This window comes from Coptis chinensis, chromosome 5, assembly GCF_015680905.1.
Source record: "Coptis chinensis isolate HL-2020 chromosome 5, ASM1568090v1, whole genome shotgun sequence".
In the NCBI taxonomy this organism is placed as follows: domain Eukaryota; kingdom Viridiplantae; phylum Streptophyta; class Magnoliopsida; order Ranunculales; family Ranunculaceae; genus Coptis; species Coptis chinensis.
The window spans coordinates 7,974,548-8,118,726 of record NC_141460.1 but is presented as its reverse complement, the minus strand read 5'-3'; the positions used below and the strand labels follow the sequence as shown (position 1 = coordinate 8,118,726).

Sequence of the window (144,179 nt, the reverse complement as noted above, 5' to 3'; positions counted from 1 at the left end):
CAAATTACCTTTTGAGTTCGAGCTTGAGAGATGGAGAGCGAAGTGTTGCGGCTGTGAAAGAGAGAGAGAAGAGATGGTGGCAAATTTTTATTGGCCTAGTGGGAAAATAAGGGGTGGCAAAAGAGTTTAGGGGGGGAGCTGGATTCTATTTTCCCACTTCTAGTGGGAAAATTTCATTTGCCGGCAAATAACAAATAGTGTTTGCCACTACCCTTAAATGCAGCCAAACACTGGCAAATAGTGCATCTAGTGGGAAAATTTTATTTGTCACCCCCATTTGCCACTAAACAAACACACCCTTAGTGATTTAGTTTTTTTTTTTTTTTTTTTAGTTAGGGTCTCCCCCAACTAGATGGTGACTAAACCATTACTTCTTTGATTTAGTTTTTTTTTTTTTTTTTTGTAGGGGAGATCCTAATTTCCCCATCTACTTTTTTTTTGTGTGTACTCAGTCCTAATTGGCTCATCTAGTAGGAAGGTAATACTAAAAAATCCTAATTTTAATGGTTAAAGGTCAGAGATAGTTAATTTATGTGGAACGACTCTGGTCTGTCTTGAAACTAAATCAAAGAAGTAATGGTTTAGTCACCATCTTCAGTTAGAGATGGGTTGAGATGTCGGGGTTTGATTTTGAAACACAAACGATGGCATAAGCTTCCATGGTTTATTCCGTGGCAGAGGCTCACAATGTAGGCGATTCTTCCATGTTTAGTCCCAAAATATTAGAAGTCTAATTCACAATAACTAAACTCAATAATACCGCAAATGCAAACATAAACAAATTCAAACTCTAAAGTGAAAAATGTAGCCCATATAAACACACACACACACAGAAGCCTAAATGGGAGGAAGGGTTCCGTTCTGCCCTTCCGTTACTTCTACTTCTTCCTCTTCGTTTTCCTTCGAGATCTCCTCAAGTGATTTTCCTTTTGACTCCGGCACTAACATTGTCATTAATAAACCTGCTAAGTTGATCCCGCCAAGAATGAGTAAAGAGTTCTTGACCCCAATGCCTGCTGGATACCCTGCATCTGCCTTTGATTTATCCTGGTTCTGTGCTAAATACAAGAATCCAAATGCACCCACAATTGCACCAGCTTTCCCTGCGGCTGCCGAGATACCGTGACAAGTTGAACGAAGCCTAGCTGGAAAGATTTCTGCTGGTACGATAAACGTGGTGGCATTTGGACCAAAATTAGCGAAGAAGAAGGTAAGAGCGTACAGAACAACAAATCCAACACGGTTCTCTCTAAGGGTCCAGTGGTGGTATGGGATAGCAAGAGCAAACATGAAGATTGTCATCATGGAGAAACCAATTACTTGAATGGCAAACCTTCCAATGTAATCGATTGAAAGCACTGTAAACCAGTATCCGGGCACAGTACTGCAGAGAGCGATGACGGTCTGTGCGGTAGCAATTTTATGGACCTCTTGAATTGCATTCATCGTCTTTGCAGGAGGAATCCACCCAACTGCAGTAAAGATATCCTTCTGGAACAAATTTTGACTGTAATATGCAATATCCAGCAAGAACCATGTACTAGTGGTTGCAAGCAAATGTTTCCCGTGGCGCTTAAGAAACTTCTTACTGAACAAACCAAATGAATTGGAAGTCATTTCTGTCAACTGCTCAACCTTTTCCTGTTCTGCATCAACTTCAACCTGCAAGACCTTTGACATGTCTGCAGCAGCCTGCTTCGCGTTCTTTGCAACAAGAGCAGTGTAACGGGCAGTTTCAGGCATTTTCAAACGCCAATAGTATGTTAAAGCTGCTGGCAATGCACCGAACATGAGAATTATGCGCCAGACATAGTCAGCTTGGGGGATAGTTGAGGCAAGCGGGTCAACTTGGTATGGAGGAGCCTTGTACAAGCTTTGGAATATAGTGGACACAATAATTGCAAAAAGACCACCGGCTAAAATCCCAAAACCTTGCATTGCAAAGACAGCAGCAATGAAGGCACCACGAGTCTTCTTATTAGCATACTCAGACATAATAGTTGCAGACAGCGGGTAGTCACCACCAATACCAAAGCCAAGCCAGAACCGGAAGAAGCATAGAGTGGCCATTACAGATTTTGCATCGTGACCAAAGGAAAGTCCCGAAGCAATAGAACAGAGAACCATGAGCATGAGAGTCATACCATAAACATGCTTACGGCCCATCTTATCACCAAGCCAACCAAAGAAGAGTTGGCCAGCAAGGGAGCCACAGAGTGCAACGCCATTGACTGCTGCGGATACATTGGGTGGCAATGTACCAGGCTTGGAAGCACCATCAACGTGGTAGTATAGGCGACCTAGCAGTTTGGTCACGAGCGAGATGCAGAAGAGATCATATGAATCAGTGAAGAAGCCCATACCAGCTATAATAATTGCTGTGAAATGATACCATTGAGTCTTTGCCGTATCAAGTTTATTAAGCACGGTTAAACCAGCCATGAACTGCTACTATCTGTTTTCTTACTTTGTTCCTGCTTCAAGATTCCTTAGTACGCGCAACTAGGAATGCACCTGAAAAGATTAACAGAAGGTGAGAACTCAACTAATGCATCAAAAATTTAATAAACAAAACAGACAGTATAAGGGTGTTCAAAACTCAAAAGTAGAAACTGGTCTTAAAGGTCCATCCTCAACTTTAGCCTTTAGGATCAGAGAAACTTGATATGATGGTTGATTTTGTCCAGGTCATGAAGGCCCTACAAGGCTACAACTATGGGTCTGAAGATTTCCATCTTTGTAATTTGACTAAATAAACACTCGTAGAAGGTCTTGTAGTACACGAACACAAAGAAACAGACAAATTTGGCGTCTCGGTTAGGCAGGTATTTTGCAGACACAATGAACAAGGAGGGATTAAAGCTAGGAGCAGCCTATGAAGATGGAACTATGGAAGTATGTTAAGAAGGTTGGTAAACTGAAAACAACAACATCATACATTCATACCTGATACATCATGTTCAACATCATCACACCTTATTTCGTTAAGAGGATTATTGAACAATTTAACCTGGGTGGATAACTGGGTATGTCATTGAATTTAGATGCACATTCAAAGGTCAAAAAGTATTATAGTTTATGCATGAAAGGACAGAACTATACAATTGACAAAGACTTTCAAATTTGATCACACAGAATACAACAAGTCACCAACTTTTTTCTCCTGAGAAAAAACAAACCAATCTTAAAAGGGACCTTAAAAAACTGTACCATGACACAATACCTGAAATCCTGAATACTACTTTACTACCTACCATGACACAAGTATACAACATCAATTCTTAGAATCTTTTGCATACATAAACTTGAAAGTAAAACAAATATATAAGAAACTACGACAAGAAGGCGAAAGAGAGAGGTTAAGAGGAAAGGGAAGGCGTACTTACGGCGGCAGCAAGGCAACAGCGAGAGAGCACAACGAGACTAAAAGAGATAGATATTTGAGAGACATCCAATGAAAGAGAGGTTCACTTAAAGAGAGTTGCGAACAACTGGGACTTCGATAATATAGCGCGAATTTTTTTCCGTTTCCGAGTCTAAAACAAATTAACTCAAATTAACTAAACCTTTAAGGAGATAAGAAACTACGTTCCGTGTCATTCAAGTAATAGTAAATTTTGTTCGAGTAGTGATTTTATGTTGGTGCTCTCCGACTACGAGTAATTGTTCGTGCAAAGCACCCCCTTCTGGGTCTCTGTGCCAATTTTCTTTGTTTTGTTTCGTAGCAATGTACCTGGAGCCTATGATAATGTGTCAGTGCATACTACTTCTTAAAGCACATCATCTAAAAGTACTTCAATAAACAAGCCTGTGTGAAAGCCGTGAACGCAGATTACTCACAAGATATCTTAGTTCTTAATTGTGCAAACTACCTAAAAAATGGCAGTAAAACCAGAGCGTATAAATTGAAGGCATTACCCATGAAGAGCAAAACCCTTCAACTGCTCAACTTTCGCATGAAAGTCAGGATGCAAACGGAGAAACTGCTGCAATGGTCCCATATTCCCAACAGATTCCGCAACCATATAGCTGTCTCGGATTTATCAAATCCTGTCTCTTATCAGTGAGAGGTAACTTCAAAAGACAAGTGTCAGTTCAATAGAAACTAGCGTCCGATTTTTAAAACTACTTCTCAGAGAATCGTAGGATCCAAACCAAAAGAGATGGCTGGTATTTACATAATTAAAATCGTAACAAGCTAGCATGTTGAGTAAGTAAAGTATACATATATGCAGGCTTTCTCATAAACGGACTGTCGGTTAACGGACTGTCGGTTAACTGACATGTTATATGATTATATGATTTTTAATATCTACGATGCCATAATTTTGGGCAGGACATGCATGCCATAATTTTGGGCATCGTACATAGTAGTGAGTGGCGCTATAATGGTACTCAACGATGGTTGTTTATAGGGATGCAGATATGGTAGCACATACACCGCCCCCTCTTTGCCGGATAGAACTAGTTCCTTATGGTGAAAAATAACTGGTTCGGATATAGTGGTGCATAATGCGCTCATACTAAGGCTATGACTCAATTCAAGCTTAGTGAACCGTAAGACATTTTTTCCTTTGCAACTTGGGGTCTGCTGGTTCTTGCAAGACTAATATTTGTGTGAGAATAGTGTTTGTTGGTGTTGCAACTACTCACTTGACGATTTTTTTTTTTTTTTTTTTATTTATTTTTTTTTTGGTTTGTGCATAGAAGGAGGTGTTGCAAACGCAAATTCTACGACTTTTTGGTGTATGAAGAGAGGTGTTGCAAATGCAAACTCCATGACTCGGTGATGCACGGAGTAAGGTGTTGCAAATGCAAATTCCACGATTTTTTGGTGCATAGAGAGAGGTGTTGTAAACGCAAACTCCATGACTCGGTGATGCACGGAGTAAGGTGTTGCAAACGCAAACTCGGTGACTTTTTGGTGCATAGAAAGAGGTGTTGAAAACGCAAACTCCACGACTTTTTGGTGCATGGAGAGAGGTGTTGCAAACGCAAACTCCATGACTCGGTGATGCACGGAGTAAGGTATTGCAAGCGCAAACTCGGTGACTTTTTGGTGCATAGAAAGAGGTGTTGAAAATGCAAACTCCACGACTTTTTGGTGCATGAAGAGAGGTGTTGAAAATGCAAACTTCATGACTTTTGAATTTGTATATGTTTTGTATAGTTTAGCATTTATATAAACTGCTTGTCTTTAAAAATGGTAACTAAGTAATTGTTGGAAGAGTACCTATATGGTAATGCTTCTGACAAGGGATACATGTCTTGGAAATGTGTTTTGCATCTAACTGCATGTGAGGCCACGAGTACCCTTGTGTCATTGCTTTGTGGGCCAAACTTCGCCCGCCTAAATGATTGTCGTATATCCTTGCATGAATTTCTTGTAGCACAGGCAAACCTTCTTGTGTTGTGAGGCACCTCAGCATTGGAGACAAAGAATTGCCTTTTCTATACAATTGTAGAGTTCCAACAGAAGAAGCTACAAGTATAAACTTCCATGCATCTCGTTTAACGGTATCCGCGATTTTGGGCTCTATTGAAACTATGTCATTGTGTAGAAATGTAATAAATGGTGATCGCCAATCGTCTGTATCTACTGCAACTGCTGGAAAAGTGAGGGCACCATACTCTTCTAGTAACCGATCATCCTCTTGATCGTTACTAGCAGGTAGAGGGGGGAAGTCTATGTCATTTTCTTGCGGGATAATGTTTCTATCTTCCTGGGATATTTCTGAGTTAATATTTCGGTCTTGTAGTGGAGTGTCATACTTCCTTTTCCTCGTGTTGACAATATTAATGCTAGCTTGGAGGTACTGGTTCTAAAGAAGCATTGAAGAAACAACACGCATTGATATAGATGTCTGTGAGCTGTTCTACAGACAAGTCAATAATGCTCGGGTCTTGTTGGAAATCAACATTAACTTGTCTTGGGCCATCGATATCCACCGCTGCAGATAAGTATGCCAATGCATCCGCATGTCGGACGTCATTCTGAGGCCTCTGTACAATCGAGATGGTCTCGAACTGAAGAGCAAGTATGTAAAGTAGACTTAGGTATATGCTGCCATCCTATCATCTCGGGCTTCAAAGGACCCGATGAACTGACCTACCACCAATCGTGAGCCAGTGAAAATTTATAATTTTCGAACTCCTAAGTCTAAAGATGTCAGCATGGCGTAAAGGACAGCCTAGCTCATACTCATCTGCTACATTATTGGATGCCTTAAACTCGAAACGAACTAAGTGCTCGATGGCCGATTTGTCTAGCTTGATAAAAACACATCCTAATCCGGAGCCGACTTTGTTATATGAGTCATCCGTGTAAACAATCCATGAATCGGGTGATGGGCGCTTCACTAGAGATACCTTCGTCTTGGTTGATTTTAGGGACAAAATTGTCAACTTGAAAATATGTCATTAGAGATGCAAGGGTGTGACCCTTTTATGAAATGTGGGGTTCAAAGATAATTAATGTTGTAAGCTCTTAAATAGATGTCACATTTAGCTTTCACAGTTTCGGCGACTACAGAAGTGACTACTATCAATAAATGGTTAATGTCTTCTTCAAAATCGTTGGACATTTCGATAGGTTTTAGTGAGGAAGAAATTTGAGAAATGGGGCTTGTGTTGAACTAGGTTTTCTTAAATGTCGATCCCAGTGTTGAAAAATCACGTAAAACACGTATTATTTGTATCATTGTTTGTTTTACGTTTCTTTTACAAATCTTACTTAACCTATTAAATATTGATTAGTATAGTGGCTTGCAAAGTATCGATCCTACTCTAAATAATTAATTGATGATAATAGAATATTCTAATCTAAATTACTTTAATGAATGCAAGTGAAAGATATATGGCCAAATAATGAATATATAGTTGATTTGCACTACACCATAACAACATTTTTGTGACACTGAGTTTTTCTCATTAGTGACGCCAAATTGGCATCAGGAATTTTGTGACGACACTTTGGCGTCACAAAACTATTAAAATCGTCACTAATAATCTGATAATTATTTTAATTAAATTTTGGCGAGTTTTAAGAAATAATGTGACGGCAAGAGAGCGTCAAGATGTCTAGAATACCATAAATTACAAAAAAAGGGACCGGTCTGCCTCTACTAAACCAACTCTCGTATAAATTACAACTCAAACACTTTTCTTCGATCTAGTTCCCATCTCTCTCGATTTCCCACCACTAAACCAGGTCTGCCTCCAAAAGTTATACAGAAATCTTAGAATTGAAGGTTGAACAAACTATATAAACGATTGAAGTCTCAAAGATTCTTTCTACTTGTACCGAAACCAAAGACGTTGAAGGAGATAGATCTGGAAAAACACTCATAAATGTTGTAGATTTGATGGAGAGGTACGCAAGCCATGAAATTTGTGATTCAATATGAGACACTCGATTATTTCGGCCATGAAATTTGAAATTTGAAATTTGTGATTAATCAGGTTAGGGTTTTGAAATTTGTGATCTGGAATCTTAACTTGCTAGGATTTGAAGATGACTTAAACTGAAAAATCGACTCGTTTCATTCAAAATTTTATTTTTTTAGCTTTAAATTTCTTTGCTCTGAAAATTACTTCTCTACATTAATTTTTTGTCATGGCGATTGTTAAATTCTTTAGATTTCGTTCTATACTATGCTGAATATAGAGAGTGCTTCACCATCCTTGATGAACAAGTTCTTTAGGTATGGTGACTTCAAGAGGAGTTGTTTTTTAGGTAACCGTTACTGCTGCAAGGACTAAGATTTATTTTGAAATATGTATTTTCTTCCTTATTTCAAGCACCTTAACCCGTCTTCAACCAGACAAACTCTTATTGCCTTACAGGATTTGTAATTTATTGCAATTTGATAGCATGTTTGGCTTGGAAGTACCAATGACGGGTTGAGGGTCTGTTTATGCGAGCAATCGTTTGTAAAATAATATTTCTGTTTTCTCATGGACGTCTTCTTGTCATATTAATAACTTGTTTAGGGTTTTAGTAGGACTTGTTGTTTGGGGTAAGATATTTTGTTTTGCTATATTTCCATGTTTTGTATTTAGAATGTCATGTGTAGCTGTGTTCCTGATTTAGAAAACAAGAAATGTAGGAGTTCGACTTTAGTCTCCTGGCAATTGGATGGCAAAAGCAGGGTGATTTCTCAATAAAGATAACAAGGAAAAGTATAATGTAGTGCACAAATAACCGCCCATAGGACATTATATTCAAACTCCCCTTGATCTCTATTCTGTGTTATTGTGAACTTGCAATTCTTAAACAATGTTGTCCCTCGGAGATCTTCTTTTCGTGTCTGTTTTGGCACATCTTTACTCTTGCTGGTGTTAAAAAACTCAATTAGTTGATGATCGAGTTGGTTGTATAACAAATTCTCACCCCTTGTTTATTGGTGGCAGGTACCAGAAAATTATGATGTCTTTGATTTTAAAACTCAAGCACGTACTACAACATAGCAATATACGCCTTACTTGGGATGAGGATGAGCCTAATCGAAAGGCCCTGAGGCGGAACATCACTAATAAGCATGTTGGTGAGCTAACTAGTACCTTTTGCTTGAAGGTATATCATCTACTAATTCTACAATCATAGGCTGAACTAAAATTCATCTTCTTATTAGAGGTAAAAAAAATACTAAAGTTATTTTTTATACTAAAAGATCAGACAAAACATACTACGTCTTTGAGAAAACGTATGAAAAAGGTAGTAGTTTATGATTTATGTATATCTAAAATACTTACCTTAGTGTGAACATTTACCGTAAGATTTTTCGCATTTTTTAAGGCGGACAGGGAATGAGGTTTTCCCTTTAGTCTCCTTGTTTCCCACCTGAATCCATTGTTAGTTCATTAAAAAAGTTGCAATGCAACCATTTTTTGTTGCATGTTCAATCACAATTATTCAGTGAAGTGTTTAGGTCCAACTATCTTATATGTTTGTTTTGTCGTCTCAATAATAATGGCCAGTCAAGACTTACTCATATTTTAGAAAATAGAATAATTGGTTGTTCTATCAAGTTTTAAATTTCTAATACTTTGAAATTGGGGATGAATTGTCTTGATATTATAACTAATGTTAGAGTGAATGTCAAAAAGCTTTACTTTGTGTTGTACTTAGTGTTAAGTGTACTCTTCAGTTGTTGTGCATTTTCTCTTCAATTGCAGATGTATAGCCAAGTGTACTCTTCAGTTGTTGTGCATTTTCTCTTCAATTGCAGATGTATAGCCAAGTCCCAAGGCTCAAAATCTGGTTAATTAGGATCTCTTTTCTATGATATTCTGATTTGTCTGAGGAGGAATTAGGTGGATGTCTTGTTTATTGTATGCAAATGCAATGTTGTTTAGTGTAAGAAGAGGGTTGAAAACTCAACATCTTTGTGAAGACCAAACACTTCCTTACACACATTTCATAGAACATTATTTTTTTAGTGATAAAATAAGTCACTGATTCATATGTTGAGTGGTAATTTTTGCTATCAACCCACGTGAAACTACTGGTTTTCATATGTGAGTTTATTGTGATGTTTTAAATGCTTCACACAATAAATCCTAATATGTACTTGTCCTTTTGCTTTGGATTCTTGTGAAGTTCAAGTGCAAATTCTGCTTGATGGAATGCTATTTGCTGACGAGCAAGAAGGCTTGGGATTATTTAATTTTTCTTCTGCTTATTAAGAAGTATGGGACAATGGAGAATTTGGAAGAGGTATTACCACTCTACATTTCTACTTCATGTTTGATCTGATTTGTGGATTGAATCCATTTGTGTTATCAGTTTTTTATACACATCTATTCTACCTCAAGCAGTACCATGTCGCTTCCATTCTACCTCAAACAGTTTTCATTCTTTAAAACTGATAAATTGATCTTGTACCAAATGGTTTATGAGTTAGCCCCACATGAGTAAATAGGATTTATTAGGCGCTTTTATATTTTGTTAGGGTTTTTTAGCTTGAGCAATTTATCAAAGACTACATAATCAAGGCTATACAGGATGATCAAATATACCTGGGATACTAAAGAGTAGATAAGAACTGAAGGAGTACTTGAAAATTCTTGCTTGACTCTGTAAAAATTCGTCATGAGTTTGATAAAGGCTAGCATGATTTTGTATACAATTGACACTATTTTACACAACATGTTTTCTCTTTGTTATAAGTTTTTTGGTACGCAATTAATTTTATCCACTATCTTTCGACCTTTTTGGCGGGATTAGTGGCGGGATTAGTTTATGACAACTCATGACATTAGTATGATAGAGTAGTATGTTGATTTTCTAAAAGTTGGACCTCTTGAACATCATTTTATCAGCCGCAAGAAAGTGTCTATTAAGTTTTCAGCATATCTTATGTCTTATCCTTTTGTTGTTTATAATGGATTAACTCATCTTTTTGTAAGGTAATTTTGTTGTTTTAAGTGGCCCTTTGGCCATGTTCAGTTATTCATTTACCATATCCTTGAGCATGCAGGTTGTCTATCACCTTGGTCCATGCAACTACGAAGTAACAAACAATCGCTTGGTTGGGCATGTGGAGTCTTGAAGCACTCCTGTACAACTTTTTTTGTCTATGTAACTTATAAATTCTCACTATTTGCCTTTATTAATGACACCGCACAATTCGTAGGAACAATGTGTAAGTTTAGTGGCACAAGTATGTTCTTTTAATTAGAATTGAAGGATTTATTAAATAGCTAAGCATATGAATTAATTTATATAGAGTTTGTAAGATATAGGATAGGGGTATGTCTAAAAATTTATTTGATTATGATTGTTGAACAAATTATGTGTTTCTCTAGGCCTATTATATTCTTGACCCCTTTAATCTATTTTGCTCTCTTTCAAGAGTGTGTGCTCCACTTTGCGTAAACTCCAAATGTAGAACCCCGTATATTTGGGTTAGGACGTAAACATCTTATGGGCTTTGAGGGGCCTTAAGTTGGTTTTAGTTTAAAGACCCACATTAGCATAGAATGTTGAGTGATGGACAGGCCAACTAATTGGGATTAACTTGATCTTTCGAACCCAATCCGGAGTACAAAAAAATCCGGAGTACAAAACGGATAAGGTAAGAAACCCCTAGACCCATCTCATTATCTATCTTCTTCTAGAAGATAGACCCATTTCAGTTCATTTAGGGGGTGAAAACCATGTGATAACCCCGTCAATATTAAGACAAGACCAGTATTAGGACAGGATGAGTTTTGGAGCTTTTGGATGCTATAATATACATTTTCTTGCTGTAAATCTCAGGCAAATCTCCTCTACTCGTTAGTCCCATTATTTCTTGTCTTGTAGATTTATAGTAGTAATTATTTCGTTCATTTTTATGTGCTCTTGAGATACTTTGTTGAATTAGATTTTCTTGGTTTAAGTAACATTTTTATTGGTTGAATTATTAATTATCTTAGGTTGTTGTATACTAGATTATGAATTCATCATACTATCTTAGGTCCTATTTCTAGGTATGGCAAGATCTACTAGAAAGCAGCCAAGAGCAGTTTGGAGAAAGGTTCTGACTATGCCAAGAAAGAGATGGAGCGTACTCAGCGCATTCTTGAAAAGGTGACATTCCAAATCTTTGTGTTTTTTAAAACTTTCAAGAAACGTTCAACATCCTGAACAACCCCTAGACTTTAACCTTCTTTTCTTTTTATTGGTGCTGTCAATCAACTCCGCCAACGCAGATGAGTTCACTCTCAACACTATGCGGTCAAGCTTATGTGGCGCAACAATACCAAAAGCTTGGGAATTATATGTTCAACGCTATTATTTGTCTTTTTTCTTGAGTTAACGCATTATGGTATACGTGTATAATAATGAGGAGGAGGAGGTGGAAGATTATGTCATAGCAATGGTTCTTTCAGTTTGTATCTAAGTTATTATGAATAGCCTACAAGGAACTCTTTCAGGTTAGATACAAGTCCTAGAGTTTAGTGCTTGACCATCTTTTCTTTTTCCAAGAAAGTTTTGAATTGACGGGGCCTGTGTAATGTGCAGGTATTGCTAGAGGAACTGGCTGGCAGCATCTGGATGCCTATGTCAACCTCCAAGCATTTTTTTTCTATTGTTGTGCACAAGAATATCAGCCATAATTCCTTGACCAAGCCAATTGGCGATATATGTTCACTAGTTTGCATAATACAAAACAAATGTATGATGAATTTTTTTGTATTACTTTTTGCTCATAGATGAACTTGAATACTTAATATGTGATCTTAAGTTGTAGTCAAGTGATTACATTAATTGAAATGGTATGTTGGTAGATTTTTTGATATATTTTTTGTGTTAATCATTTTGTGATACATGCTTTGTCAAATTTTGGTGTTTGGAGTTTTTGTAGTTGTATTTATGCAGGTGATTTAAGGGGGATAAAAAAGAAAAACGGGATGGCAACCAAAAACAAAAATTATTTTTTTTCAATTAAATGATATTTTGTGATGCCTGTCAGGCGTCACTAATTGCAAAGGGCTGTTATAAATAACTGACGCCAACAAGCTGTCACAAATATTTGTGATGCCAGAATGCCGTCACAAAAAAAAAGTGACACCACAGGGCTGTGCCAAATTATTGACGCCAAAATGGCGTCACAAATATTTGTGATGCCACAGTGCCGTCACAAAAAAAAGTGACACAAATTGAGACGCCAAATTTTTGACGCCAAAATGGCGTCACAAAAAATAATTGTGACGCCAAATAGCTGATACAAATTTGTTGTTTTGGTGTAGTGGTGGTTTTAGATTTAAACTATGTATAAACTAAATTAAAGTAAATATATATTTATGAATCAAGAGAGAGAATATCTTGGGAGAGATGAATCCACCAAAATCATAGAATTAGTCTAATAAATCTATCTATCATGTTTAGTAAGATCACTAATAGAGACTCACCATACCTACAAACCTTATGCTCATAACCATGATGATAATATGTGACTTTCAACGTGCTTTCTATTTTTCTATCAAATATTTTTTCAATCTCTAATGATATCTTCTATCTAACCGAATTGTGCTTTAAGTAACATTCAATATACAACTCTAGGTGCCATAGAAAATCCACATGTGACATTAATCATATAACTAGTTGAGGTGCCATAAAGAATCTAATCATCACACTAGAACACTAAAAACTATAATCATTCTATACAAAAAATAAAAATAAATAAATAAAGCTACATATTTTGATATCAGTGTTAAAGTTTTATGAGTTGTGAGATTCAATAAAAGAGTTATCTTTTGTTTGATTAATTAAAGTGTAGATTGTTAAACTGAAGATTCCGCCATCCAGCTGTAAAATCTATGTTATAGTTGCCAATAAAGTTCTAGAACTTTTATGCAATATCTATCTTCGATGAAAATCATTGTATTGAATTTCTCAATGCAACATCAATGTTATACGTTTATCTGTTGTTTAGCCGCTGGATGGTAGAACATTGTGATGTGGTCATGTGGAATCATGTTTGTATATATATTTGGATAACTCAATAAAGGTTACTTAATTATTCTCTTACACTTTTTTCCACTAACTAGAGTTAAAACAAGCTTGCACGGGGAGTTATTTATTTAAAAACTGTAGTAACCTCTTTTCTCTCTCTAACTCTAGTTTCTCTCTCTTACCTTAGGTTTTCCTCTAAGCCCCCCTTTTCTCTTTCTTTTTTCTCCCCTTTTTTCTCCTCTCACTGTTCTCTTAATTTATACCTCCTTCCTTCTGATCCTGGTCATCCATTTGTCCGCCATTCTCTCGGTCCTTCTCTCTTGCCACGTGTAGGGTTTTCGTACGTATTGGTGTATCTGACCCTTTATCTTGTGCCGCACGAGGAATATGCTTATCTGGTTCCAGGCTACTCCAACCTTCTACTCACGACATTCATCCATCGGTCTCATGCCTCATGTATTCCCCCTTCCCTTTATGTTTCCATAGTCGCGGCCCTGTTAAGATGCTCTCGGTTTTGCTTGCTATATTGCTACCATGCCCCTCTACCGCCAATCTTCCAGCTATCATAATTTGGGTCACTACATATGCCTCTCAAGTCCGCAAACTCACTGATGTTTGCGGAGTCGAGAAATCCTGCTTGCTTGCCTTCTTACTTGGCTTATGTTTCACGCTTTCCCATTCACCTTACACGTGTCCCACGCGTGCATGGTTCAAACCTCCTCGTTTTCTGTTCCTCCACGTGTCATGTTTCCCCTGGTTCAAATATTGGCTCCTCGGTTTCCGCCCCTTAGCTTTTCCCCTTTTGCCCCTCTCATTCTTCAAATCCTGCTCAATTCCTCTCCCCCTCTTCTTCATTTCTCACTCTCTTCTCCATTTTGTTTCCAATGCCATTTTCCTCAAGCTTCACCTCTCGATAGCCACCTTTGTCCTCATCTCACTACCAGCTTATTTTCGTCCCTTGGTGCTCTCCTTCTTTCTTTCTTCTCTCCGCACTTGCTCAAGAACTCCTTCTTGTCTTTGGATCAGTGCCTCAGGTTGGTTATTTTACTCTTTCTCTCTTGCATTCCATTTCATTTAACTGTTCATCTTCCATTAATCTTCCACCATGTTGGACTCCCAATCTAAAGGGAAGTCTCCCTCACGGTGGCATCCCCTCCTCCTGTGGACTCCTCCGCGGCCCCCTCCATCACTGGGCGACCATTTAAACTTCTACCGCGTCCCCCACGATCCCATCGCCCTAACTTAGAGGCCATTAGGGTTAGCTATGGCATACTTGATGATGTCCTTATCGAACACGTGCCTGACGTGACTCACTTTCCTCACTTAGTTCCCCACAAGCCGGGATGTCTAGTGACCATGGTTGGTCAAATCATCTCAGGCTTGAGATTCCCTCTTTCTTTGTTAGATGTCAAAGTGTGCAACTATTTCAATATTCCCCCATGCCAAGGGATAGGCAATTTTTGGCGTATTATGTATGCCGTGAATCACTACAACCAGACCCACGAACCCAAGATTGTCCTTCGCCGTGATATAATTTCCCATTACTACATACGAAAGAGCACTAAGGACATCAGGGTAGGGTACCATTCCTTCTGTGTCCGTCCCGGCAAGCGGTCTTTTATTCTTCAAATCACCACCTCTGACAAGACCTGGCATCATTACCCTCTGTACGTATCTGGTAACTTCCTGTCCGCAAACTTACCTCCTGAAGTGACTCTTAACCATCTTACCTTTCTACCTCGCGGTGAGTTTCGTCATATATTTCCCTTCTTCATATTATAGGTACTGCGGCCTGACACTGTCTTTTCTTTCTTTTGTACAGGTTGGAGGATTTACTCCATATCTAGTCTTTACGCCGGAGTCACTTCCACAGTCTTCGATCACATTCATAATCTGGGTCCTAATAAATGGACTTTGAAGATCAAAGGGCATTGATCCCTCTTCGGGGACTGTTAATGACTAATCCCTCTCTACATACCTTAGGTAAGTATTCTGCTCCCTTCTATCGCCCTCCCCCACCCAAAGAAAGAAAACCTTAAAATAAAGTGAGGGGCCTTCAAACCTCCCCAAGGTCCCGGCCTTCTAAAAGTAAACCCCATAGATCCCCTGGGGCTTTACCCATGAAAACTTCCAAATCCCCCGGGCTCGGCCCGGGCCCTTCCCCGCCTTCTAAAAGTATAGTTACCCAAGAAAAAAAATCCACCGCCCACCTTCCTTCTCAATCCTGTAGATATACTCCCTCCTCCCTTCTCTCTATTTATGACTGGGAAGACTAGTACACCTCCACAGATACCCCATCAGCAGATTCAACCCCTCCTCCCATGGACATCACCAAAATTCAGCTATACGACAGTGAGTCCGATGACGAAGTGATAGAGGTGGCCGCCACTCAATCGGGCCCTACCCCGTCGGATGCCCCTGTGTCTGCGGAGCCCTCTTCTGGTGAGCCTCCTCTCAAATGTAGCCGCCTTTCCCCCTCCACCGAACCAGCCGCTGTTGTTCCTCCTACCACTCAGCCTCATCGTCCCTAAAGCTTTCTACCCCACCTTCAAGGTGCGCGGCCATCAGGTCAATGTCGCGGATTCCGCTATGGAAAACCCAGAGGTCATGTCTGCCATTTTCTATGGTTCCCATCTTCCTCGTGATCTAGCTTATGCGGATAGCTACACCTTTGAGCAACACCGCATTTCCCTTTACACCGCCTGGGAGAAGGTAATCTACTCTTTTATAGTATGTCCCTCTTTCATTTCTTGGACATTCTGACCCCCTTTCCATTTTTAGGCGAGCTTGTATATGTCTTACATGATCCGCGGCCTCTTCTCCTCTTTCAGTACTGTGGAATCACTAGAAAAGGAGGTGGGCGGACCTAACAGATTGAGGGCCACTTGCACCCGTCTTCAGACATATCTAGAAGTTGCAGCTATGGCCAACCTCTACGCTGAGGACGAGCTAAAAAATGTTGAAGCTGCCATCAACAATTCATGGATGGAGTAAACGACCGTTTGAGCAAGCAACGTGAAACCCTTCTCCTCCAGCACACTGAACACACCAACGCCCTCCTTCTGCAGCACACCAAAGATATGGAGCAGCTTCGAATAAGCTTCAAGGCCCAGGCCGAGAAGCGACTGGCTAAAAAACTTGATGAAGAGCATGCCCATCTAGCCAAAGAAAGGCGTCTTCTCCCAACGAAGCCTCCATCCCCGCTGCAAGAGACTCATGATGCTGTGAGCCCTATTGCTGACAATCTCTCCATATTGATGTCTGATGCCCCAATTGACCTTATTACTCCCTCCGACCCTGCAGTGGCATCCCCTGACATGACACTTCCTACTGACAACCCGTCCCAGGATTGAGATCATCCCCATTGTTGGCCCTACTCTTGTCTTTGCATATTGTATTTGACTTTACTTATCTTTGTTTTGTAACTAACTTTAACACATTTACTACCCAGTTGTTATTTTCTTGGTGCTTTAATTTGGTTACATTTATTTTATTTCTCCTTGCATGCTTCTCTCCCCTTGTTGTAATGTTGATTAGGTCGCGGTATCCCTACCGATGTGCAACATCGGGGCTCTGCTAGCCTCGATCTCGTGATTTGCGACTTTAGCCCGTGAAGGGCTCATCCCCTCCACAGTCCCATCATTATTCTTACTTTACAACTTGCTAGAGCATCTATCTCTCTTTGCCCCCATGCGGGATTGGTGACTCTCAGTTGCGAAGGGCTCATCTTGCTCTGCGGACTCCCTTAGGCCATGCAACCCATCAGAGCAAATACTCTTGCCCGTGTTTGATTCGGACCTCTTGTCTGTGAAAGGTTCATCCCCTCCGCTATCCCCTCATTATGCTTCATTTGGTACTCGTTGGGGAATCTCTCTATGCCCCCATGTGAAATTTGTAACTCTCATTCGTGAAGGGCTCATCCTACTCCACGGACTCCCTCCTTCCTCCCTAGTAAGATCTGAAAACATTTCATTACAAGATATACTCTTTTTGCTTTCTCAAAAGTGTCATTGTATTATATATTTACAAACAGCTTCAGTTTCTTGCTTTGGATTACCATTACAATTAAGTGTAAATTTTCTTTAACATTCTTACATTCCATAGTTTCTCTACTAACTTTCCCTCCGCCGTTTGTAACTTGCAAGTGCCTGCTCCCCCTATATCCACCACTGTGTAGGGCCCCTCCCAATTGGGCCCCAGCTTCCCATCATTCTGTCTTTCAGTGCTTGGAGTCACTCGGTGGAGCACTGCATCTCCTATTTTGAAATGTCGCGGTTTGACTCTCCTATTGTACTATCTCTGGATGCATCGGTGGTACTCTTCCAACCTTATACGAGTAGCGTCCCTTCTTTCCTCTGCCAAATTCAAGTCTCTCGCCAATATACCGTAGTTCGACCCTTCCTCCACAGCCTTTGTACGGGTAGTTAACGCCACCATCTCCGACAGGATCACGGCCTCCACGCCGTAAGCCAAAGAGAATGGGGTCTCTTTAGTGGTTGTCCGAGGCGTGGTTCTGTAGGCCCAAAGGACATGATTCAGTTCATCGGCCCATGCTCATTTCTTGTCTTCCAACTTCCTCTTGAGATTGTTCATTATAGTTTTGTTAGAAGACTCTGACTGACCATTGCCCTCAGGGTTGTATGGTGCCGAGAATCCCTGTTTAACTTTATACACCTGCAAGAACTCCTGTACCTTGGCTCGTGAATTGAGTCCCATTATCCGCAATAATGGCATATGGCAATCCAAATCTACATATGATGTTCTCCCACAGAAACTTAATCATCTGGGCCTCCTTCACTTGCTGCAAGGGTACAGCCTCTATCCACTTCGTGAAATAGTCGGTAGCGGCCAGCATGAATCTCTTCTTGCCGTTGGCCATGGGTAGCGGTCCCACTATATCCATTGCCCACATTACAAACAGCTACGGACTAGATACACTGTGCAACTGTTCGGCCGGCGCGAAGATCAATTGAGCAAATCTCTTACACTTGTCACACTTCTTAGCAAACTCCACTGCGTCCTTCTTCATATGGGACCAAAAGTAGCACTGTGTTATCAGTCGATGGGTCGTGGTTCTCCCCGCCGAATGGCTCCCGCAATCTCCCCCATGTAACTCTGCTAGTACTTCTTGTGCCAGCCTTGGCCCCAGGCATCTCAGCAATGGTCCACTAAAGTTCTTTCGATACAACTCTCCTTCTATCAAAATATACCTCTGAGAAGCTTGTTCCCACCTTCTTCTCTCTTTCTTATCAGTCACCTGTTCTCCAGCTAAAAAGCTCTTGATGGGGTCCCATCCATCCGTCGTCTTCTCCGCGACCTGGCATACCTCTGTTGCCTCCTCCATGCTCGGTTTCTCCAACCTCCTTACTGTTATTGTTCTCTCCTCTGATCCAGGAATTGCCGCAGCTACGTAAGCCAGGGAGTCGGCATGCCTAATTTCCCCTCGCCCTAAATGTATAAACCTGATCCTTTTAAATTTAGCGGCCCTTTAACACAATACTTCCAAATATCTCGCCATCCGCAGGCACTTGGCAGTGAACCCTCCATTCGCCTGACATACCACTAGATTTGAGTCCAAGTACACCGTCAACTCACTTACCCCCAAGTCCTCAGCCATTCTCAAACCCGCTATCACCGCCTCATACTCCGACTCGTTATTGGAGGCAGCAAATCCCAACTTCATTGTTAGTTCTATCCTGTTGTTATCCGGTGTAACCATCACTACCCCTATTCCCCTGCATGTATCTATTGCAGATCCATCGACGAACACCCTCCACCCATATCTTTTGTCCCAAGGATCTAAGAAGTCTTGCTCAGTACACTTCTCTGGTTCCATGACCATCTCTTCCCCCCCAAGTGGGATCTTCTACCGAGAATTCTGCCAAGAATTCTGCCACTGCCTGTGCCTTCTCCGCGGTCCTAATCTGATATTATATCTCATATGAACTCAGCATTACTGCCCATTTCAACATTCTTCCTGACTTTTCTGCCTTCAGCGCTTGTTTCAGTGGTAGATTTGTGACCACCACCACCGAGTGTGCCTCGAAATAAGGTTTTAGTTTCAGAGCAGAGAATATCAAGGCCAGTGCATATTTCTCAACTCTATAATACCGGGTCTCGGCATCCAGTAATGTTTTACTCTGGAAGTATACCGACTTCTCTATTCTGTCTACAACCCGGACCAAGACGGATCTAATAGCATATTCCGTGACCCCCAGATACAAGTATAACTTTTCTCCCTGTTCCGGTCGTGACAGTAAAGGTGCTTTACCTAAATAACTCTTCAAATCTTTGAACGCCTTTTCGCACTCTGCGATCCATATGAAATCTGGGGTACTTCTCAGCAACCGATACAACGGTCTACATTTGTCTGACGACTTTGAAATGAATCTGTATAAAGCTACGACTCTCCCCGCTAGGCATTGTACTTCTTTGACGTTCTGCGGCGAGGGCATCTCCACCATGGCTCTAATTTGCTCCGGGTTAGCCTCTATTCCTCGATAGGTAACAATGTACCCCAAGAACTTTCCCGTGGTCACTCCAAATGTGCATTTCTCTGGATTAAGCTTCAAGTTATGCATCCGCAGTATCCTAAACGTCTCCCTCAGTCCCTCTAAGTGCTCCTCCTCTGACATGCTCTTTTCCACCATATCGTCTATGTATATCTCCATTCCCTTTCGAATCTTGCTCTCAAACATTTTCTCTCCCACTCATTGGAAAGTAGCCCCTGCGCTCTTCAACCCAAAGGGAATCCTTGTATACCAATATGTAACCCCTTCTACCACAAACACCGTTTTCTCCTGATCTAGACCATACATCGCGACTTGATTGTATCCCATTGATGTGTAAAGTCCTGAATTATTATTAAGGGTATTTCGTAAATTTCATATTAAATCTAGGGTCGTTTATGTAAATTGGTCGTCGGGTTATATTTCAACCGTACGTAACTTACTGGAACTTAACTCCGACTCATAAGTCACATTAGGTAAGCGACCCATATCTAAAAATTTGACAAAAATGCGGTTAAGCGGTTTTCTCGCGGGCACGCCTTTTGCACGAGTTAACGGCTTACACGCATGAGTGGGTCATTGTTATAGCCTGCGGTGAGATAGAATATAGAAGATTAAATTTAGCGGGATGGGCCGGAAAAATAATTACGACGCGACGTCAAATTAGTGAGGGTTAGAAGTATTTAGGACCTTAAGCCCAATTGGGTCATATTGGGCTTGGGCCTTGACCGTATCGCACCAAAGAAAAAAAAAACAAAAATCGCGAAATCAAATCGCACCTCTTCTTCCCCAATTCGCACCTCTTTAAAACCCTAGGAGAGAGAAACTCCCTTCTCCCCAAATTCAGTGATTCAAACCAAGAATTAGAACACCCAATCCTTAGAAACTATAAACCCAAGTGTGCAGCTTCAAAAATTGAGTGGAATTTCATCGTAGTTCCGCGAAAGGTAAGTTAAATTCGTTTCAAATTAATGTTTAGATTCAAATTCAATAGCTTGAGGTTGTATTTGATGAGAGAAATTGAAATGGGGTGGTTTTAATGTCGACAGTAGCTGTTGGTGGAGATAGAGTGGAGCGATTTTGGTGGAGGAGAGAGCTAGAAGCGATTTTGTTGCTGAATTGGTAAGAGATTTTGATATTCTCTAGTTCTATACTTTGTTGATGAAGTTATTATGGTTGGAGTGTTGAAATTTGGATGGGATTGTGATGTATTGGAAAAAAAAATTTATAATAATAATTGAAATTGGTTGTTGAATGTCGGCAGTAGCTTGTTTGGAGAAGGTTGAGTTGAGCGATATCGGTGGAGCAGCTAGTTAGGGAGCTGTTCTTACTGACTCGGTAAGAATTATAAATATTCACTCTATTTCAAAGAAGTTATGTTATTTATATACTTGTTTAGGATTAGGTCGATTGATGAACGTTTGATAAGGAACACCCCGTAATTATTTCTAGATTTAAGGTGAATTGAAGAGTGGAATTTGTTTGTAGTTGGAGTTGGGAAAAATCTTAATCGTCAGTGGAATTGATAGGAGTGGTATTGACATAAAGGCCGCGGAGACCGTCGAAGAGTAATAAAGCACCCGAAATGGCCTGTAGCTCTGTTGACAGTAGTTATAGGAAAAAAATACCCGAAACCAATTTCTTAACGTCGAGATTTCTTCGGCTTACACTAGTTAAGAATTCCTCGTTGTTCGATCAATTCTAACAACCGACGATATGTATATGCTGTTATAGGAGTGAATTCGAGTTGATTCGGTCCATGGCCTCGATTTGGTTAAGTGGGCTTGAGGAGAAGGAGCTTGCTAAGGTAGGAACCTACATACCAATATATGGTCTGCTTATTTTCATGCATGATTTGAATTGTTTAAATAGGAAATAGATAGTTGCGTATCAACCATACATGTATATATGATATTCATGTTTTGCACTGTATTTCCTCGTTATAAACTATATATAGATAGCTTTCGTGTGAAATGGTTTTTTTGGTAAAATCGGGATAGCGGAGATTTGTTTTCTATGTTAAAAGAGAAAACTGGTTTTGGGAAGGGTTCGCGTCTCTTGTCTCAGTAAGGAGACAGAGAGATGGATTTTGTATGCGGGTGAGGATTACCCGGTTGTTTGTAAATATGTGTGAGGTTCTGGATTGTCCTTGGGATAGAGTTTGTTGTTATTTACGATGATTTGCCATTTGGGAATCATCGGTTGTCATTTACTATGACTGGCCGTTTGGGAGTCATAGGGTGTATGTGATCGATGGGGGAAATCCAGGAACTCACACATACAGGATCAACAGTTTTAAAAGAAAAACTAAATATGTATCTATAGTATTTGGAAAACAAGCGGTAATACGAGTATATATATAGATATTACTATGCTTATCACGAGGGGATTTAGAAAAGGAATTGTGAATTCCTAAAAAGAAGGAACTGTTGTCGCAAATTCGGAGACGGCAGTTCGCTCTAGGATTCCAACTGTGGTGTACACCTTTCGAGGTGGTGGGCCACCTTTAAAGGGATGCATCACTGGATGTAGTCCGGGAATTCCTTTTCTACTTTTCTAGATAACCATGCTTGTACGTGTCACGCTGTATGGTGATTAGCTTGTGTGGGGTTACATGCTACCTCGATGAGGTTTAGACGCGAAGAGTGAGAGTTTAGTCCACTCCTGGATGTGTGTCAGGATCCTGAGCAGTCTGCAGTCGTCGAACGGTTGACCACCGTAAGTTAGGTGACAGCCCGTATGGGGGTCGTGGTCACAGGGCCCACCTGAGCCCTAAAAGCTTTGGAGATTTTGTGTGTACGAACACAACAATGGCATTTCAGCTCCCTACCGGTAAAATCAGGAAAACAACGGTGCATGGTTCACAATTGGAAAATCTTGAACCGAGATTGCTTTGGGGATCGGGCTGAGTCAATACCGCCCTCACCATTCTAATAGGATCAAATGCAACAATAGTTGTATGATGATTGTGAAAACTCTATTTTGTATATCAATGAAGCATGTCGAGATGATTTCTGCTAGTTAGTGATGTATATATACATAGTCACAATATTTGAATACTATTATAGAAACCCTGCATGTTTTAAATGTTTTCTATAAGTAGACTATTTATTGGTTATGTGTGTTTCTACTGGGCATCGTTGTTGCTCATCCTACTTAACATTTCAGACGAGCCAGTTGCGGAGAAGGTTTTTCCTAACCCTAGCGATGATGGTCATGGCAATTTGGGAGGATTCCCTTATGCTTGACGAGGACAGAGTCAAGTTCGTAGTTGGGTTGTATAGAGATAGTCTAGGCATTTTGGTTGTATATTTATAGAGCTCAGCTCCTTTTGATGTATTTATTTGATGTATTCGAGTAGCAGTTACACTTAAACAGTGGGTGGATGTATATAATGTTGTTTAGAAGGTTGGGTTGTATATATATGGTTGTTGGAAGTTTGTAGTTTAGGATTTCCAGGTTATGATAGGTTTATGACAGGTTTTAGGGTTTACGAAGGTCGATTAAACAAAGGAAACTCTGCCGAAATTTTGGTAGAATTGTGAGGGTGTCAGCCTCGAGATTCACTCATCATCCTTGGGATGTGTGCTGGGGTCTCGGGGCGTGACATGATGCATCCATGAATGAAAATATCTTGAATCCAGATGTCCTGTCCACCAATTCATCTACTCGCGGCATTAGGTAGCTATCTTTGGGGCACTTTGAATTAACATCCGTAAAATCGACACACAAACGAACCTTGCCGTTTTTCTTTGGTACTGCGACTACATTAGACAACCAATCCGTGAACTCCACCTCACGTATTATTCCCACTCCTTTTAACCTCGCGAACTCCTCTCGAATTCCCTGGGCATACTTCGGCCTAATTCTTCGCATTTTCTGTCTCACTGGTTTAGCATCTTCCCTCATGTGCAACCGATGGCATGCGAACTCTGGGTCTAATCCCGTGACATCCTCAATTACCTATGTAAATATGTCCTTGTTTTCGGACAAGAATCACACCATCTCATTCTTTCACTCCTCCGACAAACTGGCCATATTGACGTGAACTTCTCTTCCTCTCCAATCCCCAAATTCACTATTTTAATCTCATCCAAAGTCTTCGGTCCCACCGACGCCTCAGCCTCCCTTTCGGTCGAGGCACACTGTAATTGCTATGCATGTCTCTTCTTGGAGTTCGAGGTCTCTCCTTCCGCTCCTCTAACCTATCTCTTTACTGTTCCCTGATGACTATTCTTTGTCGTTACCTGATCGCCGCAGACCTCATATCCCAGTCGGGGTAGAAAACTGGATCACCTAGTAGTAGGTGGATGGTATTACCTTCATCTTGTGGATCCACCGCCTCCCTAAAATGGCATTGTACTGTGAGTCTACATCCACCACCTTGAACCGAGAGAATATTGTCACTGGTCCTGTTGTCACAGTTGGGAGCAGGAGCTCTCCCAAAGGCTCTGTCACGCTCCCATTAAACCCGTACAGATTCGTCTGCGATGGCCTTAACTGCCGTCTGTCTATCTTCATCTCCTCCATCTCCCCTCTGAATAACAAATCCACCGCACTCCCGCAATCCACCAACACCCTTTGCACCATATAATTACCCATCGCCATTGTGATCACTAACGCGTCTTCATGAGGAGAATCGACAGCCCTAAGGTCGCGCCAATAAACACTATCTCCATTTTCCACTTGCGGACCATGGAGACGGTCGCGACTGTCCTGGCACTTCGTTGACTTGCTAGATACTCGCGGTTCATCTAATCTTGTCTCGGTGGGCGTTGTGGCTCAACACTTCTCCACTGTAAATGACATTGATCGTTCCCAATATCCTTCCCTGATTGGGGGTATGCTCCTCTTCCCTTTCTCAGCTATAAACTCCTTTAGCAATCCCTTCCCTATCATCCTCTGTACCATCCACTTCAAAGCATAGCAATCATTCGTCTCGTGGTTCGATATTTGATGGTAGTCGCAATAAGGCCTGTCGGGTATTTCCGTTGGTCTGTTTCGCGGCCCTTCATAACCCTGCAAATTTTGAATCAACAGCAACATCTCGCCCAACGGCCTATTTACCGCCACCTGTTCTATCTCTCGGTAAGGTTTCTTCTCTCTATTCTCTCTTCTGATCTCTACCCTGCCCCATTCCAGTCGTGATGAATTCCCTCGATACCTATCGTTTCCCTTGCCCGATGCCTCATACCCCCGGCGGTCCTCATTTCTCTCCAGTGACAATACTGCTTTTCCCGGTCTCTTCATCTCTTTTTGAATTGTGTCTTCATACCTTATATATTTCTCCACCCTCGGGTATAAGTCATACAGCGTCACAATTTCATTCTTTGCCACGGACTCGTGCAGCCTAGTTCCCGGTCGCAATCCTCGTTCAAAAGTTATCACTGCCGTTCTCTCATCCAAGTTTTCCACCTTCAACGTCTCTGCCTTGAATCTTCACAAGAAATCCCTCACCGACTCCGTGGATCTCTGCCTTACATTAAACAATGTCGCGATATCTACTACCTGCTTCTTCTGATGTATGAAGTGGTCTATGAACGACGCTTGCTCTAACTCCTGAAAGTTGTTTATACTCTTAGTTGGTAGCCAGTAATACTAGTCAGAGGCTCTCCCTTTCAGACTTGCGGGGAACATCATGCATTGCATCCTATCATATCCGCGACTCCTGCCACAGCGGCATCTGCTGGCGAAAGTGATGGATGTGATCCGCCGGGTCTCCCTTCCCTTCATACTGTAGGAATCGTTATGGTTGCAACGAATGATTACAAACCACAAAAACTCACACGCAGCGGAATAAGGGGTTCTCACGGTTTTGGATAGAAAATCATACATTTAGATCGGCTAAGATAACTCTGAGAATCCAAACTCTATGAAATCAGCAACCTCTTGATCTTCTGTTGTATTTCTATTCTTAGAATGGACGTTGTGTGGGCAACGATCTACCAACCCTTTCTTTCTCTCTTAATTTCCTTTCCTCTCTTTTTCAAACAATGAATAGTGAATTCAGCTAGGAGAGAAGGGTTTCTATTTATAGGCTACCACAGGGACCATGAGGAGAAATTAGGGTTGGGCCTCCTAACAGACTTGGGCTTCCCATGTTCGCCCAGAACACACGGCCCAAGTCCGTCAACAAATGACTTATTCCACTAAAGGCCATTGTTGCACTATCGCCCTAATCCCAAATTACGTGTTACGTTTATAGGATCCATATTATATGCTTGTTGATCTCCCCGTGTTTAAGATATCAAATGCCCGTTGATTAAGTCAAGTTACTGACAACTACATTAATCAACTTCTTATATCCTTGAGTAGTACCACTCAACCTCATTGTTATGTTGGATTAAATCCACCTGCAGGGTTTACATGACAATCCTTATGAGCTCCTCAAGGGGACATCATCAGCCCGACTTCCTGGGGGTCACGGATTCTTTCTATAATCAACAGCACACCTTACATACAGTGTCATTACCCAATCCATCGAGTTTGTTGATTCACAAATGAATCTCACTCATTGGTGATTTAAAACAATGTACAATGCACGTAAGTACCCGTTATTATATCCGGATTAAAAGGACAAGCATCCATAATAACAGAGGTGTTTGTTCTCTTATATAGTCAGTATAAAGAGAAACAACCTCACTTGGTCATGTTCAATACACACAAAGTGTGTACTAGTATAATCATATAGTCAAGATAGACTAATACCATATTATATTACAACCGTACCAATGGTTTGTCCAAATCCATCTAGGTTGTAAACGTTTACTTATACTTTATAAAGTACTGATGATATGATTTTCTATGTGTCACCACACACCATATCATCTACAACATAAAGTATTAGACGCATGCATATAACTAATAACATATATAATATGCATAGCATTTGCCCATATGATTCTCATTCAAAATATAAAGAATTAGAGTTAATACAAAAGTAATGTTTTTAGTATATAACCCTATCACATACCTCTCGAACCTGGGCTGGTTGAACCTCTTCGGGACCTCGGACTTCCACACCGCATCAGCCAACGGGTTGCGATTCAGTCCAGCCACCACCTGGCTCGCCGCTCCGCTTACACTCTTGGCTTGCTCCAGGTTTGCTTTCTAGCAATCATCTCTCTAACTTGGTCCTTTGTGAGCCCTGTCCCAACATTATTCTCCACATCTGGCCTCTATTCCTCCTCTTTCTCCGACTCCGACTCCTCTCTCTCAGATTCTTCTATAGTTTCCTTCTCCCTTCGGAGCCCTTCATTTTCTTCCCTCAGCCTCGCTATCTCCTCGTGCAGCAGCCTAGTTTCCTCTAAATCTGCCACTATTGTCTCTCCTTATTGACTCCACCTCTTCCTCAGCTACCATTGCTTTTCTCGGTCTTCCTACCCCTTGCTTCACCCTTGTCGCCATTTCTCTTTGTGCTTTGATCTCTCCCCACAGACAGGCGCCAAATGTAGTAACCTCTTTTCTCTCTCTAACTCTAGGTTCTCTCTCTCACCTTAGGTTTTCCTCTAAGCCCCCCTTTTCTCTTTCTTTTTCCTCCCCTATTTTCTCCTCTCACTATTCTCTTTATACCTCCTTCCTTCTGATCCTGGTCGTCCATCTGTCCGCCAATCTCGGTCCCTCTCTCGCCACGTGTAGGGTTTCCGTACGTATTGGTGCATCTGACCCTTTATCCTGTGCCGCGCGAGGAATATGCTTATCTGGTTCCAGGCTACTCCAACCTCCTACTCACGGCATTCATCCATCGGTCTCATGCTTTGTGTATTCCCCCTTCCCTCTATGTTTCCATAGCCGCGGCCCTGTTAAGATGCTCTCGGTTTTGCTTGCTATATCGCTACCATGCCCCTCTGCGCCAATCTTCCAGCTGTCATAATTTGGGTAGCTACAAAAACTTCTTAGGATATTAAAGGAATAAAGCCTGATGTTTCTAAACTTAACTACTCAATCACTAGTTTTTGCGAGGTGGCCTGGGGCGTGTGGATTTTGGGTTTTCAGTTCTTGGGAATGTTTTGAAACTTGGGATGAAGCCAAATGCGGTTACTTTTACTAAGGCGTATAGTCGCAGTAAGTTTCGTATAGGCGCATCTAGCATACACAAGTACAAAAAATCGAGTTTATTCACTTTATTGTGCCTTTCGAAACCACGAGTACACGACCTTCATTATTCATGCTCTACTTGAACAACAAGGTATATATATATAGCATTACAGAACCTGTAACAACTTCACTCTTTTCCATAAATCTCAATAACTTTATCACACATACTCATTCCATTCTCATTTCCTGTACATGTTAAGAGCTTGCGCCATTTACCTACCACAAAAGCCTCTCTAGTAAGAGTGGTATTTACCCCAAGTTTTAGGATATTCCCTCAAAAGCAAGATCTGTTCAACTTAAATGGCTAAGATGGTAGATGTAGATACGTCGGCTTGAATTCCCAGAGAATTCACCATATTCGTGGGCGAGATCCTAATAGTTGATGGAAGAATATGGCGTGTACTGTTTTTGTGTTAAACAGTTGAACAAATGAAATGCGTTGTTAAAGATAGGCATTCCTAATATACATTTTTTAATTATTAATGTTTCTAGGTTTGATCGAGGAGAGTGTCGAGTGAGTGCTGAGCTTCTTCTTTTGGTATCCCCGATTTTCAGTTCTAGCAGCTGCTGAACGACTGAAGGAACAAATGTTTTTAGTGGCCTCCACCAGAACCTCTAATGACACTTGATGCTGCTTCTCAATGGCCTCAACCTAAGAAATAGGGGGCCGAAAAATAAACGTCCAAATGGGTTAAATACTCAAAATTTGATTCCTAAACAGCCAATAAAGTTCCAGAACTTTTATGCAACAGTCATCTTCGATGGAAATCGTTGTATTGAATTTCTCAATGCAACATCAATGTTACGTACGTTGATCTGTTGTTTAGCCGCCATTGGATTGTAGATCATTGTGATGTACGTGGAATCATGCTTGAATGTGCTTATTCTCATACACTTTTTTCCACTAACTAGAGTTAAAACCAGCTTGCACGGGAAGTTATTTATTTAAAAAACTTCTTAGGAAATAAAATTTATCCTAACGAGGAATAATAACATTTGATGTGTCATCAGTTATCAATCCTAGGTTACACTGCTATTTTATTTCCAGAGTAAAAAAAACAAAATAAGGCATTTTTGTTTGAGAAGTGCATCTAATTCAACAGACGTCATAATAATACTACGTAATCTAATAATGGATTTGTGAGTACGAGTGAAACCTTTTGGATGATATGATTGTATCATTCAAGTTGGCCCTACATGTTATCCTCATTTTTCAATTTTTTTATGTTGTTACATTTGTCTGTTATATATATATTAAGCTTTTGAGGACAGCAGATGTGTGTCGACGTTGTCCATTCCGGACATTCCAATTCCTAAGTACTTCAATAACATATATGAAAGTAAATAAAAAAGCAATGTTGTGATAATCGACATGAATACATAAGAAACCTACCAACATTGAGAGTTCAACAACTGAAGATGCATTTAGACGAAAACCAGTCATGGAATTATGCCCTGTTACAATATTCATTGCCTTCCGAAGTTACTCAACAGTATTGGCAATACTACTTGTACCATTTCTAAACTTTTCTTCTGTATTTGTACTAACTAGCAAGCTCGGGTCGCCCTTCCCTGGGTGCCCGGATAAATGTGGCGAGGTAGAAATCAGCTATCCTTTTGGAATCGGAAATGGATGTTTCTTGGAGGGTTTTGAAGTAACTTGCACAAATCAAAGTATCCCCTTCTTGGCAAAATCAAACCTTCGAGTAATAGATATCCTTCAAGGAGAAGTTCGCGTCGACTCTAGTCCATTCTTTACCTCTGGATGTTTAGCTAAAACGCCGATAGTTATGAATTTGACTGTCAGTAGTCCTTATACCATTTCCAATAACTTGAACAGATACATAATTGTTGGGTGCAGTACTCGGGCTCTGCTAGTTGACTTAACTGATCCCGCAGGGTTCAACCACTGCGATTCACTTTGTGATTTAACCATGAAAGATAATTTCTGCACAGGAAGCGGTTGTTGCGAAATGCTCCTTCCTAAACTGTATACAAATGAACTGATCTTTCTTACCTATATAGCTGAGACGACGAGCATTCCCTCGGGTTCTGGTCGTCCCTGCACTTATGGTTATGGGTTTATCGTTGAAGAAGGAAGTTACACATTCAAAATGACTGATGTCTCTGCACTCGACAATCAAACAAGAAATTTTACAATGAAACTCTCATGGGCTATAGAGGAACAACAGTTTGGTAAGCTCATACAGAATTTGTGTGGAGAGAACAGCATTCCTTACGTAACAGGTAGACCCTCCAGCTATCTCTGCAAATGTATATCCGGCTATGACGGAAATCCGTATCTTAATGGCTCTCAAGGATGTCAAGGTGAGTCTAGATCTCGTGCTGATTGATATCTTACTTCAATAATATATTCCGCCTCTCTGCACACACTATCATGATATTCACTTAATTAGCTAGAATTATCAGTAGACATTTTTCCAACAATTAAGGTTTAATTAATGTCATGCCATGTAAAACTGAATCATGCATCCACATAACACTTTCTACCAACTCTTAATTTGGTATGAGTATACTATTCCTCTATTTCAATCCCATATGGATAGCTTCTGACAAATCAAAAGTCCCCAAAACTGTTACTCTCTCTCCTGAAAAAGAAGAAGATTGGCCTTGCCAAAATTCTACGGGTGGTCTCTCAAATTACATTGAACATCTTATTATGCCAACATCTTCAAAAGTAACTGCACTGAATCACTCCGAAGTAATAGCAAATGCATTGTGAAAACTTCATTTGCTAGTACTGTTGAAGTTCCAATTTCACCTTCACGATCCTTAAATTATGATGTATAATGTTTTCACAGAGTAATCCCATGCATGGTATTGCTATCTGAGTGCAAAAATTAAGGTGAGAAGGTATCTTGGGTTGCATCAAGTCCACTAAGCTGGAACTGTTTTCAGCTCTTTAACATAAAAAAAACACTTTAGACGTACCCCTAATGAGTAGAAGCAAAGCCTGCAGAAGCACTTACAAGTTACATCTCTAGCTAAATTTCCTTCCTGCAGTTCCAACTCTTGTAACTTGCAATTAAATGCGTAGGCAAAATAGCGCTTATTGTTGCATTTGAATCAATAACAATTTATAGTTTGCATCACACACGTGTTGGAGTTATCCCTTACATGAGGAGAAAAGGATTTCTGCTTGCGTAGAAGCCTGAGCATGACCCGCGCTCATGCCTTGGTCGACCTCTAGGCACTTTAGCGCAACCCACGCTTGACTTGGCCTTGGCCAAGGCGCGCCCCACGCCCATACCTATTTTTTCGGAGAATTCTATTTTTGTGGACCGCGAGTTTGCAATAAAGGTTGGGGTTTTTAGCAAAGCCTAACACACGAGAGACAACACAGAAGTAAGAGAAAACCCAATGTTGAAAGCTATCAAGATTGAAAGATAACCTTTACAGAGATACAAGCCTGTAAAGAGAGAGGAGTGATCTAGTAAGGTGAGAAACTGCAAGGAGTGATTGTAATCTTCCTTCCCACTTTATAAAAGAATTAGCTCTTGTGGAAGTAGGCACCATTGGCGAGCCACGGTATATCTTTGTGTTGTGGTTTACTTTTACTGTTTTACATTATTATCTGTTGTTAATAGTTATTTACCGAGTTGGGCATGTTAGTTTGGTTGTAGGGAATATTGAGATTGTTGTCTGGAGTTGAATTGTGTTCAAATACAAGTTATCTGTGTAGTGGGGAATCAATTGGTATTGGTATAAACCCCAACAAGTGGTATCAGAGTCTTGGTTAGATTAACCTAGGGTGTTATTCAAATCTTGGTCGAAAGGTGTTTGACAAAACTCCTGAGAGAAGATTTGAGTTTAAATAACTTATAGAGATGGACAATTCCGTGAACACTCGCATGACGAGTCTGAATAGGAAGAATTACACCATTTGGAAGGCCAAGATGGAAGACTTGCTTTATTGCAAGGACTTGACACAACCCATTGAGAATAAAGGAGAAATACCGGAAACAATTGTTGCGGTTGAATGGAGCAAGCTTGAAAGAAAAGCAATTGGGTACATTCGACAGTGGATTGACGACATTCTCTTTCACCATGTATCCCAAAAGACTACAGCTTTTGGCTTGTGGAAGAAACTCGAAGACCTCTATGAGAGAAAGTCGGGCGGAAACAAAGTGATGGTCGTTAAGAAGTTTGCCAACACGAAGTACCAAGAAGGTTCTTCAATGTCTGAGCATCTTAACAAAGTATAGAATACCATCAATCAGATGCATTTGATGAAGATTAATTTGGGAGACGAAGTTGAGGCTTTGTTTCTATTAGACTCTCTACCCGAAAGTTGGGAGACATTAGCAATCTCTCTACACGGAGCAGCCAAGGATGGAATCGTTACCATGGAGATGGCTACCGCGTCTTTGTTGAATGAGAAGACTAGAAGGAGTTCAAAAGACAGCTCCTCTCACTCAGATATCCTTGTCACAGAGAAACGGGGGAGAGGTAGAAACAGAAAACCATCTCGTTCTAGAGGTGATGACAAAAGTAAATCTAAGGGTGAAGCTAGAACTCCTAAGGCAGAGAGGCAATGTTACTATTGTGCCACCCAGGGTCACTTCAGGTATGAGTGCAGAACACTGAAGAGGGATGAGAAGAATAACTGTGTACATGAAGACATGGCGCAGAGGAACGAAAACACAAACAGAGATACTACCGCACTAGTCGACAATCTAGTGGGAATTGTATCATATTGTGGTGTGTGCTGTCTTAGTACCTCAGGCCAGGATACAGAGTGGGTGATAGATACAGGAGCATCCTATCATGTCACACCACACAGGGGATTTTTCACTACCTACAGCTATAGTGAATATGGTGAAGTGAAGATGGGTAACAGTGGAGTCTCAAAAATTATAGGCATTGGTGATGTTCATGTAGAAACCAATGTCGACTACACCTTGACACTCAAGGATGTAAGACATGTCACTGACATTCGGCTAAGCCTAATTTTGGCTGAAAAGTTAGATGACAATGGCTTTGTAAACTCGTTTGGTAACGGGGTATGGAAACTGAGCAGAGGTTCCATTGTAGCAACCAGAGGGAAGAAAATTTGTTCTCTTTACAAAACACAGGCTAGTTTGTGTAAAGCAGAAGTGAATGCGGCAGAAGAAGAAGTTTCCTCCGAACTGTGGCACAAGAGACTGTGTCATATGGGCATAAAAGGGATGGAAGATCTTGCTAAGCAAAAGGCCTTGCCAGACATTAAAGGTACACATTTAAATATATGTACTCACTGTTTGGTAGGAAAGCAACACAGGGTGTCTTTCCAAAGATTCACGTCTCACAGAAAGGACAATGTCTTTGAACTAGTGCCCACAGATTTATGTGGTCCTATAAAAGTGAAATCCCACGGGGAGCTTTATACTTCGTGACCTTCATTGATGATGGGTCAAGAAAGGTATGGGCATATAGTCTAAAGACCAAGGATGAAGTACTTGGCATGTTTGAGAAATTTCATAACATGGTGGAAAGAGAGACAGGGAAGTTGTTGAAGTGTATTCACTCAGATAATGGGGGTGAGTACATAGGGCCGTTTGAAGAGTATTGCCAAAGTCATGGGATTCGTCACGAGCAGACCGTTCCTAAGACACCGCAACAGAATGGAATAGTAGAGAGAATGAACCGTACCATTGTAGAGAGGATGAGATGCATGTTGTCTCACTCTAAGCTACCTAGAACCTACTGGGTAGAAGCAATGCGTACAACGTGCATGTGATCAACCTATCACCATCGAAGCCTCTGAATAGTGACTATTCAGAGAGTATGGTCAGGCAGAGATGTTGATTATGGATACTTGAAGGGTATTTGGGTGCAAGGTATTTGTGCATATTCCGAAGGATGAGAGATCCAAGTTTGATGACAAAGCCAAGCAGTACATTTTTCTGAGTTATGGAGATGAAAAGTTTGGTTACAAACTGTATGATCCAATTAACAAGAAGGTAATCCGAAGTCGAGATATTGTGTTCTTGGAAGACCAAACCATAGCAGACTTTGAGGAGGATGAGAAGCTACAGGCTTTCACTAATGATCTTTGTTGATTAAGAACCAGAAGTTCCTACTGTAGAACGTGCAGAAGGCATTGAGAATGCAGAGAACCATGAGTTTGAAGTTCATGATGAGAATCATATTGCTCATGATGGGATAGAACCTATTGGTATAGAAGATGCAGATAAAGTGCATGAACCACCACCAGAGCAAGTAGAAGTACATCCTCCTGAGGCACCAGCAGAAGGAGCAAGGAAGTCAGACAGATAGAGACTAGCTTCAACCAGGTATCCACCACATACGTATGTTTTACTATCTGATGGTGGAGAACCTATGTACTATCAAGAGGCACTTGAATGTACAGACAAAGAGAAGTAATTGAAGGCCATGCATGACGAGATGGATTCTTTGCATAAGAATCACACTTATGAGTTAGTTGAGAAACCGCAAGGAAGAAAAATTCTCAATAATAAGTGGATCTACAAGGTCAAACATGAGGAGAACAATCCACACCGAAGGCATAAAGCTCGCCTTGTTGTGAAGGGATTTGGTCAAAGAAAAGGTATTGACTTTGATGAGATTTTCTCCCCTATAGTGAAGATGATTTCTATCCGGGTGGTATTGGGTATGACCACAAGTATGAACCTGGAGGTTGAGCAACTAGATGTTAAGACAGCTTTTCTTCATGGAGACCTTGAAGAAGATGTCTACATGGACCAGCCAGAGGGGTTTGAGGTCAAAAGCAAGGAGCACCTAGTATGCAAACTGATAAAGAGCTTGTACGAGTTAAAACAAGCACCGAGACAGTGGTACATAAAGTTTGATCCTTTTATGGCGAAGCAAGGATACAAGAAGTCTACTTCCGATCATTGTTTGTTTGTTCAGAGATTTCCAGATGGGGATTTCATAGTGCTCTTGCTGTATGTGGATGATATGTTGATAGTTGGCCCAAACATCAACAAGATATCCAAGTTGAAGAAAGACTTGAGTAAGTCCTTTGAGATGAAGGATTTGGGTCAAACAAAGCAGATACTTGGGATGTGGATCACTCTTGACAGAAAGAGTGGGAAGTTGTGGCTTTCTCAAGAAAGCTACATTGAGAAGATGTTGAAAAGATTCAACATGGATAAAGTGAAGCCAGTCAGTTGTCCGCTTGGTGGTCAGTTTTGTATGACCAAAGAGATGTGTCCAAAGGGTGAGCATGAGCAGAGTTAGATGGAAAAAATTCCTTATGCATCTGCAATAGGCAGCTTGATGTATGCAATGGTGTGTACAAGATCGGATATTGTTTTCGCCGTTGGTGTTGTAAGTCGTTTTCTGCCAAATCCAGATAAGGAACATTGGGAAGGTGTTAAGTGGATATTGAGATATCTTAAGGGCACTTCCAAATCATGTTTGTGTTTTAGTGGAAGTAAGCCCTTACTTGAAGGCTACACTAATGCAGACATGGTAGGTGATGTTGACTCGATGAAGTCCACCTCCGGTTATCTAGTTACTTTTGTAGGGGAGCAGTTTCTTGGCAATCTAAATTGCAAAAGTGTGTTGCCCTCTCCACTACAGAAGCCGAGTATATTGCAGCCACTGTAAGTGTTGCAAAGAGATGTTATGGATGACGAGGTTCTTCGACAAACTAGGGCTAAAGCAGAAACAGTTTGTAGTTCTATGTGACAGTCAGAGCGCCATTCATTTAAGCAAGAATCCGAGTTTTCATTCTAGATCCAAGCACATACATGTGCATTATCATTAGATTAAAGAAGTACTCAAAGACAAGCATTTGTGCATTGAGAAGATCCATACCGACAAGAACGGGTCGGATATGATGACCAAAGTCTTACCGAAAGGTAAGTTTAATATTTGTTGTGCTACCGCTGGAATGGTAGCAGACTCCTCCTGTTGATTTGGAAATTGCATAGAGGTATCCCCCCTCACTATTTGGGAGGGGGAGATTATTGGAGTTATCCCTCACATGAGGAGAAAAGGATTTTCGCGCACGCAAGCCTAAGCGACCAATCTGCTCGAACCCAAGCCCAGTGGCGACCAAGCTCACGAATAGGCTCAACCTCTATCCACTTTAGCTCGACCCGCGCTCGACTTGGCCTAGGCCAAGGCGTGCCCTGCACCCATGCCTATTTTTTCAGAGAATTCTATATTTGTGGACCACGAGTTTGTAATAAAGGTTGAGGTTTTTGGCAAAACCTAACACACGAGAGACAACACAGAAATAAGAGAAAACCCAATCTTGAAAGCTATCAAGATTGAGAGATAACATTTACAGAGATACAAGCCTGTAAAGAGATAGGAGTGATCTAGTAAGGTGAAAGACTGCAAGGAGTGATTGTAATCTTCCTTCCCACTTTATAAAAGAATTAGCTCTTGTGGAAGTAGGCACTATTGGCCGAACCACAATATATCTTTGTGATGTGGTTTGCTTTTACTGCTTTACATTATTATCTGTGTTAATAGTTGTTTAGTGAGTTGGGCATGTTAGTTTGGTTGTAGGGAATATTGAGATTGTTGTCTAGGGTTGAATTATGTTCAAATGCAAATTATATGTGTAGTGGGGAATCGATTAGTATTGGTATAAACCCCAACAACACGCACTTTGCAATCCTTGATTTAAGACGTTGTGGGGAAACGAACTTCAATCGAAAGGATTAATATTATTCGTTTATTGAATATTCCTGGTTCCGTACCTGTACTTTTATATTCTGACAGAATTCCTTGTTTTACTTGGCAGATGCCTACAACTGCACTGGTATGAGAAGTAATCCTTGTGTGCTGGATGCTACTTGCCGCTTCAGAATTGGACAAAATGCTGCATCAGTAGTCTATGATTGTGTCTGCCCGACGGGTATGATAGGGGACGGTTTTAAATCTGCTGAAGGCTGCAAGAAACGCTCAAAGGTCAAACTAATCTTGTCAGGTAAGAACTTGATTACTTTGGACATGCACGCCAGATACTTAGAAAGAAAACTTCAGGGTACAAGATAATTAAGAATTTAAGATAATTTAGGTAGCATTCAATCATTTCAAGCAGGGTGTTCACCAAACTCACTTTTATGCTTGGCAGTTGTCATATTCAACATTGCGCTCATTTGCTGCATATCTTTGTTATATTGGGTTCTAAAGAGAAGATTCCTTTCCCAGACGAGAATGAAATACTTCCTACAGAACGGTGGTCTCTTGTTGCAGCGACATGTCTCTTTGAGTAAAGATACTAGTAACAGCCATGCCAAGATCTTCTCTGCTCAAGAGTTGAAGAAGGCAACTAATTACTTTGAAACAAAGTTCGCTCTAGGTCATGGAGGCCAAGGCACTGTCTACCAAGGAGTTCTTAGTGATGGCTCCAAAATAGCCGTTAAGAAGTCACATTCGGTGGATCAATGTCAAGTTGATAACTTTATTAATGAGCTTATAATTTTAAACCAAATCAATCACAGAAATATAGTAAAGCTAATTGGTACGTGCTTGGAGACCGAAATCCCTCTATTGGTCTACGAATTCATCTCAGGTGGTACTTTATACGAAAAACTCCATGGAAGCCCGGAACAATCAATCCAGTTGTCATGGAAGGATCGACTTCGAATAGCTATTGAGGTTGGGGAGGCTCTTTCTTACTTGCACTCATATGCTTGTATGCCTATTTTTCACAGGGATGTCAAGTCATCAAACATTCTCTTGAATGAGAACAATACTGCTAAACTTGCTGATTTTGGAATTTCTAGGCTTGTTCCTCTTGGTAAATGTCTAGTTTCGACGGCTGTGCAAGGGACTATAGGATATTTAGACCCCGAATACTTCATCACAGGAAAGTTAACCGAAAAGAGTGATGTTTATAGCTTTGGGGTGGTGCTGCTTGAGTTGTTAACAGGGAGAATGCCTATTATACACGATGACGACACCCAGGACTACAGTGGCCTAGTTGTGTACTTTCAATCATATATTGGGAAGTGTAATTTCTTTGAGATTCTAGATGGAAGAATATTAGATGGGAAGATTATGTACGAAATGAAAGCAGTTTCTGAAATTGCTAGTAGATGTCTAAGTGAATTTGGCACTGAAAGGCCGACAATGAAAACTGTGGTGCTCGAACTTCTGTTAATAGGAAGTGAGACACAGAGGACATTGCTTGCCTGCTGATCGAGGTTTCCAATTCACATTGTTTTATACTTCTATTGATGAACTTGGCAGATGTATATATTGTTGACACGGGGAGGCTTGTGCTTAGTAGGGGATATGCAGTGAGGTGTCACCAGTCAAAGAACAACAAGGTTAGAGAGGAAGAAGACAATATATAGCATCCTGCGTGGTAGAACTAGTCTGATCTATTACATAATTAATTTGTAAAGTTTATCAGTAAATAGAAATATATTGAAATGATCTAGATTGTCATTCATTAGAATGAAGGATTCAAAGGTCACTGTAATGCAATTCCTAACATGTAATAGTTAGGCACATTGATGACAGAAAGTAATGGCAATACCTCCACTGTGCAATTCCAAATCCACTACCATCATGAATTCATGATTCATGATCTAAGAGACTAAGACGACGACTTACTGGTTCAGATAGATTCAGAGGAACAACACGATATACCTGCTGCCCTGTTGGGAAGTGGTAAACCGAGCTTTTAACATCTGAACGAACAACACCACATTTGCAGTACTTTGTGTGAGAAATTGTTGTCAACTCAAGTTTGTCAAAAACTCAAAATACTACGTAGAGAATGGCGAAGGAAATTTTTAGTTGAAGCTGTTCAAGTGCATGGAGTAGACCTTGTAGATTGAATTCTAGCAAGGAGCTGACAGTGTAAATTTAGAGTTCAATTAATGGTTAATACTTACATATACTTAGAGCAAGTCCAATGGGGAGCTGCTAAAAGCATGCCACATAGGATTTTATTTTTAGGTTTTTTAACCTTGCCAAGCCAAATTTGAGGTGTTATACTTTGAGGTGCTAAATCCATACAGACGTCACAATTTCAGCTGTCCATCCATTAGTTGTAAACATAAGTGGAAAAATAAGAGGAAATTTATGGGACAAATAGCATAGTTAGTTTCTGTTGCCTATCGAAATTTAAGACCGACAGAAATTGTGTCCTGGTCCGTCTCCCGAAATTTAATTATAGCAGCTACTAGACAAGGCTACAAATTTGGTTGGGAACTTAATTATAACAGCTCCATTGGAATGGTAATTTGGTATTTGGGGGATGCCATATTACCTTTAGGCATCCCATATAACCTAAGCAGTTAAAATCGGTTTTCAAAACTAATCGATCAAGGAGCGATATGCGATTAATTGGTTAATTGATGATTATATAATAGTATAATCATACCAAATATTTCTAAATAGTTGTCCGATATACAACAAAAAATATCAAATTCTCATAATCAGGTCTAACAAACTCAATTTTAAAGTACTACAAAGATGTTAAATGCAACAATTAAGTTAAATATTTAAAAGAATAAGGGGATAGAGAAGCGATAATATCTCTATTAGTAAAATACACCATAATTAACCTGACCTTTTAAATTAGACCAGCCTTTTTTCTACCACCTAATACCCCTAATTAAATACAAAAAAATATTATTCAATGTCTTTAAAAAAGACTATTTCGTCATTTAATTTTGTATTTCTATTTATACCCTTCAATTTCTTTTTTTTTTTTTTTTTTCGATAAACCACTTCTTTCCATATATTTAAAATCTCATAAGAGGAGTTCTGGACTCAAAACCCAATTTGGAGGAGGTCCAATTCCGCATATCCGGTACGCCCACTTGGCGGTTCATGGGCATCTCCATTGGTGTTACGGCTTATCCAAAAGAACTTCGAATTGGACTCATTATTTATATTCTGGACTTGAAATAAATCTAAAATTTTCTTCACATGTTCATCTACTTGCCAACCTAAGCTTTTCTCATTCCCGCAAGCACGTCCATCAACCGACGATTATCTCCCAAGACTATAGAGGGCCCGGCTTTTAGCTTACGAATTAGAGCGGTTGTGACTTCGCTCCATAACATTCTGCCTCAGATAGCTGTTTGACAATTGAATTTCATGTATCTTTTGCCCCGATAATTTACCATCCGGACTTCTCGTGATATTGTGGCGACCCCTTATTCTCACACTGTTAAAAGCACCATCAAAAGAGATGAGATTCCTTCTTTGTACAACTCCCTATGGCACACTAAAATCTAAAGTATTGTTTATGACATGCGAAGATCCCGGCCATTAGGGGATGGATTGTTCTCTGCGCATTATAGTCTTCGTGATTCTCTTGACTGTTTGATTCACAATTGTGTAGAGCTCGAAACCGCTCCTCTTTCTTTCAAACTTGAGTTTGTTTCTTGCTTTTCAGATTTCATGCATCATACATAAACCATAGATCTTTGGAAGCCTGTAGATCCTTGTCTCTCTCCCAAACTAATGAAATCATCAAGCCAACATCGATATCCTTTTCTTCTTTTGCATCTACCCTCAAACTTATGTTTGATCCATACCATAATGTTCTACTCCACTCACAACCAAAGAAAAGGTGATAATCGGTTCAAATAAGTGCCTTTCACGAAAAACACAAGTTACATCACCCTTAAACTTCTTACGCATCAAAACCTCTCCAATTGGGTAGACCTCCCATGTAAGCTTTCCATATAAAGAGTTGAGTGGCTGCATCAATTTTTATTTTCCAGATCCTCCTTATACTCTTTTTATTCATTCTAGAGCTCTCACCCTCCTCATATTCTTTGGCAAGTAACTTGTAAGCAGACCTGACTGTAAGAACTCCCTTCTTATCTTTCCACCAAATGATTTTATCAATGACATTTGGTTTGATAGTTAAGGTTTTAATACAATCAGAGATAAGGTTAGGAAACAAATCTCCTAACCTAGTAATGTCCCATTCCTCCTCTTTTTCCCTAGATAGGTCAGATACTCTACGTGTGAGGTTTAGGTTGACTCTTTCTGGGTTTAGGTGGTTTCCTAAAATAAGAGGTTTTTCAAGAAAAAGTAACCAGGGTTCAGAAAAAGTTTTAATCCTAGAGCCATTACCAAGTAACCACATGAATCCTTCCTTTCTTTGCTTTCATACTTAAGCGCACACCTCTCCCGAGAAAAAGATTGTGGTTTTTCTTCTTACCATCTTGGTTATTAAAACAATCCCACTTTATATATACTATTGAAAGTTCTAGACCATATCAATTCTCATCGTAATAAGTCTCCAACTGTGTTTAGCCAACATGGCCAAATTCATTTCTTTGGCTTTCCTGAAACCCAAACCCCCATTTGCCTTTGATTTGCAAAGTTTCTCCCAACTCATAGTATGCCAAGCAGTAGTATTTGTTGTTCCATTCCACCAAAAATCCCGATTGAGCCTATCTATCCTTTCATTGATCCTGTTAGGTAAAGCATAAACTCCCATGGCATAGATAGGCACTGCTTGCCCTACTGATTTGACTAAAGTGGTTCTGCTAGCTTGTGAAAGGATTTTAGCTTTCCAACCACTGACTTTCCTTTGTAAACTTTCTAAAAGATACTCGAAGTCCTCTCCCTTCTTCTTTCCCAATATGATTGGTACTCCCAAGTATTTCTCCTTTTTACGTGAACCTTCTTACCTTCCATCTCCGAAGAATCATTTTTCGATGTGTGTTATGCACATTCCTACTTGAAAAAAAGCACTAGACTTCTCCCGGTGACCTCTTGACCGGATGCATTGCAAAGATTTACGTAAGATATCCTTGACAATCGTTTATTTCATCCAAATTTGCCTTGCAAAACATGATCGGATCATCTGCATATAGTAGATGATGTGATAGGGGGTGATCCTCTTCTCACTTTGATGCCACTAATCCTATTCTCATCCTCGACCTTGCTTGAGGGTTCTAGAGAGAGCTTCGTGGACTGGAATGAAGAGGTAGGGAGATAGGGGTCTCCCCGCCTTAGACCTCATTTGTGGAAACAAATGACTCAAAGGGGAGCCATTTAAAAGAACTTCGGAAGGATCTTGTTTCCAAACAGACTTTAATCATATCTATCCACTTCCTGCTAAAACCCAGTTTTTCAAAAATCTGATACAGAAAACACCATTCAACTCTATCAAACGCCTTCTTCATATCCAACTTTAGGGCCAACCAGCCTTGTTTTTTCTTTTTCATCTTTTTCATATTGTGAAACAATTCACTTGCTAAGCCTATGTTGTCACCAATAAACCTCCCCTTTACAAAAGCTCCCTGAAAGGGTGAGATAATTTTGTGTAGGTGGGTTTTTAGTCTATTAGCTAGAATTTTTGAGATGATTTTGTATGTGAAATTGCATAAACTGATTGGCCTGAATTTGGATATGTGGTCGGGAGTAGGTATTTTTGGGATCAAGGTAATGAAAGTTTCATTTAGATCCGGTGGAAGGGTGTTGTATAAGAAAAATCCTGCCTTTGTTTTGATAATAGTGATGCCCACTATATCCCAACATCTTTGATAAAAAATCCCTTGAAAGCCATCAGTCGGGGGCTTTCAAGGGATGCAATTTTTTATGATTCTCCATATCTCTTCATCGGAGGGACAAACTCCTAACAATTCATTTTCCCCCTGTTGGTTATAATAGGCTGGAAAAGATCTAGGATGGAATTATCAGTTTGAGGGTATTGTGTTTCAAAGAGCTTTGTAAAGAAATTGTTTATGGTTTTACCCACTTCTTCTCTTCCTTTTTTCCATGAACCATCATCCTCTCGAAGTTTCTCAATTCTGTTTTTTCTTCTCCTATAAATGGTAGATATATGAAAGAACTTTGTATTTCTTGCATAATCTCTCACCCATACTTGACCCGACCTCTGCCTCCACAAGCTAGCTTCTCTTTCAAAAAGCTCTACCAATTTCTCCTTTAGCTCTTTTATACTTTTATAATTCCTCTCATTCATCTCATGTGTCATCAAACTCTCCAACTTCTTCTTCACATTTCTTATTTCACAAAAAATATTTCCAAACTGTCTCTTATTCCAAACTGTTAACTTCTCCTTTGTGGCTTCTTGTTTTTTCCCTACTATTCCCATGGTAAGATCATCCTCCACTGAATCCCAACCTTCTTTAATCACATCTTTGCATGTATTATCACGTAACCACATTTCATAGAACCTAAAAGGTTTCTTTGGTAATGGCTCAGAATTTTTAAGAGTAATGCCTAGTGCTAAGTGATCCGAAGAGACATTAGGGATATGAAAAACTTTTGCTTCAGGGAAAAAATCTACCCAACTAGGAGTAGCAAGGGCTCTGTCTAGTCTTTCTAAAATATGATTACCATAAGAGCGATTATTGCACCAGGTGAATTTAGGTCCCTTAAAACCTAGGTCTATCAAACCAATATCATTAATAAAATCATTAAAATCAAACATGCTTCTGTTAAGAACACTGTGGCCACCAATTTTTTCATCTAAAGATGCTCTTGCATTGAAATCTCCAAAATCATCCAGGGTGCTGGGATATAAAGAGATAGGTCTCTCAGTTCATCCCAGACCCTCTTTCTATTGCCAGAAGAGGGTTCTCCATATATAAAAGTAAAATACCAATCATTTGATATACCCAGATTAGAAACTTTACCCGTAATGTGGTTGGTAGTAGCTCCCATGATATCAACTGAGAAATCTTCCTTCCGTAATTTGCGGAGACCTCCTTTTCGCCCTCCGATTTTGGAACAATACAATTTCCAATCGTACTTTAAACGCGTTTTCGAACTCCTTCCATTCTCTTGCAACTTGCTTTTGTTTTCGAAAAACAAATGATATCCGGATCATGATCACGGACCAAGTCTTCTATAATCTTAACGGTCGATGCGGCTCGATTCCTCTACGGTTCATAGCCATAAGATTTGACATTGATGAGGATCGCTACTCTTGAAACAACTTCAACAATTACGATTGTCACAGTCTCACCGTATCCAGCCCACAAGTGAGAAACTACTAAACCGCCATGGCTCCTCCAAAATTCAAACGGTTAGAGCCAAAACAAAACCCAAAACCCAATAACACAAACCCCTTGGACTATCGGAAGAATTAAAACTCAAGAGAGTCAATCTATAATCAAACCAAAAACACGTAAAATTTGTTCCCTGTGTTGATGCGATATCGATAATGGCGTGCGGATATTGAAGAGAGTTTGAATCTCCTTTTAATCACCTCCCAAAAACGGACTTCGCGAACCAAAGCCGCGAGAGCGGAAAAATCCGTTTTTTGGGTTCGGATCTAACTTTTCGATGATTCTAGAACTGAATCTACTATCCAAAAGGAGGTATTGATATATTGTTGATGACTATAACGAAAAAAAAAAGCGGTTGGAATCGGTCGGAAAAAAGAGAAACTTCGGTTATCGAAGAGCGGACTCGGAAAAACTCGAAAGGCCGTAACTTTGGGTTTCAACTACCACCTTAAGTGCACCGCCATCACACTGAGAAAAAGAAACGGAAAATTGCAAAGATGCTATCTGGGCCGAGATTTGATCTTACTTTAAAGAACTACTAAAGTATAGAAGTAAAGACTTCTAGGTGCATGCTCACCAATCAGTCAATCACCATGTTTAGGGCTTTAAATTTAACCACCGTTTATACCCTTCAATTACAACACACAGACAAAGGTGTTTTATGTAAATTCAGGGCAAAAACCAAATCCACGCCTCTATATTGACATGTACGCGGTTTTTGCCACTTAACTACCATTAATACCGACTTCAATTACCATTAATACCCACTTAACTACCATTAATATGAGTTCTTTCAACTTCCCCTCTTTTCTTCATGAACTCTTTCCAGTACTGGTTTTTGCTTTATGCTTCCAATTCCGGTTAGAGAACATACTTTTGAGAACATAAAGTTTTTCCTTATCTTTGCTTTGTAGACCACCGGAAATACCAAATGCCTACAACGCGACGAATGTCAAGGTTTGCAGTTATCGTCACTTTATGGTGAATTATGTCCTTTTATGGTGAATTATATCCTAAAGGAACATTTCCCATTAGGAGAATAACAGAAGAAGATATATTAAGAGCAAGTTGTAACCATGAGGTTAGACGCGATTCATCCAGCAAGATATAAGAGCAAGATATATTAAGAGCAAGATATATTTCGAAGCAAAGTAGGCAAGGCCCGTTAGACGCGATTCATCCAGCAGTGCCCATGAGGTTAGTACATAATCTTTCAGTAATGTTTTTCCAGGAAATTCAACTAAGCGCAATCACCAAATTAAAGTGTACGTACCACTCCAATTAAATGCCTTTTTTCTTAATGGCTGGAATGCTTTTGCTCATCGATTTTTATTAACTTCCCACCCACAATGAGAGTGTATGTATCTTTTAAAAAACGTTTATAGAGTAATCCATTGAATGCAAATGTTCTGACTGAGAAATTAATTTGACAAGTTCCACTATCCATATAATGAAATATAAGAAATTAGGCATTGAGGCTTTAGAAAACAAGATAACAGACACAAACATTGTGGAAAAGGAAGTATGGTTATTGCTTATTGAACACAATTTGAAAATCATGTATGTTCTGGCTTTACAAGTTACATAATTTGAAATCGGGTATTCTTTTTTTTTCCCCAAATCTCTCTGTCTAACAAATTTCAAAGTCAATTTCTATTTTATTATTTCTGGTGGTTTATACCTTCCATCGGATTTGGTCCTATTGCAGGTATCCATCGGCTTTGGTCCTGTTGGAGGTACAGGACTATCGAGAGGCTTAATCTGGCTCAGAGATATTTGTTCTTGGTTAAATTTGCCCACCCTCAACTAGGTGAGAGATGCTGCTTTCTATTTGTACATGCACTTAGGATAGGAAAGTGTTATTGAAAATGTGCAGTATGTATGTATTAATGCTTTCTATAATGAGTAGAGCAAATGTGCAGTATGTATGGATTGACCCTTTTCTTTTTTTCATTTGCATTGTCCTTTAAGTTTTTATGATGCATATACGATTGATAATGTTTAGATATTGCAAGAGGTAAATCAAATGAATTTTAGGTTATAAACCCACAATTAACAAAACTTGATTAAGGGCCATCAGAAGAGTTAATTTGAGTGCTAGCACAAATATCCTTCAAATATCTGAAATGCCCAAGGTTTTCTAAGCAATGAACAACATTAGTGTGACTCATTTACTCGAGTGCACTCTGGGTGACCAGCATTTGCTGCACTCTCGCTGTCTGAGTGTTTCCCACTGTTTCTGTCCCTTAAGGCCTCAACAAGTTGGGCTTCCTGGTAAAAGCAGATTATGAATCGTGAACTTACATTTGTACAACATTTGCTTATATGTTGGAGAGGATTCTGGCCCACAATTAGCACACTTGAAAGTTGAAACCAATGTAAAAGTAGGAGACTCAACAGGTGAGTTGATTTTTTGTTTCGGTAAAGAACATGTGAGTTGATCACTTTGTGTGAAACTGTCAATCCGAATAATTCCAGTGCTATGGGCAAAAGGAAGGCAGAGGAAAGGTAAAACAAAACTTATATTTTCCCCTTTTTCAATAATTTGATTGTACTAAAATCATATGCAGTTGACCATCAAGCAAATATTTGATAGATTTGACCGATTGATTTGATTCAGTACCTAGAATAATAACATTAAGTACTAGGATACATGGTATTCTTTGTAGAGCCCTTTACCCTTACGATATAAGGAGTTATTTTCCTATCAGATCATGTTTGTGCAAATTATATCAAGTATATTATGAACTAAATAGATTTGGTCTAACTTGCTACCACAGTTTTTTTAATTACTATTCCAATAGAAAAATAGGCCCAACCCAATTAATTTCCCATACTAAACCTTTTCCAATTTTATCTGACCATTACATTGGGAAAGGTTACCATTCCTTATGCACTCTAGGAGATGACAGAGTACACATATATTTTGTTTTAGTTGTCAAGTTCTACTAGACAAAGCTACACGTCTGAAAAAATTGTAGCCATTATCAAGGTATGACATAATTTGATTCTTATATGATTATTATTTTTTTTTCTTTGTTAAGTTTAGTTTAGTTTTTATTCAAACTAAATACTTCTAATTTTTAACATGCTTGCATAAAACTTCAGAACATCTAATTTCCGGGTATCGTTTCTTCATTTTCTCTCATTGTACAGTCTGATTGCTTTTCATTTCTGTCCAGATACTACTGCAAGATAAATATTGTTTTTTTTTGGGTGCGAGTTTACCCAAATATATAAAATGTAAAACGTAAATATTGGCTCATTTCCATGGAACTCCACATAATATTGGCTCATTTCCATAGAACTCCACATAATATACTCATTTCCATGGCTTTCAAGGAGGCATTTACTACATTCCAATAAGAATTCATTTCTTTCCCATTTTCAATTAATAACTTTTGGAATTTAGGACGAGAGGCAGAGGAAGTAGAACCAATACTGGCTGCGCTACCAAAACTTGAACAGTAAGATCCTAAATCCCAATAGCCTTCTCACCTTTGTGATTGGACAGCATTTGATCTACTTAATCTCTAATTGTCAACCAAAGAAGTCTTAAGTATATGCACTAATAACTGATTCCGTACGATCTCATGTACATATATTGTTCATCAGTAGGTGTATATCTCAAATCTGATCTGTTGCCTCATGTTGAGGTGAGTTGTGATCATGCACTGCTCAGTTCTGTTTAGCTATAATTTGATATTCACCTTTGCAAAATTTGTGGAGTTCTATGGTAAGCTACGTGTTTACGTTCAATTTATGCTTTAGTCCTATTTAAGTGCGTGCTTTTGTCCATGCTGATTCTTTTTGATGTCTGGTACTATATTTTGTCTAATTTATATAATTGGACACAACTGTATATTTGTACTCAGGAAGTCATGAGTAAGCTTTCATTGGCTGACCATGCTACAATTGCAAATATGTCTCCTGAGTATGGAGCAACTATGGGATTTTTCCCTGTTGATCATGTTACTCTCCAATACTTGAAGTTGGCTAGAATAAGTGATGATACTGTGAGTCCTTTATTACTGCTAGATGATTTGTATTATGATTTTATCCCATATTGACCAACTTTTTTTTTCATTCAAAATTTAGGTCTCTATGATAGAGGCCTATCTACAGGCGAATAAAATGTTTGTGGATTACAACGAGGTACACTTATTTTATACTGCTTGGTCTTCTTACAATTTTTTTTTTTTTTTTGTTTTCCTAGCATTATCATGGATGAAGGTTCTTAACGTATGGTTTCTAACATGTACATAGCCTCAGATTGAGAGAGTGTACTCCTCTTATCTAGAATTGAATCTTGTGCTACAGCCATGGGTATCAGGTCCTAAGAGGTAAAAAAAAATTGTTTATAGTTGCATTGTTTTTTAGTAACCACTTTTGGTTAGTTCATAAGCAATCTCTTCTCTTGGCCCTTATGACTCTTGGCAGTCCCCATGACCGAGTTGTGTTAAGTGAAATGAAAACCGACTGGCATGCTTGCTTGGACAGCAAAGTTGGGTTCAATGAAACTTACCTTGCCGGGACAACATTTTCCACCTTCTTGAATGAGATCCAACCTTTAGGAGCCGAAGATAACTGTCAAAGAAGTGAAGGTCAGTCGAGTGTTATTTATATTGATAAATATGAAAACATGGTTAAATCTAGCAAGGGGACGTCATCAACAATCCATATATTTAGCATCAATTGGGGACTTACTAAATGGAAAATGCACTGCTTTAGTTGACTTAAAGTTATATATCTATTATTATTTATGATGTTATTATGTAATGATCATATCCTTTTTTTTTGTTGACTTGTGCAATATGCAGGTCTAATTCCACTGATGTTGAAGATCTTGAGAAGAGGTTGGCTTCACTTCGTCGCATCTGAATCATCCAGGATATCGAGTGCAAGATGCTACAGATACATATTATGCTTATGTAAGATAAGTCTGAAATGAAGTCAGTGCATGAAGATGTGATAACCATTAATATACTTTCATTAGATACATGTGTTCTTTTTCTCTGTAAAATTTCTACTATACTGGTGGGTGCATCTCTACTAGCTCAAATCAATCTATGTTCGATTTCAGACTGTGCAGAAGCCATTCCTTATTTAAATGTAGTTTTTCTTCAAAGTTTGTTTTCTGAGTTTTGGAGAGAACCCCATTTGGAGTTGTGGAGATCAGAGACTTATTCTTTCTGTTATGCCCCATGAGAAAAAAAATTCTGCCAGAAGCTTGTAAAGAAACCCAACTCCATGCACTCAATCCACAGTCATGGCTTCAAGTTGAGAGAGGAAAGCTTACTAAATCCCCTCTATTTTCCCCTTCTTCGATGTAAGTACTTTTTTTATTATTTAGCTTGGTTTCCTTTTCATGATATTGAGTTCATTTGTATGTTCTTAGAGAATCTCTCATCAAAGGTCCCGAACGCCTATTCTCCCATTTTATAATCCTGTCGATTATGTAGAAGTTCTAGCTCAAATTCATGAAGAACTTGAGTCTTACCCTCGTCACAAGAGGTCGAACCTTTACTTGCTACAGTTCCAAGTCTTTAGAGGGCTTGAAGAAGTCAAACTGTTACGGAGGAGTCTCCTTCTAGCTTGGCAGAAAGCAAGCACAATTCATGAGAAAATTGTTTTTGGGGCGTGGTTAAAGTACGAGAAGCTAGGTGAGGAGCTAATATCTGAGTTGCTTGCTTCTTGTGGTAAATGTGCTCAGGAGTTTGGGCCAATAGGCATTGCCTCATAGCTTCCCACTGGTATGGATTTTAATTCCCCTGAAATATATGGGATAAATGAGAAGCGAGTGTCTCGAACTATCTTCTTTCAAATTGAAGATGAGAGAATAACCTGTGACCGACAGAAGATTGTCGCCCTGTCAGCTGCATTTAATTCATTGCTTAATGGGGATTTTACTGAATCACTTCAAGAAGACAGATATTTCCAAAAATGGCATTTCTCCATCGGGTATGAGGGCAATCAGGGATTTTAGTGAAACTGAGAGTCTAAATGAAATTTGTCCTGATCTTTTTTTGGAATTATTGATATTTTCCAATAAATTTTGCTGTTAAAGGCTCAAAGATGCCTGTGACAGGACACTTTCATCTTTTGTTACTTCAAGAGAAGAAGCAGTGGACCTTATAGAATTGACGCTGCTATAGAATTGCGTAGGTTCTTGGGGCTTCCCTCCATACACACAAATGCTTATCGTCTCGTGAATAGTGAAGGAGACAGGTGAACTTCCTTATTTGATTTCCTGAGATTCCTTACTTATTGGTTATGTCTGCCACTGTCATTTAACAGAAGCTTGTATCATTTGGAAACCACGTGTGGAAACTTCAGCTTCGTATGAACTTTACATCTGTATTATTTGTGTTACGCGGGAACACCCCTGATTCAATAACATAGTTTCTGCCACCCAGTTCCTGTAGACTCCAATTGAAAGCATAGATCAGTACCAATACTTAGTAAGTAGTAACTCGGCTGAAAAATCATAACCCGTACTGATATATAGTGCTAAACTTGTGTGTGTGGATGTGAAGGGGCAGGGGGTATGGTAGTTCCTAACTTTTCCAAGTGTAGAAAAAAAAAACGCTCAGCTAATGGCTAGAAATCAGAATTTAAACATTATTTTTCGCATGTGGGATTGCGGGTCCTGTAAATCAATTTGGTCATAACGGTCTGTTACTGATTCACTGGCTGATCCCAGTTGACTAAATGATGCTCTTTTTTCAATTCTACTATCTAATTGGAAGGAGAAATAGTGTTTTCCTCAATGTGAATTTTATGTTCAGTTTCTGCTATTGAATCGACAAGCTCAGCTCTGTGATTTCCTCCTTTAACCCTCTTGGATGGATGTATCAGGAGAGAGCACTATACTGTGAAGGCGAGAAGAAGTGTGATAATCTTGACAAGGCAACAAAATTGGATCCAATATTTAACTACCTGTACATGTATCGGGCTGCATGCCTAATGAGGAAGCAAAGTGTTGAAGCTGCTCTGGCAGAAATAAACCGTGTTCTTGGTTTCAAGCTTGCATTGGAATGCTTGGAACTCCGGTTTTGTTTCTATCTGGCACTAGAGGACTACCGAGCTCCCTTATGCGATGTTCAGGCAATTCTTACATTGTCTCCCAAGTATAGGATGTTTGAAGGACGGGTGGCTGCTACCCAACTATGTACACTTATGCATGAATACCAAGTTGTATGTAGGCTATCATTTATGCATATGTCATTATCATTATAAAATGTTTTTTGTTTTGAATATTATTAGGCTATTAATTATGCTTATATGTCTATTATTTAAAATTCTATTCTTTCAAATTATAGTCACCATGGACCAACAGAGAACTGTGAAAATGCATCGACCAAGGTGCGCGGGAATAATTGCGCACGAATGGTTGACGTATTTTAGGCGTGTTGATTCTTTGACTGCATTTTGTTTCCTACTATAAACAACTACTTCAAAATAAAATTACTAGAAATTCCGACATAGGTCACACATTTGAAAATACTTGGGTATGTATACCAAAATGAATGCCACAAAGAACCACAAACAACATAATAAGCATCTCATAACAAAACGTGCCGTACGAAGTATGGGGCAGATCTACTTAAAAAAATAGTCGTTTTATACTATCATCTTCCTACCATGTTTCATATAGGAAACCAATAAATGTTTTATAGTTTTTGAGCCACGCTTATTATATAAGCGTTCGTCACATTAAAGGATCACCTTTTTATAGCAATAAGAACGCTTAATGAAGTATATAAAGCTATTAATCCAACGATTGAAAATAGTATATAAACGCAATAAAAGTGTGGAATGTTGAATATAAACAACATTTCATTCGTGGTACAAGTTACTTAAACAACATTTCATTACTTGCAGGTTGCTAGAGAGTACAAGTTACTTGGCTGAATGATGAGTGATCCTTCAGGGTATTTAGAGTGCAATGGAGCAAGGATCTCTTAAAATATGGATTGAATCTGAATCCACTCCAACTGTACAAACTTTGGGCATTGAGGTGCAAAAGGACATGAACTATGAAAATTTCGCAGAAGACACTATGGTTAAATATAGAACAGCTTAACTCTCCTCTTGATAACTATGTTCACATTCTCTTCAATAAGTTTTGTGTATCGTTCATGTGCAGAGCACGTGCATTTTGCTAGTATATTATAGAGGGGGAGGGATAGAGCCACATTTTTGTGCAAGAAATGGGGCTCAGCCCCCTAGTTTAGATCCGGGTTCATGTAAACCCCTCCCCTTCGCCCCGTACCATAAAACCTCCCTATTTCTGATGCCTCGTGGCTTAAGCTTCCTATTTTGTGATTATACAAAAATCACAATCTCTTTCTTATCTCTTAATCTCTTTCTATTCCTCTTTTACCTTTTGCAGAAAAAAAAAAAAAAAAAAAAAACTCATTTTCATTCCTTAGTTTCTCTCCTTCAATTAATTTTCATCTCCTTCAATCATTTCAATGAAAAAGAACACTAAATCAACTTCAATAACACACAATTCAATATTGAAATTATAATAACAAGTTTCGGCAATTAAGAAATTAGGTTTGATGAAAAAGAAATATTTTCAACAATGTAAGAAATCAAATTTAACAATGAAAAAACATGGTTTCATGATGAAAAAACACGATTCTACTGTGAAGAATCACTCTCTTTCTCATTTCGAGTGATTGTTGTGAATTTTTGTTTTTGTTTTATTGATTTTTCTTTCTTCTTCCTAATTTAAATAAATTGGGTTCCTGTGACTATGTAAATTTGTTTTCGCATAGAAATTTAAGTATGCAAATTTATTTTTACATATTGATTTTCCCAATTGAGATCGTGGTGACTATGTAAATATGGTTTTACATAATCGTTTTAGTATGCAAATTTATTTTTACATAATGATTTTTATGTGCAGGTGTGAGTCTGTAACTATATAAATTTGTTTTTAGATGGATATTTTTAGTATGCAAATGTATGTTTACATAGTGATTTCTCTGCATATCTCATGACTATGTAAATTTGTTTTTACATAATCGTTTTAGTATGCAAATTTATTTTTACATAATGATATTTATGTGCGGGTGTGAGTCTATGACTATGTAAATTTGTTTTTACATGGAAATTTCAGTATGCAAATTTATGTTTATATAGTGATTTCTCTTCATATCTCATGACTATGTAAATTTGTTTTTACGTGGAAATTTAAGTATGCAAATTTAGTTTTACATAGTAATTTTTCTATGCAAATTATTTTTACATACTGATTTTCAATGAAAATTTAATTTTTACATATTGATTTTATATCAGAGATGTTTGTGTTCTAAAGAATTTTGATTCAGCGATATCATTGCTTGACATATCTTGTGTGATATACGTTCTCCCATTGCGCCACAAACGAGTGTTGGATCTTGTTTCTTTTGAGTAACAAGTGTTGGATCTACAAATCTACAATCATATTTACTTTTTCTTTTTAATGTTCCAATCATTTTTTTTTTTCCATTTCAATTTTTTTTTTTGAAGATAGAAATTTAATCTTTGTATTGTTTTTGGGTTGTGTGTGTGTGTGTGTGTGTTTTTTTTTTTTTTTCGACGGAAAGAGGATGTAGAAGGAGAGAACGTGGATCTTTTGGAGGCGGAGGGGTATTTTGGCCAGTTTATTATTGTGGTTTTGCATTTTAAAAAACAGGGAGTTTTTATCACTTTGTCAGTGTAAATGGGGTTTTTATGTAGGCAGTTGAAGGTAGAGGGATATTAAATGCAAAACCTGCATTTTTGTGTGTACATTATAGCCACATTTTCGACATATAAATGAATTAAGGCCTGATTTTTTGTGGAGATGATTCCCCCACCATGAAAATCATTCTTACAAAAAATTATAATATTTGGATATGTCTAACTATGTAAAAATTAGTGTTCATTTTTGAACTTTTCATCTCACGGTCAAAAACTTTTGTGAGCATGTTCTAAGGTTAGACTTCTTTGATTAATAAGCTAAATTTTTGTAAGCATGTTCTCGATGGTGGAGAGATAATATCTATAAAAATTCAATCCCTAATTAAATTTTTAAATCCATGATTTTGTTTAGATCCGTGTACAATGTGGCTAGAATGTGGCTCTATCCCTCTCCCTTATAACACTATTAGTTACATTGGTGGATGGGGGTGGGACCAATTGCTAATTTTCTTTCAACATTTGACTACCCATGTTTCCTTAAGAAAATATTTTCTCGGAAAATGAATTCCTTACACAAATAACAAATAAAAAAAAATTGCCGCTGGAAAACTTGTTGGTTATAAAACGCAAAGAAAACAAAAATAAAACGCTAAATCTATGGTGCGCGAGATGTACCGAAACTCATGGTGCACGCGTTTTCTAGTCACACATTTGCGAGGGTAGAACCGGAACAAACCGAGTGAACAAGTTAATGCAACAAAAAAGTAACATAAACTACTATTCCAGGTGAACAAGTTAATGCAACAAAAAAGTAACATAAACTACTATATGTTACAATCGATAACATAGTTTGATGTAAATTATCGTTGTTGTGTCTTCTAGAGTGCGCTTGTTTCCATTAATGAATGTAAGACATGTTTACAAAAAATACGAGGTTAATTGAGAATATAATCATATCACTATCTCTAATCTTATTTCTCACTATATTGACAACAAGGTAATAACCAATTTCTCATTACTAATCCTCCATTACTAACAACACAATGTGTGTGAATATTTTGATTCCTCTAAGAGTTGTTGTCAACCATCAAAAACAAAAGTGAAAGAGTTGTTGTGGGTGCTAGATTTGTTCTAATAGGCTCACCAAAATTTGTCTAGAATCCATATTCCCTTGATTCTTCTATTGATCCTTGGTTCGATTAAAATGACTTATGTTGTCACTTCCAACATATCTGTTACATTTTAGTGCCACGAACGACATACAAAAAAAATATGTGTTTAATGGATATATATAATACATTATGATACTAATAGTAGCATACTATAACAGTTGTTGTTCGTTCCAATAGGCTCACCAAAACTGGTTTGATTAAAATCATTTATGTTGTCACTTCCAGCATATTTGGCACATTTCCCCCTCATGAACGACATACAAGATCGGTATGTTTTTAATGACTCTATATTATGCATTATATTACTAATAGTTACATACTGTAAAGTTATGCAATAACAAGTTATGGAAGTTCTATATTTTTTATAATTTGAGTCACTTCCAGCATATTTGGCACATTTTGCCCCCAGTTACATATAAGATCGATGTCTTTAATGACTCTATATTATTTATTATGTTACTAATGGTTACATACTGTAAAGTTATGCAATAACAGGTTATGCAAGTTGTATATTTTTTATAATTTGAGTCATAGGATTGGAGCCCTCGAAGAAGTCACACATTTATGTTGTTTTTTATTATATAATACATTTTCTACTTTTAGTATATTTATAATGTCAAACTACCACTTGAATTGAAATCGCTTGTCAGCTTGTGTATGCATATCATTTTAATTATTAGCAATATACTAATAAGTATTTACTCTGTTTAAATTGGTGCCTAGAATTAAAGTCCCCTTATAGATCTAAAAAATTGAGGGTGTAAGAACTAGTTCTACTCAACTACTTATGAGGTGGCAGCTCACCAAAATCTGTCTAGAATCCAAATTCCCTTGGTTCTTCTACTGATCCCTAGTTCGATTAAAATGACTTATGTTCTCACTTCCAATATATATGTTACATTTTAGTGCCACAAAAAATATACAAGAAAAATATGTGTTTAATGGATATATATAATACATTATGGTACTAATAGTAACATACTATTGATGTCCGTTCCAATAGGCTCACCAAAACTGGTTGGATTAAAATCACTTATGTTGTCACTTCCAGCATATTTGTCACATTTTCCCCCAATGAACGACATACAAGATCCATATGTCTTTAATGACTCTATATTATGCATTATGTTACTAATAGTTACATACTGTAAAGTTATACAATAGATCGGAGACCCTAGCCCAACCCACAAGCCCAAGTCACCCCATCAACAAACCCAACCCAAAAAACCGCCGACTCTCCATCTCTAAAAATCAAACCCTCAATTCGTACAGCAAACTCAAACACTCTCTCACCAACACTCTCATTCCAAATAACCAGTGACTACTCTCCCTCTCATTCTGTAACATTCTCTCTTCGCATCATAAATAATTGGTACAAATTTCTTATTCCTTACACATTTCGGTTTAATGTTAAATTGATTATGTGCTTGTGAGGCAAAATTGAATTATACATTAACATTTTAGGGTATTAGTCAGTTTGAACCCCATTAGGAAATCTAAATGTAACTTAATGTAAAATTTGATTTATGCATTATTTTCTTATTTTTTATTTGCACGGGTTTTTATAGTATGTGGAGTTTGAATTCTAAATTGCAGTTTTTCATTTTGTAATTATTGTTTTGATGAGTTGTGTGTTTTTTTTTTTTTATAATTGAAGTTATTTTTCTATATTGTATAGCTTATGGAAGAGACAGGGGATGTAGAAAGGGGGAATATGAAAATTGATTCCACTATAGAAAGGTATGAAGAGAATGCCAATGAAAGTGAAGATGTAGATATTAGTGAGGATGGCAATGAAGGTAAAGTTGGAGGTGATGGTGGCAAAGATGAGGGAGACATGAATGGTGGAGATGGTGAGTACCGGCAATGCCAGTATCGCGGTGGCCCAACGGACTCGTCCCTTCTGTATAACTATTTTGTGCACGTGGCTCGCAATGTTTGGAATGGGAATGTAATTTGAATATATGTACTTATTTATTTAGCATTTATTTATGATTACTTAACTTCGTGTGCAATTTAATTTTGTGCGTTGTATTGTTTTAGGAGCGTGGTCCACTGAAGTGTATTCAACACAATAAGAAGTTGAATCAATGGAACATCATGGAAGAATGCAAAAGTTTTAGATCTGAGCTAAAAAAGACAGGCTTGTATGACTTGGTGATTGGTGTAGACCAGTACCCTCTGGATTTCATGCTTATCTCAGCGTTCGTTGAGAGGTGGCATCAAGAGACTAATACTTTCCACATGCGATTTGGAGAGCTGACCATCACCTTGGATGATGTGTCACAGATCCTGGGTGTGCCCATTATTGGTAAAAGTGTTCATGGAAGTACCGATAATGACTTGAAGAAAATGGAGGCGGAGCAACTGCTCCATGAAGTTCTTGGAATATCGTTGGTTGCGGTGAAAGAAGAGTTGGAGAATTTTAGGTCTATGAGTGTGAGGTCGGAGTTTATTTGGAAACAGTTGGTGGAGAAATGCAAACCAAAGGTCAAGAAGAAAAAGGAGGGGTGGAACTATTAGGTAGGGGTCGAGTAGAGAAGAAATCCAATGTGCAATAAAGGGATATCTTTTTTTATTTTTTTGGTTGTACCCTCTTTTGCGACAAGACGGGACATGCAATTCCAATTGTTTATTTGAGGTTGCTTTAGGGTATGGAAGGAGATCAAAGAGTATGCTTGGGGTGCCGCTATACTTGCATATCTCTATCGGCAACTGGGGGTTGCAACATGTACTGATGTGAAATCGATTTCCGGCTATTTGGCTCTCCTCCAGGTAATTGTTTATTTTTATTTTTTATTTTAGTCTCTTTAATTATTGATGCCTTAGTATAGTAAATACCTATAGTAAATATTTTTTTTTTAAATATTGTTTTTTTAAATCATTTCCCTAGGTTTAGGCCCCACTCTAACCTAAGGTATAGCTTTGAGTTGCCGCGTGTGAAGAGGCACTCAAAATCCAAGGTGCAGTATGAGGACCCGGCAATGTCTTTGTAGTGGATACGAATGATGTTGGATAGGATGGAGGCAGTCGGGGTAAGCATTGGGCTTTTTTTATAGCTTCATTTAATCTCTTTTGAGGACGAAAGTTTTATTTTCTTAATTTATTTTGAAGGTTTATTGGGATCCGTATGCTGATGTTAGAGAGTGGCCCCCAGTAGATGAGATAGTGTTTTATGAAGGTTGTATATGCTTCATGGATATAAATGAGCATTACAATATTAGTAGAGTAATGTGCCAGGTTGGTTATGTGTAGAGTGTACCGAAGCACCCACCAAGACCCAACAACACCGTGGTTACTGTTTCCGACCGTGGGTATAAGGTTCAATACTCTACTGTGATGCGGTGTTGGGATTTGTGGAACAATCATGTGTTAAGCTTTCCCCATCGAGGACGTAAAGTAAAGTATTCATCAGAGTGCAACAATAAGTATTTTGCATGGTATCCCTTCGTAACCCAGCTTGTAGTGATGAACCCTGAGCATTTGGAATCATTCAACATTGAGGATCCGACCTACGAGTTGGTGAGTTTTCTTTATGGGGAGCCTTTATTTATTTGTTTTATTTACTTGTTCTTCATTATTTAATCAGTTTGTATTATTTATTTGTTTTTCCTCTTTTCTTAATAGCCTTCTTAATTATTTTGCAGTATGATGTTTTGGAAGAAACAGGGCGTATGATTCAACGCGGATTGATGATTGTGTTGATGCAATTCCTGCGGATGCTTTGAGATATTTCCGAAGAGCGTATCAGATGACACAGACAAAGTTCATTCCTACTGGAGATTGTGGTGATGTTTGATGATGAAGCGTAAAATTGTCTAGTTACGTTGGTTTTGTTTCTCATTTGTTAAGAGTCTATTGCTTGTCTGTTTGCTGTCTAGGACTGCTTCTCTGCATTGTGTTTGTTTGCATTGTGTGTATCTGTGTTTTGTGTATTTAAATGCCATTATAAAGAAAGTAATTTATATGTTGATCGATCAGTGTTCATCTTGTTTGTTCAAATTGAAACATTAATAGAACAGAAAAAACGGAAGAAGAACAACAAATTTCCACCAACATTAACAAGACCACTTTTCACATTCGAATTGCAGAGCACAACAATTAATCGCTACATGTAAGTCACCAACAGTATCATACTCCAATTTCTTATTTCGATCTGTTCTACTCTGTAGTACCGAACAGAAGCATTTCAACATATGTTATCAACAGTGGCATCCTCCAACAATAAGCATTCACACTTCCTTTCAAAGCATTCTGGCCTTCATTTGCCTTCCGCAATTTTTGAAGCCCCTTATTATTTTGGCGTCTTGACGCAAAATGATAAAACATATGATGAATAATTTACCTACGAAATGAACAATGAGACTCAAAACGTAAGTAAACTAAAACTTCTTTATGATGCTTATATTTATCAAAGTTTCTCTACTCTCAATCCTATGAGATATAGTGGAGTAGGAAGTTCGTTCCACTCCTAGTGCTCTAGCATGGAATGTTTTCTAATCTAATTAGTCGTTTTTAAGTCAATGAGAGCTTTACGAAGGTGATTACTACGATACTTACTGAATTTGATTACTTGAATTTAACTACGAATGCTATGGAAATACGATTGTTTGAATCTAGACAAAGAAATTAGAGGGGAATTGAATCCACCTCGAATCCAACTTAACAACCTAGCGTAGAATGTTGTATCTCAATTCTCACGTTCTCACGGCGAGAATTTTGAGTTCTAATCCCTAGTGTTCGTGGCATTTCTACCGAATACTAACTAGCATGTGAGGTCGTCTACCCATTCTCATGGCGAAACACGACCTTCTAGAGTGGAATAGATTCTACAATCAATTCTATACTAACCACTAAGTTTTCATCAAGGCTTCATCAACCCCTCTAATGGAGGTTTTAGCCTTGAGTCATCAAACTAACATTTCCCATTGAATCTAAACTAAACATAATGTAAGAAATTGAAATTTACTTACTTAAACAATAATGATTAAAATCTAATTAACAACTAAGAAATGGTAACTAACAATAATTAAAACAGATATAATAGATTGAAATACATAATTCAAAATTGATAAAATAACTATTTTATTTATCTAAATCAATCAAGAACAATGATTCAAAGATTTAATCTAAAACAAGAATTGAAAATGGAACTAAAACTTAATTTAATTAATAAAACTAGATCTAGAATTCTATATATTAATTTAGGTCTAACTAGCTACCATTAACAAAGAGTGAAGCTTTGGTTTTTATACTCTCAGATCCAAAAATCGTGCATGGGCTTGGAGCCATGTTTTGGGCCAGAGAATCAGGCCCAAAACCCAATTCTTTCAGTCCAAAAAGGCCTCTTTAGCTGCAGTTTGCTTCAACAGACTTTTCGTCCACTTTTGCTCCTCTGATTGGGTCAAGGCTTGGACCATTGGAAAGCTCTTTCCGAGCCGGTCGTTTTGACATAAGGTAGGCCCAATTCCGAGGTCTGAGTCCAAAGATATGATCTTCGGAAGTTCTGTTGACTTTGTCCACTATTTCTGCCTGCGTGGACTTTGACTTTTCAGCTTTGACCAGGCCTTAGAAAGGCTTTGTCTTCTTGAATCTTGGCCTTTAATCACGGAACTCCTTAGTAACCGACCTTTGCTCCTTTATCTCGCTAAAAGTGGCACATTTTACGCACATAATGGACTTTGAAGCCCGAAATGCATAAAAACACGAATGTCGTGTTAACTCTTAATTATTACTCACATAATTGGTCTAAAAGTATGATATTCGGGGTTAAAACTACAGTTTTGGGCTCTTATCAAACCACCCCAAACAGCATTTTGCTTGTCCTCAAGCAAAAGATGAGAAATTAGAATAAGTGACCAAAATGGAGTTCTATCTACTCGCTTTATTTGAAAGTCGATTGCATTAACCATATGCAACAAGGCCTTAAACCACTAGGAATTCCCTAGTGGACGAAGTTATAGCCCTCGTGAGAGTTTTCCAGTGAAGGTACTCACAAACTTCATCTATACTACAGCGACTAAGAAATAAAACTATTGTTTTCTTATTCATGCTCTAAATTAACTATACCTCTCACTAGCAATGCATATAGAGTAATCAAGTGAAACCTAAGCTAATATATGCATAATAATCAATCATCTACAATAAACATATATACAATGAGTAATACTATGAAATGCAATAGCAGGTCCGTTTCAAACTTCGGAATAGCGCCCTTAAGTAGGTTCTCACAATAATAGTCAAGATCAACACTGATTTTTCCACTCAAGTTTAGCATTTACTAGTGCACGATGGGCACACTTTACCTTACAATCTCAATGACACACAAGGAAGCCAGAGTCAATCAAACACATCTGTGACTTACTATCACACTAACCTATTCCTAATTGAGCTAGAGGTCTTTATTAGGTGTTTCGGGGATTAGGAGATGGTTTAAGAAGGAAGGAAATGGATATTCAAAAAGGACAAGTCTGAGATAAAAGAGTCTTCATATTATGTAACTAGAGAAAACCTTGTTATTTACTTTTGCTTCTACACTTTGTTTCCATCCTTAGCCATATTTTTTCTTTGGCTTTTGACTCCTTTTATTCTATTTTTTTTTTTTTGGAGTTTTTATTTTATTTCTATTTTTATTTTTCTTTTATTTGGATGGAAACTTCTTTTCTTTATTCTCTGAAGCAACTAACTAATTTTTGTTTACACATATTTTTCTCTTCTTCTTTCTTCCTCATTCTATTCTCAGACTTATTCTAAATTGGGTAGGTTGCTTTTTTTTTTTATTTTGTTTTGTTTTTGTAACAGGGTAAAAGATTTGTGGTTTATGAAAGGCTAAAGAAAGATTCAAGTAACTTAGCAGAAAAAATATACTTAGGTCGGAATTTCTAGCTATATCGATCCAAAAAGGGCCTAAATTCTCTTAGGACATGGTATAGTGGTCAAGCAAGTGGACGTGTGATTTCTCTATTCGGAATATACTTCTCCCTTGTGTCATTTCTCAAATGTTTCACTCATATAAGGCTTTAGGCTATATTCTCACAGGATTTGTAGAATAAGTACTCTAGCCTAGATTTCAGAAACTTACTGACAAACAATCATAGATACTCATGTAATATATTTATAGATAGATGCAACGATTATTACCTACATATTAACCTAAGTTTCTAAAAACTATTCTAATGCAAAAGCTACGTGAGACTTCTAGATTATTAAGAGCATAGAGAAAGAAACAATACCAATATTCCTAAGTGTATAGCATAAACTTTTTATTATTATTTTTATTTTTATTTATTTATTTTTTTTAAGACAAATAATACGTAATATACAACCTAATATGTGCTTAACATTTACATCGTGTTTCTATACCACCCCCAAACAATTTGGGAGAAGGGGGTTCATGAAACAATTCAATAGCACAATTAAATTATGTAACTAACTAATTTTTATAATTTTTAACATTTTATAAATAAAAGTGCATAATTTACATCCTAAAAGTGTCTAATTTTTGCAAATGTTTCTATCCCACCCCAAACAATCGAACGCTTTCTCCTCAAAGTGTAAAGAGATAAGGAAAGAATTTACCATAGAAACGTGGCAAAAATTGGCGCACTGTGAATGTAAATATTGTAAAGATGATATGATAATATGAAGCACAATTAAACTGTTACATACTAACTAACACAAACTCTCTATCGAGTAAACATGACAGGCTTAGGGTGGCAACAAGATTTGAAATGAATACCAAAAATCGCCACACCCAAAACAAAATTGGAAAACTCTTTTAAGTTTGAAATTTTGTTTGGCCTATACTCGAAAAGTTGGTATTGTACTTTAAAACTTGGGTCTTTTAAGGTCGATTTCGAGACTTGCTAGATTACTATTTTTATAGCTTTAAACTTTTTACTTTTTATGAATTAGGTTTAATATAAAGGAAAACAATAAGCGATAAGAAAGACATAATTCACACCCAGAGAAACATGACTCAAAACCAAGAAAACATGCAAGAGTGGAAAACGTGAATTATGTGAACTGTGGACTTAGGATCCGTACTTACAACCACACACTCCATAGGGAGGGGCCCGTTACTGAATGGTGCATTCACCAATATATGGAAATGAAAAGAAATGCACCAAAACACAAAATTGAGTCGTTTATAGTCAGATACTCGAGACTTTATTTAAATATATGTATGAATATGCAGTTTATCATATATCAACAACCAAAATAGTTGTGGATCGTTCCATAAATAAATATCATAGAAAACATATCCAAACACAATCAAGCACCAAGATTTCCTACGACGCAGCCTAGTGCAATGAAAGCGAAGTCAGATAGACCTATAACATAACCGAGCATGCACCTTATGTTTCATCTTTGAACGAGAGGGTGTCCTAGTGAATAAGTGTGGAAAAGTGAATGGTTGTGGAAGATATGGTGGATTGGGATAAGTTTTAGAGGAAAGCATGGAAAAAATGAGGATGTGGGTTTAGTACAAAACTCATTCATGGTGTAGTTAGGGACCTTTGTCTCAAGTCTGAAAATGAAGGTGTCAAGTGGTTTATCCTTGGGAAGTATTTGTTTACTAGGTGGATTTAAAAATCATGAAGCACGGGGAGAAACTCAAGGATCGAAAGTGCAAACTCGAGGTTCCTTTGAAAAGGTGGAGGGTGGGGAATATTGGTGAGGGAAGGTGAATGATTCTCGCCTAGAGCTCTCAAGTCCATATCATCGTAAATCTTGATATATGCAAGACATTCCTCAATAGGTGGGTCAAAAGGATCACTGGGATAGAGATTGAAAAATTCATCTTCCGTCATAGCATCAAGGGGATGAATGGTTGTTGGCAGGGGGACTCATGAAGTGGTAAAGAAGCGGTGCAAAAGAGTTGGCAGGAATTCTTCTTCAATTTCGCCTTACTACTACCGTGGAGTCATTGTTAAAGTCGGAATTTCCGAAGGAAAGGAATTTGTTAACTGTTTCTCTGGAAATATGTTTTTGAAGTAATCTTGAGCTAAGCTCTCGATCATGCTAACCTCTCCATTTATAGATGAATCGATATCGTGTCCTCGCTTTGAAAACATTTACCTCAATGTAAAGATGGCCAAAGGACAAGGACATCGAACCATCGCGGCAGGTTTATGAGCGTTGGGCGAGCCAAGAAGGGACACCCTAAAATGATAAGTACTGAGTCGTTAGTGACTTCGTGGTCGAGGATAACGAAGTCGGCCGGGTAGTAAAAATTTTGGACTTTAACCAAAGACGTTTTCAACCACACCCTTAGGATACTTAATAGACCGATCGCCTAATTGCAATGTCATTTTAGTAGGTTGCATCTCCTCTAGACCTATTTGTTTATACAAATAAAACAAGAGTAAGTTAACACTAGCCCCCGTGTCTAGTAATGGGTCGTCGCGGTGAGAATCTCCTAAGGTGCATCATGCGATGAGGGGCGACCGTGGTCCTTGTACTTAACAATTCCATTATTTTCGGATAAAGTTGGGAACTATTCAGTTAGAAAGGCGCCTTTAGGTATGTTGGTCTTCGCCTAGTAGTGCACAACTCCTTAAGAAACTTAGCGTGGTTAGGTAGCTTTTTATAGCTTCGGAGAAAAGGAAGGTTTATCGTTAGATTTTTGAAAACGTTCCTAATCTCCTCAAAGTTAGTATCCCCGGTTAGCATGGCTAATTTCTCGAGGGAACGGTGGTTTCGCTTCTATATTTAGCGTATGGCTCGACTTGATGTGTAACCTTGGCTTTCTCGTTTCTTAGGTTGTGGTTTAACCGGTACCCTCTACAATGGTAGGTTCTTCGGTTTCTATTTCGGTATCTAGTTCGACATCCGGTGGAGTATCTTGATGGGGTAACTATAGGCATAGTTACTTTGTTATCAAACACTCTTCCGTAATCCGAGAGTGGTGATGGCATTTAGCTCACCTACGATTGTAGTTTCCGCACTAGTATTACCGTTTACCTCAAAGGTCGTGGTTTGTCGCTCTAGGGTTGGGTATCGCTTTGGCCCGAAACACTTTTGGTTGGGCTTTTTCTTGGGCTAACTTGTTGGTTTAAATTATTAACGGATTGTAGAATGTGTTTGTTAGATTGAGCCATGGTTTGGAAAAGTTGTTGGCTCACTTGTATGAAGGTGTTAAGACGATCCGGTTGTGTGGGTGTAGTAGTCACGGGTGGTGTGACTAGAACTATGTCGCGTTGATTATTTATGGGCGGATTGTGATAGTTATTATTTACCGGAACGATACCTCTATTAGCATTATAATTACTATAACTACATTGACCTTGTGCTTGACCTTGTCGAGGTTAAGCGCTTTGGTTGTTATAATTATTATAATTACCCCGACTCGCCCCTTGTTGTGGTGGAGCTTGGTTATAACCGCGGCGCTGGCCTAACATATTGATTATTGTACCTCGAAGGTGTGACTTGTTGGTTATTTCTCCAACCGAGTTGGGATTTTGTCTCAAGCGGGTGTTAGGTTCACTATTAATGGAACAAGAATGTTCATAGGCTATAGGACGGGGGAGTCGGGATGCTCGGGACTCCAAACAGAAACTACATGGATTTGAATTTACATTCATGATGGGGATAGGCTTTTGTTGTACGTAAATGGCCTCTACCTTTTGTGAGGGATTCAATTAGAGTTTTAAGCTCGGGATCTGATTTAACCTCAAACATACTTCGGTAGCCTTAATGTTGTTGAAGAACCAGCGGAGCGGGAGTAATCGCCACTCCCCCATTATTATTACGTTTAGTTTGATCTTCTAAAAATTTGTAAGCCTCCGAGGCTCCTTTACTTAGGAAACTACCCCATTCATTATGTCAAGGACTTCTTTATGATGATGTTGAAGTCTTTTGAAAAGGCAACTAACTAACGTGTTTTTGCTAGGTTATGGTGTGGACACTCAATAAGCGGATCGGTGAAACGATTCCAAGCCCTTTAAAATGATTCATGAGGATTTTGTCGAAAAATGAATCTTGGAAAGCATCTTATCCGCTTTAGGGGTGGGTAAAAATGTTCCATAAACATTTGAACAAGTTTAGCCCACGAGTCCACAGAGTTAGGCTTGGGCGCTTAACCAAGACGCCTTTATCGGGCTAAGGTGAAGGGAAATACCCTCGCTTTAACCGTCTGCATCAACCGTAGGATGATGGAATGTTGTAAGGACTTGTTCAATCCTACGATGTGTTGGTAAGGTTTTTTCATGGTCTAAACCATGAAAAACGGGTAACAAATTAAATATATTTGGGGATGCGGAAATCCCCTAACTGGGTCCGCTAGAACGATACAAGATTTAGGGCTATCGCTCAAGGCTTTATAAAAGTCGAGAGAGGAGTCTCTTCTTCTTCACCATAATATCGTGGTGTGTGTGAAATAGTAGCTAGAGGTGTAGTGGGTGGGAAACTAGATAGACTTGTTTGTTGACGTTGCCGTAATTACGTTAGTTGTTTTTCTTCGACTGCACTTTAATCTCATGCAAGACTAAGTCGAACTTAACTAAACATGCAACACTCCAAACAATTTTCGATATACTAGTAGAAACCTCTAACCGGATACGCGAGGTGTGGAAGAAAGGAATACCGACAAGGCCCTTGCTTCGCTTTATGAATAGCGCCTTGTTTACGGCGTGTTCAGTGTATATAACAAGTTAAAACACCGAAAAACTTGAAAAATCAAAATTCAAAACAAACCCCGTGGAAACCGACAAATTTCAGCTTAGTATGGTGCGCTGCGATAGCGCGGGATCGCCCGCGGTTCCGATAAGTGAAGCGCTGGTCGCGCTTTTGGTATGAGGGCTGGTCGTGCTCGTGGTCCAAGAACTATAGGGTGGGTCGTGGCTTTCAAGGAAGGCGCTGGCTGGTTCCAGTGTTCCAGCTATAGGCGCAGCGCTGGCCTCCTTAGGGCGCGGTCGCGCTTCGGTATATTTTTTGCGGAACTTTTTCAACGCCGTGGAAATCCGCAAATTTCAAGCTAGGCGGCAGATGCGCTCGATATAGCCGCGATCGCCCGCCGGTTCGATAAGTGAGCTGGTCACGCTTTGGTATGAGGGCTGGTCGCGCCAAGGAAGGCGCTGGGCGCCAGTTCCTGCTATAGCGCAGCGCGGGCGCTCTTATAAGCGCCGTCGGTCGCTTCGTGTATATTTTTCATGAACTTTTTCAACGCTGTGGAAATCCGCAAATTTCAGCTTTAGGCGCTGGTGCGCTCGATAGATAGATGATCGGTCGCCCGCGGTCGATAAGTGGCGCTGGTCGCGCTTTGGTATGAGGGCTGGTCGCTTCGTGGTCCAAGAACTATGTATGGTCGCGCCAAGGAATGGCTGGCCTTCGGTTCCAGCTATAGTAGCGAAAGGCCGGTCGCCTTCGGTGTATATTTTTTATGAACTTTTTCAACGCTGAAATGGACAACCACAGTATGAATCAAACAAGGGTGGGTGGGTTTAATGGGACTTAAAAATGACTAATTCTACTATGAAAACAATGCTAAAGTGCAACTAAGATGGCAGCGGCGCTATTTGATAAACGATAAAATGAATAGTTTTATTGATAAATGATAAATCAAAATCCCCGGCAGCGGCGCCATTTGATAAATGATAAAATGAAATAATTTACCTACGAAATGAACGATGAACTCTAAACGCAAGTAAAACTAAACTTGAACTTTTGGGTCTATATTTATCAAAGTTTCAACTCTCAATTCTATCGAAATAGAGTGGAGTAACAAATTCGTTCCACTCCTAGTGCTCTAGCATGGATTGTTTTCTAATCTAATTAGTCGGTCTTAAGTCTAATGAGAGCTTTACGAAGGTGATTACTACGATACTTACTGAATTTGATTACTTGAATTTAACTACGAATGCTATGGAAATACGATTGTTTGAATCTAGACAAAGAAATTAGAGGGAATGAATCCACTTTCGAATCCAACTTAACAACCTAGCTGTAGAATGTTGTATCTCAATTCTCACGTTCTCACGGGCGAGAATTTCGAAGTTCTAATCCCTAGTGTTCGTGGCATTTCTACGAATACTATCCAGCATGTGAGGTCGTCTACCCATTCTCACAAATAAACACGACCTCCTAGAGTGGAATAGATTCTACAACCAATTCTATACTAACCACTGAAAGTTTTCATCAAGGCTTCATCAACCCCTCTAATGGAGGTTTTAGCCTTGAGTCATCAAACTAACATTTCCCATTGAATCTAAACTAAACATAATGTAAGAAATTGAAATTTACTTACTTAAACAATAATGATTAAAATCTAATTAACAACTAAGAAATGGTAACCAACAATAATTAAAACAGATCTAATAGATTGAAATACACAATTCAAAATTGATAAAATAACTATTTTATTTATCTAAATCAATCAAGAACAATGATTCAAAGATTTAATCTAAAACAAGAATTGAAAATGGAACTAAAACTTAATTTAATTAATAAAACTAGATCTAGAATTCTATATATTAATTTAGGTCTAACTAGCTACCATTAACAAAGAGTGAAGCTTTTGGTTTTATACTCGGATGATCCAAAATCGCATGGGCTTGGAGCCATGTTTTGGGCCGAGAATCAGCCCAAAACCTAATTCTTTCAAATTCGCAGAAAGGCCTCTTCAGCTGCAGTTTGCTTCAACAGACTTTTCGTCCACTTTTGCTCCTCTGATTGGGTCAAGACTTGGACTATTAGAAAGCTCTTTTCGAGCCGGTCGTTTTGACATAAGGTAGGTCCAATTCGAGGTCCGAGTCCAAAGATATGGTCTTCGAAGTTCTGTTGACTTTGTCATTTGTTTAAGCTTCAATGCGTGGACTTTGACTTTTCAGCTTTGACCGGGCCTTAGAAAGGCTTTGTCTTCTTGAATCTTGGCCTTTAATCACGGAACTCCTTAGTAACCGACCTTTGCTCCTTTATCTCGCTAAAGTGGCACATTTCTGCACATAATGAACTTTGAAGCCTGAAATGCATAAAAACACGTAATCAGTGTTAACTCTTAATTATTACTCACATAATTGGTCTAAAAGTATGATTGTTATAGGGTTAAAACTACAGTTTTGGACTCTTATCACAAAACAGTCACACAACTTATGAGGATAATTGGCACAACCCAAGATAAAATATGTAAATTACAGATGAATGTCAAATTATCGATATGTCTTAGACAGGTCATTCCCCAAGTCTATATACTGCCAAACAGAAGTTTTTTGCTATACAAGGCCCAGACAAATAAATTATATAAAATACGCAGTAGGTATATGCTACTTTTTGTAGCATTAATGGATTATGACAGAGATTATGTAATATTGGACATTTTTTATGCTTTTCTCATTAACATACTAGATTTTAGTGCACGTGAGTAGTGGCAACATTCCTTTTTCTTGCATTTAACAAGGGCAATCGAGGAGCAATAACAATGATGATACTTTTCTATACTTTCATATCATTAGAAAACCAATTTAGTTGTTTGTCGCACCCCTGGATATGTTCCAAGTCTATCCCACATACAAAACCACTTACATCACACAACTTACATAAATGACGCAAAGTACATATTCAAGCATCCAAAAAGCAAACTGTAAACTTCCAAATCTTAATGACCTACTTTACAGGTACCTTACATATAACATATATATCTTTGTTCTAGTTACTCTGGCAACTCGTCCTGCTTCTTGTACATCTTCTACACCCTAGTCTAGCTTCTTTCCGTTATTGTTTTGGGCCTCAAAATTAACCTCTTTGTGGTCATTGCACTGCCGAATAATTAGATCCATTGATATGAAGACTGGAGAATAATAGAGCAATGACCATTCCTAAGTTTCACTGCAAAAAAGATATAATGGAAATTCAACAGTTTCAACTAAAGGTCATTCTCGTTACTAATATAAATTCATCAGATGGACAGGACATTACAACTCCAATAAAGTGATAAAGTGTCCAAGCTAATTATTGCGAGTCGAGTCCAAGTAAACGGTTAGTAGTTAATCTTACTTATCGATTTTGTTTACAATCATTATCTCACTGTTTTTATTGCTCTACCCATCACTAGTCTGCAATATTTTGCAACATATTAATTTTTGAACATGAACTAAGTAAAATACTTTACTCCAGGTAACTAAGTGAAGTCATAACCATGGAAATTCCTGCTTCTAAAGAGTCTTGAGCTAGACCTAATGCCCTTGTAGGTCTACGATTTAGTGAATCAACATTTAAAAGAACATATGAAATGTGCGTGTTTCGAGTCAATAGTAAAAGCTCACATACACCTGATGCAAAGACAATAGTGTTAAGGTATTACAAATCTAAAGGCTACATTCTATTGACTTGTTCAATAACCCTAGAAACCTAATACAAATATATACATACCTCATATATATGCCTTGCAGTTGATTACAATACCCTTACAGAATTACCTAAATATCCTTATTATCGTAACAATGGTAATGCAAGTAAAGATGCAAGCAATAAGCATTTCAAGTTTTTCTGATTCCATAGAGATGGAGGTAATCAGTACAATGCAAAGAACACTCATGCAAGCAATTAAATTACGTTGAGAGCGATAAATGAGAAAGGCTTAGTCAAATGCAGTGTTAAGAGATATGACCTTTTATTTTCTTATAGTTAACTAAACTGCAAGAAATCTGAGCAACACAGCAAGCTCCAACAGCTTGCTTAAGAAGTGTGAATGCAGTAAATGTAATTTTTTTGGTTCTTTTCAGTTATGAAAAGGTTAGGGGTTCAGGGCGACCCAAACCTACATTCAATGAGTTGTATCCCAAGACAGTCATTTTCCACAATACACTGTAGGCTTTCATTCAGTGGAGGAGAGTAGAGTACAAAATTGCATCCCCAGACATACTCAAATATATTACAAATTGAAAAAGAGATGAACTAATGATATGGAAGATAATATTTATAAGCAATATTGAGTATTTGATAGTTTAGTAAGCATGGCAATAGAGCATTAAAGCTTATTGTTTTTAATACCCATTTTCTACCAATATAGAATCACTTGCCTTTAGTTAGAGCTATACCAAGCAAAAGCCCTAAGCTAGATTGTTCACAAAACACTAACCTCCAATGTCATCAATTTACCTTTTAAGTCTGTTTGAAACCCTAGCTACCCTAGTAAGTTAGCCACATATCCCAAATGCTGGGTATGAGATACTAGGAACTGCCCAAGGATTAAAAAAAAGAAAAAAAAAAGGTAACTTAAGTTAAATGTACATCAAAATCAAGAAATTTAGATACAATTCAAACAAATGGGGATATTATATCTAACCATAATTGGGTCAACCATCCTAGGTCTATCTCAATTGCTCCGTCTCCCACATTCTTTTCTTTCTCTCGAAAGAGACAACTCACTAACAAGACAAGTAAACAAACCTAATCTCACCTTCACAAACTTGAGACGTGGCTATATGCAATGCAGCACATCTCGTGCACCTAGTATAAAAGGTTTGGTGCGAGAGTGGTATTATATCCTAACATGGATATAACACCATGACATAACCGATGTGTACCAGTCCGGTCAACATATGGGGATTGGGTCAGCTGTAGCAATGAAATCACATAACATGGAACAATCTATTTATTTTCCATGACTTTTAAGCATAAGCAATTTTATCGCCATTTATATAGAAAAGTTATCGTGGTCCCCTTTGGGGCATCTTTGGTTGTGGAACGCACCTGTGGTGACTCGATGACGCGAGTCCTCCGAACAAGCCAAGTTGCCACCCACAACACAAAAGATAACACAAGTGCGAAAGCTTTGTAACAAAACTAAACACCACTGTTTCATCTGACTAGGCTGCCTTAATGGAACTTCTGCAGTAGGTGTTTTTGAAACAGGATTTCTTTGAGTTTGGGATGTAGGCTAAATGTAGACAAACCACATGTTAGCAACTAAGGAAAACCATAAACAACACCACTCTAAAGTTCAACAATCCTACCACATGTACCTATGATGCCACTATTATGCCCTTCACCATTTGAAGCTCTTTTTCTAACCTGTCCAACTTTGAATTTGTAGTAGTGTTTTCACATCTCAACTCTTCATTTTTCTTCAGAACCAGAGCAGTTTTTTTCACCATGGTACTACTAACACCAGCACCCATACTCTCATACATCCACTTTTGTCTTTTCCAAGTGTCTGTAAACTAATCCAATTTACACATAAAAAATAGATGGAATAAATATATAAAGATATATACCAATGCATTAAGTATTACTTGCCTGTGCAAGTGCATCATCAACACTCAAAATGTTGGACAAAGGATCATAATTCACAATTCCTTGAATTTGTTTCCTAAAACATGTTTAATTACTTAACAATATATAAACTAATAAGCTTTGTAAAACTATAAGTGACTGAAGAATAAAATGTAGTCAATTTTTTAGCACTTACAACGATCTCAGGACACTGAATGGTTTTGTCTTTCTTAGTATGGGCTCAAATGTATACCTCTGCCCTCCCAACCTCCAAGTCAGACTTGAACTTGTTTTCCACAACCTTAAAATATAGTTGTATGTGAGTATAAAAAGCAACTATGTTAATTTAATCTTCTAATTCCTTTGTTGCATCTTTTAAAAAAAAATAAAACATGCCTAATTATCACACTTCACAAAAGAATTAAACCATACTCACAATGACATGCCGTGTGGCAGCCATGCTCCTCCTGCCAAGTGTATTTGGTGCTCTAAGTTTTGAACGGTTAGCCCTGTTTCTTTTGCTTGCAGCCTAAGCTAATCCAACAAAATAATTCATTAACTCATTACTAATTAAAGTCATCAAATACTTAATCAAAGAGGAGTCAAAGAAAAAAACAGGATTATGTAATTGAGACTAAACTTCTCACTTTTTTGTGTATTATTCAAAACCAATACCATCGCTTCTCTGTAAAAAAGGGGGTGGAGCTGCTCTCACTGATGCTCAACTTTTACCTTTGATATGGCACTTATGCAAGTTATGCCTGTGATTTCTCCAAGCTTGATCCATACTCTCTCTAAGGTACTCTAGTGAAACGTCATCAAAATCAAAATTGTCCTAATATGCATGTAAAAGTAACATTGATTAGTACACACTGTAGTATGTCTTAAAGCAATAAACTCATACTTAAATTTAATAAACATAATTAAAATATAATATACCTCCAGAACACTCAAAACTCTTTTTTTAAAGTCAATTGGCACTACGCGAAAGTTCTGGTATGTTATTGGAACATACTTCCTAGTGTGCACTCCTAACCCAGTAATAAATACCCTGGTATCCAGATCTAACCCATTGGGCTGTCTTAGCTCATTACTACTATAACTTTCCTTTTCTTCCCATCAGGTAATGCTTTAGAGCCTTTTTAGGGTCCTCTCTTGGTAGAAGAAGTCACTGCAAGTGTCCCTCCTACATGTGTCAGAATAATAAATATGGTAATACCATAAAATAATATATGTTATAAAACAAGAATGTTTAGGGCACACAGTATATTACCACTTATCTCATTGTCACCCAAATCAGCACCTTGCAAATTGCTACGGCCATGTCCATCACCTTGCGAATTGCTATCGTCTTCTTGTCTAGCACCCTTGCGAATTGCTACCATCTTGTTCGACCAAAGGATCCATAAGTTTATACAGATGAAAAATCCAAGACACCAGTTAGAGTGACAAACACCAAAGTCCCAAACTAAAACTAACAATTAAAGAAGTAACAAGTAAAGATTCTAATAAGGCAGAAGAACTATTTCATAGAGTAAAAGTTTCCATACCAAACTCTTTGGAAGAACGCTCTAGATTTGTGAAAAACGACATGGCTGAGCCACATATATATAAGCACCTGGATTGTGGAGAAGATGGAGGAAAACTAACTTGCATGACCATGGGCGTGTGGGTTTCATGCAATCTTTCTAAAGGGAGTTAGTTATTTCGTGGGTGTTTTAGAAGAAATTCGATGGTTTGGCACTTCGATATGCACGACAATTTAGGGAGAAATAACCCCATTGTTATCATCCACGACTTAGGTCAGTCACATTTGATCAAGCTTTTTAGGGTCTGATTCGGGTCACTTATTTTAACCAAGTCCGTGGGCAAAAACCATGTTAACCCATTTTCAGAGGCCCACTTGTTTTCTTTTCTTATTACTACAGTTAGGGGTGTAATACGGGGCGGGGCGGGTCAACCGCGGGTCAAATAGTGATGGGTCGGGGTGGGGCTAGGGGATAGAAATCTAGTGGTCCCCGACGGGGCGGGGTGGGGTAGGTTGAAGTGTCATGTCTTAGTACCATCACCCGACATGTTGGGTCAGTTTATGGGGCGGATTTTGGGCGGGTCATCGGGGTCGGGTGGAAATTATCATTTTAACCCAATTTCACCCAAAAAAAACATTCTAATTCTGTAAATAATATATTTCCAATTCACAACATATAGAAAAAAATGGAATCAATCAATAAAACATAAACAAACAAACAAAAAAAAAAAAAAAAAAAAACTTGAACTTGAACCCAAAACCATATCTATAAATTTGAAACTTTTTTCTCGTGATTTACCATTTGTAAATTGATTATTTTCCATAGCATGATAAAATAAAGATGGGAGCAAAGATCTATGGTACAAAATAATAAAATATAAACTAAAAGAATTCGAAATTAATACAAGGATGAATGATTCATCTTCTCCGAAATTCGAAAGTTGAATTTGAACTTTTGATATTTGCCCAATGTTCAAACTTAAATATTTGAAATTGATGTTGAACTCATAAGTTTGTGTTCATATCTCCCAAATTCTTACAACAGTTAAAACAAAATATAAACAAAATATAAAAATATTAGAGTTAGAGTCTTGAAATTGTGTGGGTCAACGGGTTTTGACACGGTGTGGGTCGGGCGGCTTGACGGGTCGAGTTTGAGCATAGAACCTACACCTATAGCCCGACCGCGTAAAAATGGTGGTGGGGTGAGGCGGGTCTATTTTCTGGTCGGTGCGGGTTTGAGTGGGGGGTGAAGACCGGGTACCCTACCGGATGATGGGTCAACGGTTTTTTTTTACACTCCTAACTACAGTCAACAGTCTATGTAATTGTGCATGTGTGCATGTATGCGGGTTCCGTGGGGTGAAACCATGCTAAACTGTGTGTGGGGACCGTGGGTGGGGGTGTAAACATGTCTAACTATCTACACCCTATATATAACACCCCGTTTATTTTTTTATTTTCCTAGTACCATAATAATAATAATAATAGATAAAACAAAAATAGGATAGATATTAGTTAAGGATAGGAAACCCCGTAGGTAAAAAGATAAACCTTCATCCTTGTTTTTCGGGGGGTTTCAAAACAAAAAGGAGTTCACACGTAGAGATTTTTTTTTTGACACAGAGAAGAAAAAAAAAATATAGTTTTTCACATAGAGGAGAAGAGAGGTTTCTTGATGGAGTTATTGCATATAAATATTTATATATTATGGTGTATACGATTTCTTATGAGAAATGTTTATGTGGTTTGTGTGATTTGATACTCACGAGGGATGAATGTACTCCCTGGTTGTGATTCTTCTCGTTCTCATAAGTAGACGAGTGGTTTTAAAGAAAAATATTGGCTTTATGTATGAGCGAGTTATTGGATATGATTGGTTGTGTATTATGATATGATACATATGATTTCTTACGAAGGAATGTAAATGTTGTTAATGTGATATAATTGATACGGTGGGGTGACATGAATGTTAATATTAATGATATATTATGTCATATTGTATATTCTCATGGTTATTGTGAGAGAAGTAGATGTATGAATTAAATGTTTAGGTTTAGGAAACCTAACTTTGTTTTGCAGGAGGGTAGGACTTAATGATATTTTGTGTAGGGACGCTGTCCTACCCTTATACAGAAGTGGATATCGGTAAGATTTAATTCAATTACTAAGTTATTAAAATGAGCTAATAAAATGGATATCTTGCTTGGAAAGAAACTATGCCGGTTGAAATGACGGAACTACCTGTCTTCCAAGCTGAGAATGGTTAAGTTATGGGTACATATAAAGTGGATATCGGTAATATTTAATTCAATTACTAAGTTATTAAAAAGAGTTAATAGAATGGATGTCTTGCTTGGGAAGAAATTATGCCGGTTGAAATGACGGAACTACTTGTCTTCCAAGCTGAGAATGGTTAAGTTATGGGTACATATAAAGTGGTTGTTGGATAATTAAAGTACGGAATTGTTTTTATGTTGTTGGTCTACTCATACCAGCAAATTCAATTTGCTAACCCATGTTTGCTTTCTTTTGCAACGTGGGTGTGTTCTTGGAAACATAGATGGTAGAATGTAATGGATGAAGACGCTTGATTTGGATTCGCTCTTGGAGTCTTACTGGTATAAGTTTTATGAAGTATAAAGTCTTGATTTGAAACTCTTGATTTGAAACAGAGGTAATAGAGTTGTCTAGTAATTCTTGAATTCGTACATTAAGAGTTGTTCTTTTGGTTTTAATTTGATCTTATTTTTTCTATACCATGTTTAGTAATGGGTTAATAGGGTTTCGTTTCATCCTGGGTTTTCAGAAAATAGAATAGGGTGACGATTGAGATAATTATATCTTGAATATATTCCCTATTTTTATTTTCTGGAAATTTGGGGTGTGACGACACTATAGTTCCCTGCCAATGGATTGAGAGACGCTAAAAAAAAATAAGAGTTTAAACTTCAACCTCACTTGGAGCGACAACCTTAATTAATTACAAATCGACACTTCAGAACTAAAGAGGGATGTGATGTTCATGCCTTTTAACAACTTGTAGGTTAATATATATTGCATATATACTTTAAACTTTGTATAGTTAATGTTTGAACTCTTCACATTGCTTCGTCCTATTGATTAATTTGATTCCAATATTAAACTTAATTTTAAATTGTACCTAACTGCATATAATTAATTAACAATAATAATAATATCATCACTTCTTGATTTTAATTATCTTGAAGTTTGTAACTAGCTAGATGATTATCATCAATTTTTAAAGTTTAATTCGATGAGTATATAAGTGAATCATGCATGTTTCTTGAATGGAACAAATTAATATTGGTGTTCTATTGGAATTTGAACAAAAACTTGGTTGGATATATTTAAAAGAGTCTTCTAAAGTTGTATTTGTATGTAGTCTAAAAAAAAAAAAAAAAAATGTCATTTTAAACCTCGTTCCATATTCAAAATTATTACAATTATGCTTCTTCTATTCAAAAAACAATAAAAAAAATAATAATATTAATGAAAAAGGTTTTAATTTCAGTTAAAAGGAATTAAGAGAAGTCAACAATGATAATAGAAGATTTTGTGAAAGTTTCTGCAATAATTTGGAACAATTACTACTTCCAACGGCTAAATTACATCGAGCAAATTTCAAAAAACTATCAAGGATAACAATGTGATGGTTTTTCTTACTGACATCTATGATGCGACATATTTCCCAACAAAAAATGAGTGTCAAAGAGTTGCAATTATAAAATATGACAAACTCGAAAAAATTGTGACGGTCATTTACTAGTACTTACAGTCTTAAACCGGCTTAAACCGTTTCTAGGTAACAACGATTGATGAGTATCGAGGAAGCTCTTGCTCGACTGTTGGGGAAAATCAAATTTTTGGTAGTGTACCCATCTTTACCTCACCAAATTCACCACAGTTGTAGGTAGTGAAGAATCCCCTATGTAGTGTGACGTAATAGGATGCTTCTGTATCTATCACCCACTATGTATCCTGGCATGAGGTACTAACACAACACTCACCACAATCTGACACAATTCTCACTAGATCATCGTCGACTAGTGCAGTAGTATCTCGGCCTGTGTTTCCATTCCTCTTTACCATGTCTTCATGTACACAGTTATTCTTCTCATCCCTCTTCAGTGTTTTGCACTCATACCTGAAGTAACCCTTGGTGGCACAATAGTAACATTGTCTATCTGCCTTAGGAGTTCTAGCTTCACCCCTAGATTTGCTTCTGTCATCACCTCTAGAATGAGATGGTTTTCTGCTCTTACCTCTCCCCCGCTTCTCTGTGACAAGGATCTCTGAGTGAGAGGAGCTGCTTTTTGAACCCCTTCTTGCCTCCTCATTCAACAATGCCCCGGTAGCCATCTCCATAGAAATAACTCCATCCTTAGCAGCTCCGTTAAGAGAAACTGCTAACGTCTCCCAATTATCGGGTACAGAGTTTAATAGGAACAAAGCCTCAACTTTGTCACCCATATTAATCTTCATCAAGTGCAATTGATTGATGGTATTATGTACTTCATTAAGATGCTCAGACATTGAAGAACCTTCTTTGTACTTCATGTTAGCAAACTTCTTAATGAGCAATACCTTGTTTCCGGCCGACTTTCTCTCATAGAGGTCTTCGAGTTTCTTCCACAAGCCAAAAGCGGTAGTCTCTTGGGATACATGGTGGAAGACACTGTCGTCAATCCACTGTCGAATATACCCAATTGCTTTTCTGTCAAGCTTGGTCCACTCAACCACGACAGTCGCTTTCGGTTTTACTCCTCCATTCTCAATGGGTTGTGTCAAGTCCTTGTAATATAGCAAGTCTTCCATCTTGGCTTTCCAAATAGTGTAGTTAGCTTTATTCATACTAGTCATGCGAGTGTTCACATAATGGTCCATCTCTACAAGCTATTTCAACTCAAACCTCCTCACAGGAATTTTGTCAAACACCTTCCGAGCAAAATTTGGATAATAACCTAGATTAATCTAACATAGCTCTGACACCACTTGTTGGGGACAACGATACCAATCGATCCCTACTACTAAGATAACTTGCACTTGAACAAACTACAATCTCCAGACAAAAATCTAAACTTTCACTACAACCAACCTAGCATGCCCAACTCTCTAAACAACTATCACAAACAAATAATAATTCAAAGAAAGTAAAATATACCACAACACAAGATGTAACGTGGTTCGGCTAATGATGCCTACTTCCACAAAAGCTAATCTTTTTGTAAGTGTGGGAAGGAAGATTACAATCACTCCTCTCAAGTCTCTACCTTACTAGATCACTCATCTCTCCTTACAAGCTTTTCTCTTTGCAAGGGTTCTCTCTTAATTTTGATTGCTCTCAAAATTGGGTTTCAATTCGTGACTTAGGTTTTCCAAAACCTTGTTTCTGTTTTTATACTCAAAAAATTGTTTCACAGTTACTATAGATAGAAACCTACAAAAATATACATGAGCGCGAGCGCGCCCTCAGATCGAGAGGCCAATTCGAGTGCGTGTGTGCCCTTAGCGGAAAAACTCAGGAAAGTCTAGTAGACATGTTTCAGACAAAAGCTGAAAAAAAATCTTCTTTTTCACTCTAAGGGAACCTTGGACAAAACCATTTTCGAGCGTTCGCTCGCTCAAACTTCTTCACGCAAACACTACCGGATTCTCTCCTTCTTCCTCATGTGAGGGATAACTCCAACAATCTCCCCCTTCCGAACAATGAAAGGGATACCTCCATATAATTTCCAAATCAACCGGAAGAGTGTGCTATCATTCTGGCGGTAGTATAACAAACATCAAACTTACCTTTTGAATTGGTAAGACTTTGGTCATCATATCCGACCCGTTCTTGTCGGTATGGATATTCGAAATACTCAAATGCTTGTTTTGAGAACTTCTATAATCCAATGATAACGCACATGTATGTGCTTGGATCTAAAATAAAAACTCGGATTCTTGCTCAAATGGATGGTGCTTTGACTGCCACATAGAACTGTTTCTGATTTAGTCCTAGTTCATCGAAGAACCTCTTCATCTATAACGTCTCTTTGCAATACTCAGTGGTGCAATATACTTGCCTTCTGCAATATACAGTAAGCCCAATGGGTGGTAGAACAAGGGACTGATTCTTCTCTCCTTTACTTTTTTGCTAACAAGCAGCTTTCTGAAAGGTTTGGAAGCTTCAACACAGTCTAAGGTACTCATCCTTTAGTGATTTTTCTCTTAATACAAGTATGAGTATTAGTTAGTTTTAGTAGTTTAAAAGCATGATCTTCAGATAGAAAAACATGAGAACTCCTGTTCTGAACTTTCATGTTTTGTTTTCTTCTGTTTGTTCATTTCGATTTCTTTTGTTCTTTTCTGTGAGGTGAATGAATGGTTCTTTCGATTATCTATTGTACTTGGAAAACATATTACATGTCTACATAACAGATCTACTAATTTAAAGAATATAATAGAAGCAGTTCCATGTCCTTGCTCATATGTCTGAGTAGAACTTCTTCAATTCATCATCTGTTTGAGGTAGTCCTCTTAAAAACCAGAGCACAAGAAATCATCTGGTCTCGTCATAGAGGAAAGACATAATAATTAATTACCTCTTAAACTACTGAGTTATTAATCTCTTTACAAACAGACTTGCTAATAAAAAAAATAAGGCTTTTAAATATAATTTATTGTTTAATGTACACCTTATGTTTAAATTATGGATGAAGTGATTGGATGGATGTGATTTATCAATTGAAACTGTAGAAACTCAAATAATTTGTAACTAATTAAAGGGCTTTGCTTCAACATGCATATTTTGCTAAGCCTGTGTTTGTCTGAGCGGGGTGGGGCGAGGGAGAAAGCATCTATTAAGTATTAAGATTCTTCGTCTTTTGAAATTTGTCTCATGTATTTTCCCCACGGTGATATGTCAGTTTTCGTTCTATTAAATTTATATTTTTAACATTCTTAGATCCAAGTTAATCCACTCTCTAATAATAATAATTATTGCATACGTATTGCATACGTAAAGAAGATAGTATCTCACTTTCTCCAGATATGAGTGATTTGAGTCAGTTAATGGCTTCTGCAATCAAATCTTCCCACCTGTGGTTGTGCCCTGTAGATTGAAGAGCGAGCAAATCTTGCACACTACGTACATAGGATTGTTGTGGGGCATAGTGTAACATACACAAGCTCAAAATCTCGCTCTTCACATGCACTAGTAGTCTAGTACCATTTTTCATACAATTTAACTAATTTAGCGAAGATACTAATAGAGAGCCTATAAAGAATATTGTGACCTGTCTTTGCTATCGTGACTGTTTGTGGGTTTTCTTAGATCATATAATAGTATTAGAGTATATTTAGGTGAGATACTATTTTGACGTCAAACACTAAATTTTTAATAATTTTGTGTTTTTTCATTTTCAGGAGAGACACATGTTGACGAAAACACCAAATCAAATAATTTTTAATAATTTTGTGTTTTTTCATTTTCAGGAGAGACACATGTTGACGAAAACACCAAATCAAATACCAAATCGGTCAAAATTTGGTTCCAGCTTTGGTGCTGTATCAAATCTCTCTCTGGTTTTTGAACACCACATGGGCTTAGGCTAGAGTGTGGGCTTCAATTACGCGGTTTTGCCAGCGTGAGAGATTTGGAAAGAGAAAAAAAAAAAAAAGTTGATGTGCCACACATTGCGCAATTTATGGAAAACCGTTTAAGATGGGTTTCAGTGACGCGGTTTTGAGAAAGTCACATGGACTATATGGCTCCAAAACCACGTCATTTGATATCGAATATTTGATGTTTCTCCTGAATTTGGTCGGTGTTTTTTTTGTTTGGTTCAAAATTTTAGTGTTTTTATGGTTTCTCTCCTAAAAATACTCTTACATAGTTTACATGGTTGACGAAAACACCAAACCAAATACCAAATCGGTCAAAATTTGGTTCCAGCTTTGGTGATGTATCAAATCTCTTTCGCGGTTTTTTGAACACCGCATGGGCTTAGGCTAGAGTGTGGGCTTCAATCACACGGTTTTGCCAGCGTGAGAGATTTGGAAAGTGAAAAAAAAAAAAATTTGATGTGCGACACATCACTCAGTTTCTGGAAAACCGCTTAAAACCGCTTAAGATGGGCTTCATTGACGCAGTTTTGAGAAAACCCCATGGACTATATGGCTCCAAAACCGCGTCATTTGATATTAAATATTAAATATTTCTTCTGAATTTGGTCAGTGTTTTTTTGGTTTGGTTCAAAAAATTTAGTGTTTTATGGTTTCCCTCCTAAAGATACTCTTACATGGTTTACACGGTTGTATCCTTTTTCTTTTGTTATAATGTTTGTTTGTTTTCATCATCTTTAGTTTTAATATTGTAACAGCTGGTTTTTCTTCCTTTTCAGGTAATAATGCTAGACACATGGGAAAGAAAGTGAGCTGGTTTTCAGCAATCAAGAAGGCTTTTACCCCCAACTCCAAGCAAAAGTTAGTTAATGTAAGTTGCACAGTGGGAGGATCTATGTACCTGATTTAATTACTTCTACTCAGGGCATGGTCTTTTAGGTGCTGTTCGCCCTAAGATTTATTTTCTGTTCATGTTGATACAGTGACGATGCTAACTTTTGAGTTCTTCACAAATTCTGCAACCAATTTAAAACTTTGATATATGTTCAGTTTGATAAAAAAATTAACTAGATAAATAGATGATGAGAACTATTTAGAACTCAAAATTTTGAATTGCACCAACAATTTACATCAAAATGTTGATGTTTGCCGCAGGATCAAGAGACGGAGAAGAAAATTAGTTCCAAGAAGTGGGGACTAGGGAAGATAAAGAATGGAGGGACCACATCTTTCATCCTTCTGTATAGAAAACCAAGCAGTATCGAAAAAATACTCGGGAATGCCGAAAAGGAGCAACAGATTATTACGCGGCATACTTCTGATGAACCAAGGACATCTTCTATACCAATCACTGTATGTCATCCTCAAGTTGACGTTATATACAACAAAACAGATACTGCAAACACTGCAGCTATAGATTCAAGCAGCTTATAAAGGTCACATGGTAATAATAAGCCTACAGTTTTCCGCTTCAAGTTTTATTTACTTTAATTTTGTAGACACGATAATGTTATAAACTAAATGGTAACAAACAACAAGAAAGATGGAAACAGAACTAAACCTCAACTCTCTATATGCTCATCAATCCATGTATCTATTTCATACAGTCCTACGTCAGAATCACGAATAATTCATGAAATGGACGACACACTGAGAGACTTCTGCTAATGCGGGTTAATTGTTGGTAAAGCTGTATATAAGTATAGTCGACGTTGCCTTCTTGACTGAAAATTTATGTGATTGCTGGCACAGGCTAGGAGAAACTTCAGGGCTCTAAAGGGTATGGTGAGACTTCAAGGAGTAGTTCGAGGGCAAAATGTGAAGCGCCAGACAATAAATGCAATGAAACAAATGCAACGCCTTGTGAAAGTTCAGTCTCAGAGATACAGTCAAGAAGGATTAACATGTTGGAAAGCCAGGCTTTGCAACATCAAAATCTACAAAAGAATGACGGAGAATTTCAGAGTGGCTTGGGAAGGTCTCAACCGGTGAGTATTGTCCCAAGGAATCTCCTGTGTAGTTTGTGTCTGCTTCTTTCCTTAGTGTTCCTAATATCGATTCCAAAAGAGACAATTTGCTGCAAACCGTTCTGGAGCAACGCGGTCTTTTAGGCGCCTACGTGCGCACATGGTATTCCTGCCCGCAAATCTTTGGGATATCAATATCAAAATCCCCAAGATTTATAAAGATGACTGCCATGTATAGTGAGGAGGTGCTTACTAGAAGATGCTCCTAAGAATGTAGGTTGATTGTTTGTGTCATGTTTTCCCAGCTCAACTTATTCACCATAGTTGGGGATAGACAAATTAGACTATTCGATCAAGTTCTTCTTTTCTTTCCTCTAGCACATCTACTTTCTTCCTTTGTATAAAAGTAACTGGTCCACTGCTCTGAATAATTTGTTGCTAAAGGTAAAATTATCAGAGATATATCTCTTAGCAAGTAATTGATAACAACAAATGTAATAAGTGAGTAGCTACTAGTTAGCATACTAAAGGTGTACCATGCAGTCTGAAATTGGCCAGAATGAAGAATGGGATGATAGTTAAAAGAAGAAATCGAGGTAAGGATGCAGAGGAAGGTGGAGGCTTTTATCAAGAGAGAGGATACTATCCTATACCACTTTTCGACAGGTACTTGCTGAGTTGCTGATCCTATACCATATTTGCTTAGAATCCTTGCACCATATTTGGTTTGGTCCATTACCCGCAAATTTATGTTTAAGGGCAAGGTGGTAAACTATAATTCTATAGCGGAATTGAATTTAACTTCCACGGAAATCAGTAGATACTAGATTTTAGTTGGGCTTTATAGATGATATAACCTGAGGCTGAATAACCAGTTTCCATAGAAAATCTGATTCAGTGTGAATATCTTCTCTTTTTGTTCCATAAGTGGTTCAAAGCTGGATCAGCTCAGATGTCTCCAATGGAACTCCGGTCAGGAGCACTCCCCTGGTGGTGGATAAGGATAGAGCAGCAACTTCCCAAACAATCTGCAGACATTAAACCAAAGAACAAGATGGCACATGCCAGTCCAGCTTTAGACCCAAGTCCAAGACCTCAATCAAAGCAATCAAGGTTTGGAATTGAGAAATCTCAGTTCACATACACCAAGATCTTCCAAATCCCCGGTGGCAACAACAATGACAAGTACAAAGCATACTCCAGTTCAATCAACTAGAGCACATCAGAGCAATTGCTCAACGCCAGTGAAGCATGCAAAACCAAGCAGGACTAATGGGAATGCTTTCTCATTTAGTTTTCCACCGAGAGATGACGATAGCTTCACAAGCTGCCCACCGCTTTCAGTACCAAACTACATTACTCCAACAATTTCTGCAAAAGCAAAATTGAGATGCTATGACTATCCCAATGAGAGATTGCCAGCAACGCCAAGTTCAAAGCAGAAGAGGAGGCTGTCTCTAGAAACTTGAATCATAAAAGTATTTCTAAGAGATGTGTACATTCTCCATGAAAACAAAATGTTCTACGTAAACAAATGAACCACAATATGAGATCATGTTACCTCTTTGTTGATCCCTTCAATAGTCCTTGGTGATATGAGGCTTCCCACTAGAATTGTTAGTTTACAGTCACGCTGCTGAATCACATCCTCGTTATTAACTGCAATAGGCGTGAGAGTTCTCGTTCGGTCATCATAGTAGCTCAACTTTTGTTTCTCATGTTACAACAAGAATTTGCCATTCCGTAGAGCCAAATCTAGACGGACTCGCCCATATGTCCATGCTCAAACAATATTCTTGTGTCCAAGAATTCTGGTTTCCGTGATCCTTCATCTTCCATATGTCAAGCCGATCACTAGAAAATCTAACCAGACGTAGATGTTCATCTAACACTACTAACTCTTGATGCCCGTATATGAAAATGATGGCTAAAGGAGGTTGTATAATACTAAATTCTTCCGTACTCATACTGAAAATAAGAATAACACAATTCTCCAAACAATCTTCCCCTAGCCAATGAAGATATCCATTCGCAAATACATTAGAAGGAGAAACAAATCAAGCCATTAACTGAACTGATTACTTGGTAATGAAACAATCGAACAGAAACACAAAATTCGAGACTGTAAGGAACTGTTGAAACTTGATGATTATCGAAAACCTGATGATCTACCAGATAATCCACGCCTTTATCTACTGATATGACTATGCAAGGGGACCTATTTTGGAGTGCATGGACGTAATGCTTCATAGCGAAACGAGGATGATGGATTGCATTGTACCAGGTTTTGCATACCCAACGAAAGTTAGATAGAGATTTCAGAGGTAGCCTTGATAGGATACCAAGTAAAACATCACTTGGAAAATCTCCGCTTAGTTGCAGTTGCTCTTCTTCTCCTCCTTCATTGACCCAAAATTTTGCCATCTTACATAATATTAGCCCCTACACAGTGACGCTTAAGGCTTCTATAAAATTGCACTGCAAGGAAACTGGTTTCCTAATTTTCAAAATAACAATTCAACATACACCGACTGAAAAAACGGATCCTAATTTTAGCCATTTTCATCACCCACCGCTAAAAGATGAACTCATCTGGTCCCAGGACTATTGACTTAGCGTGCACAAGTTCTATTAACTAATCAACTACTGCCCTGCACAGCAGAGCATCTGTTCGACGCCAGTGAAGCACGAATTGTGAGCTGAGAGCCTGAGACGTAAACTTGTGCACCTAAAGTCGTAAATACGCCGACCTCTTTCCCTGGCCATGCATACTAGTTACTAGATACTACAAGTACATGGGATATGGGTTCAATAATTCTTGCCAATGCAAAACTGAAAAGTACAAGAGAAACTAACCGAGAGATCTCCAGGATCAGAACACCAACTCCCAAGCAGAAGAGGTGGCTGTCTGTCCCAGTGTCCCACTGACTTTGAGTAGTGGACCTGTAGGGTGGAAAAGAGCACCATCCTAATTCTCAAGGAATTGAAGGACTCTGTATCTGTTAGAGAGTCAGAGTATACAATCAAGGTAATCACAGGTCCATATCCATCTAGTCTGTAGGTAACTTTGTAAAATCATGAATAGTGAAGCACTTTCTCCCGTTGAAAGATCTAGTAAGAGACATTTATTCTGTTACAAGAAAATCCCAACTATGGATATTTTAGCCACCAGTTGGAACTCAATCATGATGTAGTCCCATACTCACCTTATATTATTTGTTAGACGCACGGCTTATATCTTGGAGTCTTGCTAAGGGAACAAGAGGCTTTTACTCCCAGCTCAAAACAATAGTTAATTAGTCAATGTAATGTAAGTTGCACTGTCAGAAGATAGGAGGATCTATATATATACCTGATTTTCCTACTACTCGAAGCTTGCTTACTTTGGTGGTATTTGCCCTGCAATTAATTTTCTCTTCATGTTCATAGTTAATACACAGTGAACAAAGCTAACTTATTTGGAATTGTTCTTCACAAAATGTTGTGAACTTACTTTGAACTTCCTCTGGTAACAGCAAATTGCTCTGTTGTCTCTAGTTGATAGAACTTCGGAGTTCTCATCATAGTTGTTAGCTTCAGAAACATTTTTTGATAAATGTTGTTACCAGCTCTAAATTAAAGCATTCAGATTGGTTGGTATTAAAGGAAGTGAGTATAATGATCATCCCTAACTCTCTAAGTTCATGCCTGCTAATGACCGGCCTCGTTTATTTAAATGGTTTAAGATTAGTGAGCTGAGTTGCCTTACCTTTTTATGAACGATTAGAATAAATGAGTTCTGGATGAACTAACAAAATCATCAACAGAAAAATGTATTTTCGGTAATAATATTCTCAAGAAACTCAAATTACAAAAGCATGTATGAAATAGGTGTTCTCCCTGAAAACATGTTCCTAAAAAAAAACTGAACCTAACGATGAGATTATATTACCCCTTTGTTGATCCCTTCAATAGTCCTCGGCAAAAAGAGGCTTCCAAGTAGGATTATTGGCTCACAATCACGCTGCTGAATCACATCCTTGTAATTATCTGCAATAGCTGTACGCTGCTGAATCACATCATTGTTATTAACTGCGATAGCTGTGAACGTTTCCGTTTGGTGTTTGAAGTAGCCCAGTTTTTGTTCGTCATGCCACAACAACAATTTACCATTCAATAATCCCATGACCTTAAATCCATCACATAATGAGGGCTCTGTGAATGCTTCCCGGCAAAGGAAATATTTTTTTGTCCAAGAATTCTGGTTTTTGTGATCCTTCATCATCCATGGAGGCGATCATGGAAAGACAAAACCAAGCATAGATGTTCTTCTAACACCACTAACTTGGTATACTCCTCATCAACAAAAATAGAATAAGGTTGTTGTATTATACAAAATTCTTCGGTACTCATACTGAAAGAAAGAATAACTAAAGAAGAAAATGAACAATCGCACCCTACCCAATGAAGATATCCATTGACAAACACTTCAGAATCGTAGAAATATGATACACCTGATGGGGGACTTTTTAACTTTCTCCACCTGCCTGAACCAAGAGTATAAACTTCAGCTTCAGCTTTCCAACAGTCCTGTTCCAACTCATCACAAGATGAACACCGTGAGGTTGCAGGTGTCGACTAGCAAAGTCGGTAAAACCTTTGGGTGATGATACCAAAGGTCTGGGGCTCGAACCCCGCCAGCATCAAAGAGTTACTGATCTCATTTAAAAAACAGGCTTACCAATCAAAAAAAAAAAAAAAAACCGTGAGGTTTCATCAACTGAACACTGTGATTTCAATCACCTTGTACTTATCATTAATTGAATCAAAACCGAACCCAGACACAGTAAGATTACCATGAATGCGTGGTGTGGTTACTTGAATTGAAATGAGATCCTAAGTAATAGGATTGCAAACATAAAAGTATGAGGCAAAACAAAGCAAGCCATCCAGCGTTGGAAAAAACCATTAAACTTAAGACTAAGGAATTGTTGAAACCTCATGATTGTCAAAAACTTGATGATCTACTAAATAATAGTTGCACTTGTCTACTGAGAAAATTATGCATGGGGACCTATTTTGAAGTACCTGGGCGTACCAGGTTTTGCATACCCAACGAAAGTTAGATAGAGATTTTAGAGGAAGTCTTAATAAGATACCGAGTAAGACATTGCTTGGTAAATCTCCACTTAGTTGCAGTTCCTCTTCTTTTCCTCCTTCGATCACACAATATTTTCTTTTTCTCACAGTTGACATGGTAGGTACCTCTGTTGTCCAACGGCCATAGCTAATATGCAGCTAATCTGTAGGAAAAAATACTTGATTCTTCCACTTAGATGAAATGAAATATAGTAATAGTTCTGTTCATATCTTCTACCAAGACATTCACCGAGGAAGCAGAAGTCCTTTTGAAGGAAGCTATTCAGGAACAGATGGATCGGTTTATACTTCAGATGGATCTGTTGTCCAACGGCCATGGCTAATATGCAGCGACGCTTTTATAAAGTTTACTGTTGCACTGCAATTAGAACCCCATACCAAATTCAAATCCAAATGGGAAACTGGTTTCTAATACCAACAGGCAAACACCACTTAACTAGATTAAAGTGTTTGTAAAACAAAAAACACTTAAAATTAAAAGGCAGAAAACGAAAGGAACTCGTAAAACAGAGTTTGCTCTAAAGTGTAAACTTAGATGTTTCTCTTTACCAATGGGAATCGTCTAGTGATATTGTTATCAAATTCTTTTGGTTCGTGTTATAGCCTTACAAGATTAAGGTATCTAGCTCGACTAGGATTTCATATACTTAAACTATTAAATAGTACGGCTCTCATGTCTTCTTTTTTGCCACGTTCAAGGCTCTCTTTGTTCAAGGAAAAAAATTCTCTCAAGTGTATATGTGACTCGTTAGTACTTAGTACTAGTTAGCAGACCAGCTGATTAAGGGGTGCCTTGCTATGCCAAAATGAGGAATGGGATAGTAACCAAAAAAGCAATCAATTAAAAAATGAAAAGGAATGTGGAGATCCTTATCAAGAGGGAATCCATAAGCCTGCTAATTCCCATAAAGTTCTTGTTGTTCTTATCTATCGCACATGCTTTGGATTATTCTTAACCTGCAAATGTTTGTTTACAGGCGGTCACAGACTAGAATGGATGCATCCAAGTATCCAACTTACTTCTAAATCGGAAGATTATATTGTGCTTAAACTTGAAACTGCCAAAGTTTTAATTCAACCCTAAAATGATGAACCTGAAAATTTCCAAGAATTATTGAAAAAATAGAAAAATAAAGAAAAAAAAATAAACACAAAAACAAATCTGTCCTCCCTTGTGAGGACTGAGGACAGAACAACAACTTCTCAAATATACTCCAGAACAAAAAGTTAGAGAACAAATTGACACTTATAAATTTACTGCAGCAACAACATTTACAAAACCTTGGCAAACCTTGGCATGCTTCACCGGCATTGACTAGATTCTCTGTTATGCTCTAGCAGATAGAACTGGCATGCGTAACAGAGAATCTAGTCAACGCCGAGAACTTCTCACTTAGTTTGCCACAGAGATGTGGATAGCTTCGTGAGCTAGTCACCCATTTCAGTGCTCAGACAATTCTTCCAACGCTTTAAATCCGAATGAGAGTCAGGCAGCAACGCCAACTCCAAAGTAATAAGATGTGAAAATGTCAAAGAAGGATGTCATTGTTAATAAGACCCCGTCACTGAAAAGAGAGAGTCAAGTATTACCTAGTGCTTTGTTTCAGAAAAACTTCTTATCTTCCTTCAACAAGCCATGAACTTCACCTCATTTCATCAGTGTAGCTTTTATACCAATCTGAGTCTTCACCCCCTTTCCGCGATGGCTACAGTGCTACACACGTCTGATTCAACGTATTCCTAGGCTATGTTTATGGAAAAATAGTAATATAAGAAGAACAGGACTTGCAGCAATTATCATTGCTATGAAAGAGATTGGCAACAGGGGATCCGATCTTAAAAACAATATGACTTTGTCAATATTCGGAACTCAATCCAATCATGATGGAATGGCAATGTATAGCTTTTAATGGGCGACTTTACAAAATCATCAATAGAAAAATGTCTTTCTGAAAACAACATGTTCTCCCTGAACACTGAGAGACGCACTGAGACTAATTATGTTACCTCTTTGTTGATCCCTTCAATCATCTTCAGAGAGAAGAGGCTTCCCTCTAGGTGATAAGCCTTATTATTTGTGAAAAACCAGAAAATTTTCCTTCGGTGTTCATAGTAACCGAGTTTTAGTTTGTCATGCCACACCAACATTTCTCCATTCCCTAATTATAACTCAAATTCTCCACTTAAAAAGGGCTTCGTCGACTCGTCATTACATCCCTTCAAGAGTTCTAGATACATATCCTTTAGTCCAAGAATTTTTCATTCCGTTATCCTTCATCATCCATATCTCAAGGCTGTCATGAAAACACCTGCCAATGAAACATAGATGTTCTTCAAACACCTCGAATAACACTATATCTTTAGCGTCATTATTGACAGGAGAAAATAGTGTTATACAAAATTCTTCGGTACTCACACTAAGCGAAACAATAACATGACCCAATTTTGGATTTGAATTTACTGCCCAATAAAAATATCCATTCAGAAACAAGCTGTGGTCAAACGTTAATCGACCGTAAGCAACAGATTTTATCGCTCTCCACCTGCCTGAACCAAGAATATATACTTTAGCTTCCAAATAATGAAGTTCTGCATTGTTCTTGTGTTGTACCGCATGTAAGATTCTAACGACCTTGTACTTGTCATCTGTTAAATCAAAACCAAACCCAGAACCAACAGAATGACTGCAATATCTTGGGGATTCCGGAAGTGAAATTTCTTCCTTGCTAATAGGATTGAAAATATAGTAGAACGGGTGGTAAAACAGAGAAACTGAGGTCAAACAAAGCAAGCCATTAACTGAACCCAATAATCTGAAAGAAGACGTTAGAACAGATTCAATATATCTGAGACTGTACGCAGTTGTTCGAAACTGCTCTGAAACAAAACCTAGGTCCTCGCCATTCAAGATGACAACACAAGGAGACCTATTTTGAAGTGCATGGACCTACTGTATCTTAGCGAAACTAGGGTGACAGATTGCATTGCACCAGCTTTTGCATACCCAACAGAAGTTAGAAAGAGACTTTAGAGGTAGTCTTGACAAGATCTCGAGTAAAATGTCTCTTGGTAAATTTCCGCTTATATGCAGTTGCTCTTCTTCTACTCCTTCATTCACACAATATCTTCCCACATTCAACATGGCAGTTATCTTCTTCTCCTCCATTTACACAATATTTTGCACAGCGGAACAGAAGTTAGAAAGAGACTTTAGAGGTAGTCGGACCCCGTAAAAAGAGTTGCACTGCATACGGAAAGTATTGCACAAAATGAGCTTACCTTAAATTGCTAACCCAACAGAAAAACAGATTCCTAGATTATCAAGTGGACCAGGACTCTTGACCTTTCATCTGGTCCGCCTACATCACACTTTTTTTCTTGTCCCACAATTAACAATGAATTAAAAGTGCACAGCTTGTCTTCTAGATTTGTTGCTTAAAATGAGCTTATCAAAAATATTTCCTTCAGCCTGATGTGATAATAATTCTGTAATACGTGACTAGTTAGCAGACTATAGATGGGTTGCCTCATGCCTATCCTCCCTTGGTGGTTTATAAGGATGCAACAACTTCCTAGGCAGACTCCAGAACACATGAAGTCATAAAACGAATTGAGACATCTCAGTCCAGCTTTAGAAAAGAAGTTCACAAGTGCAATCAAAGCAATCGAGAATCTTAATTCATGTACACCAACATCTTTTAAATCCCGTGGCAACAACAAAACTGAGAAATTGGCATGCACTAGTTCTATCAGCTAGAGCATAACAGAGCATTTGTTCAACGCCGGCGAAGCACTGAAAACCCAGGACTAATGGAGATGATTTCTACAACAAAGCCGAGAAATTGGCATGCACTAGTTCTATCAGCTAGAGCATAACAAAGCATTTGTTCAACGCCGGCGAAGCACTAAAAACCCAGGACTAATGGAGATGATTTCTCATTTACTTTGCCACTGAGAGATGTTGTAAGCTACCACCCATTTCAGTGACAAATGGCTAAAACAATTTCTGCCAATGAGTTCAGCCCGAATGAGATATCGCAAGCAATGCGAACGCCAAGGCAAAACAGGTAGCAGTCTCTCCACCGACTCAGAGTATTAGTTATGAAGCGTGCAAAAGAGTATCCTCCTTGGGAAGAACTCTATAAATCTCAAGGGATACAGGGTAATCACAGGTCCATGTCCATCCAGTCTGTATGAGACCTGACAGTAGATCTCAGACCACCTCAGTGCCTGCTGCATTTGACAGAAAACCTTCAACAGATTTGTGTGATTGTAGCCAGTTTCCTACTCTTTTATGTTAGGATACTCTGAGTTCTTTAGCTTGTGATATATAAAAATAAAAAATAAAAAGGAGGGGGTCCTTGTAATCTATATCTTAATATTAAAGCTCCCACAAAAGATATTTTTCGAGCTCTATTAAAATTTCAGGTCATCTCCTATTAAAATGGGAATTCCTCCCTTATTAGAAAAAGAAATTCTAACACTTTTAATTAAAACAGGAATCTTTCTCTTTTTAAAACGGAAATTCCTCCCCTATTGAAAAGGGAAAATCTAGCATATCTAATAAAAACGAGAATCCTTCTACTATAAAAAACGGAAATCACACTTCTAAATTAAGTCAACTAGAACAGGAATCACACTTTAAAATTAAGTCAACTATTAAAACGGGATCCTTCTCCCAATTAAAAAACGGGTTTTTAAAACTTAATGAAAACAATTTGTTAATTTGTTAGGAAGAATCCTTTCTCCTAATTAAAACGGATTGTTGAAAAAATTAAGTCCGGATTCAGAGAGGGTACCCGCACAAGACAACTTGTGTGGGTGCACCCAATCTCGTTAGATTATCTTAGTGATTGAGATTATTTAACATGTGATTAACCCCGTCTTCTTATAGTGTTACCAAAAATAGTTGTCAAAATCTTTTAATTAGGTATCTAAATCTAAACAAATCCAAACAAAATCGGAAAGAGAGGGAAGGTGCTAATTCATGTGTACTTATTGTATTCTTTCCTGCAAATACTAATCTGTTTAGGGATGGTAAGGGCTCATGCTGAAAAGAATGCATGTATCATGTGTCTACCAAAGGGTATAACAATGAGGCCAAGAGACTGAGGTTGGTAGCAGTCAAGATCCATGGAAGAATAGTCTATGAGTGTAAGACCTGAAACTAGACAGCAACTTGGTGTGCTTTGGCGGAAGACCTAAACTAGACAGTAGCACAAAATCCTCATTGAGAATCTGAATTTTCTCTTCTAAAAACTATACATTATTTGGTTAAGTTTGAATCAAAACACCACAAGAGACTAGATAATGAATTTATACATGCCCTTTGATCCGGAAAATAGAGTTGGCTGTCAACTATAACCTCAAAGTAACCAACAAAGAACATATATGCTCTGACAACAACTAACAAGAAATTCAATTTTCAAATTCGTGATGAATCGTTTATTTCAAAATTTAACAACACTGAATGAAGCTTATTAGTCATTAAGCAATTCATTCGCCATTTTTTGTCCATATTTTAACAGAGCATTAATAAAATAGCAAAGATTGAAAGAGAAATTGGAGAATAGAGGTAAAACAAATTGGACGGAAGAAGATGAGTTCACGGCTGAATTAGCACCTTCTCTCTCTTTCGTATTTGTTGGGGTTTGTTTAGATTTAGATACCTAATTAAAAGATTTTGACAACTATTCTTGGTAACACAATAAAAAGACGGGGACAGGTTAAATAATCTTAATCACTAAGATAATCTAACGAGACTGGGTGCACCTACACAAGTTGCTTTGTGCGGGTACCCTCTTTGAATCCGAACTCAAAAAAATTATATATGTATATTTATGATTATTGAACAAGTTTTCAAAAGAGCTAGTGCGTATGCACGGGCCTACTTTCTAGTAGTAATGTTACATCTCACTTCCCAATAACAAAACAAACAAACAGACAGACAAACAAACAAAACAATTACACAAGTGATTGTCTCGAAGTAAGAGTCATTGAAAGAACCCATCCTCCGATAACCAAAGTTGTTTCCGGTTCCTATGACCTCAGATACTCATAAACATTGTATGCCAACAACGATGGCAACAACACAAGTACTTAGAGATGAAAAGGGAATTAATAAAAGATGATGAAGAACAGGGAAATCGGGTAAAATACAAACTAAGTAAGAAGAACCCGTGACTCGGTCACATACGTCACTATTCAAGTCTAAAACTTCTCATTTTATATACAATTATGGGTTCACCATAATCGTACAATCCTATTCATTAAAAGTTAATTCACAATTTTCAGCAATATAGAGATAAAACATTCCTAGCATTATTTATTTTGTTTATTCGATATAGATCAAACATTATTGTGAATTGCTGATACACGTCTAATCTATGAGACAAAAACAGCATATTGCGATTCCTAAATTGTATGTTTGAATGTGTAATCAAAACGGTACAATTTGGACAAAAAGCTTACACGTCTCGAAGGATATATTGATATGGTCATTCCAAACGTACACATGTTGCATAAAGCAAATAAATCATTTGAATAAGATTTACCACTCTGCTAAGTGCACCTGTCCAGTACAATCAGAATGAAGAGAAAATGATTTGATGATAGCTGCAAAAGTTCTTCATCGGCTCTCGTCTAAAGTGCCCACCAAGCACTTTTCCAGTAAGAATTCATCATTCACCCAAGCATGGTACTTATCTGTCATGATTTAAGGATCACACGAAGCAACTAATTCATTTTTTTCTCATCAAATGTACTAATGGCAAATAAGTATGGCTATGATAGGATTTTACGAAAATGTAATGTGTAAATACAAATAGCTAAAGATAGATATCACTAAAGAGTTTTTCTCAAAACGTTCCTAGAGAATATGTTCTTACTGCAGACAATTCATGGATAATCATGCCGAGCATTTGGCAAAACCTCGACAAAATTGTTAATACAAATTTTCAATAGAGCAATTACTACGTATTAAACTAGAAATTGCAGATTATCCATGTATTGCCTTCAAGGAATTCCTCTCGTGTCCCTGTATTGATAAGAGCGCATTCTCTAACAGCTTTGAGGCCGAGGCAGCCATCCTCTTGCCAATCCTAAACAAAAGAAAAGCCCTACCCACCTTCATTGGAAGAGTAAGGGTTACCTATCAGTCCTAAGGCGCAATCGGAGCACTAATCCCTTATAGAGATGAATGTGCTAGCAAGGAAGCTAGCCTCATGTGTGTGGGTCTATCTAAACTAGGGAAGGAAGGCAAATCGCAAGGCATTAACAAGGGCAAGCAGGAAAGGTGGAAGGTTCCCGCGTCTTTATTGCTTACTTTGTCTATTCATGCCTATTCTTCTATCTCAAATAGGGAAATGGCATAGAATATGCCTCTCTAGTAGCCTGCCTTGGCACCTGCAGCTATTTCTGACTGTCTTGACAACCTTTCCTATGAACGCTAGGCACCTTGGGCCTGTTAAGAGAGACATTTTTAGCTTAGCCAATATGCAGAAGCTGTTGCGGCATTAGCGCTCTTTTCAGGAATAGAATCAGAAGCAGCTGTTACAGAGTCCCTTTTGATGATTGATGTCAAAAAGACTGGCTTTCTTGAAAGTGTCTCACCATTTCAATTGGCATTCTAGTCTTTCCTGAAGCAAGGGACTGATTGCCCATTTCCACTAGGGCAAGCTACAAGGAAGAATGCGCAGTTAGGGGAATATCCGTTGTTGTCTCTTCCAATTCCTTCTCAGCGAAAGATGCACAGAATACGGGCTTTGAAAGGCAACTAGCCATTTTGGCACTTGGCGAGAGCGATTAACCTGATTGTGATTGACCGCCAGCGAGGGTTTTTCCAGGCGTAAGGCTGAAATTAGCAGATAAGATGGCATCTTCCAATCCGGATGAAGGAGCGACTCCTAAAATTGTTTACCAGATTTGTGCCCCTTCTTTCTTTGAAGATGAGAGATATGCAAAAGAGCCTTACCCTCTGTTCCGTTATGAACGGAAGTCCTTATCCATTCCCTTCTGTCAGCATTTCTTGTCTCAGTGCTTGCTTTTAGGAAAGCAGATGGCATTCAACCTAATCAGAAAGTCCTTGTGGAAGATGCAGGTTGCCCTGTTTACTATTGGTCTCTTGGTAAACAAGATCCTGCCCACTATTCCCGATCATTGGTAGGGAGGTGAGCCTACCGGCAACTGGAGCTACTTGAATGATAAGCAAAAGATTCAATCTACCCGCCGAAACCTGAAAAATGGAAACCAAGCCTTAGTCCACTATTTCCTGGCCCAATGTTTATACGGATCAGAGAAATGGCCAATGATGGCAGCTAGGTTGCTTGGTTTGATAGGCAGGCTAGGTCTTTCTCTCATGTAGTGTAGTTATCTCCGATCAAGACCGGAATAAGGGGATTGTTGAAGGACTTGGCGACCCGTTCAAGGAAGTCTCCCCAGAATGCGTGTGGGATTTGTGAGCACTCGTAAGGGAGTCATATAAGATGGATGTTGCAAGACAACTTCTGGCTCTCAGGAAGGTATTGCAGAAACCGACTCCTAAGCACAGAAACATTCCTTGGAGATGCCACCGAAAGTGGTAACAGCCGGTGAATGCACAAGATTGGAAACGCAGATAATCCACCCCGTATAAGACTGTGCAATTGGCACTGCAAGCCAGTTGTATGTGTGTAGTTTAGTTATTTTGTTCCGCTCGCTTCTAATAAGGATTCGTTGTCCTTGATCATGGAGATGTAGTAGGAGTGAGTGCCCCGGTACGTAAGTATAGTCTAGTTAATAGCGAGTCTATTCTATTTTAGTGTGGTTTGGTCCGGGTGGCCTTGCTTGTCTTCTTGCGCGTAGTCAGTAAATGTTCATAGAATGGACCGGATCATAAAATGCTGATGTAGCCTCTCTTGGCGCAGTTGAATCCTCAATCGGGCAATTAGGATTGTAACTGAGACGCGTAACACAGGCTAATCGATGAAATGATAGAGTTAAGAGAGGGGGCGGGCATATCTTTATAAAGGACGGGGTAGCTGCAACCTTACTCATTCCACTACCAATAGGCAGAGTCCCAGAACTGTATTCATCTTTGCTGCGTACCATAACCATAGGAGGCGATAAGCGGAACCAAGCCGTATAAGGCGAGCAGCCCTTATAGCAATAGCAAACGGTTATCCTCGGGGACTTCAACGGGCCTTGCAAGCTCATAAAATGGCAATTCTTCACGTTTTCCTCAGACAGCGAAAGGCATTCTACAGCCCCCATCCTGCTTTTCTAGCAAAAGGAAATCCATTGACAGCACGACTTCGCTCTGCTCATCCTTATTCTTATGAATTAAAAGGGGCGGATTTCACTTTAGTAGAGACTTGGTTCGGTATCTTTAATGGAAGTGAACTCGAGGGAGAGTTAGACTCCGTTTCAAAAGAATGGGGATTCTCACATAATGACGATCAAGTACCTGTTGAGGAATATATATAAGAATAAATTGGGCCAACCCGCGAGCAAGTTGGAGAAAGCGCTTGATGAGCCCCTCCAAAAAGTATAGTAGTTCTGGTGCACATATATCCTACATAAAAGTTTTGCTATTTCAATGAGTCGGTGCCCGATGTTTCGACCAAGGAACAAACAACCGGAAAAAACCATTACCTGCAAAAGGGATGGGACCCCCAACCGCGCTTATAACTCATTCGTATCGTCTCTCGTGCTGTATCCATTCTCGTTTAGGTCGACCGCTCTACAATGGCTAAGCTTTTTTCGAGAGAAGCAGACTTGATTGACAAAGGTTTCCGAATTCTAATTATTAATGCCATAGTTATACTCCCGCCGCATTGATATTCTTTGAACAGTGATTGCGCTTTGAAATCAAGGTAGTTGTTTACTTGCTCATAATACCAGGCCCCTATCAATGACAGGTAAACTGTGCTATAAAGTACTATCATATCATCCCGTATGGGTTTCTCCTCTCTCTTATCTTCGATCAAGCTACTTTGTTCCTTCTGTGATGAGAAATTCCCTAACGAAAGCTAGTCTTCTTCCATCGGATGCATTATCTAAAGGGCAGAGGTTGGGTAAACATGTTATAGATTCCGTAGTTCCATCATTGGATTAGCTTACATTACCAAAGGTTAGAGGAAATGTCGTATATCTCAATTGAGAGACTGAATGCGGATAGTTTATTTTAAGAATGAAAAAAGACAAGCAAAGACAAGTGCAACAGAAAGCTTTATGAGAAAATTCCTTTCTTTTTAAGCTCACCCCTCTCCAAGCCTATTCCTACATGGTCCATTAGAGACGAAATAGCGCCCCTCTCTGATATAGCCTTTACCCTTCCTGATCAATATCCCTACTTTCCATTATGCCAACCTACTCTGATAGCAATTAGCAAGCGATTCGATAAAACAAAAAGTTGTTATTTACTAGGATAGGTGGTTCGGAATTCTAGTGACCTCCAGCCTCGGGTTTTCTTCTTAATTAATGGCAGGACAAGTCCACCTTTATCATCCCGATCGGGCTTACCAGACTAACTCGGGTTTACCGGGGCAGCATACCTTCTCAGAGTTAGCGGGGTTCCTTCTACCGACTTTCATTTCAAGGTTAACAGGACCCTTATTTACTCAGATTGCTAGCAAACTACCGGGATACCTAGAAGAGGACTCACTCCAGTTAGGCCTGGACGAAGGTTTCATCATTCTTTTTAGCTCGGAGGGAGGGACCTAGTCTCTTACACAATTAGTTGTGGACTAAGATGTTGATAGGTAGCTGCTCTTTCCTTTAGGCTGGGGAAGCAAACTCGCTTAGAGAGATAGAAGTCCCATTAAGGGTCCCCTCTCTTCTCGAGACCGGATGCCCACAACCATTATACATCCTAGCTCTAGCTACGAGAAGTGGAATGACTCTATTTTTGCATGGCAGAAGGAGGAGCGAACTGCTTTTAGCTCATAGTAGAGCTCATATTCCAGAGGGAAGAACTTAGCCCAGTCGGAAGGAATCCACGACTGCGGAGCTCAGAACTGCCTAGCAGCTAGGGCAGGGATCGGGTCGGATATGGCTATATCCGAATCCGAATCCGAATAGTTTCATAATATCTGAACCCGAATCCGAATCCGACAGACCCGAATAAGTAAACGGATATAAAAATCGACCCGAACCCAAACTATTCGGTTCAGGTCAAACCCGACCCGATTCCCTGCCCTACTAGCAGCCCAGATACAAGGAGAGGGAAGCCCGGGGCACAGTCCTGCCATTAATTAAGAAGAAAGCACAGGGTAATCTCAATATAACCAGAGTGACCCAGGAAAGAAAGATCGGGCTTTGCGGGCTTCGAGGTTTAAGAATTTCTAATGAGAGGCACAGGGGATAGAAGGAAAGGCCTGGTCTGGAGTTCGTCCCCATTTTTATTTTGTAGGCAATCAAGAGGCTGGACCCAATGACTTCTTCAAAGAAAGGAAGGGGAAAGAGTTAATCTTTGCAGACTGACCCCGATAAACAGGACAACCAGGCGGGGGGGACTGACTCACTCACATACTAGATAGGCAAGCACGCCATGAATTAAGAAAGCAAAGAAGAAAGATGGAATCTTTTAACAAGTACCCCGAATAGCCAGATCCAGAGGGGGCCGTGTACGATAGTCAGAAGCTGGACTCTGCGATCTGTCCTCGAGCCAGAGAGAGTAGACTACTTTCCACGAAGTCAGTCGTGAAATTCTTCCTACCGGTCAGTCCTCTTGTCTTACTGATATCCTATCTCTGCCCCAGTTATCCCGACATTAGTGAGGGTGGTTGTCAGATGGTTTAGCAGCGCAAACTACAATTTCATAGTTACCTTACCCCGGCTCGAAATGGATTCCAGTAACCTCCTCATTCTCTTGCTTGCCCAAGAAAATAAGGAATTATGTGCATTTGCCTGTCTTTTTTTGTGTCAGTGTCGAATAATGGCTCTTTCCACGAGGGAAAGAGTATTCTATAGTGGTTCATTCTGTGAACAAGGTTTTGTCGCCTAATCTTCTGCTCCCCTTCTGATCCCTAAGCTCGCTCCTGCAGTCTTTATTTCTTCCTATTCAGGGCACCTGGTTCACTCTGCCAAGATTCTTTGTGCTTTCTTCTCTTATAAAGCAGAAGTCCACGTCCCTCCATTGAGGGCAAACCTCTCCATTTACCCGTTGTTTGTCGGACCCGATTTCGTAGACAAGTGTCTGTATGCCATTTCACAAAGGAACTCTGCCCTCTCGTCACGCTTGCCGACAACCTGCTTTCTATCCCCAGAGCACTCAGTGGAAGAAGAGGAATCAAGTCATGCAGTCTCCAATCCTTGCTCCCGCAGTCAGTCCTTGGTTGATCTTCAGGTTCTGGTTCTGCCTCATCTGATAATAGAAGCAGGGCCAAAAATATCGGTCGAAAAATTGATTTTTTGCCGATATTTATCGTTTTTTCAGCCTACCAACTTCAAAACATTCGAAATATCGACTCGAAAATTAAATTAATTTTAAACTGATATATATCGGTAAAACCAATATAAAAATATATATTGGCGATGTATTCCAATATATTTGATATATATCGTTTGACTTGGTTGGACAGTTTGACTTTTGACCAATTTTGTTGACTGTTGACCAATATATCCCGATATATCGTTATCGGCAATATTTCCGATATATCTCGATTTTTCAATTTTTTTGAATATTATCACTAAAATGGGCAAAAACGATATATCGATTCGATTTTTTTATTTTTCCGATATATATCGGTTTTGGGAGAGTCCGAAATATCTTCAAATCCCGAAACTTTCGGCCTTGAATAGAAGTACCTCTGTAAGGACTTCATCTCAACATCAATTCGCATTTGATGGCTATTTTACTTGAACATTTTCATTAACACCTCCCGCTTGTAGACAGACGCAGAAAAGAGAGCACGAGAGTCTTTGACCAAGAGCGAGGCAGGCCCGTCTCAATCAGGATGATAAGGACTTGTCCTTACTTGAATTAAGACTTGAATGAAGCGGAAACCCGAGGGAAATCTTTGAATGGTTAGCTCGAAAAGCCAGATCGGGATAGCCGCGCTTACCTCAATGGTGGGAGAGACGTGGTTCGATAACCCTTATTTACTTAGATGGGTAGGGAATCCACAGGAAGAACGAACCAGGAGACAATGACTTTCGGGGTTAGCGGGCTTACCTCGTGGAATGGCGATTTGGAGTTAGGTTAACGGGCTTGAAGGCGTGACCCCTTTGATTTTCTTTATCTTTCTTTATTTGGCAGGTTACCGCGGTTCCTTCGACTTTCGTTTCGGGATTAACGGGACCATTCTATTTACTCAGACTCTGGTTGGTAGGCAATCAACAGTCATAACAACGAGATTCCCCACTGACTGCCTCTATCAGATAGTACGCAGGTCTTTTTTCGGAAAGAACTCATTTTCTAATAGAACTGGTTTGCAATAATATGTGCTGCTCCTCCTTCTCTTGAGAGTTCCCTCGGGCAAAGAACAATCCATCCTTGTACCCATACAAAGACTCACTCTTTAGGGAAAGTTATTTCTTCTTCTTTGCGAAGAGAATCAGTAAGACAATCGGGATAGCGGAATGCCTGTCTATGTCTAAGGGGGTGGAGGATAGGAAAAGACTTAATAATAGATAGATAGATAGATAGATAGATAGACACAAACGAAAGAAAGAAAGCCCTGGGTGAAGAGAACAGTGCCTATGTCCCATCCCCATTGGGTAGGTAATCAAGAGGTAGAACCAGGAGATGAACCAATGAATTCCTCTATAAGATAGTATGCAGGATGGAACCACCTCACCTTTTAGGGTACAAAACCGATTCTCTTAGAAAAGGGGTTCGTGAAGAATTCGTGAATAAGATGTCCTGCATTCGGACTTAGAGTGAGAGTGACCACGATAAAGCGGACAACCTGGGAGGAATTCCTCACAAAGAGGAAAGTCTTAGCTTAGCCTTCTAAAGTAGACGATTTTCCACCTAGAATGAATATGAATGTGAACAGAAGATGAAAGAATCGTGTGATACTATATCTATCTACGATCCCCAGAGGAATAGCTCAACTTAGCCCTTTGGCGGGCTGGCTTCGAGGACCCTACAACCTAATTCGTTATGCATGGATGCTGGTATTATTATCGCTTATCACTTAGTGCTTGTGCTAAGGAAGAGAAATGGTTCTAAAAAGAATGGAACATATCTCCGAGCATTCTGGTTACGTTGAATTCTCCGTGAAAGATGCGGAGTCTTTCCCTTATCTTGGTAACCCTCTTTCTCTTTCTCTTAATCTTTCTCCTGTGCAATTTTGGAGATGATGAATCTTCTCATTCTCCAGAAGCGAACCTGGCCGAGTCTGGCCTATCATCAAATTAGCGAACGACAGAGAGGATATACTGGGATCAAGATCCTTAGCTATTCAGAGCCATTCAGAAAGTAGAATCGGGGTTGAGGACCCTGCCTTATGAACAAGAGGCAGGTGAAGTTTTCGAGAAAGAAGCCCTTTGAAAGCTGTACCGGACAGAGTTCTCAAATGAGAATTTTCTTTTCTCTCGGTAGCTATCTTTCTCACAAGCTGGCACCCTGCCAACCGAGATTTTTATGAAATACAATGCAGACGTCTGTACTCTTACTAGTTTGGTACCGGACTTGGGACGCATGGTCCCAGACTTGGATCTCAGTACAACCACAGTTCTGATCTTGATTTGCTTCTGATCGTGATCTCTTTTCAATCTCATCTTGCACGGGCCGGGTCTTTTCATTTCTCAAAAGATTGAAATAGGTACACGAACAAAATAGGCCAATCCACCACCAGCAACGGAGCCTTGTGAGCATGCCATTTCTAAGCTAAGAAATCAGAAATCGCCTACATAGTAGATGCAGCAATTCGGTTTACTAATGCTTCCGTGGAACCCTTTGATTGGATTTCTTTTCAATTACTCTGCCAACGTCCTATACTGACAATGATCCCTTTTTTGGCAACTAAAGTCTTCTTAAACTTTCTCTTTTTCTTTACTTTCGAGGAGCAATGGAGCTAGTGTGGGGTATCTTTATCTCATCTCTGCCCACACGATCAGCATCCAAGGCTTGAACCAGCCGAGGAGACCAGCAGAATGCGCATCGGCAGATTCTGCAGCAACTTGAAACCCTCCGAAAGGAGAAGGCAGATGCCAAAAGTGAATACCCACCTAACCCCCCTTGAAAATGTATTGATACGCAGGCTTGTTTGCAAAAAAGGCTATCAATGAAATTTCCTAGTCAGTCGATCAAGGCAGTTGGATATCAATAATCACTTACCCTGCGTTAGTAGAGTGAGGAATGAATGGACTCAAATACAGTTGTCAGGTCCGGCTTCTAAGGAATGAGAATCGGCACCGTTCCTGCTGTGAGAGCTTGACTGATGCTATTCTACCTTGCCTTTTTATTTACTGATGTAAAGTAGGAACGCCCACTTAGAGGTTTCCGAACAGTCACGCTTTACCGCGTTGTCTCATTGGTAGGGGGCTATGAGCTAAGCTATACTTGTAATCAAAGGCTGACCCCGCGGAGAACCATCTAATGCTGTACTAGACTAGCTACTGTATGGCGCAAAAAAGAGCACTTAAAGGGAGTGCTTGGTGAATCCAAACGCGCTTGCGAGAAGCGTCTGTTCCGCTTTTTATCCTTTAACTCATTTTATGTAAAAAATCATTTATCCACTGGTATTTCTATGCTCGATCTCTACTCCCCGAAAGGTTACTCTCCTTTCTACCAGGCAAGCTCCATTCATGCCCAACCATCGCGCACATGAGACAGCCCTTCGGACCTATGGCGAACCAGTATCATACTCTAGGGCGGTCTAGTGAGAGCAAATGATCAAGCAAGAATGTGCCTACATCTGTACTTCGTTGACTAGTCAAGGGACTAAACCCTTGGGACTAATGTTGCCACTGGGGTCGCTCATCTTATTCTAGGGTAGCACTCTCAATGGAAAGATGAATGGTTGTGCTTCACTAGCCAAGTCTATGCACCTACAGCTCAATCTACTAGAGCTCTCTTCAATCCTTCCAGGTCAAGACCTTCGCTTCAAGACAACTTTTCGATGAGCAGATGTTTCGCTCAATTACGATCCATACTCAACGTTCGATGACACAATGCCTCACCTTCCCTCAGCCACACGTCTCTTTCGTTTGCCCGCAACCCACCCACCAAATGGAACCAAGGAACGAGCAACAACTGTTTACTCCTAGGGCTCATCTATACCACATCAACCTAGATCTTACGCTTATCTTTATGTTTCGTTTGATTGATTCGTAAACCTTTCCCCGATCTCTCTGCTGGACCTATCTGCTCTTTCTTTTTTACCCACTTCTATTCTTTCTCCTCTTCTTCTTAGGCTTATGATTGTATAGAATAGGTTGAGGTTGCAGAACTCTTTCCTTGGATTCTGCAGTAATAGGGACTGTTTCAGGCTTAGCTTCTAATTCCGATTCAGTTTCAGGCTTAGTTTCTAATCCAGATTCAGTGATCGGAACTGTTTCTGGCTTAACGGATTTCTGAACTCTTTCTTCTCGCGTAGTTGATTCCGATTCAGTGATCGGAACTGTTTCTGGCTTATCAGATTGAATCTCTTCTTGTTCTTTCATGGCATCACTTCTTGTCCCGAAGTAAGCTTCTTACTTGTCTTAATTCCGATAATGACTCGCTTCCCTGATCAAGTAAGCCGATCTGTCTTATAGTTTAGTTAACACGAATCTCTATGCGCAGAATAGCTCGTTTAAGCATAGGTGTTTACTCAAAAACTTTCACTCGTGTTTCACGCATATTTCTCTTCTAATAAAAGAAAACTGGAAGAACTCCGGGAATCGGTACTGTTTGCTTTGCTTGAATAGCATAGTTGATTCAGTAATTGGTACTCTTTAGCGTAGTTGATTCAGATTTCTCTTTCTGAACTCTTTGCTTATCTGGTTCATTTTCTTCTGTTTACATCAAGAGTCCGGCTTTTCGCCTACTTCCGGGATATGCATATCCCTGTTGATTAGCTATGTTTTCATACCCAAAACTTCCCTATTTTCTATCCTAATGCAGGTTCGACTTACCTATTTAGTATTTATTCAGCTGCCAACACCTACTAGCTGACAGTCTTACCCGGGATATCGGAATCCGAAACTCGTTACTATTTCGTTCAGCGATCTCTATTTCTATATAGGCTTAATCACACTTTTAACCAATCCTGGGTTTACCTAGCGGGGTAGTCTAGAAAGGGTCCGAAACAGGCTTTACGCCTACTAAAATAGTAAATCCTGAAGAAATATAGTCAACTTATCATTCGCATCTCTTGTGCAGGCTGACTTCTGGTTGTTTACCGAGAAAAGAAAGAAGAACCAGTCCAGTAGAGTTCGGCTTATGCGTTGTTTGCCTCAGTTTGCTTATGAGACTTAACTTGTTCCGAAGTAAGCAGTAAGTGAAACTTCATAGAGTATATAACTGAACTCACGTTCTGAAACTCGGTTACTTAATAGTGAAAAAAACAGAGTTTAAGCAGAGGATAGGTCTTGGCCCGAGAACTGGACTCAATTCTGGTTTAGCTACAACGCCTACTAGCTAAGCTAACTAAAAGAGCAGTTACCGAAAGCCGGATTTGACTTTGGTTGGCTACCGCGGATCCCGTAACTATTTCATATAGGATACGCAATTTCTATAATAATAAACAGATGTTTAAGCAGAGGATAGTTCACCTGTTAAGTCTCCGAAACTCTAGTTTCATGCGCTTTTGTCTTCTAATACAAGAAAATCGGAATAAGACTTTCTTCCGTATAAGACAAGTCACTGACCCAAGGATCGCCTTAGATAGAAGCTTACATGTAAGGATTTCCCTTTGGATACCGGTTGCGAGTTCGGATTCTATCCTAAAGTAGTCTTTCCCTTTGGATACCGGGGAATCTGAAGCTCAAGAGTTTCGAACTGAACTCACGTCCAGCGGATACAAAATCTTAATCTATATGCACAGAATCAGACTTTTAAGCCGGGCCCAGTCCAAAACAGGCGTTTTAGCCTAGAACAAAAACCGATTCCGAAGAAGAAATCTCGGATAAGCGCTTAGCTCAGTCTACCCTTTGCTCATCTTTCTTTATAGTATATAAAGAAAGTAGCTGACCGAAAGCATAGCTTACAGGATTTACCTTTGGAACTAACAACTGGATTTCTCTTCGGCTACAGCTTTGCTAGTAAAGGATTCTATCGAAACTTCATTTCTATCGCGAGAATCACATGTTTAACCATGCCGGGGTAGGTTTAGTTTAACCTAGAAAGTCTTATACAGGTGTTTTCGCCTACAAGAAACAGCTAATCCTGTAGATTCCTTTGTATCGGATAGGCAATTGCTTAGAAAAGTCAGCTCTGTCTTCTGCCCGAAAGTAGGCTTCTTACTCGTTCTTTTCGAAGCGAAACCTCATATAGTTGAGTTTGAACTTCACTCTAGTCCAGAAACTTCGGATACGAAATATCAATCTATATGCACGCACAGAATAGCTCATTGTTGCAAGCCTGGGGTAGTTTACCTCCGAAACTCCAGTTTCAACTTCTAATACAGAATAGCACCGGAAGAAAACAGATTATCTAATATCTGTATTGCGAACTGCATCAACTGAAGTAACTGACCTAAAGCAGGATGGCCCTTACCGGTTACGAGTTCTCAAAGAAAGACATAATCTAATATAGAAAGTGAGAGGTCACCCCCCTTCCCCATTGCTTTCTTAGCTGACTTACTTCTCGAATCGAAAGCAGGATGCAAGATTCTATTCCGACTAGACCCGTAGATTCGTCCGAGTAGACCCTGGATTGGCATAGCTACAGGACTTGATTAGCTGACTTATCGAAAACAGGATGCGAACTAATTCTGATCTGAAAAGCCTGAGGAAACAAAGTAAGATTTTCTATTCCGGGATCGGCTTAGCTTTAGACCCGTCCGATTAGACCCTGGCTTAGCTGACTTACTACAGAGTAGCGCACTTCTGTTCTTATCTTAGCTGACTTCTAGAATGCTGAAAGCAGAGACTCACTTTATTCCTAAACCAGGAACGGCTTAGCTACTACAGGACTGAATTAGCTGACTTCTCAAAAGCCGAAAAGTTTAACTTATTCTATTCGATTAGACCCATAGACCAGGCTTAGCTGACTTACTACAGGACATATGCCACTTACTTTTCTCATAAGTCAGAATATAGATGTTTTGGTTCTCATTCCTATCTTCTTGTTAGGATCGAACAAACACCGCCTCATTCCAGTTTTCAACTAATCAATTCAAGCAGCTTTACCCGATTTCCATATATAGGATAAATGACACTAGCTAAACAACTATGAAAGATACCACAAAGTAAGAAAAGGAAGAAAGAAAGCTAAGCAAATCCTATCTTGAAGCAATAGGTTCACCCGAGAGCCACTCGAAAGGAGCAACCATGACTCTTCCAACTAGAAAGAATCCGAAGAATCAACGGCAGGATATTTTTGAGAGAAGGGATTCCTCACAACTTTAGGATTCAATGTTGCTGTGGCATTGTTGCCGCAAAGGTGTACCGATGGGAGTGGAGGGGGAGTACCAGAGAGGAACGGTCTCTTTGGTATTATGAGTTCTTGGGACGACTACCGCCCTTTACGTCAATAGGGGGGTTAGGACAAGGGACAGCTACCCTAGTACATCCTGCCAGAGAGATGGCTACCTTAGGGCATTAGGACATATGAACGTTAGCCGGACAGGTCCAACGACGAAACAACCAGGTCTTCCTAGGTTCCTATTAGTTGGGGTTCTCCCATAGTGGGCCATCCCAGTGGGGTAACAACTCCCACAGTGGTGGGTTTTCCCCCCGGGCTTTCCCCTATAGTGCAGTGGAAGCAAAGCAGGAGTAGGGACAATTTCAACAGCTTCATCTGTACCCAACACTGCTCCTGTATCTTGGTCAACAGAATCAACAACTTCTGCTGGATAGACGGGACTCTTGCTTCCAACTCAACTTCTCCTGCGACTGCTACTGAACCGACTAGCTAAGCTACCTATGAACGTCTCTGGTGATGAAGGTAGTGGTTGGTGGATGGACGGGAAGGCATGTTACTGATGGAAGTCTGCGGGTTGTCAGATATTAAAAACAGATGTACGTTGAGAAAACCAATATCAACAACAGATATGCTGTTAGGAGAGTGGACTGTGGTTGTTACAACAACATTAGTTACGTTTCCTAACTATTGAAAAAAGAAACTTGCATGTTCATTGAGTTGACACCAACAGGAAGGTGACTGCTGGTGGAAGAACGTCGCTCCTGTACTCGGATCTAAGTGATCTAATCTAGCATCGAGTGGATGAGGCAAGTTGCTTCACTTCCAGTCCAATCCTTTCTCCGGCAGTAACTACCCGACTAATGTCATGCTTTCGATGCCTCCCTCGCAGTCAAAATGCTCCAGTGGCTAGGGTCAGAAGCCTCGTTTCCTTTAACTAATTCAAGCAATTCATACAACTGCTGGATTCCTCTATGTTGGGGGGTTGGCGTGATGTTATGCCCTACGGCTTGCTTGTTATTGTTATGGTTGATCTAATGTTTGTTACGCAGGAGGGGAGGAGGGAAGAGATATAGAAATCAAGGGAGTCCCGTCCTTCGATTAGGTTTGAGTGAATAAGCCACTGCCTTAAATAGAATAGGATGCCCTTCGGTAATAGAGCAAGGGATAGAGTCAGATAGAAAGAAGATAGGTGCGGATGAGATGAGGATATTGGCTTGCTCTTCTTAGGAGTCAGCCAAGCAAGTCATTAATGATGAGCCACATTGATTCCAATGCTTTCTTTGCCAGTTCTATTGCTTGGAGTAGGTAGGGTAGATAGTTAGGCTATCGAGAAGGAAGAACTACTGCTAGCGAATCCAGGGAGGGAGACTAGTAACTAAAAGTCAGTAGCAACCTAACAGGTCTGTGTTAAGGGATTAAGTTAATGAATCTATAAGATAAGTAGTAATTAAGAGTAATGGGACCGCTTATTGGATCTTTAATATACACTATATGATGAGGGGAGTTTAGAAAGGGCTAGAAGGAATCAATCATTACAGGAAGAGGCAGGAGGACTTTTTTACTTCTTACGCAGAGCGGGAAAGACAAGCGCAAATAGATGACTTCCTTCTATAAGGTCACACTGGACTTGCAAATCTCCTAGTATTTAGGCATTGACTCAAATCAAAAATCTTTGCCTGCTCAGCCGCAATCCAAACCTTGGTCTATCTTACTGTCTGGCCTGTTAGGCTTTTCCGTTTTTTCATGTCTTGTGATGTTTGTGAGGATATGAAAGAGAGCCATTCATGGAAATATGATCTGTTTATTTAATAGTAGTTATGCGGTTCCCAATCTCATCCTGAGCTTCTTAAAGCTCACCATCATTGTTCCTCATTTCTGTGATGAGGCCCTTACTTTTCCTCATACTAACAAGTGCATGAAAGTCTTTTGTGCTTTTATCATTATCATTGTCCCACTTTGTTCTAAATTTCTGCCTCCAGAACATTTGCTCCTGCTGCAACAATAACTCTAGCCTATTCTCTTGGTCCACAAATTGCATAGCTAGACTGTCATCATTGTTATTCTGTTCAAACTGAGATTGTATGTCCTCCAGCTTCCTGGTTTCCTCTTCTATTCTGTGTCTTCCCAAATACAAATTTCTTCCATTGTTTCAGTTGACCTTTGAGTCTCTTCAGTTTCTGAGAAAGAACAAAAATGGAGTGTCCTTCCACTTGCACCTTCCAACTATCTTCAACAAGTTTCATGAACTCTGGGTGAGTAGCCCACATGTTGAAGAACTTGAAAGGAGAGTTCCGCGGTTTTGGAATAGTGAGTCCACCTAGTAAAGGTGAGTGATCTGAGCATAGTCTATTACAAGTTTTGTATGACCACCCAGGATTCAAAGCAAGCCATTCAGCATTGAAGAAAGCCCTATCTAGCTTACCAATAATCTTCTTGTAACTGAGCTGTTTGTTCCACCTGGAGTATGTAAAACCAGTGCAAGGAGCTTCAATTAACAAGTTACTGCTAATTGCATCCCTGAAATCATTCATGGCTGCATTTGTTGGTTTGAGACCCCCTTTCTTTTCTGAAATGCTTAAGTAAGCATTGAAATCTCCCATTACTAGCCAAGACAAGCTGAGCGCATTAAGAGTTTAGAGTTCTGTCCATAGGTGTCTTCTTTGTACATACAAGGAGTGAGCATGTACAACAGTTATGATAGCCCCTTGCACTTCTACTGTTAGCTGTTGATTTGAAATCTGCAGTAGAGTTGGTGCTGGTAGATCATGCATCCATAGTAACCATATATTAGGCACCCTGTTGCTGCTGCAATTGTGTAAAATTGGAGTGTTCAGCCCTAAGGACTGTAAGAATGAAACTGGCATGTCAGTTGGATCGATCATAGGTTCTGCAAGTCAAATGATATCTGCATCCCACTGCCTTATTAGCTTAGCCAATCTCTGTTGAGATTTCTCATTTGCTATGCCTCTTACATTACAAAGAAACTCATAAGGATAAGCAAAAGAGTTTTTATTGAACGATTGATTTCTCACTTTCTTCATAAGTAAGGATAGTAGGATCTTAGGACCGAACGCGACTAGGCAACGCTGCCTTTCACTCCTGGGAAGGAGCTAGCACAATCCTATGCAAATGATTCAAGGAGTCCAATTCAGCCTCGGAAACGGTTAAGGGCAAGCTGTAACCTGGCATGCACGGGCCTGTCATCATCGCAGGCTCAAAGGCAAGGAAGCAAAGTCTGGGTGGATCCCAAACCTAATACAAAATCCTCAACTCTCCCAAATGCACTTTTTCACAGAGAGAAAAAAGAGGCAGATATCTATCGAGCCTGTCGCCACCTAGGTCTAATTTCTAAGTGGGCTCAAGCGTGGCAGATAGATGCTTTTGAGAAAGCCGCTTACATAAGGGTCATAACCTATCACCATCAAAGTACCACTCGACTGTATAGTAGCATTGGTCAACAACGTCTCCGAATGGGTACTTTAACCCTTCTCCTGCGCAGGGTACAACAACTAAGGTACCGGTCCTGCTCGCTGTCTAGGTGTTTGGTAAGTGGCCATTTCCGCTAAACCCGAGAACTAAATAGGAATTTTGGTTTCTTGTTAGAAAGAATAGTCGGACGTAGTTCTGCTTAAAATAGTTGTAGCTGCAACAAAGAAAAATAGTGAAAGAATTCGAACAAATAGAATAAAAATAGTTCAATCTTTTTTCCAGTAAGAAATACAAATGAGACTAAATGAAATTCTTACTATTTGCTCTCATTGCTCGCGGAGCGGCTGAGATCCCTTTTTTGCCCCACGGAATCCATTTTGGAAGGAGTAGCACAACCAGAGTTGGGTTTCAGGCTGTGAGGAAGCCCTAGGCCCCAATGGGTCTAAGACTCACCAACATCTTACAATGAGACATCGGGTGACCCAGTAACAGATGCTTCTGAAACTGATGGTTCGCCGGCAGATTGTGTTGAAAAGTTGATAGGCAATGCCAATGAAAAGACCACAATCTAAATGCTAGGCGCGGCCTCCTGGCTTAGCCGAATGTTATAGGACAGCCCAAGGCCGGATCTCTTCCCAAATCTCCTCTTTGCCTTTCAGAACTCCAAGCGCGACAGGAAAGGGATTGGATTATTTTGAAGAACAGAAGCAGCCAAGGGCTAGGATGGGGAAGGAATCCGTTGGGCAAGCACGAGCTAACCTAAATTCGCCACAAAGCCCGAAAGAAGATCACTATGGAGTATGGCGGATAATTCTTTTTCGTTTTTTATGATAAGAGAGGTGCATCTGCATCAACTGTTTCAGAGTTGTCCGAGGAAGATGAATCATCAATCACTGGTCCTGAGTAAGCAGCATCAGCTGAGGCAGCGGACAGAACAAAAGCTCTTCCATACGCAGAAGAGTGGAAAATCCATCCTCACTTTCAAGGTGGTTGGCTCAGCTCGGTTCGGGTTGGTTCGGTAATCAATTCTGGTTTTAGAGTAAAGGCAGGGGGACGGACTTTCTTTCCAAGAAAAGGCAAAAGGGAGGCATTAGGTGCCCCTATACAAAGAATGGAGCCATACCGACAAAAAACGTTAGGTAGTCCTACAAAGGGAGAGTAGCACTCCACTGGAAAAGAGAATGAATGAGCTGACAGGCAATTTGACCTAATATCATCAGCAGCTCTACTTAAGATTCAGTTCCCAGTGAGAAACTCCAATCTTGCTTCACAAAGCGGTGGGTGGTCTAGACCATCAAAGTCTATTTGTTTGCCAGATTTCACTGAAAGTCAAACTTTGGATCTGGTAGAATAAGGCTTTTCAAGCTGAGTAAGGGCGGTGTGAGGGACGGTAGAGATGCTTGCGGTTAGAAGTTACGATACCGGTTTGGGAAGACTCATTGTTCTAGTGCAGTTCGACCCTGCTCCCCTTTTATTGGTGTTCTTTCCACAAGCGCGCAACCTCCACTTCCCGATCTTTTTTTACCTGACAAGAGAGCATGTCAATCCTTGATCCGCTGCTCGGTGTTGTGAATCTCGTGTCCTGCCTTTCGAACTAAGGTTTAGTTCCGAATGGGCTTCCGTTGTTATTCCAGACTGGAAATGCGTGTTCAGCTAACCTTCCCCCAGGGGCCTCCTCTCTGGCAGAGTATTCCCAGGGTCGGGCACCTGGCTCCCCCTCCCTGCCAGTGTGACTGAAGACCACATATCGACCAGTTCTCGTGCCTGGAATGAACAAAAACCCTTTTCTTTGCCAAGTGAAAATCGTTGCTCTGGTTTTTTTTGAATCCCAGGAGGGGATTGTTTCTATGTCAGATGACGAACGGAAGGGAAGGCGCAAGGTTCACCAAAGTGCGTTTCACACTATGTGGCCCTGATCATTGAGTTAACAACGACATGGTTGAACTATGCAATCCTGACTACCTATCGCCTAACTAAGTGAAATCCCGAATCCTCATCTAAAATATCAAAATAAAATGGAAATAAATACCTCTCCTACAGGAGGCATTTCTGGAGCATGGAATGTTGGAAACTTTGAAACTTCTAGCCCATAGGAGCTTGAGGAGAATTACTACATCAGCCCGTTCGTCTCCATTCAGAAGAAAAGTAAAACCTAGCGTCTCCATTCAAAAGGGAAATCCCCCACACTGAGTTGGGGGTAATAAAAGACCCTAAGGAAGAAAGAACAGCAGCCAAGGTTGGCGGGTAAAGCTAAGAGTGGATGGCGGGCAGGTGCAGGATAACAGGGCATCATCAGTCAATTCCTTCTAATCGGGTGACTTTCATAAGGGCCACTCGCTAACCTTTTTAAGAAGGACCTGGCAGGCATGGCATTGGCCAGACAAGTGCCAAGCTTTGATGACCTTAAGCAGGTGGTAAGACAATAGAGGAGGCAGTCTTGCGGCTTCTAGTTATACCAAGCCTTTTGAGGTGCACACTGACCGATGCGTCCAACTTTGCTTGGGGTGCTCATGTAGGAAGACCATCCCATAGCCCACGCCCGAGAGCCAGAAGATCAGCGGGACGAAGCGCGCGAGATACGTTCATATAATAATGCTATAAAGAAAGCGCTGGTCACAGGCTATAGAAAGACCTAGTCCCCATTGTTTTTACTAAAGATAAAGAGGTGCCTGGTGCAACAAACTGAGATCTTCTAAAAAAGTTGCTTCTTACTTACTCAGTTATACATTTTGTTGCCTCTCAGCGGCTCAAGCTCAGTCGTTTTGACACGGCATATATCTACCAACAGCCTGTATCTTCGTGACTTTTGCTTTCTTTATATATGTAGATGGATCACCCTCTCCCCTGAGTTGGAGTGTTTTACTAGACATAGCTACTCGATTGCATCGATTCTTGTCTTTCTAGGAGCATTTGATCCACCTTCCTATTGTAAAGCATAGGTTCCAGCAGCACATAATCAGACGAGGTAAGCTCCTACTCCCTTAGCTTTTGAGAGCGTTTTCAAGCATTTTCCCATTCGGACAGAACCACTGAGCAGCACTTGCCAAAAGAAAAGGAGGAGGTTTATTGCCATAAGCCGCTTGAACGAAACCAGAAAAGGAAACTTTTTCTTACCCGAGTGCTCTGCCGGCACCTTCGGTGATCTAACAACAGCGCCTTTCACCGCTAATACAAAAAGAGTCAAGGTCAAAGCCATGAACAATGAAAGAGCGAGTGGAATTTTACCAAAGCCACTCTAAGCTTGAAACATCGCTCTGTCTTTCTCTGGGTTCCTTTCCATGAACTTACAGCTGGACCGCCCAAGAACTAGAACAGACCTGAACTAGAAGTCAAAGTGCCATCAACTGTAATGGACAGATTTTCTTTTAGCCGGCTATTCGGAAAGGACAGAACGGAAAGAGGTTATCCCTAAACTGCTTAACTAAACCTTAAGCCTAGTTTACCGTAACGGAACTAACAAAAGTGGCTGTCTCGGTTTACACAGGCACCTGCGGTGAGCTAAGACACAAGACACAGCACCTGTTGCTAGATTCTGTAGGACCAACTTCTTCTCTAACAATCTAGCTGAAATATTTGTTTCAGTGACTCTAGAAAGACAACAATCTGTTCCCTCTCTATCCATTCACTAACAACTTGTGGTGCTTCTGTCACACTAGGATCATTATGGTACAAAGCCACTGAACTGAGATCTTCAACCACAGAACTAGGTGCATCGACCACAGGTCTAGGTGCATAAGAGCGTACTCATGGTTATACAAGTTAGACAAAGTATTATAAGATCTTTTGTCATTCTGAGATTTTCAAAAATTTAGACAAAGTATTATAATACAAATTTCAAATCAAACTCTCAAAAGCAAGAGAGTACTCATGGTTATACAAGTAACATCATTTTAATATAGAAATTTCTTCAGACATAAAGCGAAACCGGAGATACTGCTATACAAGGTTTTGTTTCATATGGTTGATTTTTTGTTTAGAGTGATATGTGGTACAAGGATTAAAAAAAAACAATGACAAATAAACAAGTCCATTAAAGGATACTGAATAGCAATGTGCAATCTTTGCCAGCCGCCTTCATTAGCATATCGACACCTGACACAAGAGGGGATTCAGTTTGCAAAAATATACATGCATGTGATCAACACTATTAAACCCATGAAAACATCATTTAGCAATTCCAAGAAAGATGACACCTGGTCCTTTGATGTAATAGATGTATTTTTGAAGATATTAAATTACTAATCAATAACAGGGTAAAAATCATTCCATCCATCCTTCTTTCTTCTGTGAACAGAATTTGATATAGAATGAAACATCAAAATCATTACCTAAATTAATTAATTAATAGGATTCAATCCCCCTCACGCTACTGTCAGATATATTTCTATAACCAGGTAATCATTTTTCCCATGATCTTCGGAAAGTGTTTACCTGTGTACTATGTGGGTACCTAATAGCACTATTTTGGATAACAAAGCATTTGAGTGCATCTTTTTAGGTAAAGCTCTCCCACAAAGAGTGATACTGATCTCACTAGCCTACTGCCTGAAAATACATTACATATTTAACGTCATCTTTTGCAAGTCTCCTGCACTTTAGTTACTCAACCCTAACTCTCGTCAGGGGGAAGGTTCAATTGGAAAGATCTCTTACAATGTTCCTTACCAGCATGACTTGTTTTAGATGTTTCTGATACTAGTAAAGTAGTACTAATACAGATACTGACAGCTGTTAGAGTCTCAAGATGTGTACAAGGCAGCACAAACTAGAGAAAAATGACCACTGACACTGCTCCTGACCAACGTACCTTACGGTTAAGGCAACCCTGGACAATGGTAGTAGCACTGGCAGATGTGTAGAGTTCAAGATCTATACGAGACAGCATTGACTAGAGAAAATGGCAACTGAAGATGCTCCATATGGGTGAACCTTTCTAATTAAGATAATCTTGGTGACCTTCCTACAACATTATATCCTAACCAACCTATTCCCCAAGCGAAGATTGTGTATGTACTCAACTTGTTGTTGCTTGTTTCTTATATTTTGTTAACCCAAGTCCGCCATAGAAGAAATTTGTTACTTGCCGTTTTGTCTTTCAGCATGATTCTCTCTATTAACTGTTTGTCTCTTTCTCATATAATCTCTGAGTAAAACACATCATGCACACACATACATAGTCATTGGTTAACTTCTGTGTTTTGTTGCTTCTCTTACTCATATTTAAGTTGAGCCTTATAGTACCAAGGAGGGGAGAAGCTCCGTTCGAACTAGGGATTTAGAGAAGCAAACATGAAACGAAGTATCATACCCAGTGTCATAAAGGTTGTGAGTTTTTTATACAAAGTGAAAAGCTAATCAGTGACATGGCTACATAGGCTACCAAAGACTGTTTCCAGATACGCTTTGGCACCACTGGCATCCAGCTTTGGATGCTGGAGAACTGTTAACAGTGGAGTGACAGATTGCATCACCAAATGAAAGTCCAAGAGCACTAGGCTAGCAATAAAAATATATGTCCCTATGGATTGGGGACTCAACATACAAGTACTTCAGAAAGGATTCGATTGACGGTCTTTTTTCATACGACTGCTATAGTAAATCTCCAGATTATCTAATCCCTTACTGTTTGTCAATATCTAAAAGAAATGGCACTATGACAGTTTCACACTTTCACTGATTAAAAGAAAACAATATTAAAGAATTACGTGGAGAATGTCACCATAAAGAGATTCCCAAAAAAAAAAATCAAGGCCCTCTCTATAAAAAAAACGGATGTTAGATGATGCATAAGACAGAAAGGCAAACTTATTTCATACCTCCAGGATGAAATTTCATGTAAGGTGTTATGTTGTACACACGACCTTTCAAAACAGTCCAGATAGAATCTTCTGTTTTGTGTTGTTTAACTTCATCGATGGAAATAAGCCTTTTACTTGATGCTCCCTTTAATCCTGAACAAAGTAACTTTATTTGAGTAGCAATCATTAACTGGTTAAAGCTGGAATACACAGGTACAATGATGACCTAAAAATAGCAATTATAAAATCCCTGCTGTGGCTGTAGTTTATAACTTTATAAGTAGCCTTAAATCTACTTGTAACAGATCTTTGGCCTTTTCATATTGTTTTTATTATTTAATCCGATGGCTATTCGGTAATACTATAACAGAAAGTAATACAGGTAACTTTCTGTTTCACTCTGAAAACCAATCAATCAACAACTACAGGTCATCTGGAATACCAAATAAAATAAAATAACAAATCATTTTTCTGGAGAAGTACCTGCAAGGTCAGGATGAGTGCGCGTTAGCTTTAACCAGTCCATTTGGCTATACCCTTTCTCAAACGGCACCTTAGCTCGAACTTTATCAGGTGGTGCTACTGCTTGTTTAGACAATGAAGTTTTCTCTAACGATTTACCCTTCCACAACAAAGTGTCAGCCTGATTTGTATAATTATTATCTGTTATACTTATACCACTCATGTTTTGCACAATCTGTCCTTCCAAACTTTCTTGATCGGAAGGCAAATCAACCTAATAATAATAAACTACTTGGCATGAATAAATAAATGGGCCGATAGTAATTTCATTACAAACAAAACTAGAGGAGCTCACCTTACAAAATGTGAAGTCATTGTCATTGTCCATTTTAAAAAATATATATTATAATTGTGGGAGAGAAATATGTTTCGAACAAATGTGAAGCCAAAATGTTTCGAACAAATGTGAAGCGAACATACCACAACAGGGCGTTGAAAATGTTGACGGATCTGTACTGATACTAGAGTTGAGGAAGATGGGTCAAACTGTCAAAGTCAAACACCTTTAACTTTTCTTGCAAAAAGGAAATACTTATTAAAATGGTGCTTGACCAATAACCTTTTTGTAAACAGTGCAACAGCAAGTATGTCAAGGCATTACCGCGTTAAACCACCTCTCCATGCTTCGTAATCTTTTTTAAGTTGATTACTTTTTTTCTTCTTATTTTTCATTTTTCATGTTCATAAATTTAATAGGCTAAATCTATGGTGCGCAGGTAGTATGGTATGCTATCAAATCTGGGCCACTCATACCAAATTGCGTGTGTATTGCATGGCAAAAGTACTGATCCAAAAGCCCACATTACCTGGGCACCATACATCTCGCGCACTGAAGACATGCTCAATTTAATATATATCAAAAAATTGTTTGTTGTATTTACTATTTAATCAAGTGGTCATCAAATATTATAATAAATTAATTAAATTAAAATTAAAACTATTTTTCGATTAATCCCTGATTAATAGGATTAATCGTTATAAGCTCTTGGAGCGATTTGCTGCCGATTAATGCTTAAACTGCACAGTGTTAACCAATGTTTTGTACCAAAACAGACATTGGACCCCACTTGCTGATGTCAGCGAACAAATGTGAACTTCCTACCATGCCCTTCTTCCTCTCTAGTGTTAATACTATTTTACCCTTGTGTTGAATCATATGTAATTACTTTATTAGCCTCTTCCAAGTTAGAACCTCATCTTCTTCTCTATCTACCCATCTTCTACAGTTTGTTTCAGAATAGGACTTAATCTTCTTCTCCCTCTTCCACACACTCCAATGAAACACATTTCCCTCTCTTCTTCCTACCTTTCCCGTCTAATGTTCCCTACATTTCCTTCTGTTTCTTTTGAATACCTGTTATTGGAGAAAGGGAAACTCTTATCCCCACACTTCCCACCCAATTTAGTATTTTATAATTCCATTATAGTGTCGTATATTCTGTTAAATCACCAGTATCAGTATATTCATGGAATTTTATGATTCTTGTGAAGAGGAGAGTTCTGCAAGAGATTTTCATAGAAGGGAGAAGACGAACAAGTGGTGGAAATGGCATGTAGAAGAAGGGACTTTTGATGAATACTGGATAGTAGGGAAAAGTTTGATTGCACTTGTGGCTATTATGAATGGTCCTGCTTTTAGGGGTTTCTTGAAATGGCATCCCCAGTCACCCAAATGCCTATATATTGATACTTTGGCTCATTTGTGGGAGATTTTCATTGTAGCAATGAACAAGCTATACAAGTTTAAGCTAGACACGAAGTCAGTAGTTAATAAAGACTTCTACAATCTGGTTGTGGAAATAGATTTGCTGAGGTCCTGGGGTTTAGATGTCAATTTCATGGCTAAATATCTTTGGGAAATGGTATGTGATTGTGAAGAAGTTTTGGACATATACACTTATTGTATTGAAAAGAACATTAGGAGCCTAACTATACTTTTTTGTAATGTTTTCAGTTGGTTTTGTGAAGATAGAAAATAAGCACAAGTCTATGACAATACAGAAGTTGCGATGGGTACAAGTTCTAATAGATGGTATGTTAGGTAAATGTCATGTTGGTGGACTTGGAAAAGAAACTGATCCTGTTAGAGTTGAGTTATTTTGTGTGGCCAGAAATATCAAAATGGCTATGACAGTGATGTTTCTTCGTTCTCCCGCTTTCATTTCAGTGTTTAGCTTTCTAAGGGGGTTCGATACTCCAGAAGAATTTGGTTTGTCTGCACCCTTTCCAGAGGTTACACCCCAACCATATCCCCCACCACCTCGTGCTAGATTGATAGTAATTTCTATTTTCTTGTTCCTTTACAGTGTCGGAGAGGTTCTTTATAATGTCAGGTTGTAATTTTATTACCGTTGGTATATATTAATTATTCGTATTGTTTGTTGTTACATATTACAGTCGATGAAAAGAAAACACTCTGACATGGATTCAGAGATGAGCATTTCGAAGGAGATAGAATTTGTTGCTTTTTTGCTTACAACAAGACTAAGACTAGAAATCGTCCAAGGCGTCTGGTATCCTCCAATGCCAAAGAAGCGCTATATAATTTATACGCTCCCCTGTAGTAGAGTGGAATTGAGAAACCACTACTAGTGGTGGATTGAAGTTTTGGTACGGTGGGGTAGCCCAACCCGCATGTTATTGTACATATTTTGTTGTATCGTGGACACATTCTTTGATGCCCCAGTAGGTCATTGTAAGTGATGTGAATGTGTAGTCTTTTGATGTGTAAAGTGGGGACTGTGAAGATGTAATCCATTTGCTGGTATTTTGAGCCCATATGTGTTGTTGCAATATATTTTGAAGCACACTTATAGTGTCTTGTGAAGCATATATAGTGCCATTCTCAGCTAATATAGTGTCTTATATCCTTCCATAATTGATTTATACTCTCCCCTGTGGAAGAGTGGAATTGGAAAACTACTAATGGTGAATTGAAGTTTTGGTACCGTGGTAGCCCAACCCGCATGTTATTGTGTAGATTTTGTAGTATTATGGATGCATTCTTTGATGCCCCAGTAGGTCATTGTAAGTGATGTGAATGTGTAAAGTGGGGACTGTGATGATGTAATCCATTTGCTGGTATTTTGAACCCATATGTTTTGTTGCAATATATTTTGAACCACACTTACACAATATGGCTTTCTCTTACACGGACTATTTGTTCACGGACATATTATATAATGTCTCCATCAGCTTATATAGTGTCGTTTAGAGCTTATCGAGTGTTTTATATCAGGTGCCTACTAACAAGTTAATAAGTGTAAATTAGAAAGTTATTCACGACACGATATAAGCTGTCACAGACACTATATAAGCTGTCCCACAAACTTGTATTCACATACAAATTATTCATGTACACCGTGTTGCACCTACAATACATTACAATCGTCCACAATGTTTCCACCTATCCACGATATTTATGTGATTATATATTGAAATACAGTTGAAATTGCACATTGAAATTTCGGAACAATAACTGAAAACCTTTTCAGTTGCCAATGGCACTATCTCCATTGACATTAACTGAAGGCCTAGTAAAACTGAAAACCTTTTCAATTACCAATGCATTACTAAGATAGACTGAACCTTTTTTCTCACACAATGGGAATTGGGCGGGATGGGCAATTAACTGAAAACCTTTTCAGTTACCAATGCATTACTAATCTTAGTTACCAATGCATTACTAAGATAGACTGAAACGTTTTTCTCACACAATGGGAATAGGGCGGGATGGGCAATTAACTGAAAACCTTTTCAGTTACCAATGCATTACTAATCTTAGTTACCAATGCATTACTAAGATATGCTGAAATATTTTTCTCACACAAAGGCAATTAACTGAAAACCTTTTCATTACTAAGATAGATTGAAACTTTTTTCTCACACCTGCACAATGGCACTATCTCCTGAAGAAGAAAAATAAGACGCCAACCAGAGCCTTTACATCCCCCCTGAATTATGCCAAAAGATACTTGCACATGGTCCACTCCAATTGCTTCAGAAATCCAAATTTGTATCAAATGAGTGGGAGTTGCTAGGTTATGAGAGTTCATTCATAACCGATTTTGTTATGAAAAATGAAGCATTTCTAAGGTACGTGATTCAGAACCAGCATTTTGCCGAACTATATATTTCCTTCCTTTCAAACATTGCTCACATTCCACCAATTCCTACTCCAAATTTGGACTTCTACCCAAATGGTGTTCGGATCATGGTATCTTCTAGTTAAGGTATTATTTGTCTATGTGAAGAGCATTTTAGAGACACCAAATTTTATGTATGCAAACCCACAACTCATCAATTGTGTATGTTGCATAGACCTAAGATTAAATTCTGGACAGAGTGTATGGCCATGTCGGTACATTCAATTAAACCTTTACAATTCACCATAGTCCGATTGTCTAAACCAAACCACCATACTGTAGTTCAAAGCCGAGATAATAAAAACAATAGTGTCATTGTCCATTTTGTTGAAATTTTCAACTCCAACATTTTGAAGTGGAGAAGGTTGGAAAACCTATATTTGTCCTTCAACACTGAACACATTCAGATGCAGCCTGGAGTTTTAGCAAAGGGACATCTACACTGGTCTCTTTGGGACACTGGAATTTTGGCATTCCATATTGGTGCTGAAGAGTGACAAAGGTGGCGCTTCCCCTCACGACCTCAACCCCAAATGGTTACAAGCTCTTCCACTTCCAAGGCACTATTGTTATCATGTACACCTTCTGGAATTGTCCAATTCGTGATAGACAAACCGAACTCCACATATTACAAGACTACAACGCTAGGGTCGACTGCTGAAGTTTCTCTTGGATCACTTGTATCAGACATTTTCTCACCCAGAATTTGTTGACCTTTTCTCCATCGATGTTGCCGTCTTAACCTTTAAGTGCGACTCCTGGCTAGTGTGGTACAACTTATGTACTAATAAAGTTGTGTCGGTTGAAAAAATAAAAATATCAGGCAGCAACACAATCCTACCCATAATGTCAGACTTCATTTCGTATGGAGGAATTTTCAACTAACCAGGGATGGAAACTTGTTACAAGTCTACAGCCAGTACTACATAATTACTATGTATTTTATTTTGTTCCCAGTCTTTTTCTAATTATGTATTTATACTATATTGAACATTCTAGACTTATTGTATGTTCTGAGTCTTTATGTTATCAATAATGTCCACATATTAACCATTCCACACTAACATTTATTCTATTTTCTATTGTTAGCGTATGTGTTACATATATTCATGGTACATTTCATATCTTCACGTCACGTGTCTAAAAATGGTTATATTGTTAGACTCAGCCTTGATATGCTTTAATTTTCAATTTGACAGATGCCTTGTATATATAGGAATGCCTACTTGTAAATAGGAATTATTACGTATAAAGTTAGTAGTAATTAATAGTAATTAGTTATTGATCATCCAAAAAAAAAATTGGTTCAGTCCTGAGGTGACCTTCTCTTAAACGGACATGTTCTTAATAAGTTTATGTGGTGTCTTGGAAAGCTTATATAGTATCCCCTAAAACATTTTTATATGTGCCTTATTAACTACTATAATGAACGACAATATATAAGAATTAGAAGACACTATATAGTCTTACACAGTAATGTAAGGTCTGAATGGTGGAGAAGAACATGTCTGTTATCAGTTTAAGAGAGGGATTTTGAGAGTTATTTTATTCTAGTTTTTGAAAAGTGGAGGGAAAGACGACGAATCATAATTACATTGATATCTGATATTGCATCCACAGAACAGTGTAGAACACATGAAAGACACTATATAGTTTCATTCAGACCTTTCAATTCATATATGTGGATCTCGGACCTATGAATGGGGATATTCCCGATACTCACAAAGAAAAAAGGAAGTGACTTGGACAAAAAAAAAACGAAGTGACTTAGAAACGGCCCACTTAGAAAAATCTTGTTTGTCGACAACCTTGGACTAATCAATCCAATATTGATTAATACGTAATCAATCAAACACTACTTGAAAACGGCTATTGATAAGAGCCCAAAACTATAGTTTTAACCTCTTAATAATATTACATTTAGACCAATTATGTGTATAACAAATAAAAGTTAGTACTGTTTACGTATTTCAGGTCTTGGAGTCAAATATGTAAAGAAATATGTCAGTTTTGCAAGAGAAATGAGCAAAGGTTGGTTGATAAGAAGCCCAAGTTTCAAGGAGAAAAAGTCTTTTTAAAGCCTAGTCAAAGCTGAAAAGTCAAAGTCAACGCGGATAGAAAAAGAGCAGAAAAGTCAACATAACTTCCGTAGGCCGTATCTTTGGACTCCGACCTCGGAATTGGGCTTGTTATATGTCAAAATGACCGGATCGGAAAGAGCTTTCTAATTGTCTAATTCTTGACCAAATCAGAGCAATAAAAGTGGACAAAAAGGGTGTTGAAATATTTTCACGCATAGAAACCTTTTTTGGACATATGTAATTAGGTTTTGGGCTTGATTTTATGGCCCAAAACATGGCTTCAAAGCCCATGCACGGAATTGTAAACCTAGCCCTCTCATATATAAAGATGTTTAAGGCTAAACAAAACTTGGCTACTCTTTTTTTTGTTTAGTTGTAAATTAGGGTTCTCTCTCTCCCTCTTTAGTTTAAGTTAGGTTTAATTAATTATTTTAGTTTGTAGCCTCCATTAGAACCTTTTAATAAAAACTTTAGTTTATTCAATTCAAGTATCTTTAATAAAGTAGTTCTTCATGATGTCTTATTCTATTTATTATTATGTTTATGATAGCCTCATAATTCTTAGCTAAACCTCTATTAGAGGGGTTTGATGAAGCTTTGATGAAGACTTGATGTGTTAGTTAGAATTATTGTATTTAAGAGTTTCACTTTAGTAGGTTAGTTGATTCACCATGAGAATGGGTTAAACTTCCTTATATGCTAATTATTAGTTGGTAGAGATTGCCATGAATAATTCGGGATCAATTACTTAATCTTTATTGGTTAGGATTGTAATAATCTACACTAGCACATTAGGAGTTTATCTAGGTGGAATCAAATCCCCTTAATTCTTTCTCTATTCTTCTCCATATTTTATTCAAGTCATATTCAATTGCTTAGTTAAATTAGTATAGGTTATATAAGAACCAAAAACCTCCAATGGAGTAAAACACAAATAACACTCAAATAGAACCATGAAATCTTGGTTCCATTCTCTCTTTCTTTCTCTTCTCTATTTTTCTCTCTTTTTCCTTTCTTTTGCGGCCTCCTCTTCCTGTCTTCCTTCTCTTCTTTTTATACCATTCCCCTCTCTTTCTGGACCATCTATCTGTCCCTTCATCTGACGGCTCTCCTCTTAGCCGTACCTCGGCCACATCTGCCTTTAGGGTTCCGCAGCCTGATTCTGCTATTAAACAGCTTCCCTCCCTTGTCTCATTGACTTGGTCTTCGCTCCTCCATTGAAACGCCCCCATCCAGACCGTCCCTCTTCCTTCCATCCCTCGGCCCATCTTACAGCCGTACCCGTGCCACCTCCCCTCTCTAGGGTTTCGCGGACATGATCCCATACTCCCTAACCTACCTTGTTTCACTGCCTCCCCCCTTTGTCTTTGACCCAGTCCCGCATTATATAATGGGCCACTACAAATGCCCCTTCGCGGCCATATGATTGGTCCAAGGTCGAGAACTTCTACCGTTTCATCTCCTCTCCAGCTAATATCTGTCCATTTTGGGAAGCATGTGATGTGAAAGGCACTCATCACACACGTTTTTTCTGGTGGCCCATGGTTTCCTGTGCGCCCACGTGTAGTCTTTCGGCTGGAGCCCTAGCCGATGCTTTGTTTTCCTTGCCACTCAAAATTACCTTTTTACCCCTAGCCTATTTAAACCCCTCAGTCCTTCTTCTTCTTCCCTCACTTTCTTTTCCCTTGTCTCTTCTCCTTCACTCTCTTTTCTTAAACTCCCCATTTTCTCCTCCTCCAAACCTTCACCGGCGCGCGTGTGTTTCCCTGTGGTGGTCTCTCCAGTACCTTCCTTCATCTCCGGCTATCTCTCACAACCTCACCCACTCCCTTTTACCATTGATCGGTATGTTTTCTTGGCCTTCTCTCTTTTATTTGAACTGTCTTTCCCTTTCTCGTTTTGAAATAATTCAATTCCTAGAGTCTGTTCATCTCCCTTCCGATGTCAGACTGCGAATTTGGTGACTCGTCTTCTTCACGTTCAGCGGGGGTATCTTCTCCCCCTCCTCCTGTTTCCACAGCAATACCCTCCACCTCCGGTCGCCTCACTACCTTACTGTCGCCCCCCTAGATCTCGTAGACCTAATTTAGATGCCATTAGAGCAGCCTACGGTGTTCCAGCCGATGTTGTATTGGAACACGTGTCCTTTGTCACCCACTATCCCCATTTGGTTCCCCGCAGACCGGGCTCTCTTGTCATCACTGTAGGTCAAATGGTTGCCGGTCTGCGGCTTCCCCTTACTCTCCTGAATGTTGAAGTTTGCAACCACTTCAACATTCCCCCTTGCCAAGGTATAGAAAATTTTTGGCGGATAATGTATGCCGCAAATTCTTATAACAGGACCCGGGAACCCAAGATCACTAGCCGCAACATCTACTCCCAATACTATCTTAAAACCAGCACCAAGGATGTCGACGATAGGATACCGGTCCTACGCATTAGATTCGCCCTAAAAACAATCTTTTCTCCTTAAGCTCACCACTTCTGATAAAGTTTGGCATCACTATCCGCTCTATGTATCAGGAAACTTTTTGTCCGTGGACATTCCCTCCACCCTGACTCTTAACCACCTCGCCTTCCGACTTCGCGGTGAGTATCGTAGTTCATTCCCCATTTTTCGAAATGTTTTCCCTTTGATCTATTAACTCACCTATGTTCTTATTTACAGGTTGGCGGCCCAATTCCAAATCCAGGATTTATGACAACATCTCCTGTCCTATCTTTGCCCAACTCGCGATCTTGGCACTGCCCAAGCTGACTTCTTAGGCATTCATCCCACCACCGATGCTCTTTTACTGCCCATCCCCGCTCTCAACACCTTCTGTGGCTTAACATGTCCTTTTTTTCGTCCTCCCCCTCCCAAGGAGCAAAAGCCCCACGCGTCTCCTCCTTCCAAGAAGAGATCTCGTTCCCACAGCTCTCACCACCCCCCTCCTCGAACTTCCGGACACTCTTCTGCCTCCCATGAACCTCAAGATCTCCACCCTTCCTCCATTCCCAGCGACGTCCCTTCCTACTGCTCTATCTCCCACTGGGACGATCATTTCTCCTCTCACCCCTCACCTCCCATTAACATGGACGTCCACAAGCAGAAATTGTTTGATAGCGACTCCGATGATGACGTGATGGAAATTCCCCCCGCCGACATGCATGCGCCCGCTGATCAACCGCCATCTAAGAGGCCGCGGACATCCACCTCTGAGGGGCCTGTCTCTACAATTCACCAGAGTTCTGTGCCTGACGGTCAAGCCCCTACTTCTGCACCCTCTCATCCAGCTGACTCCTCTCCCTGCACTTGCCGGCTTGGCATGGAACCCGCTCAGCCTCCCGCCCCGATATCCACTCTTGCGCCTGTTGAGGACTTTTGTCCTGTTTTCAATGTGTGCAACCGGAAAGTGAATACGGCGGACTCTGCTTTGGGCAATGCTGCTGTGGCCTCCTCCTTGTTCTACAATGCTCATCTGCCTAAGGACATTGCCTATGATGATAGAGGTACATTTGACCAACATCGCACCTCGCTATACACAAACTGGGAAGGGGTATAACTTCCTCCCTCTTTTAATCCCTCTCCCTTTTTTACTCAGGTGAGCCTGGACATCTCCTTCATGATCTGCGCCAATCTTCGCGCCAAGAACAAGGTGACTGCCCTAGAACAGGAGCTCAACGGCCCCACTGGTTTGCGAGCGGCCTACACCGGACTCCAGGCAGATCTGGCCACTGCCAACTTGGCCAAAGTCCAGGCTCAGGACGAACTTAGGTCGGCAGAATCCTCCCATCAACTGTACATGGACTCTGTCAACGATCGCTTGCGCTGTCAAAAGGAAGAGCTCCTCCACCACCACCAGCTCAATTTGGATGCCCTCACCCAATAACATGAGAAAACCGTGGATGCCCTCAGTCAGGCCCACAAGGATGACACCGCCAAGATGATGAAGCAGCACCAATCAGATATGACGGCTCTCCGTGACCGTTTCAAGGCTTTGGCGGAGAAGAGAGTGGCATGGAAAGTCCAAGAGGAACTCGCCCGGCTCACCCAGGAAGGCCGCCTTCTCCCAGAGATACCCGCCGTTTTGGTGACTGAACCCACTGGCATACCCGAGAACCTTGTGATAGGCGACGACCCCTATCCTGCCGCAGTCATTCCGGAGTCCCCCACTGCCGATGCTGAAGTTACTACTACCAAAAACCTGGCTGATTCATCCACCTAGGGAATGCCCTAGTTTTCTCTTTGTATCAAATACTTGTCATTAACTTGCGACCTGGGTTCGCCCCTGTCCGCATATTTTGTCGTGTAGCTACATTTTATATGTCTGTCGTTCTCCATACTTTTCCTACTTCCTTTATTTCTCTTAGTATGATATTTGATTTAGTATGCTATGTTGTTCCCTCTTTATCTTTTGGTTCTATCTATCCACTTGTATGACATCTCTCTCCTTATGCAAATCTCTCCTTATGCTATGTTATTCCCTCTTCAGTATGTTATGTATCCCTTGCATCTCTGGTCCGTGGAGGGCTCATCCTGCTCCGCGGGCTCGACCAAGCCTTGGGGCAACTCTCTTTGCCCCACTTATCTCTTGCATCTCTGATCTGCGGAGGGCTCATCCCACTCCGCGGGCTCGATCAGGCTCTTGAAGCTGTTGGGGCCACTCTATTTGCCCTATGTATCTCTCGCATCTCGGGTCCATGGAGGGCTCACCCCGCTCCGCGGTCTCGACCAGGCTTTGTGGCCACTATCTTTGCCCTACCTTTCTCATGCATTTATGTTCCGTGGAGGGCTCATCCCACTCCGTGGGCTAGATCAGGCTCTCAAGCCTGTTGGGGTCACTCTCCTTACCCCATCCATGCATCTCTCGCATCTCGGATCCGTGGAGGGCTCATCCCACTCTGCGGTGTCAACCAGGCTTTGGGGTCCCTCTCTTTGCCCTACCTTTCTCATGCATCTATGTTCCGTGGAGGGCTCATCCCACTCAGCGGGCTCAATCAGGCTCTCAACCCTGTTGGGGCCACTCTCCTTGCCCCATGTATCTCTCGCATCTCGGATCCGTGGAGGGCTCATCCCACTATGCGGTCTCGACCAGACTTTGGGGTCACTCTCTTTGCCCTACCTTTCTCATGCATCTATGTTCCATGGAGGGCTCATCCTACTCCGTGGGCTCGATCAGGCTCTCAAGCCTGTTGGGGCCACTCTCCTTGCCCCATGTATCTCTCACATCTCGGATCCGTGGAGGGCTCATCCCACTCCGCGGTCTCGACCAGGCTTTGGGGCCACTATCTTTGCCCTACCTTTTTCTTGCATCTAGGTTCCGCAGAGGGCTCATCCCAGTCCGTGGGCTCGATCGACTCTCAACCCTGTTGGGATCACTCTCCTTGCCCCATGTATCTCTCGCATCTCGGATCCGTGGAGGGCTCATCCCACTCTGCGGTCTCGACCAGACTTTGGGGTCACTCTCTTTGCCCTACCTTTCTCATGCATCAATGTTTCGCAGAGGGCTCATCCCACTCTGCGGGATCGATCAGGCTCTCAAGCCTGTTAGGGCCACTCTCCTTGCCCCATGTATCTCTCGCATCTCGGATCCGTGGAGGGTTCATCCCACTCCGCGGTCTCGACCAAGCTTTGGGGCCACTCTCTTTGCCCTACCTTTCTCTTGCATCTAGGTTCCGTAGAGGGCTCATCCCACTCTACGGGCTCGATCAGGCTCTCAAGCCTGTTGGGGCACTCTCCTTGCCCCATGTATCTCTTGCATCTCAGATTCATAGTTTATACTCTTCTTTAAACACTACACATAAGAAACGCATTTTTATTTACAAAAGTGTTGTGGTTTTATACATTTACATACAGCTCTAGTCCTCTGCTCTGGACTTGCTTACATTGCTCTGAAACTTTGGTACCTTCACTTGTAATTTTTTTTTAACATTCTTAAGTTCCAAGGCCTCTCTACTAGCTTTCCTTCCATTGTTCAAAGCTTATAGGTTCCTGACCCCCCTTCCTCCATCACGGTGTATGGCCCTTCCCAGTTTGGGCCTAGTTTCCCGTCCTTTTCTTCCTTCGTGCTTGGTGTCACCCGGTGGAGCACCAATTCCCCTACTTTAAACTTTCGTGGCCTAACCTGCTTGTTGTATTGCCTCTGTAACCTCCGATGATACTCTTCCAAACGGATGCGGGCTGAATCTCTTCTCTCTTCTGCCAAATTCAAATCTCCAGACAAAATGCGCCAATTCGATCCTTCCTCCACAGCCTTGCCTCTCCTGGTAGTCACCACCAGTTCCGAGGGAATCACAGCCTCCACGCCGTATGCTAAGGCGAACGGGGTCTCTTTGGTGGTGGTCCGCAGAGTGGTTCTATATGCCCAAAGAACATGATTCAACTCATCGGCCCATGCGCCCTTCCAATCTTCCAGTTTCCTTTCAGATTGTTTAGTATTGTCTCGTTGGAAGATTCAGCTTGCCCGTTGCCTTCTGGGTTCTAAGGGGCCGCCGAAAACCCTTGCTTCACCTTGTAGGCTTCGAGGAAAGCCGCCACCTTAGCTCCTGTGAACTGTGTCCCATTGTCTGCAATGATGGCATACGGCAGCCCGAACCAACATATGATGTTCTCCCATAGAAACTTAATCGCTTGAGTCTCCTTTATCTGCTGCAATGGGACGGCTTCTATCCATTTATCTGCTGCAACATACATGTATCTTCTTTTGCCACTAGCCATGGGCGATGGCCCTACGATATCCAACGCCCACATGGCAAAGGGCCAAGGGTTGGAGACATTATGCAGGGACTCCGTAAGTACAAATATTCGTTGTGCAAATCTTTGACACTTGTCACACCTCTTAGCAAATTCTAATGCATCCCGTTTCATATGAAGCCAGAAATAGTCTTGCGTCATTAACCAATGTGCCGTAGTCCTCCCTGCGGAGTGACTCCTATAGTCCCCTTCGTGCAATTCTGCCAGTACTTCTAAAGATAACCGCGGCCCCAGGCATTTCAGCAATGGCCCATTGAAGTTCTTCCGATACAGTTCCCCTTCCATCAATACATATCTCTGAGACGCCTGCTCCAACCTCCTTTTATCGTTCCTATCTATCACCTCCCCTCCCTCTAGAAAGTGCTTGATGGGATCCATCCACCTTCTTCCTCTGTAACTTGGCACACCTCCATCACCTCCTCTGTGCTTGGCCTCTCCAGTCTTTCCACCTTTATAGTTCTTTCTTCTGACCCCAGCATGGCGGCAGCCACATATGCCAGAGCGTCTGCATGCCTATTCTCCCCGCGCCCTAGGTGCATAAACTGAAGCTTTGTAAACTTGCTAGCTCTTTGATGCACCACTTTCAAGTATTTGGCCATTCTTGGACATCGGGCCATGAACCCCCCATTTGCTTGACATACCACCAGATTTGAATCGAGTACACGATTAAGTCTTTCACTCCCAAGTCTTCCGCCCATTTTTAGTCCTGCTATAACGGCCTCATACTCTGCTTCGTTACTGGATGCTGCAAATCCTAATTTCATGGTTAACTCTATCCTGTTATTATCAAGAGTAACCAACACCACTCCTATGCCGCTGCATGCGTCCGTGGCCGACCCATCCGCAAATACTCTCCACCCATTCCGCTTATCCCAAGGGTCTAGTTGATCGGGCACCACGTCCTTTTCTGATTCCATGACCATCTCCTCTCCCCACGTCGGGTATTCTGCTGGGAATTCTGCCAAGAACTCTGCGATGGCCTGCTCTTTCTCCGCTGTTCTTATCGATACTGTATCTCGTAAGAACTAAGCATCACTGCCCATTTCAACATTCGGCTCGACTTCTTAGTCCTTAACGCTTGTTTAAGCGGCAGGTTTGTCACCATCACTATAGAATGTGACTCAAAGTACTGTTTCAGCTTCATGGTAGAGAAAATCAAGGCAAGGGCATACTTCTCCATTCTGCTATATCGGGTCTCGGCATCCAACAGTGTCTTGCTTTGGAAATACACCAGCCTCTCCACTCTATCCGCTAGCCTGACAAGAATGGAACTGACTGCATACTCGGTGGCCCCTAGATACAGGTACAACTTCTCCCCCTGCTCCGGCCGCAACAGCAATGGAGCCTTGCCCAAATACCTCTTCAGCTCTTGAAATGCTTCCTCATATTCTGGCGTCTACACGAAGTTCGGTTAACAACCGATACAACGTTTACACTTGTCCGACGACTTGGAAATGAATCTATTCAATGTCGCGACTCTCCCAGCGAGACGCTGCACCTCTGCGACATTTTGTGGCGACGACATCTCTACCAACACTCTTATCTATTCTAGACTAGCCTCTATTCCCCTGTGAGTAACAATGTAGCCCAAGAACTTCCCTGTGGTCACCCCGAACATGCATTTCTCTGGATTCAACTTCAGATTGTATTTTCGCAAGATTCCGAACGTTTCCATCAATCCTTCTAAATCTTCCTTCTCTAACACGCTCTTTTCCACCATGTCGTCTATGTATATTTCCATCCCTTTTCTGATCTTGCTTTCGAGCATTTTCTCTCCCAACTGCTGAAATGTGGCTCTGGCATTTTTCAACCCGAAAGGCATCCTCGTGTAGCAATACGTGCTGCCTTCTACCACAAATGCTGTTTTCTTCTGATCTAGCCCGTACATTGCGACTTGATTGTACCCCATTGACGTATCCATGAACGAAAATATTTTAAATCCTGCTGTCCTATCCACCAACTCATCCACCCGCAGCATGGGATAGCTGTCTTTCGGGCACTCGACATTCACATATGTGAAATCAACGCACATTTGTACCTTGCCGTTCTTTTTTGGTACCGCCACCACATTGGACAACCAATCCGTGAACTCCACTTCTCAAATTATTCCGGCTCCTTTCAACCACGCAACTTTCTCACGAATGCCCACTGCATACTTCGGTCTAATACTCCGCAACTTTTGCCTTACCGTCTTAGCCTCCTCTCTCATGTGTAATCGATGACAGGCGAACTCTGGGTCCAACCCCGTAACCTCCTCAATGGTCCATGCAAACACGTCTTGGTTTTCTGACAAGAACTGAATTAACTTTCTCTTCCATTCGTCCTGCAAGCTAGACCCTACCGCGGTAAACCTCTCCTCCTCCCTTCCAATACTCACCACTTAAATCTCGTCTAGCGTCTTTGGACCTGTCGCCGCCTCCCCCTTCTCCTCCATCGAGGCACACTGTAATTGCTATGCCTGCCTCTTCCTCGGATTTAAGTTCTCCTCGTCTAGCCCTCGGATCAACCGTTTAACTGTACCCCTATGGCTGTTCTTCGCCGTCACTTGGTCTCCGCGCAAACTTCATACATACCAGTGGGAGCGGGAAACCGTATCACTTGGTAGGAAGTTGACGGGACGACCTTTATCTCATGAATCCATCACCTCCCTAGAATTGCATTGTACTGGGAAGAGGAGTCCACCACCATGAACCGCGCAAACACAGTCACTGGACCTATGGTTACTGGTAATAAGAGCTCTCCCATAGGCTCAGTCATGCTCCCATTGAATCCATATAAGTTAGTCCGTGGCGGCCTCAACTGCTTATGATCAATCCCCATTTCTTCCAGCGCCCCTTTAAACAACAAGTCCACTACACTGCTGCAATCTACCAATACCCTTTTCACCATATAATTGCCCATTGCCACCGTGATGACCAATGCATCTTCATGACCTATCCCTGTCCCCCGCTTTCCCCACTCTCGCTCGCAATCTATCAATCCCTTCATTAACCTGCTGGATGCTCGCAGTTCTTCGCACCCTGTCTCTATGAGCATTATGGCTTAATTCTTCTCCACTGAAGATCACGTTAATGGTTCCTAAGATACGATCTTGTCGGGGTATAACCTCCTCGTTCTGTCCTCCCCTTATAAACTCTCTCATCCTTCCTTTTTCCACCAAACGTTGAACCATCCACTTTAGTGCGTAGCATTCGTCGATCTCATGATTGCGTATCTGATGATAGGCGCAGAAAGGTTTATCAGGTAATTCTCTGGGTGTGTTCCGTGGACCCTCATATCCCTGCATATTCTTTATCAGCGGTAATATCTCGCTCAAGGATCTATTCAGCGGTGTAACTTCCACTTCACGGTAAGGTTTTCTCTCTCTGTTCTCCCTTCTAATCCCGTCTCGGCCTCTTTTTGCATGTGGTGTGTATCCTCGGTATCCTCCCCTTTCTTTCTCGGTCGCAACTGCCTTCCTTGGCTCCCTGTCTTTTTCCAAGGATAGCACCGCCTTCCCGGATCTCTTGGACTCTTTCTTCATACTATCCTCATATCAGATATATTTCTCTACTCGCGGATACAGTTCATGCAAGGTTGCAATCTCATTCTTCGCCACCGACTGGTGTACTCCTGTCCCTGGCCGCATCCCCCTTTCAAATACAATCATGGTGGTTCTTTCATCCAGATTTTCGACCTTCAATGTCTCACCTTTGAACCGACACAGGTATTCCCTCACTGACTTCGCAGATCTTTGTCAAACGTTGAATAATGCCGTGATATCCACCACCCGCTTCTTCTGATGAATGAAGTGATCTATAAACGCCTGTTCCAACTCTTGAAAGCTCCTTATACTCCCAGCTGGTAGCCGATAATACCAGTCCGACGCCCCCCCCTTCAGGCTAGCTAGGAACATCATACACTGCAATCCGTCATATCGTGATTCTTGCCAGAGTGGCATCTGCTGTCGGAAATGAAGGATGTGGTATCTGCTGGATCTCCTTTTCCATCGTACCTTTCTTATCTAGGCTGGTTGAAATGCTTTGGGACTTCCGACGCCCAGATGCCATCCGCCAATAGGTTACGATTTAGACCGGCCATCACCTAACTAGCTGCTCCCCCACGACTCTTCGGCTGTTGTCGGTTAGCTTCCCTATCGTTATTTATCATTTCTTGCACCTGCTCAACTGTCAAACCGGTTACCAGATTTTCCACAAGATTCGGCTCATTTTCTTCCTCTTCTGTATTCTCGCTTGCCTCTTCACCCATCTCTTCCTTTTCCCTTTCTATTTCTCGTCTTAATTCGTCATTCTCCTCTCTTAGCCTCCCGATCTCCTCTCATGAGCCACGTCGCTTCCGCTTCCTGCCCTTCTCTTCTGTCTCCTTCTTCCCCAACCACTACCTCGGGCATTGGTTCCTGTGCGGCCCCCTTCTTCGGTCTCCCTACCTGTTTCTTAGGTGCCATCTCTTTCTTGCTCCTCAGTCCCCACAGACGGCGCCAAATGTAAGAACCAAAAACCTCCAATGGAGTAAAACACAAATAACACTCAAATAGAACCACGAAATTTTGGTTCCGTTCTCTCTTTCTTTCTCTTCTCTATTTTTCCTTTTTCCTCTCCACTTTTTCCTTTCTTTTGCGGCCTCCTCTTCCTGTCTTCCTTCTCTTCTTTTTATACCCCTCCCCTCTCTTTCTGGACCATCCATCTATCCCTTCATCTGACGACTCTCCTCTTAGCCGTACCTCGGCCACGTCTGCCCTTAGGGTTCTGCGGCCTGATTCTCCTGCTCCCTGGGGTAGCGTATTAAACTGCTTCCCTCCCTTGTCCCGTTGACTTAGTCTTCGCTCCTCCATTGAAATGCCCCCATCCAGACCGTCCCTCTTCCTTCCATCATCCCTCGACCCATCTTACAGCCGTACCCGTGCCACCTCCCCTCTCTAGGGTTTTGCGGACATGATCCCATGCTCCCCAGCCTACCTTGTTTCACTACCTCCCCCCTTTGTATTTGACCCAGTCCGCATTATATAATGGGCCACAACAAGTCACTACTAAAAAAAAGATTTGTGATGACGGCTTTTAGCCGTCATGAAACAGGTTTAATGACGTTTTTTCATTAAAAAAACAACTGTCACTATAGAGCCTATCATAAAAGTTAACAAAAAGCGTCATAATTTTGATGATGGTTCTGGAGAAGCTGACATAAAAGTTTGAACTTATATAACAAAAATTCATTTATAAATGTCATAACTAGATACATTTGCATGACACGTTTTACTTAACCGTCATAAATTTACTAGAAAAAACGTCAAGAAATACACTGTTTTATGATTTGTTTTCTATGTAGGCGTCACCGACAAAAAAAATAGTCAAGAAAATAATACTAAAAACTATCAAGAATTGGTATATAACACAACAGTTCTTTGAAAGCCGTCATAACTTCTTATGTTTTTTGTTTTTTTTTCGCACCCTCTAGTGAATTGGAAATTCTTGTAAATCTGAAAATTCTTGTAAATTTGAAATTTATGTAAGCCCATGCATTCACACACCCTGACAACTCAACTCCATTATGGAAACTAAAATCATACTTTTACTAACAACTTAAATCATTCCAAGAACTTGTTCATAGTACATGATTTATTCACCAAGAAAAAAAATTAAATATCTCAAAACTTGATTCAAAATCAAGTCTCATAGTTCTACAATAATGCAATTTACCTAACTCATCTAACAAATTACTAATCAACCAATCCATCTCAAACAAACTTAAATGAGCTACCATGTTGTCTCTTTCCTCCATCAAAGCTCACTTACAACCTAAAACAACAATATAAAGAAAAATGTGTTAGTTGGTTTAATAAGTAAACTAAAAATATAATCATATAACCACTTTTTCACAGTATTAAAAAAATACACAAACAATGCGTTAGTACAAGAAGTCAATAACTACTAAACGAAAGAGTCAGACTTCCTTGAAATAATAACTAATCATGCTACACCAAGCACATAGGCTTCATATGCAACCCAGCCCCAAATACTCTATCAAACGTAAAAGATATATAAATGTAAAAAATATTGCACATACCTATGTCGAGATAAAATTTTCGATGTACTCGATAAACTCCAAACGAATTTCAATAAGAACAAATGCAAGTTAACATAAAGGAAACTTAAGGGCGTCTTATACTCTATCGTTAAAAATGCTCCAGGCCACCTAATGAAAGTGGAAAAAAAATGGGCATGTAACAGAAATGCAAGTATGCACAAATCAGTCTCAATCGTCCTCAACAGAGAAGCCAAGGTCAGATCTCCAACAGTGGCCTAAGGTGAGTCGATATGGCCTGCAGTGGCCCGTTGAGGGACCCTGGAGTGGTATGTTATGGCCTGTTATGGTCTGCAGATGATCAAGTGGGGCTGGTGGAGCGCTTGGCCTGGAAAAACTTTACTTCCAACCTCACAAAGTGCTAGGCAGCACCACCACTAGTTATTTTAGAAATGTTGTAAGCAGAAAGCAAAACAAAGTCACTTGAGAGCTTCTTCTCACTCTCTGGGCAAATTGGCAGACTGGTAGTTGCAAGTGCTGCCCTGGTTTGTGACAATATTTTAGAACTTCAGAATATACGATAACCCGAAATTGCAGTTGGCTAATTTAGATCTAGATGTGACCGATGAGGTTTACAGTAAGCCTAAAGTAAACAAAATAACTTGTTTAAGTTGCCCGCTTTAACATGGAATGATAGAAGCATCATGTTTCCAACTATTGTTCTTACCCACTGACAATGCAGCCCAATTCCATATGCATTAGAAATTTAATATAATAACTGGTTAACTGGACGTCGTTTAAGATGGGTTTAACAACCCTTCCATGCTTATTAACTTTATAAAACAATAAACTCAAAGTTGCAGAAGAACAAAAGTTCCTGCTAGGCAATGTCAGGAAAGGAGAACTTGGTTCTATGGAACAGAAACTTAGTCCTCGGTCTTAAGGTGTATCTCATCAAAATCATAGGTATTGAAAAGGCTGAGAAGTTTCACAAAAAGAAATTTAGTATCCATCTAATCTAAAGTTTGGGTTTCGCTTGAAATTTCCTATTAAGATTTTAAGAAAGTGAAGCTTCATTAGATGTTGAAGTGTCTGATCTACGTACCTCATAACATAACAACTTTAAGAATCAACAATTATCCTAAGCAAACACCTTGATGATACACAGATAGTTGCAAAGATTCATTAAGTCAATAAATTTAATGACAACAACAGTTACACCAAAGTTTCAATTCAACTTGAAATTACCTTGATTATTGGAATCAAAATTATTGAGCTAATAAGTAAACTAAAAATGTAATCATGTAACCATTTCTACAATATTAAAAAGAATGCAACAGCTCATCTTTCCATCTAAACTAAAGGTAACGAGAGCAGATCACAATTTTAAATTTTTTGCTAACTATGTTCCAACCTGCACTGGATGAAAAATCAAAGCAAATTTACAAGTGTTTGCAATAACAAACAGCACCAAGTGTTTGGTAACTCGCTTAAATATGAGATAAACAAGTACTCATGGGTACTGACCTTATATTAACAAGTATAGCACAGACTTTATTTATGTACCTTAGTGCATAAGGGGTCTTCTTTGGTCTTGGACTATTGGTGAAAGGCACCATTAGAACAAAATAAGAATTTAAATGGAGTTAAGGATCATAAACTTTTAGATGCCAAGTTAACTTATATTATTTACTATCTTTTGTGTACATAGCCAACAAACAGAAACATAAGGCATATGATAAACCAAACAGCAGTATGGATAATTAAGTGCAACAAATCGGTCGTATGCATAGTCGGGGTATCTCACAGAAATCACCGTGAAACTTAAAATATGTGTCCTCAAGTCCTCACGTGCACAAGCCTATAGCATACTCCTTAATGGAACACACCTGAAAACAAAAACATGACTGGAAAACTTGAGAAAAGACTTCAAAAACTTGCCACACCAGAGAGCAAAAGAACCACAATGTCACATTGAAGACATGTAGCCAACTACCTAAAAGTAAGAATATAAAGTAACCTGCTAGAATAGATTATAAGATTTTCTAGATTATCATTTTTCTTGTGTGGAATAAATAGAAACGCTTCTTCAAGGCTGAAATAAGTAATGGTTTGGGTTACTGTACCCAAATAAGACCATGCTAACTATATAATGGAAAACTACCTATTAGTGTAAGGAAAATAATTAAATCGCTTGCCGCCAGGCCACTTCGTTACGTTGGAAATATAGTCTAAAATGGTATAGTCCAATAAGGAATTCATTAAAGAAAAGCAAGGGTCATATTCACTATTATTGTACCATTTCTAGTGTTGGATAATCCAGAGTCCCTCACATGATTGGCTTTGGTGTGTTGAATGAACTGATCATCAAAATTCAGTAATACTTAGTCAACAAAAAAGTCACCAGTCTCAAAATTGGGAACAATATACAGACTTGTAACTTAGCAAGGCATCCTATAAACACTTGAAGAGTAATCCATAACTAAAAGAGTTTTTGCACATCAAACTAGGTTTTACAAAATCTTAGGCATATGCACATCAAGGTTAACTGTGCAACAGACCCACTCGCCTAGTAATCTTCTGATGTAACCAGATTATACTAACTGAAAAAACCCAAGCTAAGAATTTTATCAAACATCTACTTCCCACAAAATAGAACCCCCAAGTATTGAAATAATTTCAACCAACTACAAAGAATCAACAACTTGACAGTAATATAAGCATTAACGTAACAACCCACTTTTGTGAAAGTTAAAGTTTTGATAAAAATACCAACTTTTTTATCTAATCACTCAAATTGGGATAACCATATTCACATTTAATAGCAAAACATTAATAAACGAGACTAAAAATAAGACAATGGAAAAATGACTCACTAGTTTGCAACAAGTTGGGCAAAACCAAATCTTTCTTTCTCAAAAGGAGCGTGAAAATCGTCTCTTTTGTTTAAGTTTCAATTCAATTTGCAGTGGAAATTGTGGTTGAAGAAGCAAACTTGTTCAGCAAACCAAAAACACAATAAAATATTTATCTTCTAAAACCACTTTCCTAGCGGTAGTTCTCAATGTTAAGAATGGCTTCTTGTTATGAGAAAGACGATGAAGAAAAGAGATAATAGAAAGGAGAAGGCCAACCGAGGAGATCGAACATCAAGACATATTTGCACTGGAAGAGTTAATGAAACCATAGGTTTAGAAGGAGATAATGGAGCGTACTTGAGATGTTCAAGGTTTTTCTTTTTTCACTAGCATGTATCCTGTGCTACGCATCAGTTCGCCAAGTTGTAAAGAACTAAAATGAAAATTGTTAAAAAAATTAAAGAGAAACAATTTTTTAAGAAGACTATCCTAAAATTATTAAAGAAAGAGATGGTTCAATTTTAATAGAGATCAGGGAGCCAATTGTAATTAATAAATAGGGGAGATGTAATTTCAATAAACGTAGGGAGGTGGTTCTAAAATCTTAAAATTGAGAGATTATAAATACACTGTTCGGTTGAGAAGTGTAGTTCCTACAAACCCGGCTATCATATAGTGTAGAGATATGAGAGTTTTCAGGATTTTCCTTTTACTAAAGCTGTGTAACCTCTTGACGGTTCAATTGAACATACGGAGTGTGTCTCAACTCTCGATGCTTTTAGCTTGGCCAAAGCCTCAAGAGCCCTTAATCTGATTGGTGTTGACGGTTTATTTAGTTGCCTAAGTTGACGGTTCATTAAAAGCGCACAAGTCAAGGAATCTGTAAACATTCTCTCAACAGACCAAAAAAATGTCTAGAAAGGTGTTGACGGTTTATTCTATTGCCAACTTGACAGTTTTAGAAAACTCGTCATAAAGTCATCGTATTTTCTAGACACCTATGTTATACACGACATAATGTTGAAATAGTCGTCATAAAACCATCATATTTTCTTGACGCTTGTGTTATACACGACATAATGTTGCAATAGCCGTCATAAAACCATCATATTTTCTTGACGCTTGTGTTATACATGACATAATGTTGCAACAACAGTCATAAAACTTTTACCAAAATACCTATCTCGACGGTTTTCAGTAAAGCCGTCAAGATAGACGAAAAGCATGCGTCATAATATGTCTTTTTTTTAGTAGTGAGTTAAATTCATATATTTAGTTTCATAGTATAAATTCACCTCTATAAATATTGCTCTCACCATTGTTTCCTTGTGTTTGATTAATTAGATTCTATTATGTATTGGTAGTTTAGGAGTGGAACAATTCCGTACTCTATATATTACATAAATATATATGTGAGAGTAGGAAATAAATAATTGATACCGTAAGAAATAAGGTTAGAGAAATCTAGTTAAGGTTTTATGGGTTACCAAATGGCGCCGCTGCTATCTTAAACTCTTTCAGGACAAGAATTCAATTGCTTGAATCCAAGGGGCAATCCCCCATTCTCAACCCACCCACCCTTTTAATTTTTCATTATTGTTTCTTACATTTTCATTACTATTCACTGTTTTAAGCACAGGGGTGCACGCCCTCCATTTTGCCTTGTTCAGAGCGTGCCCGCCCTCCCTTGTGTCTGCGGATTCATAGTGAAGAACACTGCAACAAAGGTATTTGTGAATTTTGAAAAATTCTGAAAATTTACAAGCACAATCCTGAAGGTTTTATTGACTTACTAAAATATTTTCAGAATTTTCCAAGTTATTTTACCTAGCGAACTAATACCATCTTTACAGTGCTGCATTTCAGCTTTCAAACCGTAAGTTTCGGGACAAACTGATGAGTAGGGTTACTTAGGAAGTTCCAAAAATTATAAGATTTTTACAGGAGTATCTATCATAAGTCAGGAGGTTTAAGTAAAAATTTGAAGTGTGTTTGATTTGTTTTGACCACCTAACTAGTGGATTGTTTCCAGTGTGTTTCTGCAGTTTTGCAACACTTAATTTCTGGAACAACAACCGATAAGGAGGGTTTGTAGAAACCCAATTCCTCTAAATGTTTTACAGGAATATGCATGATCTGTCAGGATTCTCCAATAAAATTTTGGCAATTTTTTGGCTCTGTTTTGATTGATTAACCATTCAGTTGTTTGTATTGTGTCCGAAAATTGTCTCACAAACTTTGCAGGGCAGTAGAAGGACTTTCATAACTCCGATTGTTCTAAAATTTTATAGGATACTTACTGGACTTCTTAGTAAAATACTATAAAAATTTCAAATTTTTTGGAGTGTGCACGCGCTCTAAGTAGCCTATTTCTAAAGCGCGCCCGCGCTCTAAGTACTGGAAGTTGTGTCAAGCAAGAGCACGCACGCACCCTTATTAGCGTGATTCCAAGTACGCCGGTGCCCATCTGAAGCAAAGCCCGATTTTCATAGGTTAGTCACCGGCTCTCATTTTGTTTATATTTTTATATATATTCAGTGTTTCCATCTTCTTAATTACACTGAGATTGCGTATCAAAAATGCTATTCATACGCGTAGCAAGGAGGCATTCATGTACTCCTTTTTCCACTCCTTATTTCTTCTGTCAAAGGAGTTTTAATTTTAGTATAATCAGGTTTGTTTTTTGTAAACACAATACCACAGGCCTATCTAGTAATTTATAGTTAGAGTTTTGTTTGCATATTAATTGTCCTAGAATTTGTTTTTAACCATTATAGCATATCAATATGTGGACGAACAATCATGTAATTCTTATGCAAACCCTTCACCATGTTCATACTGTGGTAGTCCTTACTATTGGGCTTCTCATTGCCTATCATATCAAAAGTTTGAGCCTACTATAGGATATAATAATAATTATGAGCCTCAATTTTCAAATTTTTATTGTAACCTTTCCAATCAAGAGTTTTCTAGTCATCCAAACAATACATGGAGTCAACCAGTGTCGTCTACTTCTAGTTCCGTGATGAGTGTGTATAACGAACTAAACATTTTTTCGTGCATAATTTGTTCAGATCCATACCACACCGCCCATTCATGTCTTATATTTATTCAGCCTCAACCTAACCCATCACAGTACGAGATCAACCAAAGTCACTCAAACGCATTATCCTAAGAAGGACTCATATCATATCCATTCGCTAATAACTATGACTGTCAAACAGCGTACCAACCAGAACCACACAACCAAGCTTCCCCTCCGCTAACGACATTTGACAAAATAATGGCCCAAAACAAAATAATACTTCAGGATCTAGAACGGATAAGATTGATGCTAACCCCACCTACGCCAGACCCTTCCACCATGCCAGAAATCACCCACCCATCTAGTTCGCCACCCTTCCCAAACCAAATTTCCCAACAAATGACTAACGCACAACAAATATTTAGGGAACAAATAGCCAACCATGAAAAATGTTTCAAGAACAAAATGCCAAAACCCAAACTATGCTTAAGAATCTAGCCCAAATGATTTCCATGATCCCCTCACCTAACCCAGAACTTTCAACCTTGCCAGAGATCAACACACAAGTAGAACAACCTATTCCCATAACCACACCATTCGACCTAGTTAAGACCTACCCTGAATTTCATGAATCATTACATTCCCATGACCCTCCAATTAACTATTATGTTGACTCCACACCCCATCTGGATGATAAAATTCTTGAAGACGACTCTTTAGGACTTGTTTTGGATGACCACTCAAATTTGAGAGATGCCTCTGAGGAACCTCGCACTGATCCATCTGAAGATGAATATAATGATGACACATTAGAAGATATTTATAAAGATGTGACGGAGGAAGAATTTGATAACTATTGACATTCTCTTAATATGGACCCTCCTATTGAGCATATCCAGGCCTTTGTGTTTGCTAACCGCTCTCGGTTGGATGATTTCTCGACACATTCAAATGATGCCATTGAGGATACTTGTAGTGTTTTAGAGGAAGAGGGTGAGGAAATAGAGATTAAAATTTCCAATCTAAGGCATGACCAAGGTAATGTTCAAGAATTAATCGAAGTAATATCTTTAGCGCAATGTGAATCTCAATTTAGTTTAGTAGCTGAGGAAATAACAATGGAAGAGATAGATGAATTTTTAAAAATAAAGCCACGAACCACAACCTTCTGGATTTAGCCAAGCCAGATGTAGAGTTTTTAAGAGCGTGTGAGGATCCACCACCTAACGAACCACCAACCACCCACCATCTACTTGAATTACAACCTCCTAAAATCTAACCATTTACCATAACTAAGCCATCCATTCACCCACTATTTCAGAGAAACCTCGAGTTTGCACTTGAGCATATTGCTTTAGAGACCCTCTATAATTTTTTCAACCCTCACGGTGAAGAGGTTTTGCCTAGCACACAATCCCCATGAGTACACCATTCCTGTAGTTGAGAGCCACACTTTGACCGAGTGTAGTGAGAAACCTAGTTTGTCTTATTTTTTCTCATCTGAGCCTCATGAAAGACATCAGGATCCATACTTCATTCTTTTCTCAACTAAAGTATCACTAATTCATCTTTTGGGTCATTCTAACTCTTTAACACAACTATAACATGATGGTTTGCATATGTTCTTTGATGGGTTGCATAAGTTTTCCTTTATTCTTCTTTATGATTGCTTCCAATTATACAACTTCATTCTATTTTGGGGTGCATTTAGTATCATGTTTTTATGGCTA

At 39.5% G+C, this 144,179-nt stretch overlaps 7 protein-coding genes, 4 long non-coding RNA genes and 2 pseudogenes across 27 annotated transcripts; 5 read left to right on the top strand and 8 right to left on the bottom strand.

Moving 5' to 3' along the window:
- Positions 1–734: 734 nt before the first annotated feature.
- On the bottom strand, positions 735–3,698 carry LOC147496509 (inorganic phosphate transporter 1-4 pseudogene; annotated as a pseudogene). The gene is made up of 2 exons (XR_015196596.1): positions 3,387–3,698; positions 735–2,514 (listed from the first exon to the last, which is right to left on the bottom strand). The product of XR_015196596.1 is annotated as an inorganic phosphate transporter 1-4 pseudogene (transcript).
- A 6,702-nt stretch (positions 3,699–10,400) lies between these two features.
- On the top strand, positions 10,401–11,834 carry LOC147496508 (uncharacterized). Of its 2 annotated transcripts, none has more exons than XR_015197132.1 (3): positions 10,401–10,562; positions 11,463–11,575; positions 11,698–11,834. It is a non-coding gene; the product is annotated as an uncharacterized LOC147496508 (long non-coding RNA). The 2 variants fall into 2 exon arrangements; XR_015197131.1 differs by having other exon boundaries at positions 10,401–10,582.
- A 12,415-nt stretch (positions 11,835–24,249) lies between these two features.
- On the bottom strand, positions 24,250–24,561 carry LOC147496507 (uncharacterized). The gene has a single exon (XM_086562598.1). The coding sequence runs from the start codon at positions 24,559–24,561 to the stop codon at positions 24,250–24,252; it is 312 nt and encodes a 103-aa protein (XP_086418724.1).
- A 4,844-nt stretch (positions 24,562–29,405) lies between these two features.
- On the top strand, positions 29,406–38,560 carry LOC147496506 (wall-associated receptor kinase 2-like). Its single transcript, XM_086562465.1, has 3 exons — positions 29,406–30,378; positions 36,797–36,982; positions 37,130–38,560. The coding sequence occupies exons 1-3, from the start codon at positions 29,493–29,495 to the stop codon at positions 38,197–38,199; spliced, it is 2,142 nt and encodes a 713-aa protein (XP_086418591.1). The 5' UTR covers positions 29,406–29,492; the 3' UTR covers positions 38,200–38,560.
- A 4,059-nt stretch (positions 38,561–42,619) lies between these two features.
- LOC147496505 (uncharacterized) lies at positions 42,620–43,671 on the bottom strand. The gene is made up of 2 exons (XM_086562597.1): positions 43,610–43,671; positions 42,620–43,520 (listed from the first exon to the last, which is right to left on the bottom strand). The coding sequence occupies exons 1-2, from the start codon at positions 43,669–43,671 to the stop codon at positions 42,620–42,622; spliced, it is 963 nt and encodes a 320-aa protein (XP_086418723.1).
- A 1,142-nt stretch (positions 43,672–44,813) lies between these two features.
- On the top strand, positions 44,814–49,149 carry LOC147496504 (aconitate hydratase-like). 4 transcript variants are annotated; one of them, XM_086559501.1, is made up of 7 exons: positions 44,814–45,215; positions 45,727–45,828; positions 47,894–48,034; positions 48,117–48,173; positions 48,285–48,361; positions 48,459–48,622; positions 48,839–49,149. In XM_086559501.1, exons 3-7 carry the CDS (start codon positions 47,900–47,902, stop codon positions 48,967–48,969), a joined length of 564 nt encoding a protein of 187 aa, XP_086415627.1. In that variant the 5' UTR covers positions 44,814–45,215; positions 45,727–45,828; positions 47,894–47,899; the 3' UTR covers positions 48,970–49,149. The 4 variants fall into 4 exon arrangements, with proteins under 4 accessions (XP_086415627.1, XP_086415625.1, XP_086415626.1 ...); XM_086559499.1 differs by lacking the exons at positions 44,814–45,215; positions 45,727–45,828 and adding an exon at positions 47,492–47,674 and having other exon boundaries at positions 48,291–48,361; XM_086559500.1 differs by lacking the exons at positions 44,814–45,215; positions 45,727–45,828 and adding an exon at positions 47,492–47,674 and having other exon boundaries at positions 48,459–48,616.
- Positions 49,150–49,222: 73 nt separating this feature from the next.
- LOC147496503 (ETO1-like protein 1 pseudogene) lies at positions 49,223–51,251 on the top strand (annotated as a pseudogene). The gene is made up of 3 exons (XR_015196743.1): positions 49,223–49,297; positions 49,417–50,246; positions 50,877–51,251. The product of XR_015196743.1 is annotated as an ETO1-like protein 1 pseudogene (transcript).
- Positions 51,252–79,619: 28,368 nt separating this feature from the next.
- On the top strand, positions 79,620–84,781 carry LOC147496502 (protein IQ-DOMAIN 13-like). 6 transcript variants are annotated; one of them, XM_086559493.1, is made up of 7 exons: positions 79,620–79,812; positions 81,105–81,392; positions 82,013–82,104; positions 82,389–82,586; positions 82,986–83,221; positions 83,744–83,866; positions 84,129–84,781. In XM_086559493.1, the coding sequence occupies exons 2-7, from the start codon at positions 81,368–81,370 to the stop codon at positions 84,199–84,201; spliced, it is 747 nt and encodes a 248-aa protein (XP_086415619.1). In that variant the 5' UTR covers positions 79,620–79,812; positions 81,105–81,367; the 3' UTR covers positions 84,202–84,781. The 6 variants fall into 6 exon arrangements, with proteins under 6 accessions (XP_086415619.1, XP_086415621.1, XP_086415620.1 ...); XM_086559495.1 differs by having other exon boundaries at positions 81,105–81,432; XM_086559494.1 differs by having other exon boundaries at positions 81,036–81,392.
- LOC147496501 (uncharacterized) lies at positions 84,017–86,877 on the bottom strand. Its single transcript, XR_015194807.1, has 2 exons — positions 84,762–86,877; positions 84,017–84,571 (listed from the first exon to the last, which is right to left on the bottom strand). It is a non-coding gene; the product is annotated as an uncharacterized LOC147496501 (long non-coding RNA).
- A 116-nt stretch (positions 86,878–86,993) lies between these two features.
- On the bottom strand, positions 86,994–91,555 carry LOC147496500 (uncharacterized). The gene is made up of 2 exons (XR_015194804.1): positions 90,756–91,555; positions 86,994–90,648 (listed from the first exon to the last, which is right to left on the bottom strand). It is a non-coding gene; the product is annotated as an uncharacterized LOC147496500 (long non-coding RNA).
- Positions 91,556–94,638: 3,083 nt separating this feature from the next.
- On the bottom strand, positions 94,639–118,199 carry LOC147496498 (cytochrome b5 domain-containing protein RLF-like). 6 transcript variants are annotated; one of them, XM_086559491.1, is made up of 5 exons: positions 117,882–118,199; positions 117,548–117,707; positions 117,128–117,217; positions 115,308–115,358; positions 94,639–95,044 (listed from the first exon to the last, which is right to left on the bottom strand). In XM_086559491.1, exons 1-5 carry the CDS (start codon positions 117,912–117,914, stop codon positions 94,968–94,970), a joined length of 411 nt encoding a protein of 136 aa, XP_086415617.1. In that variant the 5' UTR covers positions 117,915–118,199; the 3' UTR covers positions 94,639–94,967. The 6 variants fall into 6 exon arrangements, with proteins under 6 accessions (XP_086415617.1, XP_086415615.1, XP_086415614.1 ...); XM_086559489.1 differs by having other exon boundaries at positions 117,083–117,217; positions 117,882–118,190; XM_086559488.1 differs by having other exon boundaries at positions 117,083–117,217; positions 117,548–117,800; positions 118,007–118,186.
- LOC147496499 (uncharacterized) lies at positions 95,412–115,301 on the bottom strand. The gene is made up of 2 exons (XR_015194805.1): positions 114,381–115,301; positions 95,412–114,305 (listed from the first exon to the last, which is right to left on the bottom strand). It is a non-coding gene; the product is annotated as an uncharacterized LOC147496499 (long non-coding RNA).
- An 11,570-nt stretch (positions 118,200–129,769) lies between the features above and the next one.
- LOC147496497 (uncharacterized) lies at positions 129,770–130,833 on the bottom strand. Its single transcript, XM_086562596.1, has 2 exons — positions 130,295–130,833; positions 129,770–130,151 (listed from the first exon to the last, which is right to left on the bottom strand). Exons 1-2 carry the CDS (start codon positions 130,831–130,833, stop codon positions 129,770–129,772), a joined length of 921 nt encoding a protein of 306 aa, XP_086418722.1.
- Between the last annotated feature and the right edge of the window lie 13,346 nt (positions 130,834–144,179).

Excerpts from the sequence above, each read along its gene's own strand:
- LOC147496507 (XM_086562598.1), bottom strand. The coding sequence starts at position 24,561 with ATGGCGATGGGTAATTATATGGTGCAAAGGGTGTTGGTGGATTGCGGG.
- LOC147496506 (XM_086562465.1), top strand. The coding sequence starts at position 29,493 with ATGGAATTATGCCCTGTTACAATATTCATTGCCTTCCGAAGTTACTCA. Across the intron at positions 30,379-36,796 it reads TGGCTCTCAAGGATGTCAAG|ATGCCTACAACTGCACTGGT; the intron begins GTGAGTCTAGAT and ends TTTACTTGGCAG. Across the intron at positions 36,983-37,129 it reads GGTCAAACTAATCTTGTCAG|TTGTCATATTCAACATTGCG; the intron begins GTAAGAACTTGA and ends TATGCTTGGCAG.
- LOC147496505 (XM_086562597.1), bottom strand. The coding sequence starts at position 43,671 with ATGGGAGCTACTACCAACCACATTACGGGTAAAGTTTCTAATCTGGGT. Across the intron at positions 43,521-43,609 it reads CTGGGTATATCAAATGATTG|CACCCTGGATGATTTTGGAG; the intron begins GTATTTTACTTT and ends TTTATATCCCAG.
- LOC147496504 (XM_086559498.1), top strand. The coding sequence starts at position 47,612 with ATGTACATATATTGTTCATCAGTAGGTGTATATCTCAAATCTGATCTG. Across the intron at positions 47,675-47,893 it reads ATCTGTTGCCTCATGTTGAG|GAAGTCATGAGTAAGCTTTC; the intron begins GTGAGTTGTGAT and ends ATTTGTACTCAG. Across the intron at positions 48,035-48,116 it reads CTAGAATAAGTGATGATACT|GTCTCTATGATAGAGGCCTA; the intron begins GTGAGTCCTTTA and ends TTCAAAATTTAG.
- LOC147496502 (XM_086559492.1), top strand. The coding sequence starts at position 81,883 with ATGGTTTCCCTCCTAAAGATACTCTTACATGGTTTACACG. Across the intron at positions 82,587-82,985 it reads CATCTTCTATACCAATCACT|GCTAGGAGAAACTTCAGGGC; the intron begins GTATGTCATCCT and ends TTGCTGGCACAG. Across the intron at positions 83,867-84,128 it reads CCTATACCACTTTTCGACAG|TGGTTCAAAGCTGGATCAGC; the intron begins GTACTTGCTGAG and ends TTGTTCCATAAG.
- LOC147496498 (XM_086559486.1), bottom strand. The coding sequence starts at position 117,914 with ATGGACAATGACAATGACTTCACATTTTGTAAG. Across the intron at positions 115,359-117,082 it reads CATGAAATTTCATCCTGGAG|GTGTCGATATGCTAATGAAG; the intron begins GTATGAAATAAG and ends CTCTTGTGTCAG. Across the intron at positions 95,045-115,307 it reads AGATTGCACATTGCTATTCA|ATAAGTACCATGCTTGGGTG; the intron begins GTATCCTTTAAT and ends AAATCATGACAG.
- LOC147496497 (XM_086562596.1), bottom strand. The coding sequence starts at position 130,833 with ATGGAAGGGGAACTGTATCGGAAGAACTTCAATGGGCCATTGCTGAAA. Across the intron at positions 130,152-130,294 it reads GCCTACAAGGTGAAGCAAGG|AACCACTCTGCGGACCACCA; the intron begins GTTTTCGGCGGC and ends TTGGGCATATAG.